Source organism: Sardina pilchardus, chromosome 2, assembly GCF_963854185.1.
Source record: "Sardina pilchardus chromosome 2, fSarPil1.1, whole genome shotgun sequence".
NCBI lineage: Eukaryota > Metazoa > Chordata > Actinopteri > Clupeiformes > Clupeidae > Sardina > Sardina pilchardus.
Genome location: NC_084995.1, coordinates 10,349,183 through 10,473,048, shown reverse-complemented (window position 1 = coordinate 10,473,048; position 123,866 = coordinate 10,349,183). Strand labels below are relative to the sequence as shown.

The window sequence follows — 123,866 nt, the reverse complement described above, 5'->3', positions numbered from 1 at the left end:
ATTACATTTCTTCGTTTGTGAGTTCTAAACATCGCTTTGTTTAAATTACGGAATAGGTTACAAAAACTGAAGATTAAAGTCAAGTTCAAAATTCTTATTTCATTTCGTTGATAGCCTATCCTTTATGGGAACCTCATTTTGAATGTCTTTTTTTTATTCTCCTTATTTGTTTATTTATTTATCTGATTTGATTTTACTTTTTTTTAAAAAATCATTTTATTAGGCTATTTACCCAGCTGTTATTTTGTATTACTTTTAATAGATGCATGGATCATATGCAGACAGGGTATGGTTTGGATGCACCTATAGCTTATTGTTTGTACAACCAATGGATTATGACAGTCACTAAATGCTATTTTCCTGGGCCCCAAGACATAAATACTGTTTTGAGATCTTAGGATGTTTATATAAAGCTTTCTTTCACATTCCAGATATTTTTGTCCCCACTTCTGTGCCTTTTATGAGGGTAGTTTTTCCCAAAATTCCCCCAAGTTACTTTTTGGTTTGAGTTTGAGTTGTCATTAGGGAGCCGGGTGAGTGGTATGGCGGGCTAGGCTATGGTGTCCTAGCTTGCTTGAAGTTGGCAAACCAGTTTCCTGTTTGTTGACATGGCTGTCAACAAGTGCTTTAGTTGTACTAAATCGTAATAAATACAATGTAGGCGACAGGTAATGTGCGCTCACGGAAAGTCCTTCCCCCCTTACTTTGGGCAGCCACTGAATGTACTGAAATTGCTTTTTAAGGAAAAAGATGGAAGCTAAAATCACTTTTTAACGATTTGAAGCCGAGCACAGTGGCACACACAGCAGTAATCCTTAGAGCTGCCCATAAGAGTACAACCAATCAAGGGATGACACAGACACTGTCTTTATGGGGACAATATTAATGACACTGATATCATGATTGTCTGGTGGGTTTCTGCTTTGTCTTCCTTGTGGACTGATTAAGCCAATGGCTGAGGCTCAGGCCTGCTTCTCAGCGGATGTAGACTAGTAGATCACTAGAGCATATTGAAATGTTATTTATTAAGCATATTCACAGCCTACTATAATATAGTACACACAAATTTTCTTTCTAAGCAGGGCTGTACACTTACTCTAAAAAATGTTGGGTTAGATATAACCCAACCTTAACCCAGCTGCTGGTTAACTATTGGACCAACACCGCGTTGAGTTATACTAACCCAACACAGTGGGTACAAAATTAAACCCAGCAGGTTGGGTATGATTCTAACCCAAAACGCTGGGTTATATCAACACAACATTAGTCAGATTGCCACAATAGAGTGGGTAAAATAAACTATTTGCTGGGTTATAACTATATAATTGCTGAGTATTAATCACACAGTATATTGGGTATAGATTCAACCCAAACCACGAGTTACATCAACAGAACTGCTAGTTAAAATTACCACAGCCAAGTTTTCCAAACCCAGTAGGCTAGGCTATGGGTAGCATTGAGAAAATGAGCAAAGAAATACAATTCAACATAATTATTTACTTGACAGTTTACTTTATTTTTGAACAGATAGTCTAGTAGTCCCAACGGCAGGTGATACTTCCAAGGCAGGCAGATTCTACAGTCCGTTTTGGGGGTCAGCCCTGTCAATCAAAGACAGAAAAAGTGCATTAATCACTGTACAGAACTTTACGAAAACTTCCATGAACCATTATCAGTGAATGATATTAACAGATATTAAAAATCCACCAGGAGACAAAATATTAGTGCAACACACTCAGAAACAATGACAACCTGATAGTATGGAGTTGTTTTAGGAGATGATCTGGAGCAGACTGACAAACACAAGTTCAGTAACGTTAGCCAGCTAGCTGCTAGCAGCTAATGTAAACACATGCTTTGACTGTGTTCGCTAACATTAGCTGACAAACGTTAGCTGCTAGACCAAAACGCATATAGTACGTTGTTATGCTATGTAGTTCATTGTAAAAGTTCGTTTTGATCCTGTTCAGCAGGTTATACTCAGTGAAGACAGAACTATGTTTTCATGAGTCTGTCTTTGTGTAGATGTAACATTAACTGTAACTGTAAGTCTAATCTAATGTTAGCTAGCTGGCATGAATGACACGTCCTGCTTGAGGCAGGATATTCATTCGTATCACAAAGGCTATCTCTGGGTGGACTCTTAAAATCTGTTTGAATGATAATGCAATAAAATAAAGGTTAAAAGCAGATACATACCTTACGAAATGGCCTGATTTCCATTGCATGTTGACAGCAACTGCTGGACTCGACTGGACAGTTGGAAGAATAACGATTTTTCTTTTCAAATTTTAACTATGTAGCTGAGTAAAAGCAACCCTATGCTGGGTAGTGTAGTGGGGGAGAGGAGGGGCACTGTTCGAAAATACAACCCAGAAAGCTGGGTTACCGAAAATAACACAACTTGAGTAAAAACAACTCCACAAAATGACCCAGCAGCCTAAACCCAGCAGTTGGGTAGAGAATATAACCCAGCATTTTTTAGAGTAGGTGAAAACCTATATTGCCTTAAGCAGGATACAGATCATTCACAGCAGTGGCAATCCTAGTCTCTCAAACCCTCCACACACACAGAAAATGGCTTGTCTGGTTTCTATTTCATATTTTGAATTCAAAATTTGTATACATTTTGTTAACAATTCATAGCATTATAGGATCTGCATAATTACTTAGAGCTTAAAATTCAAAGTTTGAAATCTTCATATTGATTACACTTGTCTTTAATGATATTACAGGGGTGGTGTGTAGATCTAATTGAGTGCCTGTCACTTTAAGAAGTACCGCACTTTAAGAAGTGCCTAGTGACCGCTGAGATAGCCAGGACAGAGCAGGAGGAGCTGAAAGTGAAAGCAGTGGCACAGGGGCAGCAGGGGCGCTGGACGACATGGGAGGGGACGACGAAAAGAACGGTCAGCTGGGCGGATCTCTGGAAGACACCACAGGCCCGTCTCAGTTTCCTCATCTGGTCGACCTATGACACCCTTCCCTCCCCCCGCAACCTACACCAATGGCTGGGGACAGAACAGGCATGTAACCTGTGTGGGACCAGCAATGCCTCACTTCAGCACATCCTGTCAGGGTGTAGGACAGCGTTGACCCAAGGGAGACTGAGATTGGGGGCATGACCAGATCCTCAGAAAACTGGCAGAGATTGTGGAAGCAGCAAGGCTGGAGGCAAGTAGAGGAGAGGCAGTGGGGAGCCAGCGCAGCATCCACTTTCTCAGGCCGGGAGAACTACCAGCCAGCACCAGTAGGAGACCACCAGCCAAGCTCCTGAACCAAGGGGCAGAGTGGAGGATGGCGGTGGATGTGGGCAGACAACTCCAGTTCCCCCATGATATCTGCAGCACCACCCTGCGGCCTGACATGGTTCTGAGGTCCGTGGCTGGGAGGAAAGTGCTGCTGGTCGAGCTGACCGAACCATGGGAGGAGGGGCTAGCGGTTGCCCATGAACGGAAGAGGGCAAAATATGCAGACCTTTTGGCAGAGTGCAGGGAGGCGGGGTGGGGCGCGAGCTTATACCCTGTGGAGATAGGGGCGAGAGGTTTTGTTGCAGACTCAACAACTCGGCTGCTGAGGGATCTAGGGCTGCGTGGGGCCAGACTGCAGAGAGCAACCAGGGAGCTTTCTGAGGAGGCGGAGAAAGCTAGTTTCTGGCTCTGGTTGAGACGGCGGGACTTGATGTGGGGAGCAAACACTTCCGGAGAAAGCTAGCTACAGGGGGTGGCAGGGAGACGTCCCTGTTCACTGCCCCGCCACCAGGAGATGTTCTGGGCTAAGGGGCGAAACATCTATGAGCGGTGGTCCCCAGCTGATGACCCTGTAGCTAGCGAACAAGGCACCGGTGGAGGTGCTTCATGCCTAGAGCAGAGAAGGAGAACACCTACCTGTATAAATAAATAATGATATTACAGGGGTGGTGTTTAGGTCTAATTGAGTGCCTGTCACTTTAAGAACCGCACTTTAAGAAGTGCCTACCATAGCCTACAGTACACTACATGAACATAATTAGGTTTAATTCGGTTTTAGGAAAATAGTCACACATAGTTCAAGGATACATGTTTTTCATTAAATAACATGAATGTTCAAAAAACTCAACGGTAAAGACAAATATTTCCGGTGTAATAGAAAAGATGAGTGTCCAGCAACGTTAACTTCTATGATTTAGGTAGCCTACTGTGGCATGGCATTGTGAGTTGTCCGTTCACTTTTTCCTTGGTCATGTTTAACTGGCTGGGTGCTTAACTTATTCTACCATGACTTGTCTTGGAGTTTGGCAGTCTATATCTGTTATATCCAATGAGTGACAACCAGTGTTCAAAATAAAACGTTACGGTATTCTCCTGATAACGTTAGTGGAATGGATTTAATGTGAACGTAGCCAACATAAAAAGACGCAGTGGCTATATGATCGAATCGTGGTTAAATACATGTACATCATTTAGACAACAGAATCAGTAGGATACCATTTTTGTTTCATAGAAGTCTACCAGGCCTATGTCAAATGCAAGCTCGGGTGAAGCTGGGAGGAATTTAACGCATGGGTTCCACACCGTGTTTAGCCTCAACCGTGATAATAATAATATTTTAAATGAACACGGTAAATGTTATAGTCAACATATTTATCATGGTTTACCGTTTCACCGGTAATCGTTACATAGTCACCAACTGATAACGAACAGATTGAAGAAAAAGAAGAATGGATTTGGAGTGACATTTCTTGTGTGTGTGTGAGAGCACGAGGTTGATGCTGAAACTGTGAGTGTCCAGCCAGGTGTGTAAGAGTTGTCAACTCTGAAATTTGTATGCGCGAAAATGTTACTATACTTTGATCCACTTGGTGTGGATTCATTTTAGGAGCAAAATATGAAAGGGTTGAAATACTTGCACGTGTGCGAGCATTTTCATTTTTATACTCGCACTAATATATTTTTACTCGCTTTTGCGACGACCTGCTCGCAGTGTACAGCCCTGTTTCTAAGATACTAATTCTGGATGTTTGTTTATTTCTCACCACAGTGTAGGCAAAATCATTTCTTCTAGATTTGTAGTGTCCCTTTTAGGCCTGTTTAGGCATTAGGCCTACACTAACATACCCCAAATAGTTGAAATATGTTTAACATTCCTGTTGGCAGATTTATGATAGGCCAAAACCTATATCATACCTATCATGAAGCCTAACCCTAACCCTAACCCTCCCTATAGTAGCCAGAATTAAATTTAAATCTCTCACTCTGGCCTATAGGACACTGACTGGATCTGCTCCTAGCTACTTCAATTCTTTGATCAAGATGTACATTCCCAACCGCCCATTGCGATCTTCTGAGGAGCGTCTGTTATGTCGACTAACCATACATGCTATAGGTCAAATTGTAGATCCTATTCTTCAGTGGTTCCGTGTTGGTGGAATGAGTTGCCCAGTGCTCTCCGTTCCAGCAACAGTTTTGGATCTTTTAAGAGGGGTCTTAAGGCATATTTGTTTAATATGCACTTAGTCTTTTGAGCGTTTGTTATGTGACGGTTTGTATAATAGTATAATAGTATTGTTTTGTTATAATTTGTCCATTGTTAGAATTTGACATTTATTCTGCTATTGTCCTTAAATTTAGCCATACCATGCTATAGTTGTTGTTTTATATAATTAACTGAGTAACTTATTTGATTGCTATTCTTCATTGTTTTATTTCTCATTAGGTTAGTGCTTAAATGATTGTTTTATTGATAATATTGCTATTCTCCCTATTTTGTAATTGTTCACTGTTAATTTAATTTGTATTGCTATTTATTTGTATGTCGCTTTGGACAAAGGCGTCTGCTAAATAACCATAACCATAACCATAACCATAACCATAACCATGACATCTAATGATGATGATAATGAACAGGTAGACTGTTTACATAGCATACATCCAGGGCATGCTATAACAAATAATAATATTATTAATAATAATAATAACTAGAGAATGTAATTCCAGGGAAATTACGAGTGCATGAAAATGCAAAAATGTATAGATACAGTAGATAATGTAGATATAGTTACTAAGGTGTAGCTAGGGTAAACATGGTGGTTGCATAGTTTAAAGAAAGCTGATAGTGTGAAGGTAGACAGTTTAAAGCTTAAACATTACAGTTCTAACTGAACTAATGATTTCTAGCAGTTATGTTAAAAATGCTAACAATGCTAACTATGCTAACAATGCTAACCAGGCTGATTAGCTAACTTAGCTAACCATTTCTAGCAGTTATGCAAAAAATGCTAACTATGCTAACAATGCTAACCATGCTAACTAGCTAACTTGCTAGTGAGGACTTTTATTTTGAAACATTTGTTGATAGGGTATCTATGGTGGCCACTATCAGGAATAAAGAAGTTACTGTAGTAAAATCATGTTGGTTGCTATGGAAACGGTCATAAATGCTTAATTTTAATGGTTGCTATGTTGGTTGCTAGGTACATGGAGGTTTCATGTAGTTGACTGGAGGCATAGTTGATGATAACTGACAGTTGGAATGGTTGAACAGTTAAATAGTTGAGTAGTTTCAATGGTTAAATGATTTAATAGTGTATTATTGCAGTGAGGACTTTTATTTTGAAACAGTTGTGGACAGAGGAAACAGTTTAACAGGATATGTGTAGTCTTCAGAGAGATTGTATGCTTAAAGCCTGAGAGAGAGAGAGCTGCTGCAGGTGGGGCTGGCCACCTGGCATAAGATTCTAATTGCCCTATTATGATGTCATAATCCAATGTTAAGTCTATGGGAGAAAAAAATGTTTAAAAAATTAATATAAATTCAACGATAAAGTTTTCAAAGTTGAAAAATACATAGCTGAAGTCACCTAAGTAAGACCTACGCAGCACAGTTTGAATGAAGTTTCTACGTTAAACGGTTGAAGCTGAATTGAACGCACAAAAACGTAAGAAGAAGAATAATCGCCTACTAGAGAATGTAATTCCAGGGAAATTACGAGTGCATGAAAATGCAAAAATGTATAGATACAGTAGATAATGTAGATATAGTTACTAAGGTGTAGCTAGGGTAAACATGGTGGTTGCATAGTTTAAAGAAAGCTGATAGTGTGAAGGTAGACAGTTTAAAGCTTAAACATTACAGTTCTAACTGAACTAATGATTTCTAGCAGTTATGTTAAAAATGCTAACTATGCTAACAATGCTAACCAGGCTGATTAGCTAATTTAGCTAATCATTTCTAACAGTTATGCTAAAAATGCTAACTATGCTAACATCGCTAACTATGCTAACAATGATTACCAGGTTGATTAGCTAACTTAGCTAACCATTTCTAGCAGTTATGCTAAAAATGCTAACTATGCTAACAATGCTAACCATGCTAACTAGCTAACTTGCTAGTGAGGACTTTTATTTTGAAACATTTGTTGATAGGGTTCTATGGTGGCCACTATCAGGAATAAAGAAGTTACTGTAGTAAAATCATATTGGTTGCTATGGAAACGGTCATAAACGCTTAATTTTGATGGTTGCTATGTTGGTTGCTAGGTACATGGAGGTTTCATGTAGTTGACTGGAGGCATAGTTGATGATAACTGACAGTTGGAATGGTTGAACAGTTAAATAGTTGAGTAGTTTCAATGGTTAAATGATTTAATAGTGTATTATTGCAGTGAGGACTTTTATTTTGAAACAGGTGTGGACAGAGGAAACAGTTTAACAGGATATGTGTAGTCTTCAGAGAGATTGTATGCTTAAAGCCTTAAGGATAAGTGGAATAACAATAGAGTGCATTTTTCATGCACTCTAATAATAATACAAAACCGCGCATTCACCATCTTCTATAGTAATCGTATCATGATCAATGTATCAATAAACCTGGTGTAGCCATACATGCACTTAATTAACCATGTTGTTAAAAGCCATAATGTCTATTATGGCATGTTTAGAGTTTGAAATGTCAACAATATTTTCATCATGCATTCGCTGCTACAGGAAATTGTCATAAAGCGGAAGTTGACCGCATAACTGCCAGGCGGAGGGATCTAAGTAGGGCTACACCCTCTCTTGGCGCTGTCTGATTACATCGGCTTTCTTCATTGCCCAAGGCAGGACGTGACCACACAGGATCCGAGAAAGAATAGGAAACGTTTACATTACTTTCGGACCACTGCACGAGCATTTCAAGTTAAATATTTCAATATTTTATTTTGGCATCTGTAAACCGTTCTTTAGCCTCGTAAACCTCGTTATTATGTCTTGGCAAAGCTACGTGGACAACTTGATGGCTGATGGCAGCTGCCAGGATTCCGCCATTGTTGGGTACACGGACGCAAAATACGTTTGGGCATCACATTCCGGTGGTACATTTGCTAACATGACGGTGAGCCTATGGAAATTAAGTATGTGGGCATATAAGCTAAATAGTTATTCAGCAACCATCCAACCGCGTATCCAGCAATCCAGCTCGCGTGCAAGTGGTATCTGTGGCCCGCGCCGGTTTTCAGCCGGCAGCTTAGCTTTCAAAGCTAACCGGCAGCTAGCTGTTTATCAAACATTCTCCTTGAATTAATCGTTTACGTTTTGCACAGTCAACTCTGACGTTATTGTTCTGACGACTGGTTTATATAGTTGTTATTCCTCGTCGGTATTATGGCACAATGAGTCTTCTCTCAGAATAAGCGTGTTGTCTAACCGCTAATTAAAACAATTCTGCTTTTAGCCCATTCAGGCCGCTCTGTCCTAGCCAGACAGTGATATGAGCATGTCTGATAACGTAGGCCCGCTTAACAGTAAGACAGACAGGGTAACGTTAGCTTGTGTGAATTATTGTTGATGAGCTGAAAAATACAGAATTCAAAAGTTGACACAATATCTGCGATGAGAAATATTTTTGACCTCAACAATTACTTATCGAAGTGTCCGCTTCTGACTTGCCAAGTGAAAATGCTAGTTAGCTTACTTTAGAGGCTGGCTAGCGTAAACCTGGTCAGCTAGCTCCTATGGATGGCTGACACATACTTAAACATCTTCCTTATAGTTAGCGACTTGCGCATTGAACTCCATAGCATTCAGTTAAAGCCTTGCGTTACTTGCAAACATGAAAAATATAACATTAAATGTACCCGTGAACTCCACATACCAAACCATATTGAATATATCCTTTCAAGTTTACTTGCATGTTGATGTGAGTTGCTGTCAGTTTGCTAATGCTTGCTAGCTATGATGATGACGACTGGCGGCTTAGTATGAGCCAGAAAATCCATTCATTTTTAGAATAGCTAGCTGCTAACTAACTTGAAAACTTGGCGGGGTCTGATATTTTAATATTTCAGTCAAATGAACTGTGTATTTGCGACACAGTGCATTATGTTCTGAAAAGGTAGCCCGCTTACAGTTTTCAAAGATGGCGTCACATCACTGCTATTCAGCTCATCATCTTTTAATATTAACTTTATCTTTATTAGCCCTATCTGTTGTCGTGGCTACCCAGAAAATGTCACCCACCTAGTAGGGCTTATACGTAATGTCCTGGAGTCGAATAATGGCAGTTTTTTTGCTGTTGGATAACGAATTGAAGGGGATTTGATACTGCCAGCCAAAATAAATGCATCGGTTCCTCCATTTTGTTGTAGCTGGTTAGCAGAATTGCTAATTTTATATTTTTCTTCTTACGGTTTTGCATGAACTATGTTGTTTAACCACGAGGTTATGTTGCGTTTATTGACGTGGTCTTAGCATTTGAGCCAGTGAAAAATATGATAACATTAAAGAGTATCTACTATGGCGGGGTGTTCGCTTACGTTATCTTTAATTTTAATCAGAGTTGCCTGTGGAAGCTTAACACAATCAAAGCCAGTGAGTGGTTCTATCATATGCTGTCCTTTCACTTAAACTTAGTGAGTGACGAAATAATTTAAATTTGCCTTGATGTAACCATAGGGGAAGTATGCAAGGTTCTTTGTCAAATCTGACAGCACCTTTTATTAACGTGACCACGCATGGACCCTGAAGAAAGATTTTCTTGAAGTACTAGCGCATTCAGAGCAGTTCATGAGCTTGATTTGGAATTGAAATTATACCATCCTGTTTCAGTACACGTATTTGTGTGTCTCTGTGTTTTAACATGTCCTGCATTTTTGTTTATCCGTTTAGCCAGAAGAAATAGATGTCATTATTGGAAAAGACAGAGAGGGATTCTTCACCGGTGGCATGACCTTGGGTAAAAAGAAGTGCTCTGTTATCAGAGATAGCCTTCTAATAGATGGGGACTGGACGATGGACATCAGGACAAAGAGCCAAGGTGGCGAGCCAACATACAACGTCTCTGTAGGCAAAGCTGGCAAAGGTAAGATCTTAGTATTCAAGCAATAGGGATTAGTTATAGTCCAGATTTACAATGTGTCTCCTAGGGGTGTAATGGTACCCAAAAATCACGGTTCGGTGCCTACCTCAGTCTTGAAGTCACGGTTTGGTTAATTTTAGGTAAAGTAAGCCTGTAGGCACTGCTAACTTAAATGTCTGTGACAATATTGCTGGTGCAACGGGAATAGTATTTTGAACAGATGTCAAATGTTTTTGATCTTAATTGACTAACCTGACATATGGTCCGCTACTTAATATGTTTGTGTGAGAACTCTGAATTTGAAACATGGTCCACTAGCAAAAAAGCCATCTGTTGATTACTGTGAAAGTCTGTATTTGGTACATTCGGTGGCCATCCGTATTATCATCTAACTTCCTGTACCTAACCGGTTTGGTACGAATACATGTACCTTTACACCCCTAGTATCTCCTGATGCAGTAGAATATGGTTTGATCGTGTGACCTTTTCATAGACCTCCAGGATATACCATTATGCTAAGTTGTTTTGAGTTGAGGTACTTTTCACAGACTTCTCAGCCATGTTGGACTTGTTTTAAAGAATTGATCTGGGGTATGCAATGTGTTGTAATGACTGGTATTAAATATTTATGGTTGGTTAGTTTGTAGGTTTAGCTCAAAGTAAGAATTCTTGTACCACTACACATTTTAGGGGTTGTCTTGTATTGCATAGTCTGTCTTTATGGGCCTCATCCATCCATAGCCTCCAGTCTTTCTATATTCTCTCAGCTCTGTCTCATGAAGGAACACTTCACTTGGGTGCATGCTGAATCCCATGATACAATTATCCAGACTATTGTTGTTGAGCAAGTTAAGTTAGTTGAGCAAGTTTGATTTGGAAATATCGTGGCAAGAATAAATAGAGGAGTTATGTGACTCATCGTTATTCTCCTTTCATGTAACCAAATGTATGGCATATTAAGTGCTCAGAAGTCTTACAGATGGGCTACACAAGGCAAGTAACTGAAGCGTTTGTTCACTGAGTGCAAAATATGTTTAGAAGACTAGTCTTAATTTGTTAGAATGTACATGTTGCTGGCTCATCTGGTGTCGCCCGTTCCATAGAATATAGTGGAAGCTAATTGTTGCAGCATTCATTGAACGGAACGCTTCATACCCAGGGGGCAAAACCCCCTTTTTTAGGGAAATCAGACATGGGCTGCTGTAAAAGATTTTCATACAAAAATAAAATCTAGGGTGTCCCAGGATCACAACCTGGGTGGACAACCCGGTCAATAAGCTGCCGTGTGTGTGTTATCACCCTCTTTATGCCCCATTATAAGTCTATGGACGAATATATTATAGGGTGAATAGGGTAAAAATTTTAGCAAATAGATATTCCCACAGAAGTTTTCTGAAATCTTTATACATTTATGTAGATGAACCATTATCAAATGAAATATGCACGAATTTGCATACATGTATAGCCTTGGGCTTGGGGGGCTTAAAGTGCACCTCTATCAACCAAACAAACTTTTGGTGAAAGGTCCGGCTATGCTGAATATAAAAATGAATGTTAACATGGGACAATTGTGGGTTACACTAACCTAAAGCTACATGGGTGTACATTGAGAATCAATGCATTATAATACAATGCAAATACTATAGAGAGATTCATTGTCAAATGTTGTGGAAGACAATGAGACTCAGCACTTATTAAATCATATCTACAGGGTGTACGATCCTAGAAAATATATAGTTTAGGCTCAGCCTAGGCTGTTTCTTACTGTATTTACCCATACGGTGCAGGCCAAACATTTGATAATTAGGCTATTGCATACATTTAAGTGTATGATGCCTCATTAACATATTTGTACATGATATTTAAAAAAAAAAAAAAAAACTTGATACAAAAAAGTATTGCCTTAAAGGGATAGTTCGGGTTTTAAGACACAAAGTTATATGGGTTCCCCGTCAGCAACGTTGTGCATCAGCACTGACTTACCCCGCAACAGCGTCCTGTGAGCCGAGATCCAGCTGGTTTTTGATGGTGAAGAAAGTAGTCCGGCAAGTTCAGCTGGACAACGTTTTTGTGGTGCAAATATATCACTCTGTTGAACGCATATGGTTTTGAGAAGAAAAACACTTTACTTATAACCCCAGAAACCTGCTGAAGAAAATAGTCCGGCATCAAAAACGATCAAAAACCGGCTGGATCTCGGCTCACAGGACGCTGTCGGGGGGTAAGTCAGTGCTGATGCACAACGTTGCTGACAGGGAACCCATATAACTTTGTGTCTTAAAACCCGAACTATCCCTTTAATGTAAATAATTTGAGGAATTTCTATGGGGATATCTATTTGTTAAAATATTTACCCTATTCACCCCATAATAAATTCGTCCATAGATTTATAATGGGGCATAAAAAGGGCGATAACACACAAACAGCAGCTTATTGACCGGGTTGGCCACCCAGGTTGTGATCCTGGGACATCCTAGATTTTATTTTTGCATGACAACCTTTTACAGCAGCCCATGTCTGTAAAAACCCCTTTGCCCCCTGGGTATCAGTTATGTGCCTGCAGTAGCCTGCCTGTTAGTTTAACATGTATGCGAAACATTAATAGTCCTCTGAAATAACCTCCATTGGAGTTGATCATATTTAACTGTTGAATTTTAATTTTCTGAAGTGCTCAAGATAGAATCACACCCCCAAAAATCTTCCAAATTTGAGTAATCAATCTGTTTTGGATAGTTGACTGTTAAAATTCTGGAGATGAGCTTACCGTACAGCATGTTCGAAAATTATTAAAAAGGTGGGATGATGACGCACTTCAGATGGAGATGCATCACATACTGAGTACTAAAGTGTATCTGTTCTTAACACATTAATGCGCCGTCTTTGTTTTTTCATGCATTTAAGGGAAGAATAGGGTAGGTTAGGTATGTCTTGGAAAGCAGCCAGTCTGAATTCCTTGCCTGGGTATTCCCCTTGCCACTTCCTCCCTCTTCACTCACTATAGCAACTACACCACTTGACCTGTGCCTTTTTCTTTGAATGCAAAAATATTTCTTTCTGAATTTGCATGTTTTGCACACAAACCGCATGTGTTTAAAATTCTGTCTCTTTAACCCTGTAATTCCTACTGTCCTATTTGATTCCTCCCTTAACCTCTGCATTTTCTCAACTTTCCCTTTTCTCTATCTCTTTCTCTTCCAGTCTTGGTTCTTGTTATGGGCAAAGAAGGGGTCCATGGAGGCGGATTGAATAAGAAGGCATACTCAATGGCGAAATACTTGAGGGATTCAGGGTTTTAATGAAATAAATCTTGCGTAGTTTTAATTGAGGGACAGAAAAGGGAAAAAAAGCTTTGCTGTTAAGGTTTCTCCCTGCAAACAGTTAATGTCTTGGGGGGGGTCAAAAAATAATAGCATATGGGGAAAGATGGTGGTAAGATCTTTTTTGTGTCCCTCTTTGTCAGCTTGGGGGGGAAGACTTTTTTCAGGTTTTGTTCATTTGTCTTTTTGTTTCCTTGTGTACTCTAGCATTGGTTTTAGTCATGGGAAAGGAAGGTATCCACGGAGGGCAGCTCAACAAGAAAGCCTTTACCATGGCTGACTACCTGAGGAAATCTGGATACTAAAGTGGCCCCTCCCCATCCACACAGCAGCGCACTCTTTAAGCACACCTTTATCCCCAACATGTTGACAGCACTACCAGGCTTGATTAGCAGATGCATCATTGTCTGTTTTGTCATTTTCCCCTGATTTTTTTATTTTTAAGGTTTTTCTTTTTGTCCATCTTTGTCCCTCCCCTTCTCCAGCCTGTTGCTGTTTATCCTGAGATGTCAGCCGTCATTCTGACATCTCTTTTTTTTGTGCCACACCAAAAATGAGCATGTTTGTTGGTTTTGGGGTGGGGGGTGGGTTGGTTGGGGTGGGGAGACGGTTATGTAGGCTTTTTTCCCCCCAAAATATTGATGAAAACGCCTCCAATTTGGACTTTTAACCCAGCATCATTCTGCAATTTGATGTGAAGCTTAGGTCAATAAACTAGTTAGTGTAATGGTGCTGCACAGCTTTGTGTAGATAATGTTGCCTCTCGAATGCTAAGAGCCATTCCTGAGCTCTGATGGTCTTCCTGTTGTACAGCATGCCACGGGAGGGTATACTGCATGCATATCTTTAGGTGAAATATCATTGTCTTTCTCTTCCATCTGACCCATTTCATTATACAGTACCATGGAACAGTTTGTTTGCCCTGCAGTTATAGTCTGCCCCAGGTGTGGAGCCTTCTAAAGTCCATCGACCCTCTGGACCTTCCCAACCTCCCCTTTTTGATTGGTGATGCCTTGCATCACATACTTTTGCTGTTGTGATCGGATGTGGTCTTTTTAAGTAGTTGGTATAATGTTGGAATGTGTCTGGGTATGATGGCAGATCAGCATTTAAGAGGAGTTTATGTCCCTCCAAAGAGCCTTGGATCCCGGACTGTACAAGGACATTCCACCGCTACGATGGCTCAGGCATTTAAATCTGTTTTGCCACCTCTTCCTTTTTTTTTCTTTTTTTTCTTTTTCTTTTTTTTTAACTATGTGCTGCCATCCCAGTGTAACTGTTTTTGTGTCCCGTTTTCTCTATAGGACCAATTTTTGTTGCATCAAGGGGTTTACTAACAGGATTGCTTTAAACTGTTGTGAAGGGTGACTGCTTGCTTCATCTGTTTGCTGACCGAACATGTTAAAAAAAGAAAAGAAAAAAAAAAGACTTAACCACGTAATCACTCATGTTGTAACACTAAACTTTACAACTCTACTAGTTCACATGACTGTAAAAATGGTTTAACTTGACATGTCTAAAAACAAATCAGTGCTACAACGAATATAACACTTAATACTTGATCTTCACTCATGAATGTCATAAGTGGATGGATTGGCAGTCAGTTTCAACTTTGTCATGAATTACTTTAAAGAATGCATTTGACTGTTCATTCATGGTGTGCAGGAAACCATTTGGATTAATTGCCTTGTGCTCTTCATCAAATGCAATGTATGGAACTGTCATAGCACGGTACAAAACATTAAAAAGACAAAAAATATGAATATGAAACTGAAACTGTGTACACTAAATTTTCTGGGATGTGTTGGTTGGAAATAAGACCTCTGCAGTCAGTCTTGTGGAAAATCAAAGGACAAGAAGCTGTATCCTGTGCCATAATGTAGATCTGTTGCTACTGTGAGATGGATTTTAACTGCTGCCTTGCAAGGAGTCCCTTCTTCAATGGCACTTACTTTGGGATATTGGCGTTAAACTCACACTCTTCCAGGGATTGTGGAATATGTACAGATTAAAATTAAACTCGTCAGTTGTCACCAATTCATGTTTTTTGTTCCCTTTTTTCATACACCTGAATATAGTGGAGCAGTTGATAATACTACTCTGTTTTCATGGAGAAAATGCCATGATTAAATAATCACCTTGTTTACAGACGGATCAAATAAATGTATTCCAACTCAATGTGTGGTCATGATTGAATCTTATTTGTCATTGTTAAGTCCTTGGTTTAGGTCTACATAGTTAAACGGTATTTAACCGTGTTTAACCACTGATGCAAACCAAATTTCCCCTTGTGGTACAATAAATGTCTGAACTGAACTGAGGAAATTAATGAAAAGTGCAACAGTTGGTGCATATTTACAAATGTGTTCTTGACTGCTTGTACTGATCCATTGATATAATTGTGATGTGTGTCAGTAGATATGAATCAAGTCTTTAATTGACATTGGTCTGCCTAAAGCAAAATTCTTGGGACACATGACGAGACCAATTGCAACTGCAAGCTGGTGTGTAGAGGTCTATATTATCAGGATTTGCCTCATATCTAGGCCTATATCTGAAAAGTGAACTTTTTATTGGAAATGTACTTAAAAAAAATAAATATATATATAAAAAAGGTTACCAGCGATTTAGATAACTATGGCATGCTATTAATCTGCAACAATTGCCGTGGGACCCCCTAGAGTCTCAGATGGGTAGGCCTATGCATTTTAATGGTAAAATGTTCACATTTCACAGCCCCAATACTCAACCTGTCAATATAGTGGAGTGGGGGGACAAAAGGAATTACATGTAGACGTGGATCATAAGATGTTATTGTGCATCACATATGTTAGCCTCTTGAAGGACCTTGCTGCAAGAGGAGGGACTGAGGATGAACGAGGAAACAATGCAAGCCCAAGCTTCTGGAGGCCAGCAACAGCCCATCCTGAATATTTACATTTGATTTAAATGGCATAGACCAATAAAAGAAATTAGGCCTAAATGTAGCCTACACCTCTGCCAAAGGCTGATTGCAGTCACCTAAATTGTTATGTAGTAGCCTTGCTCTCCAATAATGTAAGATTTCACAGCAGGAGCTCCAGGATTGTCAGGCAGCGTATCCTACCTATCACCTTAAAAGCTTCAATGTTTTCGCCATGTTTATGTTCGTTATGATCGTCTATTCTTTTAGATATTATATTCAAATTATTTTTCAAGCATCTTATAGGCCCACCATCTACCCTTACCAACAGACCAAAAGGGAAATTTTGGCTCCAGCTCCGAATTTCAAGTCAGACTCCGAAATCGTCATTTGCATGAATCTGATTGACTATCTGGTATTAAAATTAACGTCAACCTCAGAGTCTAGCAGCATATGCCACCTATAGGCCTAGACCTACATCGCACGCACAAGCAAGCCCAGGCCTGCTACTGGGACGAGATTATGGACATGGCCGGTCTACCGCTCTGGGCTACAGGTGATAAAATTCTCTTGTAATCAACTTCTCGTCTGTAAAGACCTCGGCTACATTGTTGTGCTAATGCAATTAGTGTTTATTATCCAATTAACCTAAGAACCCAGCACATCTATAAGTTAGCCTATAATATTTAGGCTATAGCCTACGCCAACGTGGGGACTTACTCACTGAATTGGCGCAGACAGAGTGTGTTGGCCTACGCAAACATTTTTGGAATGGCGTCGGTAGGTCGACAAAGCTTACAGGTGTGGATGGTATGGCTTCTCATCGCAAGTTGTGGAGGTCTGAAAGAGGATGACGTTTTAAAATCTCCAAAGAAGGCAATATTCAACAGACAAGACTATTCAATCCATGCAAAGAGTTCACCACAGCCATCTGTTAAGCAGGTACTATACTACGGACATTTAACAATGGGAACTAAGAAACTAAATCTGTCTGCTGAGGAGAATTCTTTTGCCAATGATGCAGAGTTGTTCAATGGATCTTCTGGAGACCGCACTGATTATCAATCCGACTCTTATTCCCATGTGTGTGAGTATCTGTCATTCTTAGCCCATAAACCAACCTTTTCAGTCAGTCACTGACCTCATACACAGCATGTGATTTTGTTGTTGTTTAGTTCATAGCCTACTTATGGTCACTTATTTTGAAATGATTCAATCGGTATCATAATTACTACTGTAGGCCTAAGTAAATTGTAGCCAATTTCTCCAGTAAAGGGACTAGAAGGTGTTGTTGAAGGAGTTTACAGCCAGAACAAGAGGGCCCATGCCGTAGACCGGTTACTGGGTATGAAACCAAAGGTCGAATGCGTTGAGGATTCAATGACACTCAAACTTCATGGAGCTGCTGCTTTGGGGGTTCCTGTTCATATAGACAGAGGTAGGCTCAACACTAGTTTTTCAGTAGCCTGTCTATAGGCTGTCTTGTCAGTTCATTTATCATCTGCTGCCTCTTCCCAGGGAATGCGCACCCTCTCTCATTATCAGAAATGCCTCCAGTTTGTGGCTATGAAGTAAGGAGGAGCTGGAGGGATTTGGTTTTCAGTACACCATATGATGGCTGCTTTGTAGCTGAAAAGGTAAATGGCGTGGTCATTTTACTACTATTTACTAGACTAAATGTCTAGAGATGTTATTCATGTATGTGAATTTAAAATCTCTTTACAGGAATCCATTTATGTCTTACCTCTGGTTATCTCTGGCATACCTGTGAGCATGGCCTGCCCAAGCATTGCCCCAAAGCCCCCTTCCGTGTCTTGCCATGCCAGTGGAATGACTGTAAAAATTGAATCGTCTGCCTCTGCTAAAGATGTTCAAGTGAAAGGTAAGGGGTGGTCCCACCTTTGTGTGTGCTTCACATCACACAAATCACACTTTACAAATTACTTTGGTTGCTAGCTCTGTGTGTGAACAACGTGGGCCTATTGTAATTTTTTCCCCCTTTTTTTCTAGTTAACAGTAAATGGCAGTCATTGATTAAGGTGTCCCCTCAGTGTGGCTTCAGTGTTGTAGAACATCCTGATGGAGTGATTATATCTGTCACATATGTGCCATGTATTGAAGAACAGGTAGGCTATGCTTTTTAGGGACTGTTTGAGTTTGTTAAAGGTCAATTAAGAGGCATTTGTACAGTTAAGCTAACTTTCCATTATGATGACTCACATAGGGCATGAATATTTTAACCCATGCAATTTATTTTCAATTCTCCTTTCAGGATGGTATGTTGACATTTGAGGTAGCAGCTAAAGGAGACTTTAAAATCTCTTGTCCATCTCGGTCTGCTGCTATGGCTATTCCTCCATCAGAGCAACCAAAATACCCAAACATTCAATTTCCTTCTGTCTACAATCCTGATGCAGTTTCTGCAATCCCTGAACCTGAGCATCCAGAAGTACCACAGCTTCCACAAAGACCAATTCTCCAATCTACACCGGCACTTCCAGACCCAGTTTACCCTAAGAAACCAGCATTTGTTAAGGATTCTTCCAAATACATTCCTCCTCGTACCGCTAGGCCTGTACCGTCTCCAGCAAAATTCCCTTTCTACTCTTTCAAACCTGAATTTTACCAGCCTGCTCCTAAGCCTGACTGTGTCTCCCCAAGCCCAAAGCCTGAGCTTTCAGAAGTACCACAGCTTCCAGAAAGACCAGTTCCCCAGACTACTCCAGCACCTTTGGGCCCTGTTTATGTGGAGAAACCAACACCTGTTGAGGATCCTTCCAAAACCATGCATGGTCAAAACCCTGAACACATGCACTCTCCAGGAAAATTCCCTTACTTTTTTTTTAAACCTGGATTTTACCCACCTGACCGTGTCGCTGCAATCCCTGAATCTGATTATCCAGAGGTACCAGAGGTACTAGAACTTCCACAAAGACCAGCTCTCCAACCTTTTCTGGCACCTCCGGACCCAGTTTACCCTACGAAGCCAGCACTTGTTGAGGATCCACCTAAAAGCAGGCCTGATAAGAATCCTGAACACGGACAATTCCCTTTCTATTTTATCAAACCTGGATCTTACCCACCTGACAGTATTATTGCAATCCCGGCAAATCCAGCGCTTGTTGAGGATCCTTCCAAAAACATTCCCCCTCGTACCCCTGGGCCTGCTCATCCTCAAGCAGAATTCCCTTTCTATCCTTTCAAACCTGAATTTCACCAACCTGCTCCTGAGCCTGACTGTGTCTCCCCAAGCCCAAAGCCTGAGCTTTCAGAAATACCACAGCTTCCACAAAGACCACTTCTCCAACCTACACCGGCACCAAAGAAGCCACTACCTGTTGAGGCTCCACCTAAAAGCAGGCCTGAAAAAAACCCTGAATACATACAATTCCCTTTCTATTCTTTCAAACCTGAATTTTACCAGCCTGCTCCTAAGCCTGACTGTGTCTCCCCAAGCCCAAAGCCTGAGCTTTCAGAAGTACCTCAGCTTCCAAAAAGACCAGTTCCTCAGACTCCGCCAGCACCTTTGGGCCCCGTTTATGTGGAGAAGCCAACACCTGTTGAGGATCCTTCCAAAACTGTGCCTGGTCAAAACCCTGAACACATGCAGTCTCCAGGAAAATTCCCTTACTATTTTTTGAAACCTGGATTTTACCCACCTGACAGTGTCGCTGCAATCCCTGAATCTGATTATCCAGAGGTACCAGAGGTACTAGAACTTCCACAAAGACCAGTTCTCCAACCTTCTCTGGCACCTCCGGACCCAGTTTACCCTACGAAGCCAGCACTTGTTGAGGATCCACCTAAAAGCAGGCCTGATAAAAATCCTGAACACGGACAATTCCCTTTCTATTTTATCGAACCTGGATCTTACCCACCTGACAGTATTCTTGCAATCCCGGCAAATCCAGCGCTTGTTGAGGATCCTTCCAAAAACATTCCCCCTCGTACCCCTGGGCCTGCTCATCCTCAAGCAGAATTCCCTTTCTATCCTTTCAAACCTGAATCTCACCAACCTGCTCCTAAGCCTGACTGTGTCTCCCCAAGCCCAAAGCCTGAGCTTTCAGAAGTACCACAGCTTCCAGAAAGACCATTTCCCCAGACTACTCCAGCACCTTTGGGCCCTGTTTATGTGGAGAAGCCAACATCTGTTGAGAATCCTTCCAAAAACATGCCTGGTCAAAACCCTGAACACGTGCAATCTCCAGGAAAATTCCCTTACTATTTTTGGAAACCTGGATTTTATCCACCTGGCCTTGCAGCAATCCCTGAACCTGAGCATCCAGTACAACTTCCACAAAGACCAGTTCTCCCATCTACACCGGCACCAAAGAAGCCAGTACCTGTTGGTCCACCTGAAAGCAGGCCTTTTTTCAAACCTGAATTTTACCAGCCTGCTCCTAAGCCTGACTGTGTCTCCCCAAGCCCAAAGCCTGAGCTTTCAGAAGTACCACAGCTTCCAGAAAGACCATTTCCCCAGACTACACAGGCACCTTTGGGTCCATTTGATCCAAAATGGCCAGTTATTGTTGTGCAACCTCCTCTTGCTCCCACTGCACCTGCACATCCTCCCACAGAAGCTCCTATTCATCGTGTGTATCAGATCTATCCAATAGTAACACCTCCTCCAAAACCAAAAATGCCAATCCCTCCCACATTAAAAACAACAGAACCAGCATTCGTTCTCCTACCGACCACTGCCCAAAAAACTGCAGTGGATTCTCCACCACCTAATAATCAATTTCATCAATCTACACACTGTTCCACTGTCTGTTCTCTTGGCCATTCCAACTGCTGTCCACTGGCCTTGTCTTTCCATCAGCATCTCCACCACCACAACCACTTTGCTCCTGATCAAAGCCAGGTAGTTCAGCCAGCATCAGCAACTAGTTACAAGGAGCCTACCTATATTCAGCAACTCTTCCATCGTTCCGGAACCGAAAACTGTGGCAATTGTTTATTTACACTGTTAAACACAACTCAGAAGTCAACATCAATTCCCTTAGTGCAAACTGGTGCCAAACCCATTTCACCTCAAGCCCATCAGATTCATCAGCTACCTATTTCTAAACTCGAAAGCAATCAACCTGTTGAACCTCTGCCTTACCAGTGGTTGCAAAATCCATACGATTTGCCTAACCCTGAATCAACCTCCACCTTGGGTCATGATATTCCAGCCAACAGACTTGAAAGCATATCTAGCTCCTCTGCTAAAACTCTAGGTTTGCATAGAGTTCAGGCTGCTAAAGACCTTGAACCTCAGAGCACTGTAAAACATTCTGTTCCTTACTCATTGTTTCAGATTCCTCACTTTGGAACTTACCCTCCACCTCCTACTAAGCCAAATACACACCCTGAAACTCTAACTTTTCTTAACCACCCGTCCCTGTCTTCTTCCTTAAATATAGAGGTCCCAAGCTCTCGATTTAACAAGGACCTGATATTAAACCCTAAACCTATAGAAGGTTCTGTCCCTCACCCATGGGTCCAGCATCTGTTTTTTAACCCTTCTGTGTCAAGACAAAATATGCAGGAGGAAAAGCTGAGAATCCCTGATGTCTCTTCAGATTCAAAGACCGTGCAGAATGCACTTGGGAGGAACGTTCCTGTGGTTTCCTCTGGGCTCGGTCATCAAACTGTTCCTGTGAAGGTCACTGCTGGTAATGGGAACCCAACATCAACCTTTAAACCTGGGATATTAAATCTTCACCCTAAGAATATTGGGTCCCTCCCAAAAAAAGCATCCCCTCAGAGCTCTATCTTTGGCCCTAGTGGTGAACATTTTGCAACACATGGATCACCTCTGACTTTTCAGCAGTATTGGAAACCAGTGAGGCCTCATCATGAGTATTGAAGATCTACTGAAAGCCAGCTGTTTCTTATATTTCACAAGGTAAGTTGTTTGATATATTGATATGTTCAGTTGGCATTTGATATGAAGTAGGTGATAATGGCGTAGGTGTTAATGGTGCATGTGTTTCTTCTAGGCAGGAATTCTACTCTGGAAACTTAAATAACCTACATTCAATATGGAGACCATATTCTCATCAATAAAAGCCTCAAATGATTCATGTTGCCTTGTGTGAATACTTGTTGGCGTTCTGGGAGTTGCATTTCCTTTCCATAATGATATGACTTTATAGATAATTCATGTATCGATTTTAACCTGTACATCTTTAAACACTTCAAGTGTAAAGTCATACAATGATGTATTGATGTGGGTGTTGTAATATTTAATTCAGTCATCAGTTCATACAGTTCAAAGAGCCCTTAGTACATTTTTGTTTTTTTCATAAGCACCATTTGAAAGGTCATAGGATGCATAGCATACATCTTAAAAACAGGAGTGAGTGCAAGCCCATTGCTGAAATCCAGCACAAACACCTCTCGGTGTATAGCAGAATTAATCCTGGCCCAAGTTATGAATTGAAGGTGGGCTTGACCAATTGCTTAGAAGTGTTTTTTCTTTCCTGGACAAATGGGAACAAATGGTACGGCTGCTGGCTCGCCACCAGGTGCCACTGTTTCAGCCACAGGTGCTTGTCTCTTCACAATAGGGATGACTGATGCCACCTTTACAGGGTCCAGTGACTCTGCAGATTCTGCTGACAGCATCATATCAACCATTAGTAGTGGCATAATGCCACTACTAGCCGGAACGGTGTTGTTTGTTGTAGGGACCGTGCTGTTTGTGGCTGGCACCGTGCCATTCATAGCAGGCTCCACCGCAAGCTGCAACAATTTCAGTTTATTATGTAATGCGTGGTATGATATTTGAAATATTGATTTAACACTTGTTGGCACTTAGAGCATATAAAGTGTCCCTTTATTAGTCAGCGATTGGATGCAAAGCATGTTTTTAGTGATATGATTAGTGGTCAATGAGTGACATTAGCCAGAAATGAATAGTTCAGTTACCTGTGGCTCAAAGATACGACAGTCAACTGCCATGCCTGCACTGGCACTTCCTGCTCTGCAGAATCCATACGTCTAACGGGAAAAAATATTATATTGGGCAAATCTATATAGTTCAATATTTCAAATGTATATCAGGCAAAATGTTCTTGTCATGCATTTGTAATATGTGCACTGATACTCACAGCTACAGCTTTATTCAGTGGCACACAGTCGCCATCATCTGTGGTTGTGCAGTTTGTCTCCACAATAGCATATTCGGCAAAGACATGAGTCCCCCCAGCTAAAACCTGCCCACAAATAGTGTTTAATGGTTGTCTGGATGATATCAGACACAAACAGTAACAGTCTACTGTAGATGTATGGAAATGGTGCAGTGACTAATTCCACTGTCACAGTAGCAGTAGTGGGGATACATTTTAGATACCTTCAGTCCCGTTTTTTTTTTTACCTGAGTGCTCAATCGACCAACTTCTAACACAGCATACTTGCTGATGGAGACATTTGCTGTTCTGTTGTTAAATGCCGCAAGAGAGACTGTAGCCATTTGAAGAGCATTGGTGTCATTTAGGGGCAGAAGCTGAGGACATCCCAAACACATATCCTCTGCTGATTCTGCACAAAACAGCAGATGAGGGGTGCAGACATTAGATATTGAACTCTGTCTTTGAAAGGTGGCAAATAAAGGGATATTTGAGGTTCTGTTTGTACCTGGCTCAGTTTTGCATCTGTGTTCAGTGACTTTTAAAACTCCACCAGATTTGATGAAGGCAACATCACAGTCAGCATCCACAGCCTAAAACATGCAGGGCAAAGAATTACTGACATACTTGAATAGTTTAGTGTGCTTACCATTTCAAAAACGATCATCAATACTACCAAATCTGTAATAAGAATCAGTTTTGCTACAATGCAGTGCACCTAGAGGCCTCAGAGCAGGTGAAACACAGTCATAGAAATACAGACCTCTGGAAGCATTGCTCACTAACTTTGTCAATCAATCTGTGAGCCAATGCCTATACATAGTCCTGTTGATTTTTTTTTTCTCTAAACTTGGCTGCACTTGATTAAAGATCCAGCCAATGTAGTATATTGGCTGGCTGACAAAATGCAGGTGGTAAACATTTTTGGAGCTAAAGTGCATTAGTGAATTCTTACTGAGTTCATCTTACCACTTCTGCTTTAGTCCTGACTGGGCAAGCAGCTACTGGTGTTGGATCCAGGACATGGCACTTGGTCTCCAATAGGTCGAGTTCCATTTTGTAGATCTCCATATCTGGCTACAGGAGAGGCTATGTTAACAGCTAATATAATGAAACATTCTAAAATATCAAACACAAAATAGTTATGTCAGAGGAATTAAAACTCATTGAAATAAATTTTTAAAAGTAATCTCAACAGTAATGTTTAACCTGCAAAGAAATTGTCAAATGTAAACGATTGGTCTTTTTTTTTAAATTTAGTGTTTGCTTTGCAGCTTCACTGCCAGCTCTCATTTGCACCGCTGACTTGATTGGCCTCACTGTTGTATTCAGCATTTACATATTTGCACTAGGCCTATATTAACTCACAATTCACATTTGCACATGATGACAACCATATGATTTACGTTACTTTTTTCTGTTTTCTTTCTTAATGTTCGTATTTATTTTAACTCCACTCTTCCTTTTGTTTCCCACTCACCAAGGTCCTGATTTTTATCTTATCAATCTGATTCAGGGCAAACTTGAATCCGGTGGTGCGCTGAGCATTGATGTAATCCTGGAAGAATGCGGCAGCAGCCTCGGCCTCTAAAGAGTCACATGGTGGCTCCGTGATCTGTGGCAGCACCACAGCCCGTGCCCCTGCAACCAGCACCCCTAACAAAACACACACGACTCGCATGCTGTTGACTAGCCTCTGCTGCAGATCTGATGTGCTAGCTGCAGGGGTGAGCGTGAAAAGGTGACTGAGTACAAGACACTGGCGTTTTATAAACCCTGTACTTTAGTCTAAGCAGCGTGGATATGGTAAACATCAGGCAGGACTCTACGCAAGCATGACTTGTGCAAGAGAATAAAGATGAGGTGCAGTGGAAGGGTGCCAGTGTAAATGCTGTTATCATATTCCCTCTGGATACCTGGGATCTGGAAAGTAAAGTGACTGAAAAGGAAATCAATCTCCAGCAAGGGTAAATAGTTGACAGCACATTTTGTGCTGTGTATTTATGCCTTAAGAAGGGAACTGAATAAACTCACAACACAAAAGACCCATTTGATATTGGATATAAAGACTGAAAACATGAACACAGAAAGTAAGAGACTGAACGCATGTTTTTTTTTAAGGGAGCCCAATTCTGTGAATGTTTGTGGAGATGTTATTTTGTCAAAATGAGCATTCCCTGATGTACTGTAACTATAACCAAGTAAGAAGCTGACATATTCTTGGTCACAAATGCTAAAAAGAAAAATAAGGCAGATATTCCATCACTTGTTTATGGTTGTGCTTTCAGTGAAAACTTCTTTGCAGTGAACTGCCTAATCTGGGTATACCCACTGCACGTATAAACATCTCTGTTACATAATCAGTTATTCTGTCCAAATTATGGCATCTTTTTGAGAAACTATACTTTTTTTGTCTGTTTTCTTTTTTGTTGAGAGGGAGCAAAGACACATGAGTCTAATGTGATTGTGGTGAATTTGAATGAAATCTAACATCAACCACATTTTTGTCCAACTGTAAAAGTTCACTGACCATTGAGTGTCCTCATTGACCACAAAGTTGTTTTTCTATTGACATAGTGAGAGGCAATTCAGGTCATGAGCAGAGATTTCAGAATGATGCTCATTTTTCACTCAACAGCACAAACAATATGTAGTAAATGAGAACAAAGCAATCATTTATTTCAAATTTCAAAACAAACGCCCCTTCAAAATGACTTCATCATTGTCATTGCTTTTACACTGGAAGAAAATGAACAGACAACATCTAACATACAACCTCCTGTCAGCCACATGTACCTGAGGTAGTCAGTGATGCCCAACACATAAAACTAGGAAGACAGACAAGTTCTAACATGCATTTCATATGCTTTTGATGACTGCTTAACATATACAGTTTATATATCAACACCCAGGTTACCTTGTAGGTTATGTGGATACTACAAAACGTACACTTACACATTTTGTGCAAAATGTGTTAGGTACAGGTATTGATACATGACATTTGCATATTCACATGCACTCTTATTCTACAGGATATACACAGTTCATCAGACAGAAGGATAAAAAACATCATTATAAAATATTTTCTGATATTAAGGCACTAAGTTATTAGTTTAATGTATCATTTATATGGTTGGATATATTCATGATGTGTAGACTATTTACATCTATATATTTACCTGTTATGGAATACAGAGTGTGAATACAGTCAAAATACTTTTTTGTTTTGATCCTGCATTGAACCAGAGCACTGTATACAGAATGTTTGTTTTTCTTATCACATCACTTTATAGGGCAATTTTCTGATACAAAAACATGCACCAAATCCATGCATGCTGAGTTTAATATGATCAGATAGTGATTGCTGCATACAGCTGAATATTTACCTGCTGTGTATGGTATTGCACCATTTCCTTTTGTTTTGAAACAGTCTTTCTGAACTCCACCTTCATTCCATCACCAGTCATTGCCACCCCAATCAATCTCAGGGTCGTCATCATCCAAGCGAATGATGAGGTATGAGAGAAGCTGAAAGATGTTCTGCCACAGGAGCAGGAACACGTAAGCGTAGAAATCACTGACGTCAATTTGGCAATGTTCGCCAGAGTAGCTCATTTCACACACGCATTGGAAGCGGTTGATGAGATTGCGACAGTATCCTCCGTTCAGACAGGGGTCAGATGCACACTCATCCACATCTTGCTCACACCTGATGGAAAAGGCACAGGCTGTCAGACCACAGACCTTCTGGTACACCCAACAGACCTTTAGAACAAAATATCTGAATATCAAATTCACCAGAATAATGTAACCTGGCTAGCGCCTACCACTTCTCAAATGAGACGTGGTCTGGCAACGAGACGTTAATTTTTTTCATATTTGAAAAAATGCCCAGATTCGTTCATTGGGCGCCACGGATGTCTATCAAATGCGTCTGTGCATAGCTCATTGTCTTGCTTTCCCCCCTGTTCTGTGATTGGTCCCCTATCTCAGGCAAAAATTAGGGCGGTAGTTTCCAGACTGCCTTAGCAGAGTGAATGAAATCACAGCGCAAAAGGCAGGATGGGAACACCCTGGCAAATGACCAAGAAACTTTTATTTTGAGGGCAGGATATAAATATGAATACTTACCATTGTCCTGTGAACCCAGGCATACAATCGCAAGTGTCTGCTATTGTTGAGCAATTTCCACCATTGAAACAGCTGAAATTTAGGTTCTCATTTCCACAAATTGACACAGGCAGTTTAGGATATCTAGAAGAGAAATACAGGTATTGCACATTTATATTGGAGAAGTCTAATAGGGGTTAGCCTTTTGTGTAATCAGAAATGATGTCCTTTCTGGAATAATGCCTGACAACAACAGCTTTTGATTAAACGTTAAGCCACTTAATGCAAATATACTGTACATCTTGTGCATTGTTGGTGCATTTGCTGTGTAATGGATATACTCACGGGACCCTTTCAATGTACCATGGGGTCTCTGGAATCTTGTCTCTAAACAAAGGAAATTTCACAACAACGCAAACATGATCACAACATGCAAAGATGAGTGAAATGCATATACACATCACATATATTAGAAATGACACATACAACACATTTTTTTCATATTCAAGAAATTATTTTATGTACAGATATCTATAATTCTGTTGCTATTTTCAGTTGTCGTGGCAATATTGTCAACAGAGGCACTGACCTAGGACCTGTATAAGGACACTCACCTGCAGAGGGCACCAGTGGCATTCCGCGGGCAGAGACAGGCATACCGCATGATGCCTCTGAGACAGGTGGCGCCCTGCCCACACTCGTTACTGGCACACGCGTCCACATGGGCCTCACAGAGCCTTCCCTCAAAGCCGGACTCGCACTTGCACTCAAAGCCCATTGGCTTGGAGGTGCAGTTGCCGTGGACGCAGGGCTTCGAGTCGCATGCGTCCACTGTCTCGTCGCAGTGTGGCCCCCCTAAGCCCAGTGGGCACTCGCAGCGGAACTTGTTGAAGAGGTCTGTGCAGACGCCCCCGTTGTGGCAGGGATCGGGCCCGCAGACGTCGGCGCCCCAGCAGCCGAGCCAGGGCGAGCTGGAGGTGCGCAAGAACTGCTCCTCCTGCGGCCGGGGCAGGTTGGCCTCGGAGTCGGTGTAGACTGGCAGCAGCAGGCCACCAATCTCCAGGGGGCCGAGGCAGCCCACCAGGTTCCCCCCTGCTCCAGCGCCCAGGCCCCCGACCAGGATATCCACCCCGTCCTTCAGGAAGTCCAGATTCCCACAGGCGTCCTTGGAGACTGCCGCTTCCTCCATGTCCCCGTCCAGCACCAAGGCCCACTTGGACGTCAGGCTCATAGGCTCTTGCATCACCAGCTCTGCCATGTGCCACTCCCCATCACTGACTGGCCTCTCACTTTCGATGCTCAGTCTTGAGGCCCCCTGGTCCCCCTGAAGCTCCAGGAGCAGGTGGGAGCTCTGGATGGAGACGGAGATGAACTCGTTGCCCCTCTCGGCGTGCAGCAGGATGCCCTCACTGGCCCTGGTCCGAAACTGCAGAGAGACACTCGCCAGGGGTCGCTGGATTTTCCCATTGCCCCTGTACGTCAGTATGGTGCTGTTCTCCCGGAAAGTCACATTTGAAACACCTTCAGCAAACAAGAGTGGACATTTACGACATTGTTTTAAAAACCGTTACGGGGTAAAGCATTATTTTTGAAAACATTCTTTGCACTGTATGTTGTCAGCATGCATAGCTGCCTACTCACACTGGAAGCCATCCGCATCTGGCAGACAGGTAGCCGAGGAAGGGCAAGGGGAGAGTTCACACCACTTCACCTTCTCACACCGCTGGCCTGCCGTGTTGGGAGGGCAGTTGCACGCAAAGTCGTCCCAGATGGAGTAGCACACTCCTCCATTCAAACACGGGTTAGCCTGGAGGGGAGAGTTTGAACACTCACATGTTTCATCTGACTTACCCATGTGGTTATGACAGAATCTCTACTCTCTGTGATGGTCAAATAGACTTGACAGTTATTAGACAATGATCATGCCAAATACTGGTTAATGTTTTCACTCCTGTTTGTATTTTTCTACCATGTGTTCCATCTGTGATACATGGTTTATCTTGCACAACAGTTAGCCCATCAAAGGGTAATGTATTTACAGATTGTAGCCACAGTTGGCATGATCATTGGGTTACATAAGCAGGGATTGCCAGTCTGTATTTATTGCTTACACTGCAGGAGTTGTCACTGGCACAGCCACGTGTGACTTTGACCAGACTTTCCTGGACATACGAGCTGACCGCGGTGCCAATGGGGTAAAACTGCAGGTGCTTTGATGACATGCGCAAGTCCTGGACGCAACCTTTGAAGTATCCCCCGAAGGCCAGCGAAGCACGCCGGTCCGGAAGCCCACCAACGTACAACCTGTCTCCCGTCTGAAGTAGAATGTTCCGGATGGGGATGTTGCCCTGGCTCCTCGCCGACAGGAAGAGGGCCACTCTCGCCTGCTCGATTTTCACGCTCACCAGGTGGAACTGGCCATCATTGACCATGCCGTGACTCGCCAGGGTCTCAAAGTTGTTGATTTGAACTTTGACCCGTCCCTCGTCCAACCAGACGCGGAGGTACTGACTGGTGCTGTTGGCCAAGACCAGGAGCAGACCTTGGGGCCTCCTGGTGCGAATAAACAGTGACAGGGCCACCGTCTCACTGGGCTCATCCTCCACGAGGAAGGAAGCGTAGCTCTCAGCGTCTTCATTCCCAAACCGGGCTGTGACGTACTCTGCAATCAGCACAATCAGCACATCATTGAATAATACAGTGAAATTATGTTGCTTGTAAATATACAGTATGCACAAAAGTTGTGCATGCAAATACATTACACTTGGAACAGTTTGTTTATAGTTTTATAGATGTTATTTTCATGAATTGGTCGTGTAAACAGGCTGAACAGCAAATATCTTTAGTCCCACGTTTCCTTAATCCATCTGCCTTGTGTTGATGTGTGTACACACGTGTGAATGGTGGAGCCTGGACTTGACGGTTTCTTTAGCTCCCTAATCCCGCCGTCTAAGTGCTAAATTTGTCCATCTGTGACTGTACAAATTTAGCTGGTTAATGCAGACTTTAATGATGCGAATTTAGCTACCGAAAACAAAACATTGTACCCCCACCCCCAATGTAATACCATTAAATAGTATGACCACACAAACATTTTTTATTGGGAATGTGCTTAAAGGGCTGTGGCTATGAGCTCAGTGGTGCGTGGCATCAGGCTTATTTACTGGATGCTGAGTAAGCCCTTGTGTCTGTGAATCTTACTTCACAATTTAGCTATTTATTTAACTGTTTTTCTATCCACTCATTTTCACTGAACTGTCTTGCTCCCATTATTATAAGTCATTCAGTGCATTCAGTTTGTCTTCCTGCGCAGTGCTGCCACTCTGATGTCTATGATATATTCCATGTATGTCTTATTCGGCCATCTAATTAAAAGTGTTACAATTTACCGTTTGTTTGCTAAATGTAAGTTGTGCATGTGATTAAAGTCTGTTGTGCTTTTCCTGTGCTTCACAGCATGTAAACTATCGTTTACACTCTACTTGAAGGTATCTAAATAAGAGTGACATGACACTGTCATGAATGTGTCATAAACGTTATAAACAAGTCGTTTGACATAACGTTTGATATAACACTTCAGGCATTAAGTGTCATTCGGTGTTTGTCAAGTTAGGGTTAGGGTTAGGGTTCATGTGTAATGACAGTGTCATGAGTTCATGACAGTGTCATGCCCCTCTTATGTAGATACCTTCAAGTAAAGTGCTACTATATCTTTACTTCTCTTCAATTGTCATGGCAGATCTAAAAAATTGAAAGGACCCTTTAATAACCCAAATAACTGTCAAGTTAATACTTTGAAAGTAAACTGCTCTTTTACCAGTGGATGGCAGTAATGTTACAACATACAGAGATGCATTATAACACCAAGTCTCACAGGATAATATGCTGCATGTCATGCCTGTCTGCACACACACACACACACACACACACACACACACACACACACACACACACACACACAAACACAAGGCAGATGGATTAAGGAAACGTGGGTCTAAAGATCTCTGCTGTACAGCCTGTCAACATGACCAATGATGAAAAGGACATCAGTATAGAAAATAAAGCATCAGACAAATCAAACCAGAGCTACATACTGTCATGACCATTTATAGTCTAGATCTAAGGAAAATGATAATGTTTATGTTGGTTGGACATTGAGTGGGGAGGGTTATCAAATCTAACTAATTCATATGTTTTTACTTCTTCAACACTTTGGTGAGTAGTCTGCTAGTATGGTGTTTACAATGGTGTAAACAATGGTTTTATCTACCAAGTGCCTTACCCTCTTGGCAGTGGTCTCCCTCATAAGGCCGGTGGCATTCGCATGAGTACCTCATCCAGCCCTGGCTGATACACCTGCCTCTGTTCTGACAGGGGCCATCCTCACACCTGTCCCGCTCACTGCAGCCGGCCGTGACATTCACCTGCTCGGCTTTCGCTGCGAGCCCAACCCCCGGCACCACCAGCCTGGACTCCACGTGGAAGTCCTGAATGCAGCCGATGAAGTGTGGGGCTCCGTCCCCCCGCACGCCTCCGACAAAGAGACTTTGAGGGACTGCGCCGGGCTCGGGGTAACCAGACCCCAGCTCGGAAGACGGGGGGGACCCCGCCGGGCTTTGGCCTGAGCTCTCGGTGCCGGGGCAGTCATCGTCCGCACACTGGAGCGTGAGCCCCAGCGTCCCGCCCCGGAGCGAGGCCTCCAGTTGGTGCCACCTGCCGTCGGCCACCATGCCCTCCACCAGCACCTCCTGCAGCACCTCAGCCGGCCCCTGGGCCTGGCGCATGGTGTGGCGCACCTGACCGTCCACCAGCTCCACGGTGAGCAGCAGGTCCTCTACTTTGCGCTGGAGGAGCGTGCCGGCCGTCTGGTCAGTGCGGAAACTCAGGGTGATGTTCAGAGAGCCGTCAGCGCTGGTGAAAGACGGCTGGATGTGGAGGTATCCGTCATTCTCAAAAGAGAAGGTGGTGGGAGTTCGGCATTTGGGACCGGTGAATCCCTTGGGACAGGCACACGTGTACCTGTGGCGCCCGTTACTGAGGTAAGGAGAACATGAGCCTCCGTTCTGACACCGGTGACCTCGGCATCCTACGAGAGGCACTGTGCAGTTCACCCCCCCATAGAGCTGCCCATTCAGGCTCTCCTGAGAACAGTGGCAGGTGTAGATTCCTTCCCCAGTCTCACACAAGCCTCCATTCTGGCATGGCTCCAAAGCACATCCATTGATGAGTTCCTGACAAACAGCGCCTTCAAAATGTGGAAAGACAAAAGGAAATCAATTTGCCCCAACAGGACGATATTGTGTCCAGCTTTAAATAAAACTGTAGGCCTAATAATGCAAGCTTCAGGTAGCTTACAGATCATGAAACCTGCTAAACACAGGTATCTTTAAGATTTTATTCTCCCAAGTTATTTGCAAAACATATGGAAAATGATTGTATTATTTGGAAGGGTGTAGTCAATGACGTTTTCTGTAGTCAATGACGTGCATAGACCTCCGAATTTCCCTTTTGAAGAGTAATACTATCTATTAGTTGTACATCGTTGTGCATTAAACATTTATTTAAACATCCTCTTAAACATTTGCCTAATCTTAGTTGGGTTAGGTTAGGTTAGGTTAGTTCACAGGAAAACACAGGGGGTAAGTAATAATAGCTATGTGCAAAGAGCGCAGACATACAGACACAGGAAAACAGCACCTCCTTACAGTAACAACAATAAAATGTAAACGGTACCTGTTTGGAGTAATACAACAGTCCACAGGAAAACTTTCCACATGTCTTTTGGTGTCAGTTGTTTTAGTCCAGCTATATGGATATCTTCACTGTGAAGAGAACTGCTGTGTAAAGGCCATCACCAAAGGCTTCATGCAGAGTGCATCTCTTTCCATGTGTGCGGACTGACGAGCTTAATGCCATGGATCACTACAAACCAGATCTATGGGATTAGGCTAATGCACTTACATGTCTTACTTCATGACTACATACGCTGGGAGGCCTATAGTGTTCCAGGGACTAATTTGAGTGGCAACATTCTCACCTGCCAGACTTCACACACCTTCTACCTATTACATAACTGACATTGCCCAGAGCAAGAGTCCTGCTTAATCTCACAAACTAACAGTCAACAAATAGTTGTTTGATTGCAATTCATCCCAAAAGTTTGTGTGCAACTACATAACATTTATTTCCATTTCTATATAAAACTTTGAAAGACATCTTGATTTTGATCACCTATAGCTTTAATGAATCATTTATAGTTCACTATGAGTGAAACAAGGTAGCCTACAGTTTTCATGACGTAGGCCTACACATTCAGTTGGTCTGAGGTCATGCTGTGAAAAACATGCATGTTACATGGATTTTCCACTGTGGTGAAATGTAACATTAGGAAATTAGGATTATGACCAAAAAAAGTAGCCTAAACTATTTACAATTTAAGCAATGTAACAATTTGTGTGTAGCATGTTATAATGGTTTATTATCCGCATAATAAAATTGAGAATAATGTAGGGCTATGTTACAAAATAAACCCTGAGGCTATTGCAGAAGAATTCTAGCAAATTACACGACACCCATAAATAAAAGTAGCAAGAACCGCAACGACTCCGGACTGCAAATGTCTAGTTTCCTCAATTACCCAATGTGCCTCGGGAGTTGATGACTCTTATTTTGATATGCCAGATATTTTTCCACATTTCTGCAGTCCGTTTGGTTAATACCAGAGCCATACGCAGTGTAGTGGACTAGGCTACTAGTGCCATCATTTATATTCGGCAGTGGACAAAATTGCAAAACAAAAAGTTTGTCATATGCGGTAATTAATTTTACTTGCTGGACTTGTGTGCTATTTTTTACCAAATGAAAACCAACCAATGATCAGCCTGCTTATTTTGACGCGCTTCACTTCCTCGAAAAAAGGGAGGTGGAGCGTTGAGACATAATCAGGGGAAAAAATATGTTTTTGAGTATTTATCTTGAAGAACCGATGTATATTACGACAAACGAGTAATTCAATGATGAGTTGAAGGTATGATTTCAAAATTCGTTGTGTACGGCATTGATCGTGTTGGGGTTTGTGAGGTCGTTTGTCAACACACTCCTCTTAGGGGGGCCTTGTTCTTGACATGGGGGTCCGTAAGGAGGACATTGAATTCGGATGTGTAGCCTAGTGCATCGTTTTTTTACCAGTAGTAAAATGCAAATTAGTAACATGCATGGCGTTGATGACGCCAATGAGTTCCTTTTGGCCGAAGTCAAGAGGACGCTGTTATAGCCAATGTGTATTTCTGAAGCCTAGATCGTGATTTGCTTAGGAGGCCTATAGCGCTGATCAACACGGCTTGCTATAAAAGTTGTAGAATGGATCTCACAGAGGTGGATAATTATTTCAATTAATGTTGAAATCTTGAAGAATATAAACAGCAGATTACATTGCAATTTATTAGTGCCCTACTAATGAGATCAGATTTAGGCCTACAATCTTATTTTAGTTTACTTCGGCCTAAATCTGTTTTATTTTTTTACCCATAGGCTTGTAAAGGAGCCCACAATTTTGATAATGAAGAGAAAATCAGACCCTCCCCAGCTGTCAAAAATGAAACGTCGCTGCAGAACATCTTCTGAGAGGGAAAAACTGGATCCTCAAGCGATAGAATGTAGTGCCAAAACAGACTTCAGTAACTCTGACAAACAGTCTCATAAGAGACACCTGAGTTCTTTGCACAATGAGAGCAGCTTTCTCAATTTTTTAGATGAAGACAGGCAGAAGCCTACTTCACTCTGTGATCTGACAGTCTCTGTGAGTGGGAAGCAGTTCAGTGCCCACAAGGTTGTCCTTGCTTTTGGGAGCAGCTACTTCCACACCCGACTTTGCCAAAACCCTGAGACCAGCCATATCACCGTTGACCGCATGGATGACTCTGCCTTCCAGCATTTGCTGTGTTTCCTGTACACATCTGAGTTTGTGGTGTCAGACACTGAGATCCCTTGCCTGGTGGAGGCAGCGCGTTTCTTGAACATGCTGACTGCAGTGGAGCTGCTGACAGACCATTATGGCTCCACCACCACCACCACCATCACAGAGTCTCCTGTACAGACAGACGTTGGATCAGTCCATGATGACCTGGCTGAGGCTGCAGGACCACAGAGTCCTCCAGCAGGTGGCGCTAAAGCCCAGGGACCAGCGGCTGTCAGCTGTCTGCTCTGCAGCCGCACGTTTTGCTACAGGAAGTCTCTGGAGAAGCACATGGCCAGGAGCCACACAGCCACGAGCCAGGGCGTCCAGGGTGAGGTAGCTATAGAAACAGTAGCTGTGGTGACCACTAGGAGGTCTGCCCGGCAAAGGAAGACCCCAGCCAAGTTTGACAGTGTGACAACCGAGGGAAAGGCCAATGAGCAAACACTGAACGGAAAAGGAGAGGAGGTGGGTGGTGGAGAAGGACAAGACGATGAGGATGAAGAGGGTGAAAATGAAGAAGACAATGAGCACGACACGGAAGAGGGAGCCCAGAGACTAGAAGTCGTGAAAGGACAAAACCCCACCCAAGCACAAGAGAAGTCCCAGGAGGATGCAGAGATGGTGATTGTAGGGAATCAGGAGAAGCCGACTGCTGAGAGCAGGCAGCTGGAGGGGAGCGACAGCGCGGCTACAAGCCAGGTGGAGGCAGACGCGGCCTCAGGGATGCCACCCAGCCATGAGGTGGTGGCGCACAGTCGGGCAGCTGGCTCGTCCACTCACACTTACCCAGAAGGCCTTGCTCCTCTGGTCATACAAACCTCCAGCAGGAAAACCCTCCAGTGCCCCAAGTGTGACAAAACATTTGACCGAATAGGTGGGTGACCACACCGTTTTCAGCAAATACTTCAGTCAGGCCTGGCCCTGATGGGCTTTTGGGCTTTTTGCAGGTATGCTTGCCAACCTACTCCATGCTGGATGAGCTCTCCCCTTGAAACATTAATTCAACATTCTATATGACCTTGTTCCCACGGGGCTAAACATAGGACACTCACATGTCTTTGGGTCACAAGTCTATATTGTCAGTATCACAGTCAGAACAACATGCAGTTGAAGTGTAAAGGTCTTATTTCTTAGTTGAGTAGCATCAATAGGACCTCAGGTTTGTGAGAACATAGCTATTTTTTTATTTTTTTTTTGGTTAATTCATTAGAATTATTTGTATGAATTCAAATTCAAGTGTAAAATGTAAAGTTATTGCTATTTTATTTGTTAACAGGAAAGTATGAAAGCCACACTCGTGTTCACACGGGAGAGAAGCCCTTTCAGTGTGATATCTGCCACCAGTGCTACTCTACTAAGTCCAATCTCACCGTGCACAAGAAGAAGCATGCTAACAATGCTCCCTTCCAAAAGAAAGACCACAAGTGTCCCTTCTGCAACAAACTGCATGCCAGCAAGAAGACGATGGCAAAACATGTCCGAAGGTGAGTTTATTTGTACTGTATACCCACAGTCCTCAATGATAGCTTAAAAGCATTTATTTACCTAGAATGAAGTAAGGCAGGGATTTCTATCCCATATCAATTTCCCTGATACCCTCACATGAACTAGTTTGAAGCTGGTATTATTAGGCACAATGTACTTCATATTGCATGTTCTACTTTATAATGTATGGATCACATGGTCATGGTAAACAATATCATCAGTGTATTGCATGTAAACTCTTAAGTTGCAGATGATAAATTATATAACAACAATAATTAGTTTCTATTGCAAATGAAAGGAAATTAATTTAAAAAAATTCTTTCAGAAATGAATTCTCTAAATGTGTATTTACCATAATTGAAGACATCACATTTGACATTTTCAGCCATGTTTATTTTGTATGTTTGTAAAATCAGAATTCTGTCATGCCTTGTTATCCACACATTTTGTGTGCATGGTATTTCAGTGGAAATACAAAGAATGTTATATAAACAATTTGACAGACAAGCTAATGTATCCTTCAGGAAATGGGCAATTTTGAACAAAAGGACAAAACACTCATCCATCCTCAGCCACTTACCTTGCACTTTGAATTTTCATGAGATGCTCCTCTGCCCCTCTGCCCCTTTACATCATGTAGAGTGCCTTGGTATGGGATTCTAGCAAGCAGAGTGGCTGCAGATTTATCATGCTACATTTCTGTTGCACTGTTCTGGTCATGCTGATGAGCTTGTCTTCATCCAGAGAGCCGTCGGTGCTGCGTGTGGTATGGCAAGGTGCTGTGTATGGTGTGTGTCTTGAGCTAATGTCTGGAATGTGTGATTCATAGGTTCCATCCTGATCACATACAGGAGTTCATGACCATGAGGAAGAAGAAGAGTGAAGGCTGGAAATGTGACGTCAGTGCTGTGCCTTGCTCAGATTAACACACACACACACACACACACACACACACACACACACACACACACACAATTAGGATAAACAACTACAGTAATTTCCCGCATATAAGCCACATTGTGTATAAGCCGCAGGACAGTTAAAAGAAATGGCAGTTAAAAGAAACAAAACCATTTTAACACTATATTAACTGCCCCCCTGTATTAACCTCTTAGTGGAAGAAATTTTGCTAAATCAATGTATAAGCCGTGGCTTATAGTCGGGAAATTACGGTAATATGTTGCATAACAATAATGTCAGATAAATTGATGTGGTTTGTGTGATTCTTTTTCACTCCATGTGAACCTTCTGTTAAAACAGATATGCCATAAGTCTTTCACCCGAAGACCCCATCTGGAAGAACACATGATCCTACACTCCCAAGACAGACCTTTCAAGTGTGCTTATTGTGATGACTACTTCAAGTCAAGGTTTGCCAGATTGAAGCACCAGGAAAAATACCATTTAGGTATGGAAAAGCTGATGTCTGCAATGTTTTGCTTCACTCTTTTTCCATTCCAGTTATTGTCCAAATGTATTGTGTGGTGATTTTAAGGATAGCGCTAATACCAAATTACCATTAGCAATAGACTGTAAATGTTTTTTTGTATCTAAAGAGCAGTGGTTCATGGATGTTGTCTTTTTAAGGATGACAGATTTTCATGTAGAATTTGAGAGAGTATATGGCTCTTTGTTGTTTTAAGGGTGACAGATTTTCATGTAGAATTTGAGGGTATCTTGCTCCGTGTCCTTTTTAAGGATGACAGATTTTCATGCACAATTTGAGCGAGTATCTTGCTCTTTGTTGTTCCCGAAGGTCCATTCCCATGTGACATCTGTGGGAGACAGTTCAATGACACGGGGAATAGGAAACGACACATTGAATGCACACATGGTGGAAAGAGAAAATGGACCTGCTACTTGTGTGGGAAATCCGTAAGGGAGAGGTAAGGCCACGTGACTTTGGAATGGTACGATAGGAGTGCTGTTTTTTTTTTTTTTTTTTTTAAACAAACACCACTCTCTACAAACATTGTGGTCGGGGAAAAATGTATCTGAAAGTTAAAGCTTAATGATCCTCCCAACTCTACCAATTTGTTCTACCAGTGTAAGGCTGAACATAAACAATACAACAAATTAAAATGTTCAACAAAGCAGATATGATAAAAGGATGAAATAAGAATAAATATGCTTATAATATACTTATGTATTATGTAGATGTAATAAAACAGTAATTCTGAACATTGGCTGGTAATACATTTCTGAACTAGAAATGGATTGAGCAGCAAAGTTGAATGCCATCATGGTGACAGCCCTGGTCAAAATCTATGTGATTGTCATTTACTGTCTACCAGGACAACTGAACGATTTCCGTGATGAGCTTGACAGAGTGTGACAGATAGTGTGACAGATAGTGTTTCACGTGTTACCTATATGACCGCTTATATCTGTTTTTGTCACAGAACCACCTTGAGGGAGCATTTGAGAATCCACAGCGGAGAGAAACCGCACCTCTGCAGCATATGTGGGCAGAGTTTCAGACATGGCAGCTCATACAGGTAACTGTCTCTTGTCCTTTTTACTGTATTTGACTGCAGTTTTACTGGCGGCCCATTTTGCTGTACATTACTGTCTTAATTGTCAACCACGAATTAGGACTTTGCCATGAGTCTGTTTTAGTGCATTTCAGCATTAAGCATTTTCATATGAAACATGAGGTGAGGATCTGGTCAGGACAGCAGTTACATTAGGTTTTCATCATAACACATTTATACAGTCGGTTACTCTCGAAGATGCAGATGCATAGGCCAAGGCAGCATTTTATATGCCTTCCTGTCCATTGGCCATATAATTTGCCATTGGCACAAACTCATAATAACAGTGTTGCGATATCACTTAACTTAATGACTGTGTTTACAGACTTCATCTCCGCGTTCACCACGACGACAAGCGCTATGAGTGTGATGAGTGTGGGAAAACGTTCATCAGGCATGATCACCTGACCAAGCACAAGAAAATACACTCCGGTATGTTCACCTTTGAAAGAAACGCCCAGATACTCATCAAAAGGACACATCTGCCATTTCAAATGGTCCACTCTCTTGTATCCCACCTAGCCTCTATTTAGCATGTCACCAAAGCATGATTCAGCTCATAGTGTAGTGTAGTGCCTTTGCTGTAATCTCAAAAGTGTAACCCAACCACAATTTTATCCTGTGGCAATTGTCCTATAATAATACATACTTTAAATATACTGTATGTTTAACGAAACCCTGGCATTGCTATTCTAAATGTATATAGATTTGTAATTTTACCATATTGTTGTCCATTTTGCATAACTACAGACTATTGTCAGAATAATTGTGATTCTGTTGTTGTGCAGGTGAGAAAGCCCACCAGTGTGAGGAGTGTGGCAAATGCTTCAGGCGTCACGACCATCTCACTGTCCATTACAAGAGTGTCCACTTGGGGGAGAAAGTGTGGCAAAAGTAAGTCTCCAACATTCACTAATGTGAAACAGTACATTACAAATTTGAAATGGGATGACCCTAACATCTTGTCAATGATCAGGTACAAAACGGCAGTTCACCAGTGCGAAGTGTGCAAGAAAGAGTTCAAAGGAAAGTCCAGTTTGGAGATGCATTTCAGAACACACTCAGGTGAATTGATTTTTTATACCATTTTTTTTTTTATATCAGGGTTGTCTGTTATCTCTACATACATAGCTTTCAGTTGTGTGCAGTCTGTAGGACAGCAGGCACTACTAATTCTAAAGATTGTCTTCATTTTATTTACTTAAACACAGACCCAAGTAATATTGTGCCACTTCTCTGAAACGTATTAAGGGGAGACACTATGGTCCCTATTCTGACCATTTTAAGTGCAGGGAAGCATATGGCTTAATTGTATTTAAGGTATGTTCAAGGTCACGTTTGCTAGTTTGACAGCAGAATAAATGATCAGACAGCAGGTTTCTGCTTACATTTGTTAATTAATCATGGGTGTGTTTTGGGCCTGACAGCCAATAAACCAATGAGAGCATTGTCTCCCATTTCCTGTAGAAGCTAGGAGTTCTTTAACCATGGCACAATGCAATTTTAATGATTAGTGAATGTATCTATGCAAAAATAATCTGCTCGCTCCTGCGATGGCAAGATTACACCAGAGCTTGCTCTGCTATAACAGGTGTGTGTGTGAGAAAAGTAACCTATAACATAATTCTGCATTTGCCATATTGAGTTTGTAGGCAAGAACAGAAGAAAATCTTAATTTAGTTATTTACTGTCACAGCAGTGATTGACTGACAAGGTGTCACAATTGAAAACAGTAAGAAAATAAGTAACGCTAACCCCAATAACATTTGAATAAGTGAATTAGTCATCAGGGCATTTTAGCCAAGCACACAAAATCTTTGCATTGTGTTGCTAGGGTCTTGCCGCTAGGCAGATCATGTGCTAGGTTTCTTGATAATGCACTCTTAAAATAACAGTGCAATTCTTTGCCCTTTGCTTTAGATAGATAGATAGATAGATAGACCAGGTTTAGACCAGGTTGTTCTTGGTTAGTGGTGTAGTCTTTTCAGTGGCCTCAGAAGAACAATGTAACATCACACGTATGTCTGATCACATCTCCAGTTGATTTGCTACTTAGGCCATGTTTGCACAGGGCGGGGACACAGGCGGTTTATGCCGGACATTGCATCTCACCTGGCACAGGACATAAGATAGGACCCTATGACTTAATCTCCTTGCTTTTGTCTGGAACAGGAGAGAAGCCATACCGGTGTCCTATCTGTCAGCAGACCTTCCGCATTAAGAAGACGCTAACCAAGCACATGGTGATCCACTCTGACGCAAGGCCTTTCAACTGCCCTCACTGCAGTGCCACATTCAAGAGGAAGGACAAGCTGAAGTATCATGTGGACCACGTTCACAGCTCCAGACCTGCCGAGCAACCTCAGGCTGACCTACCAGGGGAGAAGATCATGCCCCCATTGCCCTACTCAGAACCTACCAAGCCGTACCGGGCCGAGCACAAGGGTGTCCTGCAGAGTGTTTCGTCTGGCGACGTGTGCGTTCCTGTCACTCTGGTGCCAGTGCAGATGTCGGAGATCTCCGGGCAGACTGGTCTGGCAGTGCAGGGGGCACCTCATGGGGTCCTGTCTCAGGGGCAACAGGCAACAACAGGGTACCAGCCGGCCACTGACCTGGTGTTTCTGGAGAAGTACACGCTCACGCCGCAGCCAACCAACATCGTCCACCCAGTGCGCCCAGATCAGATGATGGACCCACGGGAACAGTCTTATCTGGGGACGCTTCTGGGGCTAGACTCTGCCACAGCTGTGCAAACCATGCCCACCCCTGACCACAGTCACTAAACCCACTCTAACCAACAGAGTCTACACATACTGCACACAACGCCATTTCCCACATGGTCCTGTATATTAGGCAACAGCAGGCACCTTAAAGGCACTCCAACATTAATTTCAGGACATGAACATTAACACATTCATTTCCATGGAGCACAAGGAAGTGCATGCCGTACAAAATTAAACCAGGACGTTTTTAGCGGATTTACCTTTTTCTGAATGCCACTGCGTAAAAATCAGTAGCCTAAAGCAACTTACTGAAACACCCAGGGCAGTTTTAAATACTGTAGGCCTATCACTTTCATGGAATTGAATGGGATCACCAATCATTCAAGATATCTATTACTGCAGGTTGTGATGTTTTATACAGCCTAATTGTTGGTCATTGGTAATGAATCAAACATACCGGTAATGTAAATTCATTATATAATTGGCCTTTATACTGGGAATTATCAATGAACACGGTATCTAAACCTTCCTTTACAGATATTCGACTAAGTCTGTCCTTTTGACAAGAAACTGGTGGTTTGAAATCAATATGCCATAATGTGCCCATACACACTAAGAACAGCGGTACACACCAAGAGGAAGCAGCCAAGGCACTGCAGAGCCTCCCCGCCCTCAGTATGATCCTATCCAACAGACTTCATCCTCTCCATAACTGCTGATTGCTAAAATATCAAATGACCATGTAGGAGGACCAAGATATGGTGAGCAATGTGAACAGATACAGGTGCATCTAAAAAAAATATGCAATACACATAGAATGAAACATTTAAAGGTTTTTTTTTATTGTTGTTTTAACTGGGTTATTTTAATCTTGATGATGACTCATTCAAATCCAGAATCTCAAAATATTTTATAATACAGAAATGAGAAAATAATACTGAGATGAGCTCTAATCAGTTAATTAAGTCAAAATAAGGGCTTAGTTTTTAATCTCCCTGGGCAGTACAGTGGACTCTATTTTTTTTTAGATACACCTGTAAATACACACACATGGGTGCCTGATACAGCACCCTCTCCACCCCACCCATGAGGAGAGGTTTTCCAACTGGACTAATTATCTGGACAAATGAAACAACAGTGGACATGACATTTTTATTTCACAATATGTCCAGTGGTTTGACATTAAACCCAAAAACAAGACAGAAATCTGCAAAACTAGGAAATCAGAAATAGGCTCTTGGTTCTTTTAAGTATTTCCGGAGAATTCATTGTGCACTTTCAATAACCTGCCAAACAAGGATAATGAAATGAAAATAAATATTTACCAAGACCTATGTCAAACTTTGAGTCATGTCTTTCGTTAATGCATATTCATCAGTTGCACTGAAACTCACCCAATCGTATTCGCTACCTGTTTAGAAAAATACAAAAGGGGTCAGTGGATGAAAGACACTATTTACAATATTAAGATAAAATGTTCGAATATGTTTTTACATAATTCAAATTATTTAACAACAATGCTCAAATAAAGGATGTATGCATAATTTCAGTGACACATTTTTACACAAGCCTGTATCTTACATCCTCTAAAGTGTATCCTCCCATTCAGACATGTACCAGTAGCCCCCCCCTGGTAGTTGGGCCAGCGTTCGCAGTAAAAGTTCTCGTATCGTCCTTCATTGATGTACTTGGGCACAACCAGTTCCGTCAGATAAAGTACTTTCCCCGACACTTTGCAAAAATTAGCTGCAATTATGGCAAAATGTCAACTTTTGAAAACGTTTGGCAACACACTCACAATTTAATCGCAACCATATACCAAATATATATTTATTTTAGGCTATTATTATAAGTGCCGTAAGTGGTTATCTGCCAGTATACTCACGTTTACATGTCGGGGGGGTGTCCCACTGTCCATTCCTGCAACTTATCTTTTTATTACCATGAAGTTTATAAAAATTGGCACACTGGTATGTTGCAGCATTGTTCACCTGGCTGATAACATCTCCATTTGATATTTGTGGAGGATTAGGACAATCCTGACCTAAAACAAATGTCAAGTTATGGTCATGCTTAGGGAATTTTGCAGATGCTTTTGTTCAAAGTGACTTAAAAATAAAAACAATACAATAGTTAAAAGTAATGAGCAATGATGTAAATTCAATCAATAGCCTATATAATGAAAATAAACAAATACTATAAAAAAAACAAACCACATCTTATGAGAAATACTTAATTAACTAAGGGCATGCTGAACAGTGAACAGGTATGCCTTTAGACCCCTCTTAAAAGACCCAAAACTCAGGAATGCAAAATCACAGGAATGCAGAACACTGGGAACTCATTCCACCAAAAAGCAACCACTGAGGAAAAGAATCTTGAATTTGACCTACAGTAGCATTTATAGCTGGTCAGCACAACAGATGCTTTTCAGACTGCAGCGGGCGGTTGGGGATGTACAGCTTGATCATAGAATTGAGATAGCATGGAGCAGATCCAGCAAGTGTCGTGAGAGATTTAAATTGAATTCTGTTCACTAAGGAGCCAATGGAGAGTACTGTAACTAGGAGAGGAGTTGTGTCCTCTTTGGCTGATTGAGGACCAGGCATACTGCAGCATTCAGTTGTAACAATCTTACTTAATAAGCAGGAAGGCCAGCTAACAGTGAATTACAATAGTCCAGTTTGGAGATAACCATAGCCTGTACAAGAAGTTGTGTGGAATCTTGTGTCAGATAAGGTCTGATCTTCATAATGTTGTAAAGGACAAACCGACATGATTTTGCAATTGAGGCTACATGCTCAGAGAAATTACGTCGGTCATCAATTATGACGCCCAAGTTACGTGCTGATCTAGTTGGGGTCAGTGAAGATGAGTCAAGGTGGATGTTAATCTGTTGGGAAATAGTTGTTTTAGCTGGAAACACCAAAAGCTACAGTTTTAAGCTGAATGTGCCGATCTTTCATCCAGACTGATCCTTAAGGCATGCAGAAATCTAATGCCAATTCATAAACAAGTTGGTGAGAAAATGTATGAAATGTACAGTCTAAATCATTAAATGATCAAAACCAAAATGGGTTCACTTTAATGCTGAAATGAGTGTTTTCACATTTCATCTTTGGAGTACCGTACCTGAAACACCACCAGATCCAATGGCGCTTCCCGTTGCTCTACCCCTACTTCCAGAGTCCCCTGTTTCAGGAGAATTTATGGGACAAACAACAATGTTGTATTACATTTGGCTTGATTTCAGAGACTTGATCACTGGTGAGATGGGACCATATCTTTGGCCAGTATGTCATGGTTTTGAACAAACGACTGTCCTTCAATGCACTTAAAGTGGTTTAGCCACTGCTTTGGGTCACCTCCTGGTCAGAAGGCTATCTAAACCCTTTCATTTTGATTATCTTGGGTGTGGGATGTGGGCCATATTTTCTAGACTTTATGTGTTGACGCTACAGTAGCCTACATATTTTGCATTTGAAGTTAGATGGCACATGTTAAACACCAACTGGGTAAGATACTTCGTTCAGAGAAGTTCTTAAAGAAATGCATAGGAGTCTTGTAGTGTACACTATACTGTAGCAGGAGAATATTTATGATTGTTGGATAATGTTACATTGTAGCAATACAGCTATCTATAGCTGTGATTGCCTTGATAGCAGCCTTAAGCTCTTGGGTATTGTTGGGTCTGGTGTCTTATTTTCCTCTTGATAATACCCCAAAGATTCTCTATGGTGTTCAGGTCAGGCGAATTGGCGGGCCAATTCAGCACAGTAATACCATGGTCAGCAGAGTAGAATTATTAGTACTTTTGGCACCGTGGGCAGGTGGCAAATTCTACTGGAAAAGTAAATCAGCATCTCCACAAAGCTTGTCAGTAGATGTATGCATGAGGAGAGGTTTTTTTTCTCCTTAGCCCAGGTAAGACGCTTCGAATGTTGTCTGGTTAGGGCTTGGGGCTTGTAACTGGAGGGTTGCCGGTTCGATCCCCGACCAGTCCACGGCTGAAGTGCCCTTGAGCAAGGCACCTATAACCCCTCACTGCTCCCCGAGCGCCGCTGGTTGGGCAGGCAGCTCACTGCTCTGGGTTAGTGTGTGATTCACCTCACTGTGTGTTCACTGTGTGCTGTGTGTGTTCACTAATTCGGTCAAATTGGGTTAAATGCAGAGAAACGAATTTCCCTCACGGGATCAAAAAAGTATATATTCTATTCTATTCTATTCTTGGTTCAAGAGTGGCTTGACCCTATGTGCAATAGTTGTCACCCATTTAGACACATTGTTGCAAAGTGGCTTTTGATTCACCGACTCTAGCCTTAGTCTACTGCTTGTGAGATTCCCCCAGGATCTTGAATTAGCTTTGCTTGACAATCTATCATCTTTTCCCTGTTGCTTGTGCACCTTTTCCTGCCACACTTTCCCCTTCCAGTCAACTTCCCATGAATATTTTTTGTGGAGGGTGTCAATGAGTGTTTTCTGGATAGCTGTAAAGTCAGCAGTCTTATTCATGAATGTGGTTGTGAACTAGACGGAGAGATTATAGGAACTGCGCCCGCCGAGTTAAAGTGCTCCCAGGTGCTATTCCGCCATGATAGTTATCCTTCTTACCCGCTTAGAAAAGCACCACGTTTTATTTTGTGTCACCAAACTTGGTCATGTAACTACTCATTTAACTGTATTTTAATAGGGAAAACGTGGATGTGTTTGGTTGCTACTCTGTTTGGATCCTAATGAATGAACTGGGCTAGCTTAGTGTTATCAAAGTAGCGCTGCGCGCCAGAGCCATTGGGTGCACGCATTGGAACGCCAGAGGTATGTATCAACTCGTCTTAGTTAAGGGAATATCATAGTTTAATATGAAAAAAATGGTGGAGTGTTCCTTTAAAGCTCAAGAAACCGATATTTCTGTGTTATAAATGGATTATTCTGAGGTATACTGGATTTTTGCTTTTACATGAGAGGTGAGCTGTCATCAAGATTAAAACACAAAAGGCTTGAAATATGTGACTTTATGGATGTAAGCTTCACTTTTTTAAATAAATTGGAAAAAAAATATTTTTTAGATTCACTAGTATTTCTAAAGCACTTACTGTAGAATTACCCATGTTTTGCTAAATAAATAAACTTGCCTTGCCTTACCAACTGCCACATTTATATGGATTTCAACTCCATAAACATGGAACCAACTGGAGGTTTTGTTATATTTAATGTTATAAAATAAGGGTTATGGTAAAACTGGGATATTGGTAAAATATTTGTGTACATGTTTTATAACTCATTCACAAATAATTCTATATTTTCTATGTGTTTTAATGTAATTTGTATGTGATTGTCTGACTGGAAATTCTGTGTACCTGTAATATTAATTTGTCCCTCTGGTGGCACTGCAGTTTGCAAAAGGGAAGAAGAGCTTTTAAAACATTGTTGGCAGGTGTGAATTGTACACAGCTGTGTTTGGGCCTACGGGATTCTATCTGAGATTTTGTGTTTCATTCATGAACTTTGAGAACGTGATGCCCGTTTCCTGACGGAAGCAAGGACTATTGTATATTCTTTTGCATTCCTTGGTGAGTGCAGAGAGGAATGTGTTTTCATTCATACAGGTAGTAATTCATAGTATTACAGTATAAACTATCACACAATGGTAAAAAAAAACCTCACCAGTGGCAATGGGCATCCTCGTTGGAGCTGGCTTTGGTACTATGAAGGATTACAGAAACTGAAATCATGCATCTTCTGTGCTTTCAATAGGCCTTTGTTACTTGTTTAACACTTATTACACTATTTGACATATTGTAACATTATGCTTTCACTGTGTATGAAACCTATCAAATGCAAAGAGCTTAATATCAACCCCCAAAGATAGTCTTTAATATTCCCCTGCTGAGATGTAGGCTAATGAACTTGGGTCTTGGGATGAGACTACATCTGGTTCTCAGAAGGAGACAGCCATCAAGTAAACATTCTTGTAGGCTACTGACATTAGACTTCAAGGGATCAACCATGTTGCCATCTGTGTTGTGGTATTTATCTTGTCTTGTCTTATCCTGTCTGAACCGTAACAAGTTGGCTAATATGTCTAAAAAATGATTCCAACATTAAAACAAAATCACATAATTGTCATCAAGGCGAGTATAGTATTACACTTCACCAACAAACACTTATTACATGATAGGAAAGATGTGTGACTTACAACATGCTTCTAGTTGAGTTGTACAGGTAGCCTAATGGTATACCCAGGAGCTCCCTTGCTTTTCAATGTACAAAACATCTTTTTCACAATGACAATGATACCAGCCAGAGTTCATATACTGTATGTACCTACAGTACCTATGTACCACACACACACAGGTCACATACAAGGATCACACACACACACACACACACACACACACACACACACACACACACACACACACACACACACACACACACACACACACACACACACACACACACACACACACACACACACACACACACACACACACACACTCACTCACTCACTCACTCACTCACTCACAAACCTTACCACAATGACCTCTCTCTGTCCATTCTCCATTTACACATGTGCTTCGTGTAGCTCCATTCATTTCATGTGACTCCATACATTTGTAATTCAAAACTGTCCCTTCCTCAAAACTGGGTTGATAGTCCAAGTCTACTACTACAGCTTTGTCCATTTTAGGAGGTGCAGGACATACTATTTTATCACCTGCCAAAAAATCAAGGTAAATGATTAAAGAAACATTGGCGTTCAACAGAACAGAATCAGTAAATGGGCCATCTTCTCAAAAAGAGCAAAGAATAAAGACCATGAATCTAAAACCTGGTGATATCAGGACAGGATCTAAGTAACTGAGAATAAAACATTACTGTAACTTGATGGACTATAGCCTATATACAGTATGTCTATCTCCCTACCCTATGTCTATCTCCCTACCCTATGTTTGATATATAGCACAAGCACAAAATGATTGCATTTTCAAGTAAGTGCTTCATGCAATTGTGTTAACAATATCATAGTTCACATAAAAGATAAAAAATAAAGCATTTGCCTACAACTCTATTATGATCAGACACTTATTGTTGATGTGAAGATGTTTACTAATTTCACTAATTTCATTATTTTCACTTTCTAGTCTAGGCTATGTCTATAGTTCTAAGAGAGGGAACAAATGAGACATTTAATTATTTTTAGGGCTGTACTTCTTGGTGTTTGATTTTTCAAATTGCCTGAATGAGTTGTCCATCAGTAGCCTAAAGGCGAGTAGTACTGAAGTAATCTCACCTCATGTAAGTATGGGCTACATGAGCCTAATGGGCAACACGGGGTGAATATTTGAGTGTTACAATTTAAGTCACTATGTAACAACATGACAACAAAAGAAAAAAATGACGATAAACCATGAACTGGATGCTGACAAAAGTCAAAGTTAGGTGATAATAAGCCTGCTGTGGTTTGAGTTCTAGCCTGCCTACTCAACACATCTTTGGATCAGACATGGAAGAACATGACGGACATGAAAAAAAAACATCGAGTTACTCACAAATGGGCAAAGTTGTCCAATCTCCATCAAGACATGTTGCAAAGTTGTCTGCTTTAAGTCGGTATCTCCAGCTGCATTCAAAGGTTACTGTGTCTCCTTGCTTATAAGATGTTCTTACAATATTTATTCGAGCGTTATGGACCTCTGGAGTAAAACAGTCCTTCTCATCTGATGAATCAGATCAGAGCACATTTGGTAGGCTAAATGGTAAAGCATCTTTAGTTTATGGGATGCATGCAACGTTGTCACGCAACTACGACGCCCATTTACCATACTGTTATTATTGATGAGCAGATAGAGTTGCAAATTGAACAGCCTAGACTGCAGCATATTATATTTAACTTTAACTTACCAATACATTGAGGAGTATGGCTCCATTTCCCCTGTCGGCAAATAATGGTGCTCCACCATCCTCCAGTAAAAGTTTTGCGCCCTGGAGCGCACTTATAATTCACACTAGCATTTTCGTCGTAGTATGTTATGTCGGGAGGAAGAAAGCCACTCACATCAGGCTCAGTGGGCTTTGGACATCGCCCTGTTAGAGACGACATTCATTTGACGGTTAACTGTAATGGTTAAGATCACCATATCCACAAGTAGCATCTTAATATTTCTTTAGCCTACCTTCAGTCAATCTACATGTCATAGAGAGAGTTATGATTAAATAGTTGATAATTTGTTGCTGGCTCTGCATCTTCTGACGATTTCAATTTCAAATCGTCAATGGTTACGAGTCGAAGTGTATGCTTTTACTTTCCTCTGACACTTAGTTTTGGGAGGGGCATCGAGTCCTGATTGGCCAAAACTAACCATTAGGTTTGTCCAAAACTGATCCTAGGTCTTGCCGCAGTTGTGTTTCATAACACAGTCTAGGCTAGTCTACATTAGAATTAATGTTATTAATGTTTTTTGTCCTTGTGAAAAGACCCCGTCCACGCCTTTACCCCGCTCGCAATAGAGGGGCACTTCTGCTTCGTGTCGACTCTATCCCACGAGATTTCCCTCTAGCCTCGTCCCTCACATACCCTAATTGAGTTGGTGTAAAAAACCTCTCTGCGGATGTCCTGGTGCAGCTACACAGAAATGGATACATGTGATACGCTCATGTAAAGTGTTGGTTGTGAATATCTTCAAAACGTGCCACAATTCGCAGGCTATTTAAGTGAAGGAATATGGTGGATTTGGAGAGCGAGGTACCCCCTCTTCCGCCAAGGTACAGATTCAGAGATTTACTCCTCGGGGACCAAACTTTGCCAAGCGACGACAGGTAGGTTTACTGTAGAGCAACACACTTTGTATGAAATACATCCCATGCAGTAGCCCAGATATAGAGATAGCCTTGTGGATATTGCACAGTGCGCCTCCGATGGATGGACCGACCCGAAATTCGTGAGACTTCTAAGATATGATGGAAGAAATTCAATTGAATGAGAGCTGTTTTGCTTATTAACCTATCTATGAATTCATCATTTTGTTATTCATTTCAGAGTTCAAATCGAATTTTATGTCAATGAAAATACTTTTAAAGAGAGACTGAAACTGTTCTTCATCAAAAACCAAAGATCAAGTAAGCAATCTTTTCCTGAATTTGTAGGTGTTTTGTTCTCGCACAGATAATGAGGTCTGTTAACTGGTGAGTGTTATGAGTGACCCGTATGGTTTAATTGTAATTTATAAGTAATCAGTCAGTGTACAAGCATTATTGGTTTTTATGTTCATTGAAATGTCCCATGCTATTTTGCAGAGTTGTAACTATCTACAACATCTTTTTCAGGTCTGAGAATCCGTGTGTTCGATTTCTCTCTAAAGGTCTTAAGCTGCATTTTATACATATGCCGAGTGCTAGATGACTCAGATCATGGATATGCATGGTAATTGATGTTCTGATTTCTTGCCTGTGGAAATTATAAGGAAATATTAGGAACATTATTGTCATAGGAATTTCTGTTTTGTATGTTCCAACAGTTTACAGTTTATTTTATATTATTATATTATTATAATATTTGTATTATTTATATTTTGACTGGATAACCATTGCACCGAAGATTATGATATTTGTGCATTTTTTTTATGCACATCAACCCAGCCAATGTCAACGCATTTGTGGCGTAGCGTCAACTCAAGACGTAAAGGCATCAATAGGGTACTGAAGGGTGAGAAGGTGAAAATCAGATGAGTCAGAGTTTAGTGGGTTAGCTTCAGCCAGTCAACAGCCCAGTTGGCCCCCACCATCTTTAGATATGGTGTCTGACATGAGCATAACTTTCGCCCACATTTTCACAAATTAGCCTATAAGGTTCCAAACGTCCGTGTGGATTGGTGAATGAAATGGCTATTTCCCTCTGGGAGGATCAGCCAACATCATTTGTGGCGATCAGTTATGTGACAGGCCTGGCACCCAGGCAAAAAGGCACCACGTGGAGAGGCTTGAGTGGCATTCATGCTCTCCAAGGAAGCACAAAGGGCCCTCATTGGTTACCTATAAACTTGAGGATCATCAAAACATTGTTGTACTCATGGGTGACAGAAATGCAAAGCCTAGAATTTCAAACAGACAACCTGGGCATTACGATCTTAAACCCAAACCCATCCACAAATCCACCTGGATATCACCTTGCCATATGACTGAAAACAAGATTGAGCATGTGTATTTACAGGAAGTTCAAGCACTCTCTCCTAGATGTACAAGTGAAGAGACAACAGAGTGAAATTGAATATCCAAACCTTACAAAAAGGAGGATTGATGCAGCAAACGAGGAGGTGAAGAAAATCTCAAAATGTGACAACACAAACTACATCAAGGCCTTAGTACAACATATGGCAGCTGAAAACAAAACAACCTGCAAGATCTCTCCCTAATAGTCTATGGCAGGGTGGGCAATCTACGGCCCGCGGGCCAAATCTGGCCCACAGAACATTTAGGCTAATTCGGTTATCAGGCTACTCGCCATTTTTTCCCATAGACGACGTTGTGATTAGCTTTACTGCAAACTGCTTTTCACTCTTCTTAGAAAACGTTTAGAATGTCAATGTCAAACCATCATGTTGCATTATAGAGATGATGCTCTTTATAATCTCCATTGCAGCAGGTCTAACTTGAACTTTATGCTACTCCATCTATTGGGAACGCGTCTGAGGGCACACAAGAGGGGGAGAGAGAGTGCAACATGTCTCCTTATGTAGACAGGGTAACCCCGTCCCAATCTGCTGGTGACTGGATTTCACCCTGCAGCTCAGGTTGGAAACCTGCACATTTTTCTCTCCTGCTTCCTCTCCACGTTTGCTGGAACCAGTCGCAAACTAGCTTATCCATCAGGCTCACTCGGATCGTTGGTCTGATTGGTTGAAGGACTATCCAAATGCGTACAGAGTCATGCCCATTGATGATGCCTCTTGTGCTGTAGAAACACAGCGAAGACTCCCCAGACTAATGTTCAATCTTAAAAGATTGAGCTTAGTCTGGTGATAGCCAGACTACTTCTTATCTCTTTCTTATAAGAAACCTTTAGAAGGAAATAATGACAGTACAATAACAGTAGTTCCCCTTACTGATCATTGACAAACTATGAGAGGGCACCACTTAAAGTGACCATTCATAAATTAGTGATCAAACAACATCAAATTAGCAGTATTTTTAAGCAATTATTTTAAAACAAAGTTACTTTCTCATTGTAATCATTTAAATTACATGAAACACCAGCCCCCACTGGCCAAATTTCAAAACCCAATGTGGCCCTTGAACCAAAAAGTACTAGACTTAACTCTTGTAGCCCTGGTCCCAAAGTTTAAGGAAAAACATGTTAACAAGAGATAAACTGATTCCCACCTGGTAGCACTTAATGACCAGTACCCAGTGGTGGGAAAATGTCAATTTTAAGACGGATGGAATTATCCATTGCTTATGCATAAATTGGTCAGTATTTAGGAAGTGGGTATCACCAAAACATATTTGACATGTTCAGTGTTGGGAAGGTTACTTTAGAAATGTAATGTGTTACAGTTACAAGTTACCCTGTTTAAAATGTAATAGTAGTGTAACTATTTGAATTACTTTTTCTGAGTAACGTAATTAATTACTTTTAATTACTTTTTGATTACTTTTCCGATTTTTTTATGATATAGGCCTATATAGTCCCCAAATCCATGCGAAGATTTCGGCCTTGGTCTACAGGCTGCCGAGCAGTTCTGTACAAGCGCACAAGGCAGCAAGGGCATTCAATACATGAATTAGCATCACATTTTTTGTGAGGATAATATAATGATAATCATAACACGTTTACAGGCAGGCATGTAGGCCTACGCTGATGGCTCTGTAGATGTGATAGAGCCTATCAGAAGGTCCCTTCTATGGCTGTGGAGGGAAACAGTTCTTTTTACATACAATATTCTTTGCAGGGTTTTGCTGACAATATTGAGATGTAATTCAAATTGTAATTTTGAAAAATTTCAAAAGTACCTGTAATTGAATTACAATTTTTTCTACAGTAACTGTAATATATTACTGTTACATTTATTTTGTAATTAAATTACGTAACTCAATTACATGTAATGCGTTACTCCCCAACACTGGACATGTTATATAATAATCTAAAGTTTGATTATGTGTTAAGCCATATACAGTATAGTATTAGGCCTTAAATAGTCAGATATGTGTAGTCGATGGGGGTCTTTCGACATAAGTGAGATGAAGTCACCCAGTGCTTACTGTACATAAAGTGGTCAATATTAACTAAATTAGGTGGAACTATATACATCACTTGGAATGTGATATAGTCTTGAGATAATTGTATATTAATAATTATGCATCATATGCAGTATTAAAGATGCACAAAAGGATGTGTCACCAGAATATCTCATGGTGGCAACAACAAGGCTCAAACATAGTGATGATTTCCAAGGTAAACATACCGTATTTGTGCAGCTGCCCACTTCTCTCAAAGTCATCATCACTGTCAGACTCAGTATCAAAGACCATGCGCTCAGCATGATAGAATTCATCATCCTCATACTCTTCACTCTCATCGTTCCCCTCAATGATGTCAGCATCGGTCCATTTCGGTAGAAGTCCAACTTGAAAGTAGAGAGTGGGCCAGTTACGATCTTAAAAGGAATACAACTGCAATAACCAAACAGGCACAGACTTGGGACCCGCAAGATAAGCGAGGGAGAAACAACTAGAACATGTAGAGAGGGAACACAGAGCAAAAGAATTAAGAAGGGACTGACCTGACAGCAGCTGGAGAAAACGCCTCAAGACAGAAAAGGGTGGAAACTGGCCAGCAGTGGCCTACAGTATGTTCAGAAAGGAACTCAAAGGTCCCATCTAAATAAATGTGCCACCCATTGTGTGTTTGGAAAAATGTGGGCAGAAGTGAGCACATGTTGGAAGTACTTTTTTAAAGATGACAGCAGCTCACTGAATGTATGTCTAGGTGACTTTGCCCATTGCAATATCTCACTCTCTCCAATTCTACACAATACCTCCATGGTGTGAATCTCACAAATTAGGATCACGGATTAAGGAGGGAGTCAGAGGACATGTTTCTGTAGATGAGATCACAAATGAAGGCATTACGGTTTGAATTAAGGAATGAATAGCATCTCATATTGTCTCGACTAAGACACAGTATTGTTGTAAAAGGATACATGGCAAAACACTCATAGATTCAGCCGCTACAGAACTGTTCCATGGTAACTCCTCTTATCTGGCCACCATCTAACAGTTTTTGAAGGGGATCTCGAGTAGTTGCACTATTACTCTTAATGTTGCGCTGTACTGGTAATGCTGCTCAATGGTGACTAAAGAATTGATAAGTAATACTAATCTGCACTTTTTGTATTGACAGTTTGTATTTGTAAGTCAGTTTTTCCAAAACTCTGAGCAGAGCGACCCACCTTGATAGGACAGGATTACCAACCATTTTGATAGAGCTTGCCATAGGCTTAGTGCTGTAGCTTAACTTGCAGAACCCCACTAGTTCAGTTGCCACAACATTTTCACAGATATACTTTTGATCACATAAGCAGCTCATCGGTTAAGGCCTGTCAATCTATCAATCAGTAAATTTAAGGCGTCTTTACTTTATAATAGTCAGTGAATGCCTGTGCATCTTTATCTTGAGCATCTGCCCCCAAAATGCCTGAGCTCGGCCCTGCATACTACAAGTACTACTACTACTACTACTAGTAGTACTACTGTACTACTACTACTACCACCACTGCTTTTGTATATACAGCTACACATTTACACATTACTTGAGACCAGTTGCAGTCCTCTTCATGTACCTGTTAAGTCCTAGATCCTCCGTATGTTTAGTTCTCAACTGGCTTGTGAAGTGAGACACTCTGAGCAGCACACAGTACTGTGTGGGAGAGATAATGATGGAAAAGGTAAAGTACTGCTCTCGCGTGTCTGCCCAGTTACAGTATATGCCATCCGCTACTTGATATTCATGAGATATACTGCACCTGCTCATAGACTCTCCTGAGGTGCTGTCTTTTTCTGTACCTATTTCTGTAACTATTTTTTTTAAAGCAGTTCTGAGGTTTTCAATTAGTGCAAAACTTGTTTTTTTCTCTAACCAGTCTAAATCATGTATTCTCTTTTACTAGTTGGGGCTGCCCTACCCAAAACTATACTCTACTAGCGATTGACTGGTGAGTCAATACAATTGAAATTGCAGTAGTTTTTCGTATATATATACTGAACATGTTTCTCATCAAAGTGCGCTATTCAGGGCTCCGGTGATATGGGTCGGAAGGAGTAAAACGAGTCTGTGGATCTTGCAGGTAAAATCAGAGTCTCCTGTTCACACACAAACTTCAGTTTTTGTGTTTGTCAAATGACAGACGTCTTTTGATGTGACATTTTTAGGATAGATCTTTATGTGAAAATGCATTGTCCTTATTTTGCAATATAGATGAAAGTTGTCAAAAACATTTGCTGAACGTGTTTTGCTTTTGTCATGATATTTAAAGATGGTTCTTCTTTATAGGTGTTTGTTGCACTGATATGTCTTTCTGAAACAATCTTATTGACCTATTTAAGCTACAAGGTTGGTCAACATGCCTTCATCTACGCTGACTGTGATGTATCCAAAACAGATTCAATCAACACGTGTCAATTTAAATTTGAGTTAATTTTTTTTTTACATTTAGTTATTGTAGTCCACCATATTAGACAATATATCATTTTGGAATTAGGCAAGATTTACTACTTAATGAAAATGTTGTTATCTTCTAATGCCAGGGTAATATATGGGAGGAAATTCTTCGGATCACATTTATGTTGGAGATGGTAAACACAGTTCCTTTCTTTCTCACAGTAAGTGATCTCCGGGATAACTCACTCGCATCAAACTGAGTATAGTCAGAACCCATGTAAGTGTCATTACTGTATGTCATACAGAACATACTGTACAGCAATGTCATACAGTACTAGTTTCCTTGTACTTCTCTTAACGCACACTTATGAACACTAACACTTACTCACTTACGCACACACTTGTATGAAAATAGATAGATAGATAGATAGATAGATAGATCGATACTTTATTGATCCCCAAGGGGAAATTCAAGGTCCCAGCAGCTTAAGACACCACACACAACATACAATACAATGTAAACAGGAAAATAAAAGCAAATCAACAAATCAACATGACTAAAGGAGCAGTAAAATACTATAGATAAGATGTGCATGAATGAGAATGAAAATTATGCATTGTATTGATGTGTAGTGTTTGCATAATGATGCAATATGATGTCACACATGTAGCAGAACTCTTTGCATCCTGTGTGTGTGCAAACTCAGCTCTGGTATAAATTAACATGTTTATACCTTTATGTTTTAGGTCCTTTATCATCCTCTCAGAAACCTTTTTATTCCTGTATTCCTGAACTGCTGGTTAGCAAAGCATGCTTTGGAAAATATGATTGTGAGCATACAAAATTCTATGTTTATTCTTTGATTACAGTACCGTCACCACCATTACAACAAATCAAGCACACATAAATACAGTAGGGTAAACCTTCACCACTTGGTCCATCACAGAGAACTGCTGTAAGGATTTTAGAGAAATAAGGAATGTTGTGTATGAGGAGAGAGTGACATGTAGAAAGAGGAGAAGGAGAGAGGGAGAGAGAGAAAGAAATGCTAAACAGTACTCTTTCCTGGTTCAGAGAGTGACCAAGCATTCACATCTGGTTGATGAAATCGTCAATAAGCCACACATCCTGTTTGTGCAGTGATTCAACACAAGTTCTGTAGTACCCTTCTGTTAGAGTTGCAACTGTTACTAAAATATTCATAACTGATTCCCTTGTCATGCTGTTGAGCTGATTGGTTGAGACCATATGAGATTGGAAACTCTTCTGACATTGTTCCAATTGTTTTGCATCTTCTCACCCAACAACAAACCGCCTCCTCAGAATGACCTTCATCGAGCCATTCAACGGACCCAGTCCGCCATGTTCAATCAGGTCCTCATCCTGATAACAACGCTCATCTGTCTCATGTTTACCAGGTGAGCGCTATGGAAACCTTGAACCTATAACCTCCTGCAACATCCTAGAAATACAGACAAGCTACTGTCTCAGAGGCATGGGAGACAGCTGGAGCTGCACCCTTTTAGGCTAATTTAATAGATGGAGGAAGACACTGCAGATCATGCACCATTTCAGTGGCATTACTTCCAGTGTTTGTTCAGCACGGATTAAATTGCTGCTCATTTTCTGTGGTTTCCTGCCCTTCATTAGATGCACTCAGTACAGCTCTCCACAAATGTGAATTTCATGTGATGTGGTCTACCACACGTCCAAGGCGCACTTCCCTCCCCTGCTCGCTGGACCACCGCTGCAAGTTTAATATGTCTCAAGATCACTCTCAGTAAGCTGGGGTTAATCTTCCCACAAGGCGCTGTCACTCCGACGTGCGTTGTCATGGAAAATAATGGAGTGTGAATCTGAAGGAGACAAAGGGGCTCCCACATAAGGTTTCTGATATCTGTGGAACAGTCAGTGGCTACTTGTAGTCAGACCTCATACTTGTTCGCTTCTCAACTCATGGCAGCAGCAGTAAAGGGGACAACAGTTACATGGAATGGACATTATTTAGAGTAAATGATCTATTAAACAGGCAGAAACTGGCTGTTTGTACCTTGCTTTTTCATGTTTTGGCATGTTCAGGCTGTAAGAAGCACATCAGTGTTACTAACACGAGGCTTCTTAAAATATGTTTACAAGGCTATAGACCTACAGTATATGAATATATTAGCAGGTAGATGCGGCTGTTTGGTTATCCATATAGTGTCTGCTTTTCCGCGGGCATTTTCTTTTTCTCTTGGTGGCATTACTACTAAACCATTTTTAGTGGAAAAAGCAGTTCACTTTCTTGTATGCTGTTGGAGAAGAAAGAAACAACAGACAAAGCCACGTGTGAATGCATATGGCCTGTTGCACAATGATCTCTGCGTGCACGCCTTTGTGCTTGGTATACTGTTGTTGGGCATCAGAGGGACAGACGCTGGAAATGGCTATATTTTGTTCCTTGGGTGGTTTGACTCATGTGAGTTGATTGCTTTAGCTTAATGACAGCTAAGTGACCACAATGCTGCCATTAGCAGTGACTGTAATGTGGCTCTATTGGCTTTTAGTGTGTGGTGTGTCTGTTTGCCCCAGTGGTAACACTCAGGGGAGAGTTGGGGAACACAAAGGGAGAAGAGGAAACTGGAGGCTGTAGGCTAACGCCTTGCATTTCATATGCCCCCTCTCCTCTCTCTCTCTCTCTCTCTCTCTCTCTCTCTCTCTCTCTCTTTCTCTGTGGTGTCTGCAGAAAATGTGCCCTTTCATTCTTGTCATCACAATTTGCAAATTAGGTTTAAAGTACTTGACACGGTCACACATGATAACAGAAGTTCCTGTCAGAGATATTGCATCAAAGTAGACTTTCCAGACCTTGAGTCAATGTGGATTGGGACAGAAACCTTTGGGTCATATTTTTTTGTTTGTTGTTGTTTTACAGGAATAGATGTTTCAATCAGGGCTGAAACGTGTAATGATTCACTAAAAATCTATTAGTTAAATAAAGCAACCACTGTGTCATCTTGCAAAGGTTTCCAAGCTATTGCCCCATAAGGTCAAAGGTAGCCTAAACAACTCTAGTAGACCGTTATTTTCAGCAATTTAAATATATTTTGATTCATTCCTTTTCTAAAGGCAGAATACATTAAATGATGCTGATGCTGTATGCTAGATTGTAGAAATATGAAATTGTACTGTTCAGATAGACATACATTCACTTTGTGTGTACAAAGAGAAGTCTTGACCAGGACCCAGAAAACTTCAGCAGTTGCACGTTAGCTGATGATATTGTTGTACTGTCCTGGAGATACTGACTCATGAACATTTCGAGTTACTGAGCCTTTACTTTGAGTGAACCACTTGATCGAATGAGGTGATTTTAGTTCTCATCTTTGCTTGTTTTACTATGTTTTGAACAGCATATGTGGAATTCAGCATCTTGAACGGGCTGGGAACAAGCTAACCCTGTTTGAGTCCCTCTACTTTTGCATTGTGACCTTCTCCACGGTGGGATTTGGGGACGTTACCCCCAACATCTGGCCCTCCAAGCTGCTGGTGGTCATCATGATATGTGTGGCACTGGTGGTCCTTCCCATTCAAGTGAGATACTCAACACAGCAGCCGCGGTGCTATAGCCCTCATTGCGTGTCATTCTTCATATCAGGCAACAGTGCTTTTCCCTGGGCCCTGATGGTTGTATATACGCTGTCTTGCGGCTAGTTTGAACAGCTGGTCTATCTGTGGATGGAGCGGCAGAAGTCCGGTGGGAACTACAGCAAACACCGCGCCCAAACCGAGAGGCACGTGGTCCTGTGTGTGAGCTCCCTCAAGATCGACTTGCTCATGGACTTCCTGAACGAGTTCTACGCCCACACGAGACTGCAGGTGAGTGCGTCAGAGCGCACACACGGCTCTGTGACATCGCCGAATCAGAGTTTCTCAAACCTCCTCATCCTGGAGGACACTAGAGGCTTTTAGTGTTTTCCGTTGTTCCAAGGATATCTGGCCAGAGTCTTATTAGAGCCATAATGTTATTGATTAAGTCTAAATGAAGAGTAATTAGCTGTGTTCCTGATCAGTCGGAGCCACACAGCCCTGATGGGAGATGGGAAGCAGGCAGAACAAGTATAATTGAAAACCCTTGCAACAGTCTATTTCAACTCTATGATCTTTTGAAAAGAAGCTCCTAATGAATCATGTTCACTGCAGGTGCTTCCTTGTTCCTGCAGGATTACTATGTCATCATCCTGTGCCCGACAGAGATGGATGTGCAGGTGCGCAGGGTCCTGCAGATCCCCCTGTGGTCCCAGAGGGTCATCTATCTCCAGGGCTCAGCGCTCAAAGACCAGGATCTGTTTCGGGCCAAGTGTGTTAGCACTGATACATCTATAATTACAACATAATATATGGTATACAGGTGTACTGGATAATAAGTGATGAGGAATCTCTCTGCCAACTCTGTTTATATTCATTTGGCTGGTCAGAATATAAATGTGCATAGCTTTGTTACGTAATATGCATTATTTGGGAACTACAGGGCAGAACATTTGCAGAACCGCTACTGCCTAAGGTCACATAAGAGAATTCCCTTGCCAAACAAACAGACTAACTCAGATTTAGTGTGGAACACGACGTCCGGAGTCAGGACTGTGTTTCACGAAAGTATTGTTGAGCAACAAATGTGCAGAGAGAGAGAGAAAGAGTATTCATCATCAGGTCTCTTTACCATTGAACCCTGCTGGCGGTTGGTCAAAGTGTTTTTGGAAAGCACTCCCTAGGTCAGATGTTTCAGTAAATATGCTGCCACCTTCAGGACAATTCTTGAACTGAATTGCAGAGATAACACAAAAACTAGTTGGAGCAGCAGGAGGATTTTACATGCACAATATGTGTTTATAACAGCAGGAACACTTGTTCATGATACCTACTGTATATTCCAAATGTGAATATGTAACAAATCAAAAATCCTGGAGGAGTCTTTACAAAACTATAGTTTGAAAGACACAGCTATTTACTAACTCTGCTCTATTTCATGGAAAGCAAACAAACTGTTTTGAATAGTAATGTGATGTATCTTAAATGACTTGTGCTCCAGTAATGGAGCTCCATAAAGTATATATTGTACATGCCCTGTGACCTGCTCTTTCAGACTGGACAATGCCGAGGGGTGTTTCATCCTGAGCAGTCGCTGTGAGGTCGACCGTACAGCTTCGGTAAGCTCAGTACATTACCTCTCTATGACTGTACTGTAAATTTGGTTAGAAGATAAAACCATAAAAAAACATGGAACAAAACGCACAGTGATATTGAGTCAGTAAACCCTATCAGTAAACAGTAGTCTCTCCCCCCTCTTTCATTTTGAGGCCACAGGGAAATGCCTGACTTTCGAAAGCAGACAGCCCTGCAGACTGTGTTATTTCCCACCTACGCTGTGCTCTCTCCCAGCCATGATGTAACAGTATGAGTTGAAATGAGTCACCGACACTCCTGTCTGCTCTGCCAATTAGACTGCAGACTATTTCATAACCTCTTTGCTAATGGCAGATGAAAAAAATCAAATGCACTTAAGCATTCAAATGATGTTTTAGTTTTGCAGCAGAAGCGACAGAAAGTATAGCATGTCTTAGATCCTACTGTTCATCACGCAGATGAGGCTGTCAAGTAAACAATGTCAAAGCCAAAGACATATCTCAACGTGTTGTCATATGAGATAGCTAACACCATATATGGCAAATCATTTGAATGATTGGGAGCTGTGTGTCATCTCAGGACCATCAAACAATCTTGCGCGCCTGGGCAGTGAAAGACTTTGCCCCGAGCTGCCCCCTGTACGTGCAAATCCTCAAACCAGAAAATAAATTCCACGTGAAATTCGCTGGTAAGAACATCCTTTCTTGACATGTCTATTCATGATGATCTAAAATCTGATGTTTTTGTTGTCGTTGATGATTGTTATGATGATGATGATGATGGCATGTCAGCTGTGTGTATTGTTTCTCCCACGCTACTCAGATCATGTGGTGTGTGAGGAGGAGTTTAAGTATGCACTGCTGGCCCTGAACTGTATCTGTCCAGCCACATCCACTCTCATCACCCTGTTGGTGCACACCTCCACAGGCCTGTGAGTGCAGCTGCTTACACTTACACTTGGGTTTCTCCAGAAGCTTCATTTACAGTATGATTCCTACAACTCACTTACAGTAAATATATTGAATAGTTGAAGCTGTTATAGCTGCAAAGGGAAGACCTATGTCATAATAAACTCTATGGATTCAGAGTGGGATGTCACTTGACAAGTGACCCAATACTTTTGGCAATAGTGTATATAAATTAAACCCTATGCATTAAGAATGGGATGTCACTTAAGTTCATATGCGAGTCAGGTGACCCAACACTTTGGTCATTATACAGTAGTGTAGCTATATATTATAGTGGACGACCAAGGGTGAGTGCTGGCCTCTGTTTCCCATCACTGGCTTCTGATATCCTATGCACAAGGATGTTATGAGGTGGGGGATTGAGCCTTGCACTGATAGGAGCCCAGGCCCCTATAGAACATAATGATCCACTTTGCTATTGTTGGTGTCTGGGATGGTTATTTTATATGCCGACACTTGTAGGGGCACCCCTGCCCATGACTACTGTATGTGATTGACAGATGACATCACACCTGTGTGTTCCTCAGGGAAGGCCAGCAGTCTCCAGAGGAGTGGCACAGAATTTATGGGCGTTTTTCTGGAAATGAAGTCTACAACATCATACTGCAAGATAGTGTGTTCTTCTCAGACTACAAAGGGAAGAGCTTCACATATGCCTCTTTCCACGCACATAAGAAGTGAGTTTGCTGTAAGAGAAAATTAACTTAAAAGTACCTAAACAACGGAATGGAAATCCTGCATATCATTAGTCACAGTGAGGTCCTGTCCAGAACAGAAATACATTGACTCGTAAATGCCACGATTCAAGAAGAATGACCCTGTTCTGCTAGATCATCTGCTAGGCTTGCAGATTCAGACAGTCTAGCATGTTTAATCATCTCTGGATGGGATCACCAATTCAACCAACTATGGACAGTGAGTATATTCAACTGTGAAATCAACCTGTCAAACGGTGTCATCCTCATTTTCAGGTATGGCGTGTGTCTGATTGGTGTGAAGCAGAAAGACAGCAAAAGCATTCGTCTCAACCCCGGCCCCCACTTCACCATGAGTTGCACAGACACATGCTTCTACATCAACGTCACCAAGGAGGAGAACTCCATCTTCAAAGCCCAGAGGGAGGAGAGTCAGCGGGGCAGCAGAAAGAGCCATCTCCCCGTGCACAGCATCCTCGCCAGCATGGGTAAGAGAGGACCGAGAGAAAAGGCCTCCGTCTCCGACACATCAGACCTGCCCCTCAAGTAACAAAAGACAGAAGACATTATTATCTACCTTGGATGGCAAGATGAAATAACACAGCTCAGTCAATGTAGCCAATCAGCCTCTGGTGGATGTAATCTCTCAGCAGCGTCATTTCCTCTCATTGCTGATTGGGCAGGTAGTCTGCTGGCCAATGAAAGCGCTAGTGAACTATCGCGTTCCAGGCAGATATCTTCCTGAAAGGAGATCTAGCTAGCGTGGCCAGGCTAACATACAGTACTGCTGCTTTGAGTTGCCCTTCAGGGATGTACCTTAATCTAGTCAGGATTTAAAGGGGTCTATAAGCAGCCTTTATGACACTAACTAAAACAATTTTGATTTCATGGTACAATTTTGATTTGATGTTTTTGATTGATCTCTCAGGAATAGATGCATGCCATGAACAGATATGACTCTTACTGGAATCTGTGAACAAATATGACTCTTACTGGGATCTGTGAACAGATGTGACTCTTACTGGGGTCCGTGAACAGATATGACTCTTACTGGGGTCCGTGAACAGATATGGCTCTTACTGGGGTGCATGAACAGATTTGACTCTTACTGGGGTGCATGAACAGATTTGACTCTTACTGGGGTCTGTGAACAGATATGACTCTTACTCTGCGCTCCCTCAGGCACTGTGGCCATAGACCTCCAGGACACCAGCAGCAGGCCCAGCTGGGACTCCACCCTGAACCTGCCGTGCGACTCCATCAGGAGCGGGCGGAAGAGCAGCATCGCCCCCGTGCTGGAGGAGGAGGACACGTCCTCTCTGCACACCTGCGACCTCTCCAGCGACCAGTCGGAGGACGAGACGCTGCCCTCCTGCGATGATCTCTCCACCGAAGGGTACCGTCGTCTACCCTGCAGGGGACATGAGCAAACACGCACTGAACAAACAGCCTAGTTTTTTATCAGCCTTGTTTTTGTCCTTGTCAAACTTTTTGCTTATGTCTCGCTTTATTGCTAGATTCATCAAAGGATATCCTCCAAATCTGCCTTACATCGGAAGCTCTCCCACACACTGCCATTTGCTGAAGGAAAAAGTCCCATATTGTTGCCTAAGACTTGAAAAGGTAAAACATCTCATATGCATTAAGTATACAGGAGTACTTCATATGTCACTGTTTAGTTTTTCTCTTAGAAATAATCTATTCCATTCTTGATTAAGAACTCCCTGTTGTAACTCTTATTAACCTCTAACTACTTTTCCAAACTTTGCTGTTCCAGTGTTATCTCCTAAACTGAGTTAGGCTACACTATAATGCACCACAGTCTAATGTGTGATTGTGTGGAACTCTGCTGTACTGTAGGAGTGCACCCATAACCAGTATGAGGATGCCAAAGCTTACTGCTTCAAGAACAAGTTGGTAATAGTGTCAGCTGAGACAGCGGGAAATGGCCTGTACAACTTCATAGTTCCTCTAAGAGCTTCGTACAGGCCCAAGAGAGACCTCAACCCCATAGTGCTGCTGCTAGATAACAAGTAAACCTCCGTTTTCTGTCCACATCCTCTGTCTCTCCTGTCCACATGCATGGTTGCATGGTTGTCGTGCCGTGGTTTGGTCTCTGTCTTTGCTCCCCCCTGTGGCTGTCCTCCAACAGGTGCCTGCAGCATGACTGTTGGTGTCATGGTATATCAGACAGTACTCCAGACGGACGATCTTCACTCACTCATGTGCGGTTCTTCATGTTCCGTTTCAGGCCAGACACCAACTTTCTGGAGGCGATTTGCTGGTTCCCTCTGATTTACTACATGGTTGGATCAATTGATAAGTATGAGACAGTTGTGTGATGTAGGAGTATCTTTTTTAACCATTTCTCATGCTTGGTCCTGACATTATGTCAGTATTTGCATAAAAAGGTGATTGATAATGATAGAAGTCATTGTGATATAACATTGACTCTATTTCCATGCACATCATATTCCAATTAAGGATCGTATTCAGGTGATGGCAATATTCAGAATAAGATTTTTCCATGTGTAGCAGAAACAGAAAATTCCCTTTTAATCAGCATATGCTGATTACAGCAGCGACACGATGCTTTCACCCATCAATAAATTCCATCTTGACATTTAAATGTTCAGGTTTGAATACATAAATTTACCTCGTCTTCACTAGACATGCCTTTTTTTGCCACACTTTTTTTTTCTCTGGTTTTGAGTATTCAGAAAATGAGCTTTTATAGCATCTACAATAAGCTCATGACATCTACAATGACTCATGCGCAATCAGAATATTGTCAATATTCCAAATAAAACCGGAATATGGTGTGCATGGAAACATCAATGTCCAGCCATATTTACAGTCCAGCATTATAATATACAGCAGTGTGAACAGGACTGACTCCTCTGTGTTTTAGTGACATTTTAACCACCTGTCTGCGGATTTCACAATGTCATTTGTTTGCTGTTTGTTTTGGGGGGGGTGTAGCCTCGATGACCTCCTGCGCTGTGGGATCTCTTTTGCGGCCAATATGGTTGTGGTGGACAAGGAGAGCACTATGTGTGCAAAGGAAGACTACATGGCAGATGCCAAAACCATTGTCAACGTACAGACACTGTTCAGGTGAGAATATTGAAGTGGGAGATGGTCATTTAGTTTTGTAGTCATTTGTGGATAAGTATTTGTGGATAGACATCACTGGACATTGCCGGGGTCCTTTGTCCACCTGGCTTCTACTGTTGGGATGTGAGCGTAAAATAGTACGTATCAGGATTTCTTGGCCAATGGGTCTGCTAATTGCCCCCAGAGTACCAAGTAGGGCCCCATGAACATGAGTTTTTGTGGAGCAGTCTGGGATTTCGCAGGAAGTCGTGTTTGTTTGTGCTTATGTTTATGTTTACATTCATTAGCAGAAGCTTTTGTGCAAAAAAAGGTACTTTATAATTAAAAAAAAAAAAAGATCCGAACGAAACACACTCCCTACCTTCAATATTCCCAGACAAATTCCATGCATGGTTTCGTTTTTGTTTGTGTCCAATTTTTCGGAGTCTGGGCTGCCTATAATCACGGCATGGGCAGCTAGCGGTCGTGAGGAGATGAATGTGACAAAAAATGTTAGGGGCTTTAAATCGCAATCGGAAAAACGTAAAATCGTAAAATCTGTGCCTGTAACACAAGGACACATGCATTTATTGGCCTTTGCAAATTATGTGTTCATATTATCGCATACTGCTTATCTCTTGCTTTTACCATGTCTTTTTCTCTATTGGGCATTACACTAACAGGGAGCCGTAAAGCATTTCTAGGTAGGCACCAGAGGCAATGTAACTGTTCCAGAATTGCTCTTTTAAAAGGAGCCGTTCCAAGGGACAAGCCTATCAATCAGTCAGTGCTATAAAACATTAGCAGGCAGAGTTATTTTATTGTTAACTTTAAGTCAATCCAGGAATACATTTGTTTATGGCCTTGAACACCAGATGGCAATATTGTTCACAAAGAAACATTTTCTTTGTTATAACCCTGAAAGATAAGAAGCCTATGCGAAGGATGAAGACAATTGTTCACAGATAATATCTATACATAACATTTAAGAGTTTCAGCAATTTGTTCAAGCCTTTTGTCACTTTTTATCAAGACATGATGGACAAATTTAGGGAAAGAGATTGAACCATCATTGCTGTCATTAGCAAATTGGTCATAATCACAGCACATGAAATCATGCATAGCTTACAACTCAGAGTCTCTTGTTACTTTCTGTGGAAAGCAGCTGGTTACAGAAGCAGGTTTATAGGCATTTTTGAGACTGTGAGTACACTGATGATTCAGAGTAGTCTTCACCAATTTGACGATCAGATTGTGAAAAATTGCAGTACATCATCCTTTCATTTTATAGGCATTTCAGTGACGGCATCTCTAGTGCTATGGAAGGGATGGAATTGCACATTGAAGCGTATTACAGCACAGCAAATTAGTTTAGGCCATACCATCATATGGATGTGTTCCAGGATAGAATGGGTTAGAGCTCTGGCTCTCTTTTACTGGTCCCTGATGACAGTAAATCAGCTATGCCATCGAGAAGTTGTTCCGTTATTTATTTTCATTGACCTCTGACCTTTCGATTCGTTCCTCTCCAGGTTGTTTTCGAGTTTGAGCATCATCACTGAGCTGACCCATCCAGCCAATATGAGATTCATGCAGTTCAGGGCAAAGGACTGTTACTCACTGGCTCTCTCCAAAATGGAAAAGGTGAACAGCCCACATATCCACCCATTTCTGTTTAGATAACATGAGCTCAGAGCTTTCTATTCGTGTTGAATCATGCACCGATTTTTCCAAATAGAAATGATACAATGCAAATATATATTTACTCTGAAGAGTAATTCATATTTATAATTTTTTTTACCTTTATGGTTAGATACATCAACACATCACACCTCCAATTCAAAAGAGTTATACTATTGAAGGTGTGCAACTCTGTCCACTATCTCTTTCCACACACAGAAAGAGAGGGAGAACGGTTCCAACCTGGCCTTCATGTTTCGGCTGCCGTTTGCCGCAGGGAAGGTGTTCAGTATTGGCATGCTGGATACTCTCCTTTATCAGGTCATTAAGCTCATTCTACCATATGCAAGCTGGCATACATTAGTCAAAAACGGCATTACATCCTTCTATCACATAAATGATAGCCATAATATACTGTATGCATGCTAAAGACTCATGCATGAGGACTGGAGAGGCAGACCATGACATTTATAGATAGATAGATAGATAGATAGATAGATAGATAGATACATAACATTCCCACATGAGTTAAAGAACGTTTTAATGACTGCAGCCTGTGTTCTGGAAAGACTGTCACATTCTCTAGGCTAATGTCTAAGTGTGGTCTGTTTTTTTCTCATGAGAATTAGAATTGACCCATTTAAGGTTAAACATGACTGACCCATCTGATTGGTGTGTTGGCTCATGGTTTTAGTCTTTTGTGAAAGACTACATCATCACCATCACGAGGCTTCTGCTGGGCCTGGACACGACCCCAGGATCCGGCTTCCTTTGTGCTGTAGGTATTTATGCTGTTTCTCACCACGGTCATTTTCATTTGAATAAATAATGAATTCGTCTAATTTATCATTCATGAAGCATCTTTTGAATTACCTGAACAAAAAGTATCTAGGCCTATTGCTACAGTGAAAATGGAAATTGGCCATTCCAATATTATAAGTCATTAGAGCACCTTCCATAGTGATTGTACAGGCTGTGTGTGGGTCTGTGGGATGACTTGTGTTTGCCGCTCACAGATGACCATCACACAGGAGGACTTGTGGATCCAGACCTATGGCCGACTGTACCAGAAGCTGTGCTCCTCTATTGGTGACATCCCCATCGGGATCTACCGCACAGAGCTGCTAGACTGTGAACCCTGTGAGGTGCCCTGACCATCACCTCTTTCCTCCTCTCCTCTCCTCTCCTCTCCTCCCTTCTCTTCTCCTCTCCTCCCCTCCCCTGTCCTCCCTTCTCCTCTCCTCTGCTCTCCTCCCCTACCCTCTCCTCTCCTCTCCTCCCTTCCCCTGTCCTCACCTCTCCTCTGCTCTCCTACCCTCTCCTCTCCTCTCCTCTCCTCCCTTCCCCTGTCCTTACCTCTCCTCTTCTCTCCTCTCCTCACTTCTCCCATCCTCTCCTCCCCTCTCCTCTCCTCTCCTCTCCTCTCCTCCATGTACAAATGACCTTTTCAGCTGAGAGCAGAGCAAGTTTGATTTCCTGTGGCCCGCTGCATCTTGTTTACTGTCTTAAGGTTGTGTTGAGCTCAATAGGGCATGTGAATAGCTGCCACTGTTGATAACATCTCCACACGATCAATGCCTCCACTATGCCCAGCATCCTTGGCAATTATTTTTAGCCTTGATTCTCTAAAGCAGCTCACAGACTCTTTGAGGATTAGCATGGCCTCTTTATTATTACGGTTAAAATTAACATTGACAAATGCTGTGCTTGAGATGTTAGATAATGCTAAATTGGGTTTTAAATAGAACAGACAGCTTTATTATTTAAAGGAAAAAGATTCATATTTGTTGTTATCAAGATACATACAGTACGTGATGATGTATTTCAGTGAACATCATTCCTATTTAACTGTTGTGTGTCACAGTTTCAGGCGTTAATGATGGGGTTGTTGTCATCCGCACTGTAGAATATTGATGTGCGCCATGATTAGTGTGCTGACCTTTTGCTGTTTCCGACCGTCTCCCCAAAGGGCAGGCAGTCCCAGCTCTCCGTGAGCGTGGACGACTTTGAGGAGAGCCAGGAGCAGAAGGAGGCGCGGGAGGCGAGGGAGCACTGCTCCTCCGGGAAGAGGGTCTCGCGCACCTCCACCTCCAGCGAGACGCCCTCCGACAGCCGCCCGCTGCTGCACAGGAAGAGCATGCAGTGGGCCCGCCGGCTGAGTCGCATGGGGGCGCGGCCCGCCTCGCGGCACCCCGAGAGGACCAGCCAGCAGCGCACGGGTCTGCCCCCGCGCTCCGAGAGGCAGGAGCTGGCCGAGCTGGTCAGGAACCGCATGAAGAACCTGGGCCTGGCCGCGGCAGGATGCGGTGAGGGGGCCGGCTAGGAGGCGAAAAGAACACCGCCGCGCCTTAGATTCATTTCCTGTACAATTACATTTACAATTTTCACCGGTTCAAAGTACCATCACTATCTTTAAAGCTGGGTGTGTTTTGTGGGGGAAATGACAGGAATTAGAGTTGTAATTTCATTTTCTCTGTTTTCCTTCACATTTACAGAAAGTAGGCTATTCCTTTTTGTCTTTGCGTTGACTTGGCACTACAGTATGTGTTGAGCCAGCTGAAGATAAATGGGTAGATTGTGGCTCAGTCAGTGAAAACAGGCACACGCTGAATATTCTTATTCTGACCTTCCTGTTTTGTGTTCTTTTCCAGATGAAATGAATGAGAGTCCGAGCAGCCACTCTTACATTCTAATCAACCCTTCCCCAGACACCAGACTGGAACTGCATGACATTGTGTAAGTAGACTGATAGGGGCAACGCTCTCAACGAGGCCTCAAAGCTGTGTGATTGTTTGTCCCTAACCTATGCAGTCAGCCTGCTGAGCCTGCTCTAACTGCTCGCCTCAATGAGGAAGGCTGTTCCCATTTGTTTACCAGAACAGATGTTTCAACCAAAAAAAAAATGTTGTGCAACTTTAGATAATTGCTGTCTTAAAAAGGTCTGTGTATTTTATAAATCTCACCTCGGTGGTTTACCAGTGTCTCCTGTTGTGATTAATGAAATGTTTTGACATTAATTATGTATTTGTCCTCACAGGTATATAATTCGTCAGGACCCTCTATCCTTTGAGCCTAGCAAATTGGAAAGCAGGACGAGCAGTTTTGGGAACAGTCAGTGGATAAATGAGAAGACAAAATGGGAAAGTCAGCTTTGAGGTTGTTCTATTATTTATGAACATGTGTAGTATGATCTTTTGTCTTGTATACCCATTTGCCGCTACACGATTCCAGCACCTGCGTGATATCAGATCCCTGAGAATTGGGATAGATGGAAAATAAAATGTCTCCCTGGTGCCAGGAAGGCGGCTTCATCCTGTAGAAGTGCAAATATATTCTAGGTATCGAGTTTAGCCAGCGTTTAGCAATGTATTCAAATGTTTTATATCTCTAACAAAACTCTAAACTACAAAGTGGCAAACTATTTAACACTGAATTTGAGGTTGCCCTCACGACATGAGTCATTATGATTAAATAAGTCAAATTTCATTGATGAATGAATATTCCGTTAGATACTTCAAAAATAATGCGAAATACAATTAGAGACAGATCATGGCAATAGTATCGATGTGCCCATTAATTTGATACAAAATGTACACACACATTTGATATTTTGACATTAACCTCAATAAGTTGTCCTTTGTCATGTAACTCCTTATACCCATATTCTTGCATAGCACACTAATGTTTTTAAGAATGACCCCCCTCTCCAGTATGTTGTGTCTCGTCTGCCTTTTAATTTCACACATACGGAAGCATAGATATGGCAGCTCCTATAAAGAGGAATACGCAGAGATGCATGAGACCAGTCAGGTGCTCATCAATCAGTCTGTCACTCAATACAGCTCGCTTTGTTGCCTGTACTTGTAGAAGAAAGCTTTTTGTGAGGAGATTCATAAGAATCACACCCATACTGTCACATAGCCTTCATCACACCAATGCTATCTTGCTCATTGTCACCTTGATGTTTTGCATGAAACAAGGACAACTTTGTGAACAGATAGCCAAACCACTAATAGGAGGAGAGGAAAACGGATACAGTATACACAGGATGCGATGTCTGGAACTGCCCTTTGTAAAGGTCACATTGATCAGTGACCACTCGTGAAATACGAAATGAATGCTTCACATTTTGCATGCAGCCTTATTAAGACCTCAGCATGCAATCAATAAGCATCAAGCAGCTACAATATATCGACAGTGGTGCAGACTTTCGAGGCAGAGGTTGCAGTTATAGCTCTTAAAGGCTCTCCCTTTCAGAAATCATTCAATTGATTCATTGATGGGATTGGTTTAGCGCATGGTCAATATAACGAAAGGACACGTCCTCCTGATGTGGTGATTTGTTTTATTTGTTTGGCTGCTCTGTCTTCAGCAGCCTCTGTGCACAGCAGATGGAGGGCAGTGCAAGCAGCGAAGCATCAAAACCAATTCCTTCTCTGTGTGCCACGGTAATGTGCAGCAGCAGAGCACACTTTCACGCTATCGGATCCCTCTATTGCCTTTTCTGCTAAATTGTCTGTGTGCCAGTGTTGAAAAACAGAACAACTGTGGCACCCCACAGTCTGACCACATGACACGCGCATAGCAGTGAACGAGGAGAGCACACTGTAGGAGAGGAACTGCAGGCTGGAGGAGACTCTCCACTGCGAGGAGGAAACCAACATCTGCACTCATGCAGAGGCCATTTGTCAAGCAGGCACTCTGATGAATGGGAATACATATGTAGGGCGATTCTAATGATCATAAAGACCACTGCAAGGACACGGAGCTCTCTCACACCACTATGGTACTGCTCGCTATACTGAGTTTAGTCACAGACGATTTTTATTTATATTCATATTCAGAAGGATTTTATTCATATTTACACCTTATGAGTGCAACAAATGACATTCTCATTGTCAGCACCACCACCACAACTGAACTGCATGAAAGCTGCATGAATATATTTCAATCCTTATTTGAAGAATTATACGACTGTGTATGTAAGCACAATTAATTAAATCACATTTGATTTGACAATCACAAGATCTCCATTGAATCACTGTTTCAACATCCCTCCTCACGTTGAGCCCAGTGAAGTGGACATAGCGATGCGATAGTATACTGTATGCCCAGCCTCTCCTCTCCTGAGAGGAGTACCCTAGCCGCATGCTGCTCATGCCCTGAAATCCTTCGGTGAGATGAAAGCCCTGAGCCATCAAAGATTCTCTCTCTGTGTGTCTCATCCCCGACCCCGGGAGCTCCTGTGGAGCCAGAGGCGGGTTGGAGGATCGGGTCTCAGTCGGCCTGGCCACCGCAGCATGGGAGGGTGCCAAATGAAAGCGGGGCGCCTCACGGGCAGATGACGGGGAAATCCCTCCAGGCAATGGGGTGCCTCAACACTCCAAGTGCCCACAGCCTATGCTGTGTCTACAGGGAGATTCTCGCAGTTTGTATGCTGCTTGAATGTGACATTACCTGTTACCATTACGAATTACCATGAAAGCACGACCACAAAGTTCCTCGGTTTTCTCAGAATTTTGTTATTTGGATCTTTGTGTGATATCACACAGTATTACCATAATTTCCCAACTATTAGCTGCGGCTTATACACTGCTTTTGCTAAATTTCTTTAGCTATTAGGTTAATACATGGGAACAGTTAATATGTTATATGGTATTGTTTCTTTAATTTACATAAAACACTGCACTGCGGCTTATACACAATGTGGCTTATTCACGGGAAATTACTAAAATGAAAGTTGAAGTCTGATCCTTGCTACAGTGTGTGTCAGAAACAATCAGAAGCTAAACTCATAACCACAAAGCATGATGAGCATTTCTAATGCTTTTAGATGAGTGGTAAAGGTGTGGCCCCTATCATGATTCAACTGTCCATTGTGGCATTCTGGGTGGGGAAACTCCCGGCCTAGAACTCCCTATTTATATGTTACTCTGCTATTGTAAATAGCAAACTTAGAGGTAGCTCAACCCACCCTTCAGTAGTCCCAGATAAATTCCACACAGGGTTTAGTTTTTAGTTTTTTGAGGGACAGGCTATACCCTTTTTTTAACGGTGTAGCGGCATGCGGCATAGGTCATGAGGTGACAAATCTGACAAAAAATGTTTATGGGCTTGAAGTTGCATACAATCGCTGACTGTACCTTTAAAGCCAGCAGTTGGTAACCTGGCAATGGAAATCTGTGTTGCTACTGTAGCCTACCTTTTTAGCCTGTTAAAAATAAAGTTGATTCATTAGACAGTTGAAGGCAGTGAAGCAGCAAGCAGCTGCCTTCCTTTTCAGACACAGCTATAGATTTAAAATCATATAGCAAAAGAACGGCTAAGAGCCTGTTTTTAAAATTATAATCATACAAATCTTCCCATACTGTAGATCTCCAAAGCAAGACTGCTTTTAAATCAAACTTTGACATTTAGAATTATAAAGCAATTATTGCAATGCTTTGGGAAATACTGTAGATACAAATATGTCATACAAGTTTTGAAAAGGCAGGTGGGTCTATAGGATTGTGTTCTCTGGATTTGTTTAAGTGTGTAGGCCTATGTGTGTGTGTTTATGTGTGCTATCTCTCTGCCAATAATCAAACTTGAAATAGTAGACACCTTTCAACCAAATGTAACCTCATTGTAATCATGGACATTTTCATAAGTAACTGTAATTGAATTACACATTTTTCTCAGTAACTGTAATGGATTAGTTACATTAATTTTCTAATTAAATGACACTATCTCATTACATGTAACTCATTACTCCCCAATACATAACATGCTGTAAACAAAAGAGAGAGCCATTCTGTGTTCTTCTCTCCCCAACACACACTTCCCTCATTCTCTGCTGCTTGATCGGTCCATCTCTAGTCCATCCAACCACAGCACACTGGTCTCCTGTAAACTCAGATGAAGCTAAAAAGAAGATTTAGGATATACTTAAAGTGTTCAATAAAATCTGAATAATTATTCATGTCAGCAAGAAAGGCTTCTGAAGTTGCATCCTTATATCTCTACAGGGATTTAGCCTACACAACTCCCAAAAATATCCTCATATTTTCACTGCATGCAAATATGTCACCGAGGATCCCATAAGCTTAAACAGCACCATCAGCAAAAAACACACTGATGCATGGCATTAACTGCAAACACAATTTATGCTGACCGCCATATAAAGATGGCAGACATATTACTTCTCGGAAACCATATTTGCATCTTTTTTTTATCAGCTGGACCTCTGACCGTCAACGAATCTCTTATGCTGTTGAGAATTGGGTTACCATGACCTTTCAACATGACATCATGACTCACTGCTCTGCACACCTCATTCTCATCCACCAATCCTGGCCAGGGTGCAGTCCAGACGGGCCTGTGTGTGCGTGTCTCAGTGTGTGACCCATACATATTGAAACATGGAGAAGAACCACCGTCACTTCAAAGACACGACTTGACTTGCAAATGCAGCTGAGTTGTCTGCAAGCAGCCCAGCTCGCTGCAGAGAGGTCTCAACACTGAAAGGTCTGTATGCCACAGCGACAGCTCCTTCGCCGGTATGCTGGTCGCGATGTGGCCTTTCCCATCCCTGCTCCGCTCCGCTGCCGCCACCCTCCTGCTATATCAGTGGTCTCTTGAGCGTTGAAGCCTATTTATGCGCAGCAGTTCTTTGTAATGCCGAGCGGACTCATTAGCGTGTCTGCTGGCAGACCTCAGCATGAAGCGGACCCTTGAATATGCAAATGACGCTGCTAATTGTGACCCAGGGAGTGTTTCCCAGGGACACAGCTGGTAAACAAACTCTGAAAGTCAGAAAGAGGCAGAGAAGAGCGAGCGGCACGTACCACTTACCTGAGGGAGTGGCGTCTGAAAGACAGAAAGATGCTCTTCCTCTGACAGGGGACTTATTGCTTTGAGCTCTGACTGAAAGGGATGCTTGGTAAAGAAACTTCGACTGGTTGCAAATGCTTACAGAGAATGATGCCGCACATATAAATGTGAAAGGAACTGTGAACAGAGTAGCCCATACAGGAAGACTAACCTCAAGACTATTCCAAGGTCATAGGCCTACCAACTACACCATCGTAATCATGTATCTTCCACCAAGGAATTTGCTGTGAAGTAATTGATAACATTAAAACAAATAGTTTGAGCAGACATTTTCAGCTGCCACTTTCATCGTGGGAAAGCCTGCACTAGTCTGAACACATATGTCACTGACCAGAGGCCCCTGACAGCAGAAGATTTCTTGAGCCAAGAGCTGTGCATTAGAAGATGTGAGTTACCAGGTTAAAAGGAAAGCGAACAGATCAATGGTGCAGGGCCACAATAGTGCTCTTTCTGATGTTGGCCCGATGGCTGACCTGGTCAGACATGACTTCACCCTCTATCATAGGAGGGTGACACCTGTATTGATTGCTGTATATTGTATTTTACTGGGATCATTTCATCATGCAGTCAATTATAGAAATGGATGATTGATGGGGAGCCCACAAGCCATTTCTCCTGAGGATGTTCATAGTTCTGATCTCATCAGTGTTTCTACAGACTGAGGACAACATTGAACTGCAGTGGTAGTACATTGGCCTTGTGTGCACAGACAAAAGTTTTTAGTTTTTACTCTGATAATATGGTATTCATTATTCATAACGGCTGTCTTTATCTGAGGGGGACATTCTGCTCAGAAGCGACCCTGAGAGTATCTTGACTATGTAGTGAGCTGGTTTTCCCAAAAAGGGCTGTGGAAACAATGACATGGAACAATAACAGTTGTAAAGCTTGCCTTGTGACCAACACATTATTCAGTGATAATCTAGTCTTAGTCTGTTGCTTTTGTGACCCAGTTTGGGATTGTTGATGAATAATGAATATACCGTTTCAGTGTTACATCATGAAAATGCATGGCAAATGTACTGCAGCATAAACTGTTTATATTAGCACATGGCGCACAGTGTAAACAGGATTGAGGTAAAAATAGCTACCCTTTGATGATGCTTCAAGACATACACAGAGAAGTGACTTAAAACAGACTGAGCAGAGCCATCGTTTGCGTGAGGTGAGCTGTGGTGGCACAAAGCTCCATTCCTCTTCTGTTGATCCAGCTAAATCTCCGAGTTCACGACAGCTTTCAGTTAATTGCCTGCTGTGGAGAGGACAGGGACAGACTGGTGAAATCCAGCCCTTTTCTCCAGCTCGACTAGTTCAGTTGGAAATGCTGGCAGTTCCTGCGTGACCTGTGTGGGAGCTCAACCTGAGCTCTCCTAGTCAAACATGTCCAAATTGATGTTCATATGGTGTGGTTTGATAGGATGCTGGTGTTGATATGGAAACAAAACTTCAAAAGCTAATGAGTTCTGACAGAGGGCAGGTTATTTATTTTTGAACACATCAAAGTCTGTTGTGCTTTTTGAAGCCCTCCTGTCATCACTGTGCACACTCTAGCCAGGTGGCTGTCAGACTCTGGATTGCCTGCAGCTCCTATCAAATCTACATGACAGATGGGTCACAGGCCTCCCGGTCTAGTCCCTGTTTGTTATTATTGATCAGTTTACATTGTCTGTGTACGCGAGGTTGTGAAAGTCAATTTGTGTTATTGCCACAATACAAAAATAGCAGAATGAAAACAACAGAGCGCAGGCAGAATCATTATATAGGCCTACTCATTAAAGCCAATATTGTCAAGATGCTTTTACGGTCCTATAGTTTCCTATATGTAGGCCTATGTAACATGAATTAATTTCTCTGCTTGTAGAGACAATTTAAGAGAATATGTTCAAAGACTATATATTCAAGATATTTCTCTACTTTTTCGATTGTGCATTGTAAATGTGTAAGCGTTTAACAGGTGAACAAACAGGAGTTTGACTTGGTTAGGTGATTGGATGGTTAACAGGATCTGGTCCTCTACACCAGGGCTGCTAGTGAGGTGCTAGATGGGAGCTCTGCTCTGTTCTGGGCTGCCTCTGGGGCGTGCCATGGGTACAGAAGCTCTCCTCCAGTGCCCAGACACCGGTCAATGCTGTAGGCTGATGTGTCCAGCCCTCCGCGTTGCAGATCACGAGGGCGAGGCTGTGACTGACTAGAAGGCTAGTCGAACTCTCTCTCTCTCTCTCTCTGTGTTCATGTTTGAGATTGTGTATGAGTGTGTGAGTGGAATACAGAGCAGGAGATATACAAGGCCGTGTGCGCAGTAGAGATGGATGTGCCGTCTCATGCATGCACCAAATAAATCTTCTCAATATTGTGCACTGCAGAGGAAAGGTGCTCTGTGATAGATACTGATATATGCTGCGTTGAGGATTGATGGATTACTCGGAAACTCTCGCACACAGCAAATCCATTTACAACATGTTTTTGTTGACGCCAGTAACTCCGGCTGGCTAAACTTCTGACTTCATATCAGAAATTTTTGAAAGAAACACGGTTGAAATGAAGCATGTAAAAAGACTGCATGGAGGCACAAAGACTTCCTGTTCCTCCTGAGTCCTGGGTATTCTGAGGGTTTGCTTTAGGTTCGGGTGGCACAAAGTCATGTGCGTTGATGGGTGCAGGAGAGCATGAATCAGAAGCACGGAAAACAGGGTTTTTCAAAAATAGTTCTACAAAATGAAACTTAAAATAGGTGGGAACATTGGCCTCTGAAGTAGGCAGTGTAATGTTGTGGGGAGGGAAAGCCTAGAAATGGCAAATAAGCCAGATGAAGTTAATGCATTACACAGCTACAATGATTCAACCTCTTCATACCCATTTAAGAGCATGATAAGATATCTCATGAAAGGTGTTCTAAACAGCTTGGATAACATGGCAGGCTAGATCATTACACGGCTTGGGTTTCTTGTGTATGGCTTTCCCTCATATCACTTCCACTGTTAATGTCCATCTTGATTAATTGTTGCCATGTTCTCAGTCACTTGTTTCAGATCAGATATCTCCCATCACAACAGAGTTTGTGCCCGTGTCTGTGTGTGTACGTCCACGCCTCAGAAGCTGCATCAGATGCTCCGCCACATTGATAGCAGCAGACCTTTCCCCCTGGGTTTACAAAATGACCACTGCTCCTCACAATAGCCGTCTTATCAAAGAAGCCTGTCTGCCCGGACTGCTTGTGGGTGAAACCAACCCCCGTGGAACACTCAGCGGAGTTTAAAAGGACAAAGAGCGGCGAGGACAGTCGATGTTTCGAAACATTCTTTAATGACCAGCCACACTCTACTGTTTGTGACACAATCAGGCCCTCTGTGCTCAAATGTTCACTCCTCGTTGGTTTGGACTGCTCTGGGATGGAACACACTACAAGACTCATAAAACAGGAGAAGCAAACAGAAGGGTAGCTGACATTGAGCTTTATTATCCACATACACTGTGAACATTAAAAACAATAGACCCCCCTCAATCACTGTATCACTGACCCCAATGTAAAAATCAACTCTCGATGTCAAAGAGTCATGGACGTAATAATCAAAGTAATTCAGAGATGCATTCCTTATTTATTGCAGCAGTGATTCCACATTATAGGAAAAACGTTTACAAAGTGGTGTGATCCGCTATCATACCAAAAACAAAACAAAAAATGAATATTTCACTTGCCTTATTTTAGTTGTTTAAACTGTACTCACAGTCTGCTTCTCGTGCTGTATTTGTAACAGTGTGCTACATCACCATACAGCTTCTTTTTTCTTTTCTTTTCTTTTCTTTTTTTTTAGCAGAGGTCATTTTTAACGTGGGGTTCAAACCAAACTGGTAGCATAATAGAGGTGACCAACCCTGTGCTGGACACAAGAGAGGAGAAGAGGTGGAAGCCCTTTCACATTCACCATTTTCCAGAGCTACCCACTGCCCCATCACCAGAAGGCCAGGAATATACAAACACTGGTTCGACTGCATTTCATATTTACAATTCTATCTGCTCTGTTAATGCTATCTACGAGCAGAGGCTGTGGTGTGAAATGTACAAACTGGGGAACAACCAAAGAAAAGTCCCTCAGGGAAACAGAAAGAAGAGCAGGGCAAAGCTCTAACCAGTCTCACTTTTTTAAAAAATAATTTTTGTTTGTTTGATTGAAGTACATGGACACTGCCAGTTCCAATGTGTCCTTATTCAGATCATTTCCTCTAAACCCACAAAGTAAAAACATGAAATGGAAGAGAAGTTTTCCATGATAGCCTTGCACTGTTTTTCCCCAGACATCAAACGTTGTCTAGATGCTAAGTTGCTTTTGGGCTGGAAAGAAGAAATATTAGTAATAATGATAAAGGAAAAAAAAAAAAAAAAAGACCATGACGATAATCTGGCAGAAGAGGAAGCAAGCCTGCATCAAATCCTCTCAGAGCACCGCCCCATTTTCCCTTAAAGCCCTGTGAGTTCAGAGAGACGTTGCAGCACCAGTGCTGAGCTGGGCCGTCCCACAGTCTTGGTGCCACGCGAGCGGAGAAGCAGACCGGGATCCAAAGTGCTGCTCGGGACCTGGGTGGGTGGGTGGGGGGTCTTGGCTGGAGGACTGTCTGTAGGGGGCGGTGAGGGGCAAGACCAGAGGCCTCAGGCGAGGCCTGCGCACAGTAGTCGACGGTCCATCTCAGAACCGCAGGTGGGCCTTGTGCTTGACCATGTACCTGTGAGCCAAAACAGGAAGAAGAAGAATAGTGAGACGTTCGAATTTCAAAGAAAGAGGAACAGAGCCTGATATCACTCGAGTCCCACCCGTTCTGATGCAAACCAACTGATTATGACTCAAAGCAGTGTTTTTTTGATGAGTTGTTCCTTAAAAATGTCTGCAGTCAGCAACTTGGGTTATTTAAAGCAGTGCTCATTAAAGCATACCACAACAGGAAATGAAACAATGGCCCGTGAACAAAGAGAAGGAGACCCACATCTGAGAGAACTAGCCCAACTACCCCAGGAACCGTGCGTGAGAGCTGCGCTGCCTCCCTGGGCTTATTAGCTCCGCCCCGCGCTGACCGCACTCTGCCTGCAGGCTGGACCCCAAATAAAAACAATCAGCCAGAGTCAGCCAGAATGGAGCGCCACACAAGCACAATCACACCGCTGGCACGAGCACACCCACTCCGAGTGACTCAGCGAAAGGTCTGGGTTGTAAACAGGCTGGGGGACGGACGGATGGACAGACTCACACGCACGCACACACACACACACGCAGTGGTGTACGGTCTTCCATATCGTTTTGTCTCCTCCATCTGGACCTAGTAATTAGTGTGACTGGTGGGGCGGGCGCTAGAACTAATGAGTGAAATGGGCTGGCCCAGTGAGGAGGAGCTCCACCACCACAGGGCGCCCAGGACACTTACAGTACCACTCACACACTCACACACTCACACCACCACAGGGCATCCAGGACACCCCACACTTACCCCACACTTACCCCACACCACACACACACACTCCTCCCAGTCGTCCACGTGTCGGTCCTCAGCTGGTGTGTGTGTACGAGATTCAGTGTGCTGGGTGATTGGGTGCATGTAGAATTCACTGAGACCACTTAAGGCGTGTACACACACAAAGATAATCAGGGCAGATTTTTGCCCCGATTTTGCCCCTTCCGACCAACGACGGCCCATTATCTTAAGCTCTTAAGGTTATCTTATGAGATTCTCTTGTAGTGTGTGGTGTATTAAGAGTCAAAATTCTCCCGACAATTGCCTCGGAAAACGTTCGGCAGCAAAACGTAAATATCGAACATGTGCAATAGAAATCCTGTAGTGTGTGGGGTGTTCCGAGGGCAGCCGAGACAGATTTTTTATCTTCATGTGTGCCTTCTCTCACAGATAAAAAAGTCGGTTGAGATTTATAAAATCTTTGTGTGTGTGTACCCCCCTTTAGAGGGGCATGCAAGCACATGTGCACGACCAAGATGGGGAGTGCACGGGAGACAGCCGAGCAGAGACAGACAGACAGACAGACAGACAGACAGACCAGTCCTCAGAACACGTGGCCTGGTGATGGTGACTGACCTGTCCAGCGTCTCCCAGAAGCGGAGGAAGACGGGTCTGTCCAAGTGGCGCTTGTGGTGGCTGAGCTCCAGAACGGTGACATCCCACTTCTGCACGTTGGGGTCGCACCGCGCCTCGTCGTACTTCAGGTGGAAGGCTCGGACTGCAAAGAGAGATGCTCCTTCATTAGACTGTGACATCGCTGGTCTCCTTGTTATCTCTGCACATCTTGTTTAGGCGACGCGCTCAAATAGGTCACATGAAACCGTAAATGCAAATCCACTCTTCATTGTGATCTCAACCTTCTAACTCCATCAACAGTGATATGGTAGCAGAACTTCTACTATGGTTGCATAACTGCTATGCTATGCTACCGTGACCGCACAACTTCAACCATAATTCAGTGCATTATAGAATAGCAAAATAGGGATATTAATATATGTATATCTCGAACGGCTAACCGATTAAAACAGCTGCTCATGCACATCCCTACTTTGTACAGGCATCAACTCATCATAACTGCTGCACTAATGTTATTAGTGTAATTGTCATAATGATGATTCATTATGTGCACCATCAGGCATGCTATAACTAAAATAACACATTCCTGGTCTGCCCAATCTTCATTTTGAGGACCACATTGAAAACTCCCATGACAAAGCAAAATGAGATGCTACCAATTACACTCTAATGTGATTAAAAATTAATCCACTGTAGAAAATTCCTGGCTCACAATGTAGCCATTTAAGCCAAAAACAATTTTCCATATGAAAGTACATAAAAGGGTTTGGATTTGATAACACAATTAAGTAAGACAGGCTGTTGTGCATTTAGTAAAACAGAAACTATAAAACAAGCTCATTATGAGATTATGCCAAATGGTCTAGAGTACTTACATGGCTTTCAATACAAATTCCACATTATCTAAGGGGCCGAATGAGGAACTGCATCTGTAAACAATTGTCCCGTTCCTTTCCGTATAAAGTACAAGTCCGCGGGCCAGCTAATGACCGGAGGTCATTCAGAGCCCGACTCAGCCGAGATACTGACAAGAAGAGAAGAGGTGCTCTGAAGGCCGGCGCTCTGATAGCATCTCATGCTATTGACTTTAAAACAGCGCCGATGATAGGGAGCCGAGGGGCGGTCAGCAACCGGCCACTTAATGAGAGTGCAGGTGAAGCGGTCAGCAGGACAATGCCTCAGATCCTGTTCATCTCGTCCATCACCACATGTTCCACACCTCAATTGGCTCATACGCTCTAAAACAGTTGGACTTGTGTACACCTACCCTGACTGTATCGGAGTTAGATGGCTAGACTTGTGTACAGTACACCTACCCTGACTGTATGGGAGTTAGATGGTTAGACTGGTATACACCTACCCTGACTGTATGCGAGTTAGATGGATCACTGACTGTCTTTAATGGGCTCTGTAATTCCCAGCACTCTGCAGTCTTTCCAAATTAAATTAATTTAAGCCGGACATAAGGTAGCCCTAGCAATTACAATTCTACATTATGATGTATGGGGGAATAATTCTCTAAAACACTCAGAGAACGGCAACTTACCAGCAACAGACTTACAGTAGCATTACCGGCAGTATCGTGTGCACTGAGCGGTGAACACACCGTAAACCATTACATTGATGGATGTAAAAAAATAGTGCCTAGCATACAGCAGGCTTTGTCTTGTTACCTGTACACATCCTCTCTCTCTCTCTCATATTTCTCTAGATTCCAAAATGCCACTGTCTTGGCAGCACTCACTTTTGGCGAAGATGTCCACTGGGGATCCATCAGGCAGCAGCCACGGCCAGCCTTTGAACTGCCAAGCAGGGCCCTGCACGAACACAGCCACCACTCGGTCCCTGGCAGAGCAAACAGGCAAACAGTCTTCTTTTCAAACGAAGTTAAGGGTGGTTCAGACACACATCCAAAAACCTGTGGTGGCCGTCACAGCGCCTGTACTGTACTTGCCGTAAAGGCAGCTCAATAATTCACACACTAATCATGACCACATCTTTTACCCATACAAATCTTCAGCAGAAAACCCTACTGTAAGTAAGTAAGTAAGTAAGTAAGTAAGTAAATAAATAAATAAATAAGAGGGAGGGGAGTACCAGTCCTGTGGCGCGAGCTTGAGCGGCTGGTCGATGACTCTGTAGGGGACGGTGACGCTGAGCGTGGTGCCGCCAGGCTGGATCTGATCTTTTCGTCTCTGGAGCAGCACCTCGTTGTCCCGCTGGATGCCCTGCTTCTTCTTCTCCTCAGACGTCAAAAACCTGAGAGAGAGAGAGAGAGAGAGAGAGAGGGAGGGAGGGAGGGAGGGAGGGAGGGAGGGAGGGAGAGAGAGAGAGAGAGAGAGAGAGAGAGAGAGAGAGAGAGAGAGAGAGGGAGAGGGAGAGGGAGAGGGAGAGGGAGAGGGAGAGGGAGAGGGAGAGGGAGAGGGAGAGAGCAAATTTTAGAATAACCCGTCAAACACAAAATATGCTAGAGATTTCAAAATGTACCTCTGAGATACAGAGCTACTGGCTGGTACACTGATATCCTACTCAAACCCCCAAAAGGTCATTCCGCTCTACAAGCCCCAGCTCTTACGAATAACCATTGGAACCACATCTTAAACACATCCTCTTCCTTAAGAGTCCAGTGTGTCCACTTCACCAAAGTGCTGGTGTAAACCACAATAAACCTTAGCAGCAGCAGCAGCAGCAGCCTTATGTACAACAGAGACTGTATAAATAGATGCCCTTCATATTGTGGTGGGATTATTGAGGGCAGTTGTCTGACTCCAGGTTCATCAACAGGCTAAATGTCCAGCATCTGCATACACAGCTGTCTAATCGCATTAGCAAAGGTTCAACGCTGTCACATACCGCACAGTGCTCAATGACAAAGCAGTCACTACTTGAGATGGACCACACATTACAGCCAGTGCCCATGCAGCTTGCATTAGCTTGTGTGTGTGTGCCAGTGTGTGTATGTGTGTGTGTGTGTGTGCGTGCGTGCGTGCCAGTGTGTGTGTGTGTGTGTGTGTGTGTGTGTGTGTGTGTGTGTGTGTGTGTGTGTGTGTGTGTGTGTGTGTGTGCCAGTGCGCGTGCCAGTGCGCGTGCCAGTGTGTGTGTGTGTGTGTGTGAAATTCTTCCACAGTGACAGATTCACAGATACTAATCCCTGGATCTATCAGCTAGGCTGTAGGCTCTCTGTCTTTTCAGATCCAGGTAGTGTTAGTTCAGTAAGCCATCAGACAACACGGATGACTCGTCAGAAATATCCAACTCATACGCTCAGTCCTTAAAATAATACAGTATTCAAAACGCCATTCTCACTTCTCTCTTGGCTCAAAAGCTAGTCGCAACAGTTCTCCCATTTGAATAACACGGCCCCAAATAAGAGCATTTCTGTACATTTCTGGACTATTTGTCTGTTTCCCCCCGATGGAGCATGGGAGGTACCGAGCCCAATGGCAGGTGCTGCTGGAGCCCATAGTGAGTGGCTGTGCAGGAGTGGCTAAGCGCTGGCTGGTGCCCTCTGAGCAACACTGATGTCTGGAGCTCCACCTCCCCCTCCACAGCCCAGCTGCCATCTCCTGACTGGAGGTGATTTATGGGTCCAATTAAACTGCAAAACAGCAATTATACCTCTGATGTGCATGGCAGTGTGTGTATGTGTATGTGTGTGTGTGTGTGTGTGTGTGTGTGTGTGTGTGTGTGTGTGTGTACTATTAGTGCAGTCATAAATGTAAGAGTGTGGGTGTGGGGTTGTGGTTTCACACAGTGATCCCCACCCTAACACCTCCATGTCCACACCCATAAAAAGCCATGAATGAGAAATGGGCCGGATGAGGACTCGTGTATAAACTCTCACTTTCAGTCAGGCCACATGTGAACACTGCTGCGCCGTGAGGTGGATCCCAGCAGCAGATTACCTCACAAGACACTTGGTCTGCAGCCACCCCAATGCCAGCAGGCAAACAATAAGAGCAGCACAAAACAGAACACAAAGGCTGCCCAGCAAGGGCAGATGGGGAAGGAGTTGCTGTTTTACCAGACAGATGAGGGTGTCTGAGGAGCGCTGAGACTTACTTGAGGTCCTGCAGAAGGTCCTTAGCATTGAGCATGGTGATTAAGGAAGTGGTGGCGGCTGGGATAATGATGATGGGGGTTCTTGAACCTGAAAATGTAAAACAGCACATCAATTATATTCAAACATATATTATATTATACTATATTATATTGTATCAAGTCATTTTATAGCATATTATATGCATCCTTCATGGAAGCACTCTTTTGAATTACCTTTCTTTTGGTTTGGTGGGGGCCTTGCTTGAGAAACTTGAAAGAGAAAGAAATGCAAGAGAAGATGTCAGACAGATTGGCCATGGCTATAAACATCAGAACACACACACACACACACACACACACACGAAGAGAGAGGAAGCTTGGGACATTCTGATTACAATGTGTTGCTTCGTTTCCTGTCAGTAACTGCTACGCCAGGCTTTAACGTACACAACGGCAAAAACGACTCAACAGGACTCAAGGCTTATCTAACGCCCATGCGTTGCTCAAACAACCACCACGACGAGTGGAAGGAATAAGCTCCAGCGATATGGCTGTTTATTGGGTGGTTGAGACGCCTAGCACTGCGGCTCCTGCTCCAGCTCCCGCTCCGCTGAAGGTCTTTCTGCTGCTGGAGGAGTTCATAACGACGCATCGATCCATTAATCTAAATCAGAGTGGCGCTGGAGAGCTGCCACACACAGCAAGCAGGCTCATCCCTCATGCCATGCCGCGCTGCACTCACATACCACCTGCCCATCATGCTGGGGGTGTGTGTGTGTGTGTGTGTTTGTGAGAGGTGGGCAGCTTATTTGTGTGCGGTGCGTGGTAGGAGGTTTGTGCCGGTAGATGTATATACCTATCCATCATTGTGTGTGTGGGTGTGTGTGTGTGTGTGTGTGTGTGTGCACGCATCTGTGCATGCTGCTTCTGATAGAATGTGTCCCAAACAGGAGCAAGTGGGTGGTGGACAGCGTGCCCTCGGGCACCACAGCGCTCTCTCCTGTTGGCCCCTTCGCTCAGAGACACCTGCTCTACCTACAGCAACAGTGCAGCCGGTATGAAACATGTGACCTGATGCAGCCCTCTCCACCACCTTATCTACAATATGTGCTCTGAACATTTATTGGTGCTGTACAAGGACCGATATCCAGTATTCTCTAGCTGATTATGTCAGTCTAGTTGACCAAAGATAAGAAACATGCCATGTGATAAAACATAGAGACTAGAGATAGAGGGCGGGATGAATGTGTGTGTATTTATATTTAGACAATTTACATATTTGTCTTATTTACAACAGTAAGTATGGCCATATCAAATAAACTTACCAGCGTGTGTCATTAAAATATGAGATTTCCAAATTCTCTTGAACAATGACATGGTTGACAGATAAGGTCAACAACATCAAGCTTGCTCTGATCTCACACATCAGTAAACATTGTATCACTTTTATGTTTAAGAAAACAAAGTTCTATAGGTGCAGTAGCCTGGAAAGACAAATATTTCTCCATAATCTAATTTTCCCCCCCATATTTTCACAGACCTGGAAAATACTAAAATCAAATCCCATACTTTTCCATACTGTGTTGAAACGCTGTGCATACTAAGCTCAATCCATATACGAGATACCGTTGGGTTAGCAATGCAAAAGGCACGATAACGTCTTCATTTAGTCTCTTCACTCCGTGCTTACCTGGTCGGGGCACAGGCTGCAAGGCAGGAGTCTGGGCTTTCCTGGCTGATGCCCCCTCCTGGAAGAGGAGGAGAGAGAGGGAGAGAGGGAGGGAGAGAGGGAGAGAGGGAGGGAGGGAGAGAGGGAGAGAGGGAGGGATGGAGAAGGGAGGAAGAGAGATGGGGGTGAGGAAGAGAAGGAGAGAGAGAATGAGAAAACAATCAAACAAATAAGGTCACATTAGCATTTAGCTGGTGAGGAGCTCATCAGCCGTGCGCCGGCTCCCTCTCTCCCTCTCTCCTGACGGCCGGCTTATCGCTGCTCCCCGCGCTCTCCGCACACGCACCATCATTAGTCTTAATTGAGCAGCTTCAAATCATTTAAAAGTGCTCCGTCTCACCGATCGCCAGCCTCCTCCTCTGACGCCTGCAGATAACCTCCACGCTCACCACAGGGACTGGGTGGTGGGCTGATTCCCTCTCCCACCACCATCACCACCAGCACCACTACCCATCCCATCCCCAGCAATGATCCATCACCAGGTGTCAAGAACGGAGAGCAGATGTTCGCCTAGCTCTGAAAACCCAATGCGCTTCCATTGTGTTTCTGAAGCCTTGAACACAAGCCAACGCACACATTACCAGGTCTTTGTGGTTTTTCAGTTGAACAATGGCTTTGCATTTTGACAGCACTGCCCTGCCGCAAGCATCACACACACACATTCTGAAAAGCAACATCCCCCCCAAAACAGAAGGTCACAGCTTTCCTTCCTCCGTGTCAATGTTTTGGCATGAGTAAGGCAGCAGTGGTGGCCTTTTCACCCCTCCATCGCACCCCTCCTCCCTCGCGCGGGCCTCCCACGCAGGCAGCCAGTGAAGACCCTCCTCTATCGCTCAGGATGGGGTGGGAACCAACACAAAAGACTCACGTGGGGGGAAGGGACATGACGAGCCGCCGGTGCAGCAAAGACTGTCAGTTACATGGCTGTGTACACACACACACACACACACACACACACACACACACACACACACACACACACACACACACACACACACACACACACACACACACACACACACACACACACACACACACACACACACACACACACACACACACACACACACACACACACACACACACACACACACACACACACACACACACACACACACACACACACACACACACACACACACACACACACACACTCCAGCATCCTCTTATTTTAGAGTGCAGGCAGGCAAATGTACCTAAACACATGCCAAATCAGAGTGCAGCACCAATGTATATATAGAGCTGCCGAGTAGGGAGCACACATGAGAACAACCCATGGGGAAAACAGACATGTATTTTTGGAAACAGAGAGAGAGGGGGCTGTACTGAGAATAATGAGTGACTGAATGAGACTCAGAGAGAGAGAGAGAGAGAGCGATGGAGAGAGAGAGAAAGACCAGAGTAATGCAGCACAGGCTAGAAAAAGCAGTAGAGGTAGAAGCAGAGAGAGAGAGAGAGACAGAGAGAGAGCAAGAGAGAGAGAGACAGAGACAGAACAAGAGAGAGAGGGAGAGAGAGAGAGCAAGAGAGGGAGAGAGAGAGAGCAAGAGAGAGAGACAGAGACAGAACAAGAGAGAGAGAGAGAGAGCAAGAGAGGGGGAGAGAGAGGAAGATGTGAGCAAGCAAGGGGAGGATCATCCTGCCTAGCAACGTCATGAAATCAGAATAGGAGCCGTTCACTCAGCGCAGCGCTGGCTGCTCTCTTCGCCACTGTGCATCGCTCCGTCCGTCCGCCCGCCCGCCCGCCTGCCTGAGAAGCGGCCAGACCCAGGGGCACGGATTATGAATGGGGGGAGGAATGAATGAGGATCAAAGCAGCCTCTGCATCCACGCGAGACGCCTTTGTGTGACAGACCGGGGGGGCTGACAAAGACACAGGGCACGGAACGACCATACAGGAGAGGAGAGGAGAGCGGCAGAGGAAGCGGCTCGCTAACGAACCGACGAGCGGCGGCAGCAGGACGCAGAGAGAGGACAAGCAGGAAGGGGTGGGGAGAGAAGGAATTTGGACCAGAAATACAAAAAGACGGAAGACTAACGATGCGAAAAATAAGCGGCGTCGATGGAATGACGGACTACTATCACAGCTGGCAGGAGCGCTTGTCCATAACCGTGGGGTGAGGGTGCCAACTGTGTCACGAGAAACGAGCAGCAGCCGCCTCTGCACTGCCCAGACGAGTGCGATAGCGAGAAAGGTAACATTCAACACGACCGCACATAAATAAATCATGTGCAATAGTGCAATCGAATCTTTCTCTAGATATCACACATACGCTTTTAATATTAATATGCTAATAAGGAAAAAATAAAAGTATCAAGGTATACATATCAGCTACATAGCCCTAAAGGAACTACATATAGAGACATTGGTATATATCTATACCAAAGTGAGTGCGACATGGCTCTAGGCAGCTCTTTCTTTTTTTTTTTTTATCTTTGTCAGGTGTATGGCAGTAGACTCAGCGTGTGAGAGAGAAGGCATTTCTGCTCATATCCTGTGATCCCCACCCCCCCCCCCCCCCATCAACAGGGGAGAGCATTGAGTGTTCCGTTGCCGAGAGTGTGTGTGTGTGTGGCCACAAACAGCCCTTTGTCCGCTAGACCTCTCGGAGGCCAGTGTTTTTCTACAGCATATGCGAGGAACTCACACTCTCTGGGAACGGAAGACAGGCAGACGAGAGCAGGACAAGAAATATCAAAATATCAGAGCAGATCAGACCGGCTGGAGGATCACAAGTAAACAAGTCAAGGCACGCTTCAGCAAAACCTTACTTTAAAAAAACGTTCATTCAGTATCCTCAGATATGCTTTCGTTAGACGACGTGTAAATCTGTTTGCTTTCAGCATCTCTCTCCATGTAAATAGTCCATGTAGGTGTAAGTGTTTGGCATCTTCCAATGTTGATGGAAAATCATGTTTTACCACCCATGCTCTAACCCACTCCACTAACGAGGTAAACCAATTAAACTCGTAAGCCAACTATGCAGCAACACTACTTGGCTACATACAGCTGATGCAAGTGGTCTCTGTTGCCTGTTTCTCGCTACCAACAGAAACATTCAATGCCTCTCATCCGGATATCAATCTGAAACTAAGGATAAGAGAAAGCCGTTTCCATGGCAGCACTATTGGTATGGTATACTGGCATTATCTCCGAATACAGAAAAAAAAAGGAAAGCCAAATCCCATAATGTGCTGATTTGACACAGTGTCAGTGTTGCCATGGCGAACACAATGCTAAATCTACTTTACTCTTTGACCATACTAAGCTTTAGGGGATGCTTACAAGCAGTGTATTTTAAGGCTTTAACATTGAGAATGTGATCTGACAAAATAATAGCTTTTGATCATCTATGCCACTGGCTTATACGCCTCAGTTTGTCACTGTCAGTTCTCTCTTTGGGCCATCAAAATCAGATTTTCTTCTTTTATTTCATGGATTAGAGAATGATATCTAAAAGGCTGTCACAGACAGATACTAAGCACAAAACATCCATTACCTAGCTTCACATATTGGAGAGCAGTCATAGCAACTGAAAAGCACTCAGCCTCATGAGGAACAAAGCCACGTTATTCAGCTTGGCTCCATGTGTAACTTTGACTAACGTTGTTGGATCATTTAATCAGTAACCACTAAGCGTTAGGGAGTATGAAATGCACCTCCAAAAAAGCTTCCTTTATCTTTCTGTCACATGCGCGCTTCAGGAGGATCAGAGTGTCAGATGAATAACAGAACGGGGGATATTTTTACATTAAATGGATCCTTTAGCTTGGTCATGATCTCAACTTTGCTTTTAATGTCAAAATGCTACATTTTATGCAAGCAACAATGACAACAATGAGAATTTTTTTTTTTTACTGTTAATTACATAACTGTACAACTTGGGATTAAACATTAAACACAGCCTTACTTCTCCAATCTTTTTCTTCACCTTTCAACAGACAAGCATGCGTCCTTGCTGCAGGACAGCATTTCACCAATAGTACTTCCTGAGTGACCACCACCATGGGCTACGGGTCAGCCCTCTGCTGGGCACCCTAGCGAGCTTTTCTCCAGGCAAGTGGGCACCGTCCCGTCATGCCCAGACGGCCGACGCCTGACTGGCTGTGAGTGGCGTTGATGTGTGCCAGTGGCGCTAGGCAGCCAGGATGCAGTGGAGGCGGCGGCACTGCTGCACACACATCGCCGTGCTCCTCTCCCTGCTCTCCTTCGTAGGCCTGCTCCTCATCCTCGGCCACCAGGACTGGCGGCCCGGACGCTCGGGCAGGAGGGAGGGCCAGAGCGCTGCTGCGGCGGCCGCCCGCGGGCCGGGGCAGCCCAGAGCGGCGGAGGCCACCCACGGCCAGGGCCGCAACAACAGCCTCCTGCCCCGCGTCAGCCCGGCGTGGAGGGATTCCCTGGCGCCGCCGGCCCACGCCCAGCCCAAGCCCGCCGTGGTGAACCTCAGCTCCTTCCCTGAGGAGGAGGGCGGCGTGGCCGGCCTGGAGAACTCGCTGGGCGCCAACAGCAGCCTCAGCGAGGAGATGAAGGCGGCCGGCTCCACGCTGCTCCTCGAGCCCTACGAGTACATCCTGAACGAGCCCGACAAGTGCCGGGACGCCACGCCCTTCCTGGTGCTGCTCGTCGCCACCGAGCCGGAGCAGAGGGAAGCCCGGGACGCCATCCGGCAAACGTGGGGGAACGAGAGCGTGGCCGACGGCCTGGCGATGGTGCGGCTTTTCCTGCTGGGAACCAGGAACGCCAGCAGCAGGGCAGAAGGCGAGGAGCTCCACCGCTCTCTACGAGCCGAGAGCCAGGCGTACCACGACATCATCCAGCAGGAGTACCTGGACACCTACTACAACCTGACCGTCAAGACTCTGATGGGAATGCACTGGGTGGCCACCTACTGCCCCGGGGTCAACTACGTCATGAAGACGGACAGCGACATGTTCGTCAACACCGAGTATCTCATCCAGAAGCTGCTCCGGCCCGGCACGCAGCCGAGGAGGAGGTACTTCACCGGGTACCTCATGCGAGGGTACGCGCCAAACCGCAACAAAAACAGCAAGTGGTACATGCCACCGGAGCTCTACCCGAGCGAGCGCTACCCGACGTTCTGCTCCGGAACAGGGTACGTGTTCTCGGGAGACATGGCGGCCAGGATCTACAGGGCCTCGTTGAGCATACGGCGGCTTCACTTAGAGGACGTCTACGTGGGGATCTGCTTGGCCAAGCTGCGGATCGACCCGACGCCTCCGCCAAACGAGTTCCTGTTCAACCACTGGCGCGTCTCCTACAGCAGCTGCAAGTACAGCCACCTAATCACCTCGCACCAGTTTCACCCCAACGAACTGCTCAAGTTCTGGCACCACCTGCAGAGCAACAAGCACAATGCCTGCATCAACACACCCAAAGACAAAGAGAGGGGCGGGAGGCTTCGCCAAAGAAAGCTGCACTGGGGCCAAGTTCTTGGGTGATTACAATTCCGTTAGATTGAGATTCAAACTCTATGGCCATGAAGTTAAGGTCTGAAGGAAAGGCATCACAAAAGAGGAGTCAAAAGCACAAGATGGTATGGGACATTATCTGTTGACAAAGTTTTTCAATCGTTTCAGTTTTTGTGGTCCAAAGTACAAATTTTTATGTACATATTACTATAAGAGCAAAAATAAATCTGAGCAAACTAAGACCTTGTCAGGTTGATTTCATTTTATGTCCAAACTCAAATGTGCCAACATAAGACAACAAAATGTCTGGTTATCCCAGACAGTATTGCAATCTGGTCTCTCTCTCTCTCTCTTCTGTGTGACTGTGTGTGTGTGTGTGTGTCAGACCACGTAATGAGAAAACTACTGGTCCGATTTATTTCAAATTTTCAGACAAGATAGTCACCATGGTCATAGCGCTCCTTAGAGCTGCAACAATTAGTTGTTGATTAGTCGTCACCTAGAAAATCAATTGCCAACTATTTCAACAGCCAAATCGACTATACAGTATGAAAAAATATAGTTGCGGCCCTATCGTCTTCATGATGCATAAGGAACCAAATGCTGGAATTTCGTTTAACTTATTTTCACCTAGTGAGATAAGGCGACGGCTTTCAGCCACCTGACTGCTCTCGGTTTACATGTGATACAGTGGTCAGCCCTGAGATGCTGATTACCTTGCTGTGAATCTTGTGAATGTTAATTGCCCATGAAAGTGGATGCTACGCCAGTTTGTATTTGGAACATTTAATTTGACCTGTAAATCAATTTCAAGGCTAAACAAATTACACCTCCAAAGAAGAGTGTTCGTCCAGGATTCTGTTCTATTACAAAATGTATCAATTCAAGCACTATCGATGACCATGTCTATTGTCAAAAACTTTTTTAAGTTCTTGATTTATAGACGTCCAAACAGCAAGAAAATCCCAATTGAAACTGTGCCTAAATCAATAGCCATTCCACTAATTAAAGCCCAAACGCATTCTTCTCAGTCACTTGTTCAGCAAACCCCCACACCATCATTTCACAAGGTCATTTTAAGGCAAGCTTCAGCAACTCCCTGCTGATGTTCCAAAACCAAGGTAATAATACAGCCTTCGGCCCACTGAAGAGAAACTAGCCAAAGAGGTTCCTGAAAGAAGAACTCTTGCTCTTGATCCAGCTTTCCCTCAGCTATACCATCAGCCCACCACTGGGCACTTGACAGTCCATAATGACCTTCATGACACCTGATCTCAGAGCCAGCATGCACCAGCTCTAAAACGGCATGGGTCCATCTGGACACAACACAGTGTTAACACAGGTAACTAGAGATCTTTCGTCATACACAAACCGCTGTGGTCAGACTTGATGAGATGAGCATCTTGGGAAAATGTTACGGAAAACAGAAATCAGGAACACACACACAAACCAACAAAACATGAGCAGCTGCGATCAGAGACGGCAAACCTTTAAAACGGTTCTGAAGGGAAATGTGGAAACATTAACTGACATTTCCGTAATAACAAATTGAAGTGGAATGAGGGAAAATAACAGGTTGCTTCCTTCTGACTAACAACAAAACTGCAGCAACTGCACTCGACAAGCAGACTTGACATTTTCATATTACCTTCTTTAATGACACAGGCTGAGGAGTGGCTGCTACACAACACCACATGCAACAAAGTTAATGCACCTGATTATAACCCGACACCTCACAGTTCAACTGACCCTTCCAAAACCCCATCCGAAAACCGCCAGAGGCCAATTGCGGCTTAGCAACCCTTAGCAACACGGGAGGCCTGGCAAGCTTACAGAGTTTTGCCATGTTAACCTATGGAGACTGACGGCCTGTGGGTCACTAAAGGCAATTATTTGGATGTGTGGTGCCCTAACCCACGTAAAAACACAGTGAAATAACATGTTACATAATAGAAACATGATTTAATTTGGAACACATATTATTCTAACTATAAAAAATGGCATATTGCATGATATTTCCATAACCGTGAGATACACGCTTCACGACGACGGCAAAAAGTTGTTAACAAACATTCACCAAGACGTATAGCCCATCAGCAATCTATCTAAAATAACACCTATTTCAAGTATCAATCATGATATGTTGTCAAAGTATGAACATTTGACAGGCATAACAACTAGTAACTAAGGAGGGTGGGACTTCTGAAAGGGTCAATTGCAACGGCAAGATTATACAATCTGTGGCCCAAATAACTGCTCCTCCTTGTTATCAAGGACTGCTGGTGACTCCCTGTTTATAAACTAGACTAGCATCATCCATTTCATGCAGAATTAAGCCACAGGGAACTTACCGTCACAGACTTCAAGGTCATGCCGTGATAGGTACCCATGGTGTCGATCTTGAAGCCCTCCGTTTCTGCCATAAATTAAATTTGTGTTAGTAATGACAATAACGTTAAGGGATTAACATCATGCACAAACAAGGGGGAGTCTGTGTGCTTACACAATCTGTCACTAACTAGATTAGTAGCCAGCTGTTCAATCAGACACCACCACCACTGAGTGTCAACATCAGGGAATAATAATAATAATACAAATAATAATAATAATAACAACAACAATAATATTATTACATGAAGTTAAACTATAATTAACATGCAAAAATGAATAATCAATCAAAATTAAAAAACGAAGAGGACAGGACACCTTACACAGAGTTCAGTCTCAACTCTGGATTTGTGTGGGGGTTCTTTGCAGAAAAGGTAAACATAATTAAAAAAAAAAAAATTAAAAAAAAGTGTGAACATTTTGTGTAACGGCTAGAGATGACAGTTTCAACACTAGATTGCACCGGTAAATTATGGAGAAGTAAATCAGACCAGTGTATGTTAACAATGTCAACAGAAACACACACTCATGTACCTCTGTGCTTATACTTTTACATCCCTTTTATGCTTACGGGTTATGACAGGGCAAACACTTACACTTCATCGACATATCGGCCAGACAATACAACAGATAGCCGGGAACAACAGAACCACTCATTCTATGTGAGTCTCTGGGGTTGAGGCTCTGTGCTTTAAGTCGTAAACAAGCCACACCAGGAAGTTGTGAACATCTTTGCCTAACCATTAATTGTGGACGTAAGTCAGACACATTTACATTTCTCATACAACTCAAACTCTATGGTGTGGAGTTGTATCGAGTTGTCAGACTGCAATTGCTAGAATCTACATGTGAGGAGGTGTGGTATAGCGTTAGCATGCCCCTTCTACTAATGACTGCTGCTATACTACCAGACTCAACACAGGAAAAAGGAAAATGCATGCAGACATTTTTAGAAGTTTTGTAGCGTTCGGCTGTGGCACCAAAATGACATCGGGCCAATTGCGTGTGCTGGAAACCCCGCACAATCAATCAACGGACAATTAGCAAAAACACTACACTAGCTGGCCAAAGTCCATGAGTGAAGCCAGCCAATGGAAAAAACAAACTTCCCCAAAATAGCCGATACTGACTGGCTGAAGCGAACCCTCTTAAGCGTGTCCCCTGGGTGCTATCAACTGCACAGCCACCGGGTGGATTCCCATGGAGCCCACTGTACAAGCGGCCGCTAAATAAATGAACACAGCCTCACATTTACTTCGCCGGTCATTCCCAGCTAATTTCATTTCAAGTCACACTCAAGTCTGAGGTCTGCATGTCATTGGTCTGTTAACTGCAATATCATGCATCAGAGGCTTCTTATGCCGACCTGGTGAAGAGGAAAGAAATGGAGGGCTAAACCACACACAGAATTCCAATGAGAAGACTCAGCAGATGCCACACTCACCCTCCTTCCCTTTGAACCTTTCCTGATCGTATCTGTTGTAGGCAGCTGGGACTGGCTGCTTGTTTCTTGCGGAGGGGTCCTGGACGAGAGAAGGGAAACGCACAAGGAACAAATTCAGGCTTAATCTACCTATTTCTGTACACACTTGAATGATCTTACTCTCCTTTAGTTATTTGTATGGGCAGCAACATAACATGTCACATATCCAAGTTAGAGGATTTTAGCACTGCCCATCAGCCATTAAAACAAGTGTGGCTAGTAGACAATCATTCTGGTCTTCCAGAATGAGGATGAGGTTTTTACATTGATTTCGCAAAATGTCTTCAGCTATGAGGTTAATACACAGAGGCAGTTATTATGGTATTGATATAATTTTTAACTTGCATAAAACACTGTCCTACGGTTTACACACAATGCAATTAATGCACAGGAAATTGCTGTATACATGCACACATATATTCTAAATATATAAATAAATATACTACAATGCCTACATACATAAGGAAAGTATATAGTAATTACTATGCAGAGACAAAGACAAGGATATAACCAACACCTGCTAAGACATTCTATTACACCGTGTCTAACATCAGCCTAGCAGCAGCTTTACCAATCGATGGCTTAAATAAGCACCTCCATCACAGGTCCCCACAGTTCATTTCAAGCTTCATTTATTTGATACATGGTCTGATCTTAGCATGGCAGTGCTCTTACTTAATGTCATTTTGGGCAATTTGATCTGTGTGAGTGTGTGTGTGTGTGTGTGTGTGTCTGTATGTCTGTATGTGTGTGTGTGTGTTTTAGGGTCGGGTGATGTCCCTTTAATTAGCATTTGATGATGTGTACAGTAAACTATCGCCAAAGCAACCAATCAATCTGACTGGTTGCTTTCCATCGTGTTGTCGGTCAACCATCACTAGTGTGTGTGTGTGTGTGTGTGTGTGTTGAAATGAGATCAGGAGTGCAAGTGTGTGTGTGCACTTACCACCTGAGTGGTGTTCTGTGCTGGTCTCTGTTCCGGGGCTCGGCCTTCCTCTCTGGCCTTCACTGACTGCAGGATTGCAAAGATGCTCTTGGAAAAGTTCTAGAATCATGACAAAGAAAAAGAGGCGTATTACAAAAAAATTATAAATTAATAAATCAAATAAATAAAAAAGAGCTGGACGATTCCATAAACCTGTGCCATGTGTGATAGTTGGACATTGCAGTCATATTCCATTAAGCGCCTCAATGCATTCTGTGACTAAAATGTTACAACTAATGTTCCATAATTGCATGCAATCAATTAAATAACAAATCTCATTCTAAGATGCAAAGATTGCTTGCCATGGTCGGTCACCCAACAAACAGATTGATTGATAGTCACGGCTGAGCAATAATGAGGATGATCAGCATTTCTTTAAATGTACAGAAGAACTGCTAGAAGCTGCTTCTACAAGATCTAAGAGTCAGAGGGAGAAGAGATACAATATCTAACAGTTTAGCTGTGGCAACACTGCCATCTTCAGGCAAACAGTCAAAACTACAGTAACGTCTGCATGAAAAATCTTTTCTGCAAAGGAATTAAGGAGACACCATTGTGAAATTCCAAGCAGAGATCAAGCTGTTGCACAAAACACATTTTTGAAAAAGAAAATATATTTTTTTTTATTATTTGTTCACTTGATTTTTGGTGTCATTTATACCCTTTGGTAGCCTGGCTAGCGCCTACTTCTCAAATGAGACGTGGTCCAGACCAAACCAGACGTTCATTCTCTCGTATTTGAAAAAAATGCCCAGATCCGTTCATTGGGCGCCACGGATGTCTATCAAATGCGTCTGTGCATAGCTCATCACGGTCTTGCTTTCTACCCTGTTCTGTGATTGGTCGCCAAAATCAGGCGAAAATTTGGGTGTTAGTTTCCAGACTGCCTTAGCTGCGTGATTGAAATCACCGCGCAAGGCAGGATGGGAACACCCAGGCTAACCCTTTGGTAGCCAGGAAACAAAATGGTTTTGTTGCACTTGAACAAGAAAAAGATGCGATGAGTCAGCGTTTACCTTTCCAGTGCTCTGAAGAATGGTGGTCCGAGTCCGCCACACTCTCTCTCGACTGACAATGTCTCTAGTCACGTCAACTTCGGCGTCCACAAAGCTCCTCTGCTTGAGGGTGATGTCCTCGTCCAAGTCTGTTTTGATGGTCGACCGTTTCTTGGCCATGATCTTGGCCTTGATGGCAGCGATCTTTTCCACAGACATGGCCTCGGAGAGCGACCTGTCCAGATAAGATATTTTAAGGATTTTAGACACTTTTGAACATCAATTTCGCAATTACATCACATAAAAAATTCAGACATCTTCATTTTAAAAACCATTTTGTGCTAACAATATTATCTAAGTAAAAGATGCAACATTAATTTCAGGGGGTTGAGGACCAAAACTAGGTATGCACTGATACCATTTGTTTATTGAGTATTTCCCTTTCTGTTCCATTTGCTGATACCAAGTACGATACTGATATTTCTACCACGAAATTACCATTAGGCCAAGCAAGTTTTATTTTCTTCTTTGTTCTGGTTGTTCCTATAAGCCTTAAATTAATTAATAATGAGTATCATCAAGACAATTTCGCATTGTTTCCAAGCTTTGTCTTCCTAGTCAGTGAAATCTGATAGGGTAACAAAAAAGACACCCTATGACTGTGTCTTTGGATCGAGGAACTGTCAGTGGGTTTATGCACATGGGAAATGTATTTTTCCCAGTGAGAACATCATCATCCACATCTCCTCATGTGGGAATATTTGGTGGGAAACTGGAGGAAGAGTTTGTTGACAGTTTTCCAGTTGTGGGCTTGTCGTCATTTTGGTTGTAGTCCATTTTTAGATGTGGACTTGCATGTCCAACAACGTTAATATGAAATTGGAAATTTGCCATTTTTGCAAAGATAAACAACATAATCACGGGGGTGGTCTCTAGTATTCCCAGTGGGCCTGAACAGACCACGTGTCCAGCGTCTTTGCAATCTAGATTTTATGACCGTTTCAAGCATGTCAGGATTCAGGATTTCCTACAGTGTGAGGCTGCTTTCAACTGTTCGGCTTGTACCTGATCTGGTCAGTCTGCACAATTCCCTCCTTGTGTCCTTCCAGACGTGCTGCCAGACGCTCTTTATCAAGTCGCACACGTTCCTCATCCTGAGAGTCAGATTAAAGGAATCAGAGGTGCCAAACCAGATACCATGCTTGTAACAGTACAATCCCAATGGGTTGTTAAAAGAAGTGGCTTGCAATGGCAATCAGTATGTGGTTACCTCAATGCGTGGCTTTTTTGCTTCTGATGAAACCTCATCTGCTGCCCTTTTGACTGTGTATATACGAGAGGGTGCTTAATTACTCTCTATAGAATCTGCATATTTAGTATTATCAAAGACCAAAACAAACAATCAAAACAATCAAAACAGTGGTACAAAAAGGTGTCTAGGCCAGCTGACAAAATAAAAACACATTATAGAAGTTAAATCTAGACCAGCTAACCAAAATATAATTTGAAGAATTAGTTGCAGTGTTGTCTCCAGGGTCCAAGTTAAGATTGAGCATAATCAAAAACCAGGGTCTAACCAAAGGGCAGACACATTTATAAACAAACCTTGTGTTGGTCTCTGCAACCCGATTTCAATAGGTGCACTTCTGTCAATACTTGCTGAAGTAGCTGTAAGGAAGAGATACATAATAAAATTTAGAAAAGCCTAAAACAATTTAAGATATTAGATAAACAAGCCTGATATTTAGCTGCATTTACTTACAACTTTCTCCATTGAGATGCGAGAGTAAGTCCTTTCGATCGGGTCTTCTGACTACAGGTATGTTCTCTGTCTGTATGGAAAGGAAAAAAACAATGCACTGAAAGTCTGGAAAATACTGGTCACTGTGAACTAGATTGACACTTTCACAAGTTCATATGACAGACCCAACTCATGATCACAAAACTTACAGCTGCCCTGCGGACATAGGACGGGTGAGGAAGATGCACATTGTTGAGCAGGAAGAGGATTGAGTCCAAGGTGTAGTATTCTTTAGGCTGGCCCTCCTTTCCAGTTCTGTAATAGTTCAAATAAAAAGACATTCCAATTCATCAACAATGATTAGTGAATAGTTCTGTACAGAAACCTTGGCTGATGACAGGACCTGAATCATACCAACTCATTGTCAAGGTCTGAAACTTCAATAATTAGATCGATAATTTTCACTGAAGTTCAGATTTACAACAGTCAAATTGCTACTTTACGCATGCATAATAACTGATGTTATAGTACTCCTTGTCTGCGTAAATGAACACCATTGCCTATCGAGAACTAGATTACTTACTCCAATTCACTGAACGGCACATACTACTGTGCTATCAAATTACTTCGATTGCTTCGCTGCAAGTTATAAATAACGATAGTCTGCAGGACACACACAGTTTCTAGTACAAAATGTGGCTCTAGATCGACATAAGACATCTCTAGAGCACATGAACACTCATATGATCAACATATGCCATGCCTTCAACATACTATATAATCTTTTACAAATATAAACCATGGAACTTACGCTCACATATATATCTGAAAGAAACATGTATGTAAAGCCTCCATCAAATCAATTTCCTAATATGTCCCTACAAATACATTTTCCTGCAAGTAGGCAGCTAGCTAGCTCAATAAGCTAACCAGCACGTCTAGTCCTGCCTAGGTCAGTAAACACAATCTTTGCTAGAAACAAATAAAACGTCATGTGTTATGTCAAGAGCCAACCAAAGACCATGTTGTTCCAACCGAGTAAGTTTGACATACCTGCTATGACAACTAACGTTAAATGTCCACCTAAGCAACTGCTTCCCTCCATAACGCAGATGAAAAGTTTGTGTAGTTGTAGCCTAGCTAACATTAGCGTCCCCTGCCATCTGCCTCCAGCCAGAGAAGCAAATCATAGCTGAACTAACTAAAAGAAATAACGAGATACAGAAAAAGATGACGTACCCCCAGATGACATAGTTAGTCTTGACATTTTTGGGCCAAGAAAACTCTCCGAAAATAACTTCATCTCCTTTAGCAACGATTTCCTTTTTCTGGATGTTGTATTGACGAAGAACACTCAAAACGTCCGCCATCTTCACTTCTCTTGCTTGTGGGTGCGGGGTCTTGAAAACAAGTCCCCTGATCTTTTTCAGTATGAGGCTGCCCAAAGGGTTGCCTGATTTCTATTTCCCAACACAAAACAGTCAGACTTGTTCACAAATGTCCATATCAATCAGATTATATAAGTGAAACACTACATATGAATGATTTGTTTTTAATCTGATACCCATGGCATAGAGTAACCTACGATCTGGGTGTAATTCCGACAGCGTGTTTTCTTTCAGGCAGGAAAATAGTCCTTTGTTTTGGTAACACATTTCTGTACACTGCTTCTGGTCAGGCAGACGGATGGCATACGACTGGATCACAGTAAAGTCATATTAGAATAAATAAAAAGAAATGCAGATATAGACAAAGTCTTTTAAAAGCTGTGATATAGATGACCTGCCAGTTCTGGCTCGCTGTTGGACCAGCATAATCTTTCATTTAAGCAGTTGTTAATTAAAACACAAAATTGTCATGAAATTAAGTAAAATATAATAAGGAATCCTAAGTTTACATGAGCCTGTGTGATGTTGAATTGTGAATTTAAGGTAACTACCAAGGAAAACCAATTAAAAACACAGAATTGTAACTATCATTTGATCCTCAAAGATAAACGAGGATACCTAACACCACTACACCAAGTAGCCTACCACAATATGGAATTGGTAAGCACAGCAACACAAATAGACAATCCCAATAAATACTTCAGGGTGTTTCATAAAAGGGTTCAAAGTGTGAGCTATCATTGGTGGTTTGCAATAATTGCATGCATAGATGGCCATTACAATGACCAATGACAATCTTCTATTAGCCGAACAGCAGAGGTGATCACTTCTGCCTAATTTCATAGAGTGCTGAAATGTAGCCTACACTATTCTGACAACTCTGAAACTCAGCACATATTGCTTTGTGGTTGTGAATTATTGCAGTCATCTTCAACCTGTGTGTGTGCATGCTTAAAATTCTGAAATGCAAAATAGCTTAGGCCTACTGTAGGCTAGCCTACCAATATTTCCATCCATAGATAAAAAAAAAAGAGGAAATCTAACCTTCAAAGTACACCAGACTGATGCATTTAAATGTTACAATATACACATTTTCTTTTAGGGGAGCATAGATCCCCTGATGACAGCATCCTACAAGTAGCCTACATTATAGCCCATTGTGCTGCCCAACATGCAGTAAGAGTGGCCGAGAATTCAAAGCGGCAAATCATTTTATTCAAGTATGTAGGGAAAAACATGTTTATAATGGTCCCTTGTGATGTTACAAGGATTTAAAGATTGTGTATTTTGACAAATAGCCATTTTATATGTAGCCTAGCCTCAGTAACTAGAACATGCATATGAACAATATTTCTTCTTCAACATTCAACTTCAAAGTTGTATAAAGCAGCATGTAATGTCCAAGGATGAACAAAAATATTCCTTAAGGTACAAAGCAGATATTGTTTAGACAAATAAGTTCCTTCGCATTACATAGCATTAATGATACATAAATCACACTATATGATATGTATGATTTTATAATCCCTTTATATAATTATTTTCAGCCGCGTTATGTCCATCCAGCATCCCGTCTTCATCCTGACAGTCAAACCAAATGAATCAGTTAGCAAACCACACAGACCACACATGTGTAGCAGATAATCAGTATAAGGTTACCTCAATGCGTGGCTTTTTTGCATCTGATGAATCTTCAGCTGCTGCTCTTTTGACTGTTTATGAATGAGAGTGTGCCAAATTACTCTCTGCAAAATTTGGATTGGCTTAATAAATGAATATGATGTGTGTGAGCATGGAGGCATAATCAAAAGAAATCACAAGGGTGAATATTTATAACAAACCTTGTGTTTGTCCCTGCCTCAACCCAAGTTCAATGGGCATGCTTTTGTCGATACTTGCTGAGGCAGCTGGAGCAAAGAGAAACATAAAAGAATTTCGAAAAAGCCTGACTAAAAAAGGCAATAAGCAAGCATGCATTTGCGTTGCATTATTTGGTTTACTTACAATTTACCCCACTGAGATATGAGAGCAAGTCCTTTCGATCGGGTCTTCTGACTGCAGGTATGTTTTCTGCCTGTACCGATTTTAAAAAAGGGCATGTCACTGAAATCACTTGTCACGGCAATCCATAATTATGACACTACATTTTTAAGTTAAGTCAACCAGACTAGCTCATGGAAACACTAACTGCAGTCAGATTTTTTTAAAAATAGAACTTACAGCTGCCTTTTGGAAATATGAGGGGTGACGGAGATCCACATAGTTGAGCAGGAAGAGAATTGATTCCAAGGTGTAATATTGTTTGGGTTGACCATTCTTTCCAGTTCTGTAATTGTTAGTTACATAGACATCTGACTAACAAGACACCTGAAAATATCACAGCCCTCGATTGATGGGGAAAAAATGCAGCCAGGCCAAGGCCAAGGCAAACATGTCTCATAATATGAACTAAAAAATGGAACTATGAGGATGACCCACTGATGTTTGCTGTTGCTCATGATATTAAATCAACACACAGATTTTGCCCAATTCTTAAATTAGCCATGGTAGCCTACAGATTTGACACTTGCCAATTGTCGTTCAAATCAGAGCCACGTCAATCCACCAGTTGCAATGCAGCATGCATCAGTAGGCCTATTCTCTAAAGTAAATCTTGATTGTCAAATACTATGGCTAATTTAAGAATTAGGCCTATACACAGGAGTTTTTGTGTAACGGTAGCATTTATTGCAAATCACCATGGCAGAGAGGCTAATAAATTGATTCTGCTCAAGTCAATCAGGTCTGGGTTTTGGGCTCTCATGTGATGATGTTACATCAGAATCAAAATCTGCGAAGATCTAGGTTCAACCTGATTTTTTGCTGAAGGGGATCTAACTCTCACAGCAGCCTAGCTCAACATTGCAGCTCTTCTTATCTGGGTAAGGTCAGAGAAAACACCATATCTAAACAAAACAAGCAATGGCTGACCTAACTATGTCGCAGCGCTATTTCAACAATCAAAACAAATGCTTCAGAATGCCTCTTCACTTCCCCAGACCACCAAATGCAACTGTGATTTCATCCTAGCCTAAATAACATGAACTCCTGTCAAGAGAGGGAACTCTGTTCTAGGGGAGAACATGAACTCCTGTCAAGAGAAGGAACTCTGTTCTATAGGGGAGAACATGAACTCCTGTCAAGAGAGGGAACTCTGTTCTATATGGGAGAACATGAACTTATATTTAGCGACACCTGCTGGCTGAGTTGAACGGAATGGGAAAAAAGGAGAGATTCTGAAGAAGTCGACAAACCCAGAAATAACATAGTTGGTCTTGGCATTATTGGGCCATGAAACATTACTACATCGCCTTCAATTACGATATCCTTTTTCTGGATGGTGTATTGCCGAAGAACACTCAAAACGTCCGCCATCTCTCTATTTCTACTTCCCCTCTTCGTCCAGCTCGCAGACAGATCTACCTGCAGCAGCCACAGATTTGCCACAACAGATTCACCACCGCAGTTCTACAAGATTCAGTGGGCGTGGTGTCAGTAGCATGCGTTTTGGATATGTAGGCCTATTGCTTTGGAAATGGATGGAAGGATTTGTTTTAATTACTTTTTTTTAGCCAGAGACACTGAACCTCCTGATGGTACAGTAAAGCTAAGCTTTGGTGAAGGGGGGCAGGATATCCTGGATGAATAGAGGTTGTCTAAAATGTTATTAGTGATTCTGAATTCAATTTCCTTTTAACAGTTTGCCTTGCCTCCGCTGACAAATAGCTGCGCCAGCAAGAATTCTGATACAGATCTACCCATTGACTATTATGTAGCTTCAGCTACTTAAATATATTCCCCCATATCTTACACTACCTGTTAAAAGTCGCATTGACTTAAAATATTACTTCTAACATACAAAGCAATAGCTGGGTACCTGAATATATTAAAGATCTTCAATATTAAAGATCCAATATAACCCACCTTGACCCCTATGATCACAGAATACTGGACTTCTTGTAATCCCACAAATTTAAAAACTACAGTAGGAACTTTAACCACCTCAGGGTTTTTATTGGAATATGGTCCACCTCTGCTGTGTCCTCGTGTTACTGGCGCCCTAGTCATGCGTCACATGGGGGCCACTACCATACCTGCACTGGTGCTGACTACCCTTCACCATTATGCTGCTATAGCACTGTCATGGATACCTCAGGTGGCTTAAAACACCATGTTCTACACCTAACTAATCTATTCATTTATCATGTAAACAGACCTTAGGCTGCATTCTGAGTGTATAGGACCAATGTACTACAGGCCATCTTTATAAACCCTTATCCTAGCCCAGGTTTGAACTTCATTTGGCTCTCCAAACCAGTCCTCAGAGCTAATGCCATACCTGCGCTCTGATCATCCAGAGTATAGAGGATCATCTACTCATTCAGTACATACTATAGAACCACAAGTGATGGATTCAAATGGATGTTCTGAATACAGGCATATAGTTCCATAGCAAGACATGCCTTGTGGGTAAACTGCAATGCAGGCTGCTTTTACCCAAGTATACTGTAGGAATGAACATGTGAATAATGACCTGCTCTGTTTGTGATGCTGGCCCAAAGAATTAAACATCTCATCCTGTGTACCAAAAATAAATACCATGAAAGAACCCCAGACACGTTTAGTAAACAACATTTATTAAATATTTAAAGATGTATAAAGCAGCGTGTATTAAGTCTAAGGAGTAACACAAATATTACAAAGGTACATTCAGGTTTATGTTACATCAAAAAATTTAGTGAGTTCCTAATAGCATAGCTTAAATTAGTTACCTAAATACCCTTATTACACCACAATTAGTAATGTTTTCATAATTCTTTTACAGAATCAGCTTTTCTAGCAGCGTTAGTGTCAACAGACAATAATGACCTTGATTGTGACTTGCAGAAGCACAACACAGGCAGCAATGAAGAAATATGCATGTTAAATACATGAACGGCTAAGTATACTAGAGCATTTCTAAGCAAATACCCTATGACCTACAAAATAAAGAGCTTATTGGAAGTCAAAGTCAAAGGTCAGCTACAAGACATTATGCTACACTCTGCATGTTTTCCTTATTGTATTTACCAATACATGGTTAAGTGCACCTTATGACTTTTTCTTAACTTGGTCTGTTCAAGTGGAAATGTAAAATCTGCCGACAGTTTTGGGATTCAATAGGAGCAACAAACGTTTTGTAAACGTGTTGTCATCAGGCTGTGTTACCTCAAGAGTTTAATCTCTTGTCCAATAAAAATGTTTTACATCAATGTATTACAATATTACATGCACTGTATTCACTGAAACCAGGGGTCAATAGACACTAACATTTTTTGTAAGATTGGGCAAAATACCAAAAGGTAAGTGATTAAAAGATTAATATATGTAATACATTTACTTTTACCGGGGTAAACATACAGAGGTTAGGAGGTAGGAATCCTGTCCATGTTAGCTGACACTTGTAATGACATGTTGAACCTGGTCAGTGGTGAGAAGAGAAGTTTACTATGATAGCCAGCAGCTCCCAAGAACGCATTGCTGGTATTAGCAGGCAAGCTAGTTGAATGAGACCCTGGGGCCCTATTGATAGGTGTCTCTGAGTACTTTCATTAGGGAGAAAAGCAAAAATATGTTCCGCATTAAACTAGCTTGCCTGCTAATACCAGCAATGCGTTCTTGGGAGCTGCTGGCTATCATAGTAAACTTCTCTTCTCACCACTGACCAGGTTCAACATGTCATTACAAGTGTCAGCTAACATGGACAGGATTCCTACCTCCTAACCTCTGTATGTTTACCCCGGTAAAAGTAAATGTATTACATATATTAATCTTTTGAGTCAGCCCGATGCCCCCATATTCAGTTGACGTTGTTAATTGTCCCAAATGAAAGTACCTAAAGACATCCAACATCCAACATCCAAGGAAAATTACAACATCCAAGTCCATACCACATTTCAATGCAGTCTTTCAATCTCAAGTTCTAGGGCTTCAATAACATTGTGCTACAGTACCTCATCAATAGACTGAGAATACAAAAATGTGTCACAGTATGTGGTATACCGTATCATCTGTCCGCCTGTGAAATTCACATCTTGGATGTCAAATCCTGTTTTTAAAATATAAATTGAAAACTCATCCAGCCAGCTGGATGACAAAATACAACCTAAATAAAATGCAACTTTTTGACAAGCGAGAGATATCATTGGGCAGTTAAGGGTTTCTTTGTTTAGTCCTTGGAGGTTGTGCCTTGTTGGGCACATCAGTCCAGTGTGACAACAGTTCTCTTCGAGTTCCTTTCTGCAGGAGTCTGTTCTCAGGGTCATACTGATGTCCAGTCAATAGTCTTCTCATATGACATCCAGAACAAAGTTATGGATGACGTCCACAGCCCTGGAGTCAAAGCCACAGATGTCCAGCATGCCTCGGTCGTCCGGGTCAGCCACCGAGAGACCCGTGGTCGTAAGTCCACACACAACTAACTTTGAATTGATGCCCATTTTCTGGAGACGACAAAAAAACAGTTCAGTCAATGGTACACTAGAACATATTTCCGGTGTGAATATTGGACTAGACACTACAGTGTGTGTGTGTGTGTGTGTGTGTGTGTGTGTGTGTGTGTGTGTGAGTCGGTGACTGTGGGTGAGTGTGTGTGAATGAGGATGGAAGGAATGAAAACATATGAACAGTTATACACACACAATCCACCAGTCTGACTCAGGAAATACAGCATATTTGAAAAATGTATATCAGACTCTAACAGAGAGGATGAATTAGAGGACCTGTAGGCCTGGGTGTAGAGCTATTTAAGCAATTATTTGAGCAATTAAATATTTTTCCGGTATAGAAAATATCTGGTCAGACTGGAGGTCATCTGGTCAAATAGCAATGACACATCACCAGTTCAAATAACTACACAGGGACTTACCTGTCTGTACATTTTGAGTGCTTCTGCCGGATTGGCCTTTCCAAACCAGGTCTCATTGTTGGTAAAGATAAGGAAGACGTCCACAGGCCTCTCACTCTCTGAGGCCCAGAGGATGGGCAGGGCGCAGTCTGTGCTGCCATCAGGGATCTGAACACCCAACACATTTCTGGGTCAGTGGAACAATTTCCCATCTTTATTCTATACGCTCACCTGGCGCAAAGCAAGTTGACATTTCACTGATCTCTATGTTAGGGTTACCCAAGGCACAGGACCTGCACAAGAGCAACCTTCAAATAAACCACATCACTGCTGAAGACAAGATGTTTACTAAAAGCTTCGTAGCCATCTTGTCTACACTATGGCCAAACTAAGAAATGTGTCCAAGCAGACTCCGCAATCAGCAAATGTGTAAGCACACCCTGCATACGTTCATTGATTCATTCTAATCATTGATCTTCATTCAAAGAGAATATTTGAAAAACAAACAAAACAGATAAGGAACATGTTTCTGTAATTCTGTCTTTTTCACCATCATCTTCAAGTACTGCCATGCTCATTACTTGACATACAACTGCTGCTAAAAAGCAAACCTTTTACCTTAACATAACGTTTCCAAAATCGTTTTGATGGCACGTAACCTCATGACATGGTGAATGACACTTCTGCACTTAGCGGCCTTCTATAGGGGGTAGTCCTATAGTCCTAGCAACTTTTTGTGATCAGGTAGGAGCACTGGCTTCGTTTCGAAACGGAAGGCAGCGACTCGCTGCCTGCCTGCCTGCCTGCCTGCCTAAATAGAGAGCTGTCTCACAAAACATGACTTTGGATTGAATGCATCTTTTAAGAATCAGCATAACACTCTCGATCTTTGGTTAACACTGCGGTAAGATGGTAAACTAAACTAGCTTACGGAAGAAAGTAGTTTGACAGGCAGTGCATATATCAGACCAAATGCTATCAATGTTTACAACTGGTATAATTAGATAATACAGTGATAATTTCTCGCTAGATTTTAACAAATCTAAGCAATCTTTCTTCTTTTCTTTAATTTTCACAGCTAATTCAGACGTTGCTGCAAAGGATTATGGGTAGTAGGGTGCATGGAGGATGCATCAATGCTGCTTTCCGAAACGACTTAGAAATTCTAAAATGTCTTAGAAGGCAGCAAAAAGAGTTTATTCCCCGCTCCCGGTTAGATATCTTAAAAGGCAGTATTTTTTTTTACCATTTTGAACAGAGTTATTGTCTCTTCCTCTAAAATCGAAATGGAAAAGTTGCTTTAACACAATTCTGAGATCTCTTTCTACAGAATGCTGTTGATGCATTCCCTCATACTGCATCAGAGTTATGTTCATAATTTGGTAGCAAGAGACACATATTTAATTTGTTTATTATTGCACTTCTCAACTGTAGGGGTACCCTGAAAGTTAATCTTATATAGTGCTTATTCAACATCAAGTCAAGCAACACTATTAAATCACATGTCTTTACCTTCACCAGTTCTGCTGTAACTTGCATAACAGACATCTCAGCAGAGAGGTGGATTGGGGTGACATTTCCGTCAGAGAACACCAACACCTGAGCATCCTTCTCCGTCCGCGTAATGACCTTGAACAAAAAGTCACAATTGCATCACAACCCCTGAAATTATAGCCATCCTTTCAAGAATTACAAAACATATCATCAACTGTTGTTTTTAATTGCATTCTGAGAAGTGTGACGGCAGCTGGTTTGTTAAGAAAGCTAACACATTCTCAAGCCATTATCTGTTCTTAACCTTTGAGACAGTTGAAGCATTCAAGACACTGAAATTCTTCCTCACTCTCAACATGCATTCGCAGCCAGTGATACCATAACGTAGGCATCTGAAAAATGTATCCCAGAGCCACGGGTCACTAGGAGACGCCGGGCTTTGTGAATGCTCACCATGCTCATGGCGGCAGCTGCCGTGGCGGCACTGACGGCGCTCCCCAGGGCAGTGCTGCTCAGCGAAGCACTCACGTCCACACTGACCACAAACTGCTTACTTGTGGCCTCCACATTCTGTGTGTGTGTGTGTGTGTGTGTGTGTGTGTGTGTGGGGAGGGGGAGCATAAACAGGAGACACATGTTTGTAAACATGACATGTTTGTCATTCTTAACTGACAACAACAACACATTCTCATTTCAGAGTAAAACACATACTGTATTTCAGTGGCTATGGATATACTGTAGGAATACAGCTTACAATAAGCTAATTAAACCTCTGCAGGTCATTCTAACTGTTTCAAATATGCATGATAAAAGTGATTTGTGCAGTGACTCTAGGTTGTATTTTTCATGACTGAACCACATTGTATTTGTATTTGGTAGTGTCATACATCCCACATTAACAAGATGGAGAGGATTAATTTCACACGTAAAATGCAAATCCACTTATCCAAACTGACAACCAACCCCATATGGTGTCTGTCCTTCCACACATACTAATGATGCACATGATATCGGCCACCACCAATGAGAGCCAATGCCAGGCAACTGAGATCTCATAACACATCCTAAACCCCATATCTCCTACTCACAGACACACTCACACTACTATCATGTATGGCTTAAGTCATACCCTCAGAGGCATCTTGATATCAATAGTTGTAAATGTGTGCCGTGCTTACATGTTTAGGAAATCAGACTGACCTTAAAGCACTGGAAAAAGGCAAAGTCCAGAGCTTGGATGATGTGTGCATCTGGCTCCCATTTCAGCTTACTTCTGTTGCCGTGGCCCCTCTTGTAGTTTTCTGCTGCCAGCAAGATGCTGAATGGATGCAACTTTGACTGAAAGACATTGAAATCTAAAATGAATGATGCACACAAAATAACTCCGAGATCAGGTACATCAGTTTACTGGAACAATGTCCCTTCAGATTTCATACTGAAATGAGTACAGCTAATGATGTTCAAATCACATATCATATCGCTTTCCTCAAGTAGCTTTTCTATTTGCCAAATGTACTCTAGACTAAATTCAAGGTAATCAATGTGCAGCCGTTACCTTTTTCAGAGCAGTCTCATTCTGAATCCTCTCACAAACAGCTACAACATCGGCGCTTCCTGGGGCAAAAACCTTGTCAGCGGTCATCTTGCCCAAATGCCGGAGCAATGTAGCCAGTGGCATGTCTTTTAAGAAAGCGCTCCATACCTACAATCAAACAAGACTGTGTATTTGTCAAGACAGTACTGAGAAAGTACATCATACTAGATTATCCTGTACATACTGTATATAAATGTACTTCTTATGCTGCCCCCAAAAACTGACAATTAGACCAAACTAATATATTAGTTAGATGTTAGATTCATATTGGCGAATTAATTATGGGACCTATGGACACATGAAAATCTAGGTCAGACTGTAATACAACTGTAACAAATACATTCATCATATAGAATTTATACCATACACAATTGAATCTTTCCATTGTCTGCCGTGCTGTAAGAGCCGGTCATAGTAACTGAAAGACTCTACGCTTCAGTTCCCAAACAGACCTCTTTGGACTTGAGATGATTTGTGAGGATTTGTTCCCTCTCCAGCCTGTGCTCCTCAATCAGATGGATCACCTCCATCTCGTCAGTCGAGTGCTTGGTCTTCTCCACGGCCTCTAGGTATGTCAGGACTTTGACAACATCCTCAGAGTTTTCTTTGTCAGCATACACAACCTGAACCTCTTTCCACCCTTTAGTTATGTACTTATTAATAAGTGCAATAGCTGTAAAACACAATAATGTTATTTGCACTGTGAAGAATGTAGAGGATTTGTTATTTTGATTTGTTATGAACATACATACATTCATACATCCTCTATTTTACCACACACGGCCATCATTTCACTTGTGTGGATGATTCCTAAAGCAATCTATTTTCAAAGTCAGGATAGATTTTCATACAACACTATCTTGCTCATGTACTCACCTTCATTGGCTGGCTTCATATGTGAGAGTCTAAGAAGGTCCTGGTGTGACCAGCCTGCCCTGTGCTTGCACTTGGTAACAGCCTGTGCAAGAACTATGGGGTCCTGGCTGTTGTACCAATCAGCAACAGCTTTGCGCAGGCCGCGACCCCACATACCACACTTCATTCCGTCCTTCAATTCCTTCTTAAACTGAATAAATGCAAATAGGTGGCTTGGGAGGTGGCATAGGTCCTTCAAGGCCCGAAATGCCGCCTGCTTGGTCTTTGGATCCGAGTGCTGTGAACAGACGGCCAAGGCGAACAGTGCAGGGTTCGAGCGGACAGCTCGTCCGTCCTGTCCAAACCTGCGGATTTCTTCCACCACATCGCAACCTTTGCCATTCTCCAACAGCTGGATCAAGGTCAACGCGCTTTCCATTCCGAGTGATGGCTCCTTAGTGTTGAAAGTGGGCCCCTCTGACCCATAACATAGAAACCGGCGAAGACGGCAAAGGTCCATAGCATCCACGAGACTGTCATCTACAGAGTTCTGCAACGGCTCCACAGCCCCAGGCTGACCTCCTTCAGTAGTGCACCCTGTAGAATCCATGACTGCAAACTGCAGAAACAACATGACATAATTATGTCTGCATCAATAAGTAACACAGCCAATCAACATAGTTGTGTATGTCAGATATGCCCGAAACCTTGGCAGTTTAAAAAAATAAATAAATAAATAAAAAAAAAAACACTGGTCATAATAAAACACAATTGCTAGACCACTTCGAAGTAGCTACCAACTTGCATCGGGGCGGTTGCCAAACAGGCAGTGTTGCAGCTTAGATTGCAATAATATTCTGAATCACGGCCAATATAAGGCTAACTACCTAATGTTTTTAACGTTAAGTCTGAGACCGCCAACGTTAGAGTTAAGATACCTGTTGGAGCAGTGATGGATGCTGACAAAGTTCACAGTAACTGTCAACTGTTGTCCAGCCATAGCGTTAGCATTAAACTCCGACCAGCTGACATGGCTGGCATGCATTATTCTGATAGCTACGCTAACAAGCTAAAGCGATTAAATGCCTCCATCAGATGAACCCAAAGCGTTGAATTATTACACACTGGATAGTACATTCTGAACATCTCATATTAGTTAAATTAACTGTTTTTCAAGATGCTGAATGTTGGCGTCATAATTTGTAAGGCGCAATCATCATACATGGGGATGCAGCGACCTCCCATCCTCAGTCAAGCCATAAGTTTAACGTTAGTTTTTCATTCTGACCAGTTAATTTCAGATACGCAATACTGAAGTCATTCTTCTGCAATACCAATACAGTAGATCACGACGGAGAACCGATAATTGTATTAGCTTACGTTAAAATAAAGATTTGACCATCTCGGCAGCTCAAGATGTAATGTTTAGCTTGAAGCTAGCTGGCTAGCGAGTGTGAATGCTTGTCCCGTTGACTGGTTGAGACATTCCTTGTAGTCTAGGATGCTGTAGCTGGATATTAAAACATTGAAAGAGACTACAATTAAGCCAATTAGTTGTAACGTTACACATTCCTGAGTAGTAGCACTACACATTTTGTAGTACTTACCACAAGGCGTAGAGTTTATGCGTTATAGGTAGGTAGATTCAAATACTTAGTTAGCCACAGCCTCACGACCAAAAGGCCCTCCCTAGGATGGACCGTGACAAGCAAGATGTGGCCGAAGTGGTTGCTGGGAGGGACAGCTGTGTTTTCCTCTCTCACCAAGTCAGGGCAACGAGTTCAATCAGGTTCAACATGCTGGACGCCTCGTACCACCCTTACATTTTTGGATTCAATGAATGATAAACGTTTTTCAGGTAAATGTGCACTCACCATGTCGTTTATAGTCTTGTTGCGGGTCAAAATGAGTTCAACAGGGCAATCAATGTTAGCTAGAAGAGTTGGCCTCATGTCAGGTAGGCTAGATCTAATTAATAATCAGGTTTTAAGAGATTGACTGGCCATTTAAATGTAAAGATCTGTACTGTTACAAAACAATCACAAAACTACAAAACTACTAAATAGTCGTACAAAATATGAATGTAAATGAGAGTGCAGTGTGTGTGTGTGTGTGTGTGTGTGTGTGTGTGTGTGTGCATACTGTGTTTGTGTGTATGCATGTGCGTGCATGATGTGTGCTGTTTGTGCATGCGTGCGTGTGGTGTGTGTGTGTGTGTGTGTGTGCATGTGCGTGCATGATGTCTGCTGTGTGTGCATGCGTGCGTGTGTGTGCATGCATATGTGTCTGTTTTAGACAGGTCATTTGCTCAACTTTTTGGGCCTAGTTTTCTGTCAAAGTTTTCTCAATGGATTCCTGGTCAGAACCCCTATTGAAACAGATTAAGACTTGGGGCATGTTAAATTTTGTCCAAAAATTCAAGATGGCCGCCGTATGGGCAATTCCATATCAGTTGGAACAGGTCCGACACCATGGTCCTCAGTTTTTCCTGATTTTTGGTCAAAATGTTCCTCCGTGTCTCATTAGAGGAAAACCAAAATTTTAGCTTGGTATCTTGTTTAGTTTCTGAGATATGGCTCTTCAAATGTGGATAGACGTGTCCTAAAAAAAGGCTGAAAATGCCTGTATTTAATGAGCACCACTTTTTTTTAAACCCCTCTCCTGTCTTAAACCTACCATATTATTTTCTAAAAATTTGAACACTGGGGCAGTACCCTGTTTAGTTGTCCAATATCACAAAGGAATTATAGTCCTTCCCACCATTGAAGACTTATTCATCGAAACAAACCCATATTTTTTTTAAAGCAATGAAAAACAAAAAACCTGTTTTTGTTCTCTTATGGTCATGAATGGATAGCACTCACATTTTTAAAACTTTAAATAAATATAGTCCATGAGTAAGAGAACATGTTGAAAAAAAATTGAGATGGTAAGTTTTCGTATTTCGAGGCTATGGGCCTTCAAAGATGGCCAAAATGGTGTTTTTCCCTAAAAATGCCAATTTCATTGCCTTTTTTCAAGGACAAGATGAAATGCAAATCCAACATTTCTTTTTTCCTGCAATAGTATGCCACTTTGTAGACCATGTGAATGTGGTAGATCCGACCTGTCCATTTTAATATCCCCTCAGTACATATCTGAAGTTAGAAAAAATGAAAAATTGTCTTGGCTGAAGGAGGTGTTGGTTTGATTTTTATGAACCTCTTAGAAGGACAATATGGGGTTTAAACCCATTTTTTATGTTTGAGGGATCAGATTGCCATCCTGTAAACAGGATAAAAAATTTATATCCCATTTCTACTCTTTATTGATCCCTTAGAATATGTCCAAAAGTTGTCAAAAATGAAAAAGGCGACTAAATGGAGGGACCAAGTGGATCAAGTCACACAAGGCTAAAAATGTAATATAAGACAGATGAGATACTAACAGAGAACACTGTGAAATGTATAACCCCTGTTACGATGGCCTTTGAACCCACTGTGTCCCTAACTGAGGTTAAGGGCTAAAAACCACCAACCACCGATCCGGTGGTCTCCAACTTTTTCATATCTCTTGATAGAAAATTTATACAGACTTGAAACTCATATGTTGTTCATCTCTTCAAAGCGTTTTTTTGAGACCATCCATGACTTCCTGTGATAACCGGAAGTTGGTTTAAAACAGGAAGTAAACTTTAAAAAGGCTGTATCTCTGGGGAAAAAAAACAAAAAGCTGTTGGGGCCAAAGTGTTGAGGCCAAAATCATGGTTTGAGAGATTGTGTAGGAGTATGTTTCAGACCATTTGGAGTTGAGTGGTACCCACTTTGTATGACATAAAAAATCGCCCTTAGGGTTTAACTTGACCAAAAAGTGTAGGCCTCAACAGCTTTTTTTTTTTTTTTTTTTTTTTTCTCGGAGATACAGCATTTTTAAAGTGTACTTCCTGTTTTAAACCAACTTCCGGTTATTACAGGAAGTCATGGATGGTCTCAAAAAGCCGCTTTGAAGAGATGAACAACATGTATGAGTTTCAAGTCTCAAATTTTCTATCAAGAGATATGAAAAAGTTGGAGACCACCGGATCGGTGGTTGGTGGTTTTTAGCCCTTAACCTCAGTTAACACAGTGGGTTCAAAGGCCATCGTAACAGGGGTTATACATTTCACAGTGTTCTCCCTCAGTATCTCATCTGTCTTATATTACATTTTTAGCCTTGTGTGACTTGATCCACTTGGCCATTTTAAGCCCCTCAATTTAGTCGCCTTTTTCATTTTTGACAACTTTTGGACATATTCTAAGGGGTCAATAAAGAGTAAAAATGGGATATAACATTTTTATCCTGTTTATAGGATGGCATTCCGATCCTCAAACAGAAAAAAATGGGTTTAAACCCCATATTGTCCTTCTAAGAGGTTCATAAAAAATCGAACCAACACCTCCTTAAGCCAAGACAATTTTTAATTTTTTCTAACTTCAGACATGTACTGAGGGGATATTAAAATGGACAGGTCGGATCTACCACATTCACATGGTCTACGAAGTGGCATACTACTGCAGGAGAAAAGAACTGTTGGATTTGCATTTCATCTTGTCCTTGAAAAAAGGCAATGAAATTTGCATTTTTAGGAAAAAACACCATTTTGGCCATCTTTGAAGGCCCATAGCCTCAAAATCCGAAAACTTACCATCTAAATTTTTTTTCAACATGTTCTCTTACTCATGGACTATATATATGTAAAGTTTTAAAAATGTGAGTGCTATCCATTCATGACCACAAGAGAACAAAAAACAGGTTTTTTTGTTTTTCATTGCTTTAAAAAAAAATATGGGTTTGTTTCGATGAATAAGTCTTCAATGGTGGGAAGGACTATAATTCCTTTGTGATATTGGACAACTAAACAGGGTACTGCCCCAGTGTTCAAATTTTTAGAAAATAATATGGTAGGTTTAAGACAGGAGAGGGGTTTAAAAAAAAGTAGTGCTCATTAAATACAGGCATTTTCAGCCTTTTTTTAGGACACGTCTATCCACATTTGAAGAGCCATATCTCAGAAACTAAACAAGATACCAAGCTAAAATTTTGGTTTTCCTCTAATGAGACATGGAGGAACATTTTGACCAAAAATCAGGAAAAACTGAGGACCATGGTGTCGGACCTGTTCCAACTGATATGGAATTGCCCATACGGCGGCCATCTTGAATTTTTGGACAAAATTTAACATGCCCCAAGTCTTAATCTGTTTCAATAGGGGTTCTGACCAGGAATCCATTGAGAAAACTTTGACAGAAAACTAGGCCCAAAAAGTTGAGCAAATGACCTGTCTATTTATGTGTGTGTGTGTGTGTGTGTGTGTGCACGCACGCGTGCATGCATGCGTGTATACGTGCATGCGCGTGTAGCTGATAATGGGTGCCATAATGATCTTACCCTTGAAATGCATGCAATTTCGAACTGTGCCAAAGATACCTGCGATCACAATGCCCCAATTGTGCCTTTTGATTTTTTAACTAGGTGTAGCCTACCTTTTTGAGTGGTTATGAGATGTGTTGACATGGCCCCTGAAGACTGACATACAAAAATAATTTGGTCATAAGTATATATAGGTCCTACTCGATATATTCACAGAAAACTGTTACTGGCCATACAGGCTGATTGGTGTAGAGTCACACATGTGATTTATCATATGAAACAATGAAGAAATATTCAACCAAAGGACATCAATTTTCTTTGCGAATGAATAATGTATTGTAAATAAATAAATGTTTTCCTTAAAATACAGGGGTCATAAGTATTGGAATGCCCATATTAAAGTGTAACTTCACCCGATAACTCCACCCACTTCACATTTCTGAAAAAAGGCTTTCAAAATGGGCAGGACGTTCTGAAATTTGGAAGGTAGTGCAGCACTGCTGCAGCCAATCAATCATGCATTTCGTGTCAATCTGGGAATGAGTGCTGCAGACATGTCACAGGTAGGCTAATCAGGGCAGCAGGTGTTGGGGCGTTTCATTCCTAAAGGCCCATCACATTACAGGCGGCATGCGCTGCGCTCACCGCTAGGTTTCTCTTGGTTGAGGTAACGTTCTACGATTGTTGTTGTGGTTATCGCTGGGTTCTGCACAAAAGACCATTGACTTACAGCGCGGCGCGGTCAAAGTTCAACATATTTCAACTTTGACCGCGGTAGCGCAAGAGCGGCAAAGCGGCAAAAATGCCGGTATACTGAGCGCAGCGGCAGACCAGTTCTTGCGCGCTCAAACGATTGAAAGTAATGGGTTTCATAGCGTATGCCGCGTGTAATGTGATGGAGCCTTAATTTGTAACGACCCGGTGACGTAGAGTTGGACGAGAAGTACAGGACTACGTCAGCATTCCAATAGCATTTTGGACCAAAATGCCATGGCATGTTTCAATCTGTAGAGGGCGCGGAGAGCTATATTGCCAATACAAAATCATACAAAATGTTACTTTTCTCGGGAAACACGATTTTTGTTAATATTAACCCTGGTACTAGTGCAGGTCACCACTTATGAGTAATTCAGCTCAAAACACATATTTTAGGGTGCAGTTACACTTTAAATTCCCATAGAGGATTATTAGCTGTTAGTTTATTAGCTGGTTTCATTCTCATTGAGCTCAATGCAATTCAAACCAGCTAATTAGCTAACAGCTAATAACTGACATAAAACATGCCAAACTCTTAGTATGGTGAAGGTTATAGTGTTGATGTGGGGTTATTTTAATTCCAAAGGCCAAGGGGACTTTATCAAAACAATTCATTTCTACCTTTCTCCTGTTCATCCAGCCGTTCTGTGAGTCTGTGTAGCCCCACATCATCACCCTTCACCATATCTCGTTATTGGCATTGGGTACCATAAGATCATCTCTCATTTAAAATGAAGCTATTAGGCTAACTGAAATAAAACAATGCCAATCTCTTGGTATGGTGAAGGATGTGTGATGATGTGGTGAGGTCGTGGCTCCCAATTCTAGGGAGTTTTCCCCCACCCCTGTTACTCATGGGCTCTCTTTCAATGTTTACCACTCTGTAAAGCGCCATGAGACACGTAATGTTTTGCCGCTATATAAGTGAAATTAAATTGACACCCCCACACACACACAATACACAATATACCTTTTTAATTACTAATTTTAATTTTAATTTATTCCTTAGCTGAGCATTACTTATAATTAATTTTATGAGTGCATGACAATAAAGTACTTGAACTTGAATATTTGAAATGGTTTGCTCAACATTTGGACTGAGGATTTACAGTTGCCTGACACCTGAATAGTAGAAGAAAACGTGGTGAGATAGCAAGAGAGCCACTAGGTGGCTCAACTAGCTTAGGTTTAGATGGCAATCTTTGTGCCGAGATTTACTTGTGTGAGAGAAACTAGAAACTTAGTTGGTTGGTCTGTCTTTGTAAGTTGCATACAATGAAGCAAAATTTGTTCAGGTATTGTGTTTACATACATACATACATATATATGCTGTACATACACACACGCACACACACACACACACACACACACACACACACACACACATATATACGTATGATATATACTGTAAATGAGTAAACATGATAGGAATGAGCATTGTACATATACTCAAGCTAGGCAGAATAGACATAAAAAAGACATAAAATAGACCAAACACTTTCAGTCAATAAAATAGATATCAATACAGACCATCTGCGCATTGCAATAAAAACACTGTCATGTTCGACATGTCAGAGATGTCATTTGTTTAGTGGAAGTAGGCCTAGTGTGCAACTACTGTAGGCTACTATCCATAAGGGTCATGATTATGCTCTTGGGAGCAAGCATGATTTTCTGCTTGTCAAATTACATAATGACATAATGATGGCGCTGGGGAGTGTAGTGTATCTCTTCATTTCTTTTTGGCACTCTTGTGGTACACTTCCATTGTCCCTGACTCAATGCAGAATTCTTCTGCGATTCTTTTTGATTCCCGTGCAGGCTATTTTGCGTAGTTCTTTGTAAAAGTCTGACTGGATGAAACGAGGATAAGTGTCACTCTCCATTAGGTGATATATTTTCCTCTGTGCCGCAACAAAACAGGAGGTGGTAGGGTGCTGGAGGCTCTGTGTGATGCAGTCTCTTGTGTGAAAATCCAAATTAATCTGAAATGAGAGCATATGTTTCATACTCCATGTAGGTTGCGGTTGTGTTAAGGCTAGACTGTAGCACCAAGTTTTACATTATGCAAATAGAAGTGCAGAAATAGTGAAATCAACTGTCCACGTGAGGACCAGTATGGAAGATCTGACGTGGACCAAATATGTTATATAATGAGGGGTCATTCCATTTTTAATGTTTTTAAATGTATATATTTTTTACATTTGTTTTTGAAGTAAAAAGGTGTTTGAACAAGGACTACATTGCGTATCACATGCAAAATACAGTGTCCAAAAATAGCTCACACAACAAATAAGGTGTACTGTAAACACAATGATCTTGATTCTCAGCAAAGATGGGATGGGTATCATTTGATTGGCTATTGAACTAAAAAATCAGCAACCTTTTGCGTCAGATTGTGAACTTTACCTTATATGTTTCTAGTAATAACACTCAAATACAGTATAATGTAACAAAATTGTTTCACAGATGTCAAAATAAGGGTAAGCTTTGTTGTTTAGCTTTCACAGTTTGCAAGACCAGTTTTTATTTATAATGCCTGCAATTTAAAGGTGTCAAGATTGAAGATGGGAAATCATTTTGAGCTATTTTGTGCTCCTGGTCTTAGACCTTTTCTTATAAAACGTCAAAGCAAATCTGAGATTGAAAGAAATTGATAACAGAATGACCCTGAAGTTAGACAGATTCATTTTTCAAAGTAAAATGTCTTTTTTTATTATTATTTTAAAAAGATGGTAAATTTGCTTGTTTTTGTGTTGCATTCTGCATACCTGTTTTGGAGAGTCCGTTTTGATGAATTGTTCATAAATGTCAACAGCTGTGGAAGCCAGTATTTCTTTTGTTTTCAGGCATTTAAATTCTTCACAGGCAAGCCAAAACTCTAAATTCTCTTCACAGAACTCTGACTTCAGAAATGCTTTGAATGCCATTTGTCCATCTGCAAAAGGAGACAAGCAATTAAGTTCAGTTATGCTAAGCTAAAGACGCTAAGATAATTTTTAAAAAACTACCGGTAAATCAAAATATCTCACTGATTACTGGGTGGTGCTTGGACGTTATAATCAAGACAGTATGTTTAATTTTTGAATATCCTTACTCTGGTTAGTCAAAAGGCGCTCAAAAGATTCAGTCCAGAGGTTCACATCAGCAGCAGTTGGCCTGTTCAATAAAGATTAGACAAATTAAGTGAGCAGAAGTTTAGCAAATAATCAAGTTGAATAGATTGAATTAGTTAAATTGCAATTTAAATACCCTTTGAGTTTCTTTTGTATTGTAGTTTTTGTCAGACTTTGTAAGTGGATATGAATTCGGGGTTTCCATGATTTGTGTCTGACAAATAGAACATATACAGTAAATCACTGCTTGTCCAGACATTTTCATAAAAACTATAGGCTTAGTGATATGAATATGTATAGAAACGGAAATATTCTTACATTATTTGTCCATAGCCTGGATAAAACATTGAAGTGGTATCTTCAGACTGCACAAGGTCCATTTTTCAAACCCCTGCGCAAAGTTACAGCATCTCAGGAGTATTGCTGCTTCACCATTGGAGTACAGAGTTTTAGTGTTCACCTTTGGTATGAAGTTGCAGAAGTCTTCATCTCCAGAGACCTTAAGCCTCACAAGAGTAAGCTGATGGGCCACTTTCAGAATAGAAACGCTGTGTGACGAAATCAGTCATGCACCAATAGAGATGAGAGGCATACCATTCACCATACAATGGAGGGCCTTTATCGTTGGTTAAATATAGCCTTGCCTGCCCTAACTCGTGTTAGGCTCTCTAGACTTTTTTATGCTTAACTGACGTGGCGAGACACATTGCACACAATGCGTCATACACTCTCGTCAGTGATATGTGGTGGGGATGGAGGTGCAGGGGTGTAAATACCAGATTAGATATTTTTCACTGAAAATATTCACTTGGTTAGGGAGACCTTATGTGTTTGAGTCCATCCCAATGGAAGTTGTCAGGCTTAGCATGCACACTGTATATTGCATGTTTGA

General features: G+C 42.2%; 11 protein-coding genes and 1 pseudogene across 16 annotated transcripts; 5 read left to right on the top strand and 7 right to left on the bottom strand.

Annotated features, from left to right (window-relative positions):
- Positions 1-8,039: 8,039 nt before the first annotated feature.
- pfn2a (profilin 2a) lies at positions 8,040-15,809 on the top strand. Of its 2 annotated transcripts, none has more exons than XM_062518412.1 (3): positions 8,040-8,352; positions 10,125-10,317; positions 13,513-13,831. In XM_062518412.1, the coding sequence occupies exons 1-3, from the start codon at positions 8,224-8,226 to the stop codon at positions 13,608-13,610; spliced, it is 420 nt and encodes a 139-aa protein (XP_062374396.1). In that variant the 5' UTR covers positions 8,040-8,223; the 3' UTR covers positions 13,611-13,831. The 2 variants fall into 2 exon arrangements, with proteins under 2 accessions (XP_062374396.1, XP_062374389.1); XM_062518405.1 differs by lacking the exon at positions 13,513-13,831 and adding an exon at positions 13,839-15,809 and having other exon boundaries at positions 8,048-8,352.
- A 1,441-nt stretch (positions 15,810-17,250) lies between these two features.
- LOC134062394 (uncharacterized) lies at positions 17,251-22,601 on the top strand. Its single transcript, XM_062518385.1, has 7 exons — positions 17,251-17,620; positions 17,804-17,971; positions 18,052-18,170; positions 18,259-18,415; positions 18,544-18,659; positions 18,806-22,426; positions 22,521-22,601. The coding sequence occupies exons 1-6, from the start codon at positions 17,305-17,307 to the stop codon at positions 22,385-22,387; spliced, it is 4,458 nt and encodes a 1,485-aa protein (XP_062374369.1). The 5' UTR covers positions 17,251-17,304; the 3' UTR covers positions 22,388-22,426; positions 22,521-22,601.
- A 144-nt stretch (positions 22,602-22,745) lies between these two features.
- Positions 22,746-25,411, bottom strand: ahsg2 (alpha-2-HS-glycoprotein 2). The gene is made up of 7 exons (XM_062518368.1): positions 25,132-25,411; positions 24,621-24,728; positions 24,160-24,244; positions 23,900-24,063; positions 23,634-23,738; positions 23,452-23,523; positions 22,746-23,265 (listed from the first exon to the last, which is right to left on the bottom strand). Exons 1-7 carry the CDS (start codon positions 25,330-25,332, stop codon positions 22,984-22,986), a joined length of 1,017 nt encoding a protein of 338 aa, XP_062374352.1. The 5' UTR covers positions 25,333-25,411; the 3' UTR covers positions 22,746-22,983.
- A 299-nt stretch (positions 25,412-25,710) lies between these two features.
- Positions 25,711-43,574, top strand: zbtb41 (zinc finger and BTB domain containing 41). Of its 3 annotated transcripts, none has more exons than XM_062518320.1 (11): positions 25,711-25,741; positions 35,292-36,592; positions 36,995-37,202; positions 38,033-38,102; positions 38,464-38,611; positions 38,960-39,089; positions 39,606-39,701; positions 40,063-40,169; positions 40,526-40,631; positions 40,714-40,802; positions 41,910-43,574. In XM_062518320.1, exons 2-11 carry the CDS (start codon positions 35,320-35,322, stop codon positions 42,518-42,520), a joined length of 2,838 nt encoding a protein of 945 aa, XP_062374304.1. In that variant the 5' UTR covers positions 25,711-25,741; positions 35,292-35,319; the 3' UTR covers positions 42,521-43,574. The 3 variants fall into 3 exon arrangements, with proteins under 3 accessions (XP_062374304.1, XP_062374290.1, XP_062374297.1); XM_062518306.1 differs by lacking the exon at positions 25,711-25,741 and adding an exon at positions 34,545-34,788; XM_062518313.1 differs by lacking the exon at positions 25,711-25,741 and having other exon boundaries at positions 35,188-36,592.
- Positions 26,312-33,584, bottom strand: LOC134075272 (protein crumbs homolog 1-like). The gene is made up of 8 exons (XM_062530842.1): positions 33,495-33,584; positions 32,044-33,006; positions 29,873-30,423; positions 29,403-29,568; positions 28,376-29,282; positions 28,107-28,148; positions 27,783-27,905; positions 26,312-27,360 (listed from the first exon to the last, which is right to left on the bottom strand). Exons 1-8 carry the CDS (start codon positions 33,535-33,537, stop codon positions 27,108-27,110), a joined length of 3,048 nt encoding a protein of 1,015 aa, XP_062386826.1. The 5' UTR covers positions 33,538-33,584; the 3' UTR covers positions 26,312-27,107.
- Positions 43,575-43,593: 19 nt separating the features above from the next.
- LOC134062365 (complement factor H-related protein 1-like) lies at positions 43,594-50,797 on the bottom strand. Its single transcript, XM_062518357.1, has 9 exons — positions 50,638-50,797; positions 50,366-50,548; positions 50,014-50,181; positions 48,996-49,178; positions 48,125-48,163; positions 45,593-45,652; positions 44,346-44,504; positions 44,042-44,206; positions 43,594-43,871 (listed from the first exon to the last, which is right to left on the bottom strand). The coding sequence occupies exons 1-9, from the start codon at positions 50,705-50,707 to the stop codon at positions 43,792-43,794; spliced, it is 1,107 nt and encodes a 368-aa protein (XP_062374341.1). The 5' UTR covers positions 50,708-50,797; the 3' UTR covers positions 43,594-43,791.
- Positions 50,798-50,857: 60 nt separating this feature from the next.
- LOC134062384 (potassium channel subfamily T member 2-like) lies at positions 50,858-75,039 on the top strand. Its single transcript, XM_062518374.1, has 29 exons — positions 50,858-51,280; positions 51,501-51,580; positions 51,788-51,884; positions 56,626-56,670; positions 56,751-56,802; positions 57,009-57,068; positions 57,263-57,337; positions 57,864-57,947; positions 58,441-58,535; positions 60,510-60,690; positions 60,811-60,975; positions 61,320-61,456; positions 62,240-62,303; positions 62,860-62,968; positions 63,103-63,211; positions 63,776-63,925; positions 64,220-64,431; positions 65,126-65,339; positions 65,461-65,566; positions 65,804-65,976; positions 66,195-66,266; positions 66,926-67,060; positions 68,572-68,683; positions 68,939-69,040; positions 69,414-69,497; positions 69,736-69,864; positions 70,689-71,025; positions 71,371-71,455; positions 71,757-75,039. The coding sequence occupies exons 1-29, from the start codon at positions 51,186-51,188 to the stop codon at positions 71,872-71,874; spliced, it is 3,477 nt and encodes a 1,158-aa protein (XP_062374358.1). The 5' UTR covers positions 50,858-51,185; the 3' UTR covers positions 71,875-75,039.
- Positions 75,040-80,028: 4,989 nt separating this feature from the next.
- LOC134062347 (parafibromin) lies at positions 80,029-102,843 on the bottom strand. 2 transcript variants are annotated; one of them, XM_062518331.1, is made up of 17 exons: positions 102,698-102,843; positions 101,668-101,773; positions 101,480-101,549; positions 101,323-101,385; positions 100,988-101,040; positions 100,783-100,871; positions 99,739-99,952; positions 98,684-98,782; positions 97,699-97,777; positions 96,218-96,282; positions 88,398-88,455; positions 86,942-86,977; positions 86,729-86,816; positions 84,764-84,925; positions 84,411-84,511; positions 82,667-82,808; positions 80,029-81,310 (listed from the first exon to the last, which is right to left on the bottom strand). In XM_062518331.1, exons 1-17 carry the CDS (start codon positions 102,826-102,828, stop codon positions 81,274-81,276), a joined length of 1,593 nt encoding a protein of 530 aa, XP_062374315.1. In that variant the 5' UTR covers positions 102,829-102,843; the 3' UTR covers positions 80,029-81,273. The 2 variants fall into 2 exon arrangements, with proteins under 2 accessions (XP_062374315.1, XP_062374319.1); XM_062518335.1 differs by having other exon boundaries at positions 98,687-98,782.
- On the top strand, positions 90,055-94,106 carry LOC134062357 (beta-1,3-galactosyltransferase 2-like). The gene is made up of 2 exons (XM_062518346.1): positions 90,055-90,631; positions 92,379-94,106. The coding sequence occupies exon 2, from the start codon at positions 92,586-92,588 to the stop codon at positions 93,894-93,896; it is 1,311 nt and encodes a 436-aa protein (XP_062374330.1). The 5' UTR covers positions 90,055-90,631; positions 92,379-92,585; the 3' UTR covers positions 93,897-94,106.
- A 1,468-nt stretch (positions 102,844-104,311) lies between the features above and the next one.
- LOC134100592 (parafibromin-like) lies at positions 104,312-106,260 on the bottom strand (annotated as a pseudogene).
- Positions 106,261-108,356: 2,096 nt separating this feature from the next.
- ro60 (Ro60, Y RNA binding protein) lies at positions 108,357-115,572 on the bottom strand. 2 transcript variants are annotated; one of them, XM_062518281.1, is made up of 10 exons: positions 115,322-115,572; positions 115,095-115,224; positions 113,736-114,333; positions 113,312-113,532; positions 112,821-112,967; positions 112,466-112,603; positions 111,719-111,835; positions 111,284-111,400; positions 109,793-109,939; positions 108,357-109,367 (listed from the first exon to the last, which is right to left on the bottom strand). In XM_062518281.1, the coding sequence occupies exons 3-10, from the start codon at positions 114,322-114,324 to the stop codon at positions 109,215-109,217; spliced, it is 1,629 nt and encodes a 542-aa protein (XP_062374265.1). In that variant the 5' UTR covers positions 114,325-114,333; positions 115,095-115,224; positions 115,322-115,572; the 3' UTR covers positions 108,357-109,214. The 2 variants fall into 2 exon arrangements, with proteins under 2 accessions (XP_062374265.1, XP_062374272.1); XM_062518288.1 differs by lacking the exon at positions 115,095-115,224.
- A 5,257-nt stretch (positions 115,573-120,829) lies between these two features.
- LOC134100585 (regulator of G-protein signaling 21-like) lies at positions 120,830-123,516 on the bottom strand. The gene is made up of 5 exons (XM_062553859.1): positions 123,293-123,516; positions 123,111-123,188; positions 122,956-123,017; positions 122,630-122,796; positions 120,830-121,843 (listed from the first exon to the last, which is right to left on the bottom strand). Exons 1-5 carry the CDS (start codon positions 123,352-123,354, stop codon positions 121,637-121,639), a joined length of 576 nt encoding a protein of 191 aa, XP_062409843.1. The 5' UTR covers positions 123,355-123,516; the 3' UTR covers positions 120,830-121,636.
- Positions 123,517-123,866: the final 350 nt, after the last annotated feature.

Coding starts and splice junctions, on each gene's coding strand:
- LOC134075272 (XM_062530842.1), bottom strand. CDS start 33,537: ATGTGGAAAGTTTTCCTGTGGACTGTTGTATTACTCCAAACAG. Junction 33,007..33,494: donor TGTTGTATTACTCCAAACAG/GTACCGTTTACA, acceptor CACATTTTGAAG/GCGCTGTTTGTCAGGAACTC. Junction 30,424..32,043: donor GGGAGACCACTGCCAAGAGG/GTAAGGCACTTG, acceptor TGCTGATTGCAG/AGTACGTCACAGCCCGGTTT.
- LOC134062394 (XM_062518385.1), top strand. CDS start 17,305: ATGGCGTCGGTAGGTCGACAAAGCTTACAGGTGTGGATGGTATGGCTT. Junction 17,621..17,803: donor CGACTCTTATTCCCATGTGT/GTGAGTATCTGT, acceptor CAATTTCTCCAG/TAAAGGGACTAGAAGGTGTT. Junction 17,972..18,051: donor TCCTGTTCATATAGACAGAG/GTAGGCTCAACA, acceptor GCCTCTTCCCAG/GGAATGCGCACCCTCTCTCA.
- LOC134062357 (XM_062518346.1), top strand. CDS start 92,586: ATGCAGTGGAGGCGGCGGCACTGCTGCACACACATCGCCGTGCTCCTC.
- LOC134062347 (XM_062518331.1), bottom strand. CDS start 102,828: ATGGCGGACGTTTTGAGTGTTCTTCGTCAATACAACATCCAGAAAAAG. Junction 98,783..99,738: donor TTCTTCAGAGCACTGGAAAG/GTAAACGCTGAC, acceptor TCATGATTCTAG/AACTTTTCCAAGAGCATCTT. Junction 86,817..86,941: donor CCCACCAAACCAAAAGAAAG/GTAATTCAAAAG, acceptor TTACATTTTCAG/GTTCAAGAACCCCCATCATC.
- pfn2a (XM_062518405.1), top strand. CDS start 8,224: ATGTCTTGGCAAAGCTACGTGGACAACTTGATGGCTGATGGCAGCTGC. Junction 8,353..10,124: donor GTACATTTGCTAACATGACG/GTGAGCCTATGG, acceptor TTATCCGTTTAG/CCAGAAGAAATAGATGTCAT. Junction 10,318..13,838: donor TGTAGGCAAAGCTGGCAAAG/GTAAGATCTTAG, acceptor TGTGTACTCTAG/CATTGGTTTTAGTCATGGGA.
- zbtb41 (XM_062518320.1), top strand. CDS start 35,320: ATGAAGAGAAAATCAGACCCTCCCCAGCTGTCAAAAATGAAACGTCGC. Junction 39,090..39,605: donor GGGAAATCCGTAAGGGAGAG/GTAAGGCCACGT, acceptor TTTTTGTCACAG/AACCACCTTGAGGGAGCATT. Junction 40,803..41,909: donor GCATTTCAGAACACACTCAG/GTGAATTGATTT, acceptor TGTCTGGAACAG/GAGAGAAGCCATACCGGTGT.
- LOC134062384 (XM_062518374.1), top strand. CDS start 51,186: ATGGTGGATTTGGAGAGCGAGGTACCCCCTCTTCCGCCAAGGTACAGA. Junction 61,457..62,239: donor CAGGATCTGTTTCGGGCCAA/GTGTGTTAGCAC, acceptor CTGCTCTTTCAG/ACTGGACAATGCCGAGGGGT. Junction 66,267..66,925: donor ATGGTTGGATCAATTGATAA/GTATGAGACAGT, acceptor GGGGGGGTGTAG/CCTCGATGACCTCCTGCGCT.
- LOC134062365 (XM_062518357.1), bottom strand. CDS start 50,707: ATGCAGAGCCAGCAACAAATTATCAACTATTTAATCATAACTCTCTCT. Junction 49,179..50,013: donor TTGGACAACTTTGCCCATTT/GTGAGTAACTCG, acceptor ATTTTTTGGCAG/GTGATAAAATAGTATGTCCT. Junction 44,207..44,345: donor CACCCCCCCGACATGTAAAC/GTGAGTATACTG, acceptor CCATAATTGCAG/CTAATTTTTGCAAAGTGTCG.
- ro60 (XM_062518281.1), bottom strand. CDS start 114,324: ATGGATTCTACAGGGTGCACTACTGAAGGAGGTCAGCCTGGGGCTGTG. Junction 111,401..111,718: donor CAGCTGCCGCCATGAGCATG/GTGAGCATTCAC, acceptor TTTTTGTTCAAG/GTCATTACGCGGACGGAGAA. Junction 109,940..111,283: donor TTACAGCAGAACTGGTGAAG/GTAAAGACATGT, acceptor TTGGGTGTTCAG/ATCCCTGATGGCAGCACAGA.
- ahsg2 (XM_062518368.1), bottom strand. CDS start 25,332: ATGCGAGTCGTGTGTGTTTTGTTAGGGGTGCTGGTTGCAGGGGCACGG. Junction 23,524..23,633: donor CACTGAATAAAGCTGTAGCT/GTGAGTATCAGT, acceptor TTTTCCCGTTAG/ACGTATGGATTCTGCAGAGC. Junction 23,266..23,451: donor GTCGTATCTTTGAGCCACAG/GTAACTGAACTA, acceptor AAATTGTTGCAG/CTTGCGGTGGAGCCTGCTAT.
- LOC134100585 (XM_062553859.1), bottom strand. CDS start 123,354: ATGGACCTTGTGCAGTCTGAAGATACCACTTCAATGTTTTATCCAGGC. Junction 123,018..123,110: donor ATACAAAAGAAACTCAAAGG/GTATTTAAATTG, acceptor TTTATTGAACAG/GCCAACTGCTGCTGATGTGA. Junction 122,797..122,955: donor GCGCCTTTTGACTAACCAGA/GTAAGGATATTC, acceptor CTCCTTTTGCAG/ATGGACAAATGGCATTCAAA.